Consider the following 116,980-nt stretch of genomic DNA (forward strand, 5'->3'; position numbering starts at 1 on the left):
TCAGCACATAGATCTAGGAGGATGAGAACAGAGGAGAGAGAGTCAGCTTTGGCAATGCGGGAGACCCTCCGTGACACAGAGAAAAGCAGTCTCGGTTGAGTGACCCGTCTTGAAGCCTGACTGGTTTAGGGTCAAGAAGATTGCTCTGAGAGAGATAATGAGATAGTTGATCAGAGATAGTACTCTCAAGTGTTTTTGAAAGAAAAGAAGGATGGGATACAGGTCCATAGTTTTTGACATCAGATGAGTCGAGTGTTGGTTTCTTGAGAAGCAACTCAGGCCATTTTGAAGTCAGAGGGGACGCAACCAGTGGTCAGGGATGAGTTGATGAGGGATTTGAGGAATGAGAGAAGGTCTCCAGAGATGGTCTGGAGAAGGGAGGAGGGGATGGGGTCAAGTGGGCAGGTTGTCGGGTTGTTGGGCAGCCAGACCTCACTAGTCGCAGGATGTCATCTGGAGAGAGAGGGAAGAAAGAGGTCAAGGTGTATGGTAGTTCTGTGTGAGTGAGACAAATGGATTCAATGGGTTGAGTGACTGAGTAGCCGATGTCATCAAATATTTTTTCAAAGTGGTTGACAAAGTCATCTGCAGAGAGGGAGGGGGGTGGAGGCTTAAGGAGGGATGTGATAGTGAAATAAAGTTGTTGTCAACAGTTTCCTATGGTTAGAGGCAGAAGCTTGAAATTTAGAGTGATAGAATGTGGCTTTGGCAGCAGATACAGAGGAAGAGAAGGTAGAGAGGAGGTGATAGTATGATAGGTCCTCCGGGAAAGTTTAGGTTTCCTCAATTTTCGCTCAGCTGCCCACAGCCCTGTTCTGTAAGCTCACAATGATTCACTCAGGAGGGGAGGGCCGAGCCGGCCCGGAGGAAAACATGGCAGCCATGCATTGCCCTCAAGTGTTAAACATACATTCTTGAAATATTACAACCTAGTTTAAAATCAACTACATTGTGTCAGTCAGATTGGTTTGTATGCTAACACAAAGCAAACTATGTGTCAATATTACATTCCATGTTCATTTAAAATAATAGGAAACAATGTTGGTAATTTGATACAGGGGTATAACAAAACATGTTTTATTTCTATGAATAAGACAACAATCATAAGGTGACAGGATACAATACTACAAACCATACACATTTGTATTTATTTGTATAGAACCAACATGTATTCTGTGGCACCCGGCCAAATGGCCTGCATCCTGCACGAGTACACACCCAGTCTACTTCTACACATGTGAAACAGTCACTAAATGAATGTGATATGATATAGTTTCATTATCACTGGAAATAATGATAATTTAAGTCACATGTATTACAAATGTATTACATAAGCATGCAAAACTATAGTATGATGAGGTTCGGTATTTTCCGGTAGTCATCGTTACACATTCGGTGCTGCGGTGTATGATGTCACTAGCGACATCCCAAACAGCTCGCTCTACAGCCCAGAACAGCTCGACGCCCGTCGACGGCTATTTTATTCCGGGAGGTTTCCACACATTTTTGATCAGGTTTTAGAAAGCTACCCAAGCTAACTGCAAAGTAGAGGTAAGCGTGCACGTGGTGGGTTTCAATAAAAACGGCTTTGGTGTTTACTAACTAGTCTATTCTTATAGCAATTTTACCATCCTGCTTTTTCTAGTAACGTTAGGTTGTGTGGGATAGCATTTTTGTCACTAACACAACGAGCCTCACCCTATATACCTCAGTGGCCTCACCATCCCCCTGCTAACTAAGTTAGCTAGCTACTTGCATCTCGGAGATGCAAGCCCGACAGCAAAACCAGTTTCTAAACGTACTATACAATATTTGACATAACTGTCAGGGCACCGCCATCTCCTCCCTGGTAAAAAAAACAAGCTTAATTTATAACTTGTTGAAACAGACTTATATAACCTTATGGAGACTAGCTTTATTAGCTAGCTGAACCAGAAGCCATCACTGGCTTGTCAGCGTGCTAGCAAGTTAGCTAAGCTTCCTTGCGTTGACAGAGCGAGCCCACAACGTCGCGACCCATTCTACAGCAATATTTGCAGCTTATAAATGTTTATAAATCAAATACCCATTTATACATATGGTATGTAATTGACCATAACCTTAGTGTATACACATACATTATTTAATCAATTGTTATTTATTGTCTGTTGTCGACGGAATACATATTTGTGTCGACTATAGGCGAAGGACCCGCCCAGCATCAATGCCACACAGTTAGAATGGCATTGAATATAATGGCATCATCTGCTGGTCATGCCAACCAAGGCGTTTGTAAATAGCAGCAATACTGCGTAGTGGCAAATATTTACATACTTCTAAAATACGGCTTTAAGAATATCCTAAACTAATCTTTCTCATGGTAAGCAGAAAGCAGCTGGCTGGCTATTCATTTTTTTAGTAATTCGGCCATTGGATGGTGTCGATGGCCTTTGTCAATTTGTCTTTCACCTCGCTTTCAATGCATTTAGATGGTTTTCACATTGGGTGGTGGTATTACTAGCCTTTGTATACCTAATCCTTCCTGATTATAATTGTCTTGATGGTGTGGTCAACTTCTTGCACTAAATAGAGTTTTATCTCACCCACTCTGGCTCCTGAGTGGTGTAGTGGTCGGTCGGTCTAAGGCACTGCATCTCAGTGCTAGAGGTGTCACTACAGACCCTTGTTCGATTCCAGGCAGTATCACAACCGGCCGTGATTGGGAGTCCCATAAGGCGGCACACAATTGGCCCAGCGTCGTAAGGGTTTGGCTGGGGTAGGCCGTCATTGTGAATAAGAATTTGTTCTTTAACTAACTTGCCTAGTTAAATAAAAGTTGAAACATTAAAACTAATTATAATAATAACAACATTCATAAAAATCCTAATAAATGTAAAGTTATCATAATGAAAATATTTGTATTTTCCAACACACACTCGGATGAACAGCTGCTGTTGTCAGCAGTTCACCTTCTTTAAAAGTTTGGCAAGGGCCCTAAGGCAATGTAGATGTGAACAAACATGCCATGCCAATAAAAATCAAATAAAAGATATGTGTTGAAGTCACAGGGAGAGGATTTGCACAGCTGGGTGTGGGATGACCTCTGAGAATTTGGACTACGCTGTGCCTCGCTTGCGTCATTGCGTTTGACTGTCCTAACCACCACCCATTTCAAGGGTGGTGGCCAATTGTGGACATGACATAAGCCTTCTCCATCCTCGGTGAGAAATCCATGGGGAAAGTAACAACTACGTCCTTAAAGATTAGCATGCAACGCTTGTGATCTGTGCTTCCTGCTTTTAGCTGTTTTAGTTTTTACTTCTCCTGTGACCTAGTAAGACCAATGTCTCCATGACATTGCAGAGACGAGAAGGCCTGTCATTTTTCTAGTTGATGGCCTTATTCCGTGCTAATTTATTAATAGAATTTCAGGTCTATTCTCCGAGCTGCAGCCTGAGTGAAGAAATAATTTATGCGTTATGGATGAGCCTGTTCAGTTGTCTCCTCTCTGTCCTCATAGTGTCTCTGGTAGTTTTTGTACCAATGTCAGAATTTAGTTTTCCAGTCATCACTCCAGACTAAAGACGGTATGTTCTGAACTCGGGCCTGGTTGCATTGTGGCCCCTAACTCCTTCCAATAGTCCCTCGCCCTACTATGCACAGATCTGAATCGATTGGATGGGGGAAGGAAGCTCTACTTAGCATTTTGGAGAGTTAGGTGGAACAATCATAATGCTGCTGCTGTCTGTCCCTATCCCTTCGATGAGGTAATCCCTGGAAATATATAGAATGGAAGGGGCCAGGCAGGAAACAAAATGAACTTATTTCATTAGCTTCTTGTGTAGTCAAGGGAGTTCATCCACCGAGCTCAGAAATGGGTATATTTTATAAGCTCTTCTACCCACCACCACCCACTTCCCTTCATATGTGATGCACATTGTGTTTCTGTTGAAGGGTGACAGAATGGGTGTGGCTCAACAACAAACTGCTCAAACCATTAGACACACACTACCTTGAAACACTAAAATGTACCCTTGGCAGGTCTGTGTTTTGCATTCTTGATGTGTGTTTTGCATTCTTGATGGGATCAAGAACACGGTTGAGGTCAGCAACTGTCACCAGAGTGAAGGAGACACAACCAAGGACAAATTCACATGAAAAACGTTTAATCAGCGCTCCTCACTTAAAAAAAAAAAAGTGTCGTATGGATATCATTTTAAAGTCTGAACCTCGTCTAGGCCTAACCCTAAACATATTAACAGCGGACTGATTTAGCTTCCAGTTCCCGGCATATTCAAGAGTTTTTTTTCTCTAGTTTTGTCTTGTTTAACATGGTCAGCTATATGGTTTCCGGCTGGCTGACTGATAATCACATTTGAACAGAGAATGTGTTGACAGTGAAGTAGCCTAATTTAAAGCATCCCTATCCATTTACTAGTCACTCCCTGTCTGAAATGGTCGAGGACAGATGCCACTCTTATTCAGTTATACTGTCCATATATGTTCTGTTCAGTGTGTCAGTTTTGTGTAAAGGGCCCTACGCAACAGAGCGACGGATATGGTCCGTTCCAAAATTTAAGCTGCACAAAAGTATATGGGTGATTCTCACGAAACTGACAGAAAATAATTACTCTTGGATCACTAAGATTAGGATCTTTATTCATCCATTTCATAATTGTTGTGTTTATTGATCAGATATGCATTTTACCACAATTTTCACAACTACTAATGCAATAATTCTTAATACCGCAACAGTTTTCGAAGTCCAAAAAGGTAATAAACAAAGCAACTTCAAAAGTAAATTTTTTTATTTTTTTTTATTTTTACATTTGCTCACCTATTGAAAAGGCTGGAGTTAAACAACACTGAAAATAAATATATTTAAAATGAACTTATTATGTATTTCGCAACACAATCTTTTTTGAAACTTGTTTTTTTGTCATAACTTGTGTATACATGTTATTTGTATGTACTCATCTACTACATGGCCAATGGTATGCTCGTCGAACATCTCATTCCAAAATCATGGGATTAATATGGAGTTGGTCCCCCCCTTTGCTGCTCTTCTGGGAAGGCTTTCCACTAGATGTTGGAACAGTGCTGCGGGGATTTGCTTCCATTCAGCCACGTGCATTAGTGAGGTCGGGCTCTGATGTTGGGCAATTAGGCCTGGCTCGCAGTAGGCGTTCCATTTCATCCCAAAGGTGTTCGATGGGGATGAGGTCAGGGCTCTGTGCAGGACAGTCAAGTTCTTCCACACCGATTTCAACAAACCATTTCTGTATGTACCTCGCTTTGTGCATGGGGGCATTGTCATGCTGAAATAGGAAAGGGACTTCCCCAAACTGTTGCCACAAAGTTGGAAGCACAGAATTGTCTAGAATGTAATTGTAAACTGTAGCGTTAAGATTTCCCTTCACTTGAACTAAGGGGCTAGCCCCTTGAAAAACAGCCCCAGGCCATAATTCCTCCTTCACCAAACTTTACAGTTGGCACTATCCATTGGGACAGCTAGTGTTCTCCAGGCATCCGCCAAACCCAGATATGTCTGTCATACTGACAGATATTGAAGCGTTTTTCATCACTCCAGAGAATGCGTTTCCACTGCTCCAGAGTCCAAAGGCGGCGAGCTTTACTCCACTCCAGCCAATGCTTGACATTGCGCATGGGGATCTTTGGCTTGAATGGAAACTCATTTCATGAAGCTCCTAACGAACAGTTATTGTGCTGACGTTGCTTCCAGTGTCAGTTTGGAACTTGGTAGTGAGTGTTGCAATCAAGGACAGACTATCTTTTACAAGCTTCAGCACTCGGCAGTCCAGTCCTATGAGCTTGTGTGGCCTACCACTTCGCGGCCCGAGCCGTTGTTGCTTCTTAACATTTCCACTTCACAATAACAGCCCATACAGTTGACTGGGGCAGCTATAGCAGGGCAGATATTTTTACGAACTGACTTCTTGGAAAGGTGGCATTCTGTGTGCTTGATTTTACACACCTGTCAGCAACATGTGTGGCTGAAATAGCCGAATCCACTAATTTGAAGGGGAGTCCACATACTTTTGTATGTGTATAGTTTATGTATAAAGAACAAGGGGCACACTATCAGATTAAGCCCAGATTGCCAAAGTAAACATTTTATTTTTCCAAAATGGTTTCGGGGAGGAGAATGCATGTTTCGGTAATGAGTGTTACCTAGTTTGCCATTGGAAAACTGTACTGAGCTCTATTTGTGATTTAGTAACCCAATACATCAAACTGTGTCATTTGTTAATCCCAAATGATTTGCATAATACAAAAATTACTGATCTTAATGCAGTTGATATAAATGCCCCTTATTTTAGCATAAGTACTGTAGTTACATGCATGTATTTTCAGAATTCAAAGTGGACTTAAGCATAGAAAAAGTAATTTCTCCAAGGTCTTTACAGGTAATATTGGTGTATTAGGGATCCTATGGGTAAATGGGATCTAAATATGTGGGATCTGGACCAACAACTGGCTTGGAATATCAAACAACAGTATAGGTAAGTGCTAAAACAGGTGAACGTGTCAAATGGGGACATCCTCCTTTCAGTGGTCGGGTTGCTCTTTGCTGAAACAAGAACTCCAGATTGTGTCTTGAAGTAACTAATATTTTACAAAACATCTATACAATAGGTGTAAGCAGTGGTACTGGTAAATCATTGAAGTTACCAGCATAGGACACCTGTTGACTATACATTAGAATTAGCTCATTATCATCACCGAAATTAAGGTTATAATTATCGAAACAGACCTAAAAATGATTTGGTAATGAGAAATGTGTGTTAATGAGGCCCTTGGCTCAATCAGCAAGTAATAGGAGACAGCCATTATGAGTCAGCAAACCATTGATCACATCACTGAAGCCCATTCATGCCTCCATGTTGGTAAGGTAATGGCTCTCGAGTGTTTCAATTTGAGCTTTTTAGTCATTTCGGTAATGAGAAAGTGTCATAAAGGCGTGTTTGAGAACAAGATATACTAAGGACAACTCCTCTAGATGATGCATCATGGGTGAATAACATTTTATTTAAAAAAAATATTGCAGTTTTTACAGAAACTTAGTGTTACGGTAATGAAAAACATGTCCTCAGACACTGTTTTTACATAATCAATATTATTTGAATGTAAACTTCAACTAGTTTACCATTTTAATGATTTATGCACAACCTACAGCAAAATATTTTGTTTTATTCAAATAAGATACATTTATCTCAAGTAAAAGAGTATAAAATGACGCAAGAATTTAATCTGGTCTCATTTCGGTAATGAGAATTTGGTGTTAAAATATCTAATTCAGGCAAATGTAAAATGTATTTCAAATAAGACACTGCCATATACTAGGTGTCTTCGTTTTGAGAATGACAGTTGATTCTTGCAGATAGATGCATCATGGTTTTATAACTCAACCATGGCAGTAGCAAATTAACTAGTTTCATGAGTATCTCCCACGTACACCTACATAGAAAACGATGCTGCGTTTGCATAAAGTGAGTAGCAGCTTAATGCCATAGGAACTAGGCAAAGGAGCCTCTTGTATGGATGTCATGCGAATGCTGTTACCATGGCCTTAGTGGTCTATCAGGTTCCTGGCTGGCTGTCCTAACTCACCTCATACTTTGGGCATGCACACTTGACACAAAGCAAATAACTAACACTTTTGTAATGCTGCGACTGAATGAATTTTCTTATTGCAACTGTATTTATCAATGTCAACAAGTCATGTTCGTTAAAAGCAATAGTTTGAATTCTCCTCTTTTTGAATGGTTGGAAATAACCCATTGCTCTGACATGAAACTGTGGTGTATGTTGTTGCCTTTAGCCTGCGCAGGCACCTGTCGTCATGCCCCAGTTTATTAAACCAAAACTGAAGGTAACGTGTGTCACCACTGTGTGTTAGTTTGCATGCTGTGTGCGTTGCTGCTATCGGAAGGGTGTTCATTGAATGCATGGAAATTTCTGGAATGCTGAGAGCAGCCAGGAAGAATGTTTGAGAGCAGGCCATGATGCTGTTGTTTTGCTGAATAGAGGAAGAGGGAGGGAGGGAAAGAGGCAGAGAGACGCAAAGGGCTGGGCGGTATCTTGGCCTGCTCCCATCACGGCCTAACCACTGCAGGGGCGATGCGTCTGTCTGCGCTGCAGCGAGAGAACGAGTGAGAGAGAGAATGAGAGGGGCGTTCAGTTTCTCATTCCTCCTTTATCAGTTGAGCCTTTCATCTGGAGCCTAGACAGAAGTGACTGCTGCTGGCTTCATGGCCACCACCTCTCCTCAGGTACTGATTGCAGAGACAGTGTTGGAAAGAACAGGGCTCTGGATAAATATCTTGATTTTCTCTTGATACATAACCAAAGTTAGTTTTACGGGTTAATGGTTAGCCCATGTCCCCTAAGGAAATGTTTATGGTTAACTGTGTTAATCTAACTCTGGTCAGTTGATTTGGTTTTAGTTTATTTTTATGGTAATTTGTCACGGAATTCAGGCCTGCGTTTTCTGCATGCATTGTATGTTTGTAAGCAAATGTTTTTTGTCTTGACAGGACTTGGTTAATGTGGTAATTTGATTGGTTTTAACTGAATTTCATGGTAATTGAATCACTGAATTCAGGCCTACGTGTAGGCTACTGCATGCGTTGTCAGTGGAGTCATGTGCATGAAACTGAAGATTTGTGTTGATTTGAATTGAGCTGGATTAAATGAATGTTACTGACCATTATTTATGAAAAAAATACATGCAAGGGAATCACGTTTGCATTTGGCATGGTAAACCTCCCCAGATGTCAAATCTCTTGACATTGGCATTTCACTGTGTTGTTGACTGGGCGGCAGCCATTTTGATTTAATCCAGACGTGATTGTTTTGGTGATGTTCCAGCGTAGGATTTGTATGACGGATTGAAAGTTTATGTGAAAATTTATGAAAATAAGAGTAACAATGAAGCTGAATTCAATCTTTTGTCATGTAGCCTTATCACACTCTTGTACATATTGTTTTAATTCACAAACCAACCATCCACTGTTAACTTCTTCAGCTGCACTCAAATCTCCCCTGGGCATGCTACCGATCAGCTAGGAGTGGAGTGGGCTGTAAGGGGGGGGGGTTGTCAAGGTTCACTCTGAGGGAAGGGAACTGAAGCTACGCCTCTTCTCTTTGCACATGTATTTGGCATGTACTAAGTCTTCTGGGATCACCCTGCCGTTTCCTGTAAATTCCTCCGGTCTGCATTCGCCCAGTATGGCGTCATATAACCCCTCGCTAACTGATGTTACCATAGGAACCGTGAGGGGGCTGACTATGGCTGCGATTACACAGGCAGCCCAATTCTGATCTTTTTTTCACCTACTGGTCTTTTGACAAATCCGATCAGCTCTGAAAAGATCAGATGTGTAAAGATCTGATATAATTGGTCAAAAGACCAATTATCTGTTTCCCACTTGTCTCACCCTTTGGGAGTGATGATGGGCCTTCTCCTCAGTATAATCATTTTTTGTGCTCCGTCAAAACGAATGGATTTGTTTATTCCAGGAAGCGAGCGAAGACTTTGGTGCACTCAAATGAAATATCCAGCTACTAAGAGTAGCCTAGGCCTAATGCGTAGGCAATAATTCTAATGAAGCAAATCGATACCCCTCCCCTCTCCACCAACCCACCTTGTGTCGCATTCTCTCTCCGCAGAGCAATATCTCTGGATACTTGTGCAGCGATGGGAGCCACACAGGGATCTATAAATATCTCTGGCCTCCTCGAATGGAATCTGTGGCACGTTTTTATGAGAATGACCTGATTTTTAAAATGGGGAGAGTGGGAATAGATGCACTTATGGTTTTCATCCTTTACTTCTAATCATGGACTGATTCAGAACTGGGACACCAGGTAGAAACAAAAATCAGAAGTGTTTTGGCCCTCCAGGACCGGAATTGGAACAGCCCTGTTAATATGCCTTCATGACAATGGCTAACCGTCTGAAAAGGTACAGTCACTACTGTGTGGCGATTACAAGTGGTTATTTCAGTGACAAATACCTATTGCCGACAATGACGTGATGATATTTGCGTTCAAGTTGTTGGCTCATCAGGAATACCAAATTAATATTAATTTTGAATATTGCTGATTCACTCAATTCTGTTAATGCATTGAAAATGTGAAATAGTTTGACATGGCAGTTTGAGGTAAACACCCAAGTTGAATGCACCTGAAGGGGAGTGACTGAAGGGGAGAACAGAGGGAGGGAAGAATCTTCTAGAGAACCTTGAAACAGCCACATTTACATAACACTTCAAGTGTGCCGGTCCCGTGCATGAGTACTGACATAACGTCTTTCTTTCTCTAAAGATGTCTTATGTAGTTGGTACTGAAGTGGCAATTTAGCCTAGTTTCCTGCATCAGTATATAACCCAACCACTTTCCGGGTATTTAGGCCTATAGTTAGTGGGGGTTTTTTCTGCATAGAAAACTATTTGGGAAAATAGTTTTAGGGATGGAAAAAAAGCTTTTTAACTAAAACAACTAAAACCAAATAAAGTATGTAGGAATGATAATGGCACTTAAAAAAAATATATTTTGAGAACTAGCAATCACCAAAATAAATGCTAGATAGTCAGGGAGAATAAATCATTCCCCAAATGATGCATTCGGGAGTATTTTTGTCATTGCATGAGGCCCCCATTTGATTTTATGTTTAAGTCACTCAGATGGCACAAGCCATGGCAAAATGTGTAGAATGGCAGATTTTCTTTTAGCTCCATTGTAAAATGTGTAGATTTTCAGGAAACTATCATAAATCTTTTAGCTAAGCCGATTTTTCGCGCGGCAGGTAGCCAAGTGGTTTGAGCGTTGGACTTCGAATCTCCGAGCAGACAAGGTAAAAATCTGTCGTTCTGCCCCTGAACAAGGTAGTTAACCCACTGTTTCCCAGGCCGTCATTGAAAATAAGAATTTGTTCTTAACTGACTTGCCTAGTTAAATAAAGGTAAAAATGATTATTTTTAAGATTTCTTGTTGTTGACTGTACCATTGGCCACACCCATGGCCACCCACCCGTCACCCCCACCACCTAAGTGCTATTTTGAACCAGAAAAAAAAAAACAGTTAGCAAGACCGTACTTCACGTGGTCTCGCCACAAAAACAGGATGTGGGTCCACCACCTCAATCCACAACCTTTGTCTCTGTACAGTTGATAAGCAGCCCTAACCACTGTTAGGTATAAGTCCTAACCACCTTAGAGTTATTTAATTGCTGCTTGCTTACACGGTTGAGAAACCAGGTGGTTGGACTTTGACTATCCTATGTAATGCGGATGGAATTTGTGCATGGTGCTTCTGTCTCCTCCTCTTAGCACTAAAAATGAATGAACCTGTTGGCGAGAGATCAAGGGTTATATAGACGGTGAGCCTCGAGGAAGCATTCAGCTCTGCTGTTTACTAGTAGTATGTGGGGGTGTGTGAGGTAGTTAGTGGGTAAGTGGATGAGGGAGGGAAAGAGTGTTAGAGAGAGGGGGCAGGAGATGGAGGAAATTGGTGTTATCTACCACTCACAGCGTCAGTCGAGCACTATCTCCTATTGCAGCTGCACTGTGCTAGGGTCTTCCGCAGGTCGAAGATACAACGTGCTATGACGTGGCCTCTTCGTTACCCAAATGTATTGTGGTCTGATAAATGCTACAGATTTGTTTTTTTTGTAATGTAACCATTTACAGTGCCTTCAGAAAGTATTCCCACCCTTTGACTTTTTCCACATTTTGTTGTGTTACAGCCTGAATTTGAAATATTAAATTGAGATTCTTTGTCACTGGCCTACACACAATACTCCATAATGTCAAAGTGGAATTATTACTTTGTAGTTATTACTCCACAATACTAACCTAAATTAGAGTGAAAAGAATGAAGCCTGTACAGTATAAAAACTATTCCAAAACACGTATCCTGTTTGCAACAAGGCACTAAAGTAATACTGCAAAAATGTGGCAAAGTAATTCACTTTTTGTCCTGAATACAAAGTTATATTTGGGGCAAATCCAATACACCACATTACTGATTACTACTCTCCATATTTTCAAGCATAGGGGTGGCTGTATCATGTTATGGGTATGCTTGTAATCGTTAAGGAGTTTTTCAGGATTAAAAATAAATGGAATGGAGCTATGCACAGGCATATCCTAGAGGAAAACCTGGTCCAGTCTGTCAAGGGGTCTGAATACTTTCCGAATGATGGGCCGAGTTACACTTTTGACTTAAATCTGCTTGATGGCACGACTTAAATAAGCTTGAATAAAAAAAAAAGAATGGGCAAGTATTGTACAATCCAGGTGTGTAATGCACTTAGAGACTTTTTTTAACCAGAAAGATTCAGAGCTATTTTCGCTGCCAAAGGTGATTCTAACATGTATTGACTCGGGTGTGTGAATATTTTCATATTTCATTTTCAACACATTTGCAAACATGTTTTCACTCCATCTTTATGGAGTATCATATGTAGATGGGTGAGGAAAGATATCTATTTAATCCATTTTGAATTCAGGCTGTTAAACAAAAAATGTGGAATAAGTCAAGGGAAGGCATTGGGCTTGACACCTGGACTTGCACACACATTCAGTTGTCTCTAAACCACATGCCAACAGGGCAAACTCTTTACAAGGTCCGATGACTTCAAGTTCACACTGAAGTGACGATATCTCACACGGCTGTAAAATTCGCTGCATTTAACACCGACTTTGGCACATTGTGTCTCAGAGCAGCAGTGTCTCCCAGGAGAGGGTGGTGTCCTGAAGAGACATGACCCAAAGGCTGTTCACTCATTGGTCCAGAGAGCTGTCCCTCAAACAGGCTAGTCAGAGTAGCGTGTGTCTTCATCCCCACAGGCAGATGTCAGAGCAGAATGGGGTTGTGGTCAGCTAAATCCTGGGATGATTTAAACCCTTGTGTATTAGGACTGGTGTAAGGAGACGGGGGAGGGGAAATTGTTTAGTATAATGCTTTTTACAGAAAATGGGCCAGTGTAGAGGCTACTAATGGGTTTAAATGCTTTTTCATGATCTTGTCAGTTATTTCTGACGTATCTCTTTCTTTTTATAGATTGATTTGTTTGATGGCAGAGTGGCCATAAACTCATACAGTACATTCGGATAGTATATTGAAATTAAGCTCCGGTTCTTCCTGTTTTAAATTATCATTGAGATATTTCTACAACTTGATTGGAGTCCACCTGTGGTAAATTCAGTTGATTGGACATGATTTGGAAAGGCAAACACCTGTCTATGTAAGGTCTCACAGTTGACCGTGCATGTCAGAGCAAAAACCAAGCCATGAGGTCGAAGGAATTGTCCGTAGAGCTCCGAGACAGGATTGTGTCAACACACCGATCTGGGAAAGGGTACCTGCAGCAACGAATGTCCCCAAGAACACAACAGCCTCCGTCATTCTTAAATGGAAGAAGTTTGGAACCACCAAGACTTTTCCTAGAGCTGGCCGCCCGGGCAAACTAAAGAAATAGGGGGAGGAGGCATTTGGTCAGGGAGGTGACCGAGAACCCAATGGTCACTCTGACAGAGCTCCAGAGTTCCTCTGTGGAGATGGGATACCTTTTCTAGAAGGACAATCATCTCTGCAGCACTCCACCAATCAGGCCTTTATGATAGTGTTCAGACGGAAGCCACTCCTCAGTAAAGGCACATGGCAGCCTGCTTAGATTTTGCCAAAAGGCACGTACATAAAGGACTCTCAGGCCTTGAGAAACAAGATTCTCTGGTCTGATGAATCCAAGATTGAACTCTGGCCTGAATGCCAAGCGTCATGTCTGGAGGAAACCTGGCACCATCCCTACGGTGAAGCATGGTGGTGGCGGCATCATGCTCTGTAGATGTTTTTCATTGGCAGGGACTGGGAGACTAGGAAACATGAACGGAGCAAAGTACAGAAAGATCCTTGATGAAAACCTGCTCTAGAGCGCTCAGGACCGTGGACTGGGGAGACTTCCAACAGGACAATGCCCCTAAGCACACAGCCAAGACAACGCAGGAGTGGCTTTGGGACAGAGAATAATGGGAGAAACTCCTCAAATACAGGTGTGCCAAGCTTGTAGCGTCATACCCAAGGCTGTAAACATGGCCACAAAGGTTGTTCAACAAAGTACTGAGTACTGAAAGTACAAAGTACTGAGAGGGCCTGAATACTTATGTAAATGTGAAATTTTAAATGTTTTTTGCCTTTTCATTATGGGGTATTGTGTGTAGATTGATAAGTGGAAAAACAATTTAATCCATGTTAGAATAAGGCTGTAATATAACAAAATGTGGAACAAGTCAAGGGGTCTGAATACTTTCCGAATGCACTGTATATGAGCTATATAGAACAATCTGCACTTTGACTGGACTCCTGGCTCCTCAGTTCTCTCTCTTGCTGGTGCCATCTCTTCAGTGGGTTAGAGTTATGGTGTAGTTCAGTGGTTCCCAAACTCTTTCATTTACTGTACCTCCCAACGGAATTTTGCTCTGAACGGAGTGCACCCGAATTACCCCTTCATGTGCATCTTCTCAAGTACCCCCTGGTTGGGAGCCACTGGTGTAGGAAGATGTTTGGGGAAGAATTGAACCAGGCAACAAACTGGTCTGTTGATTGTTGAGGAGACCCAGCCAGCCCAGCGGCCCCTCTGTGGACCAAACCAAGCAGTGTCTCCTGGATCTGCTGAATGTCACCACACTGCTGACACCACTAATCCTACTGTCAGAGATGGACCATTTCACTGTCTCTCTCCCTCCGTCTATCTCTCTCCACCCCTCTTTCTCGCTGTATGAATGGGAGCTGCGCTGGCCGTGTTTTAACAATGGGCCTATTTCATGAGGTCTAGCACTACCCCCACCCCCCGGTGCAGACTGTTGGACTGTCAGCTATTTTATTTTCTATATGCTCTTTGCTCATGGGGTTCACTGTCCTTGGGTTGGCTGGGTAAATCAATGTTCTGTCCCTCCTTACTGAAATAAATGACTCAGTTAAGCACACTGAATTCTGTTCATAGTCGTCATATCACATTTTGATCTTATCCATGTCTATTGTGAGACACCTTACCTTGTCTGTACCTTTCTTTCTTTCTGGAAGAATGGTTTAGTCTGTTTACTTCTGTCAAGAAGGTTCTGATTGTATGAAGGGTATGAGATGGTCTATTGGAACTGGATGACAACCATGCGCAAACAGTCCTGACCTGAGATGAAGGATGCTGTGTGTTTTCTCCCCCTGGTGTTCAGCTGAGCTGGCCTCTCTCCACCAGGGCCTGGTCTGGTGTATCAGAGGTCACAGGGACCTGATATGCCACAGTGTAGGTCACACCACCCTGAGAAAAGACTCCAGATGTAGGCCTAAGCATTGGGAAAGACTGGCCACGGACAATTTATCAATCCCCCCACAATGGATGGCAGGTAGGCTGGGATTACACCCATGTGCTAAAATCCTACAATCTCACGGAAGCCATTTGGAGGCTGCCTCATATTTTGTTGTGTATTCATCAATGATTGAAAAAGACAAACTTGCCATCTTAAATGCACTTTATGCTGCTACAGTTCACTGTCACATCAGCTTCAAAGTTGCCATGTTGAATGCTGGTAATTCAATTTATGGTCTAGGAGCTTAGATTCTCTCACCCTCCCGGGCTCCCTGCCACTCCAGAAATGACACCAAATGTTCAGCTCACATTCCTCGTTGTCCAGAGAGACAAGTAGTATATGAAAGGAAGCACCCTGGGTATGCCTGCCTGGCAGAGACTGCGTTACAGTCACTACCAGGGTGTGGTCCTCTGACAGCCCCACTATCCAGGCTGGGGACTAGAATACAGGGTGGGTGACTGTGATCCTGTCTGGTTACCTCGCCCTACTCTTCCCTCTTTCTACTGGCCTCCACTCCCCCGGTGTATGGTGGGATGGTATATAGGCTTGGTGAAGAGGGGGGCTGAGGGCCAGTGCGTGTTAGGAGGGCTGACAGCAGCAGTCCAATTGTGAAGTGAGGTCTGGTTACTGTTTGTTCAGAGCTGTGTGGAATTTCTGCCCCCACTCCCTTTTTTCATTCTCGCATTCTCAGCTGCTGGCCCCACGGCGAGTCAGCTGGACTGGAGAGGAGCTGGCTACTTACTTCACTGGGGAGTTTTTGTCCTTTCATAGCAATAGTCAGCCTTGTCTCGTAATCTATAAAGTTGTGTGTCTTCCGTGACTTTTCCTCTAGATCCATTTTTTTGCGTGGTGAGTAGAGATCCATGAAGAGCTGCACTGTGTTCAAATGCCCCCAGGGAAAGAGAAAGTGTAAAAGAAAGAATGGTACTGTGTGACCTTCTGGAAGTCCTCCACAGCTATTCAGTTTCTGAGAGCTCTTGTGTTTTAAAGGCCTAAAGAAGCAGAGATTAGAGAAATCGGATGACGGCCAAGTAGAAATGCTTGATGCGCTGCTAGCGTTGCCATAGCAGGCTCAGTTGGACCTTTTATTTCTATACTATTCAAAGCGATGGACAAATGGTAGCAGCCATCTTGTTCATACACATACATTTGTCAAGATGGCTGACGGCATTCTCATCCACTCATCTCAATTGTAGTAACTATTAATGCTAACAACTAGAAAGCAGAATCGTTTTGTTGCAAGTGGTAAGAAGTGTTAATGATTACCTCCCCCATTGTATTTATCTTGTCAGAGAATGGATACCAGTGGGGTGAAAGTGCTGGAGTCTGCTGATGACATCCAGGAGCGCCGGCAGCAGGTGTTGGACCGCTACCGGCGCTTCAAGGAGCTGTCGGGCGTGCGACGGCAGAAGCTGGAGGACTCGTACCGCTTCCAGTTCTTCCGCCGCGATGCTGACGAGCTGGAGAAGTGGATCCAGGAGAAGCTGCAGATTGCCTCTGATGAGAACTACAAGGACCCTACCAACCTCCAGGTCAGTCTGCCTTGTCCGTATGTCTGTCAGCATACGGCATAACAGTACCTACCTATTGCACATCATGGGTTTTAGTGCACAAGGATGCATTTCAACAGCTCCAGGTAGATTTAGGATCAGCCTGTTCAGTTGTCATTTTAGTCTATTGGAATTTAGGTTGTGTTGTACTGTAACCATGGCTTTGACAAAATGAATGATAACATCCTGATTCCATTTTGTCACCTTACTTTATTACAGTATGCACGAGCCACTTTTTGTGAATTGACTGACTTGTAGCCTTTCTAGTGGCCGTTCAAAATGAAACCGCAAGGCCATAAAACTCACACAGAATGATCAGTACATCATAATCCGTGACCCTTCGCCAGGTATGTCTGTCCTGTCCATTGTAGTCTTTGCCATGCTAACATGCCTCCTCTCCCCCACAGGGCAAGCTCCAGAAACATCAGGCCTTTGAGGCGGAGGTGCAGGCCAACGCTGGAGCCATCATTAAGCTAGACGAGACTGGCAACCTTATGATCTCCGAAGGCCACTTTGCCTCCGAAACCATCCGCGTAAGAGACAAAGACACACACCCACACAGTCCGCTGAGCTATGTGCCTGACCAAGATAGATCTACACAATCCATCCTTTTTAACCCCGATCATGTCTGGTTCAGTCCTTCACGCCATACCGGACTTCCCAGAGACCCATAGTATCAAGTTTCAATATGGCTGACTATATAAAAGTAGGTGCTTGGGTGATGTGGACCTCCTGGCTCTTGTGTTTCTCTCTCTTTTAGGTTCCACTCCCTTTTAATTCTTTCAGATCCATTCTGTTTGCTGTGTGGTTATGACCTATATATGAAGACTATGAGAAGTGCATGATGTGTGTGTGCCTATTTTCTATTGATATGCACTTATCTTGGTCTCAAACTACAGCTTCAGCAAGTACTGGACTCAAAGTACTGGAACCATAATTTGTGTCTCAGAGTAGGAGTGCTGATTTGGGATCAGTTTTAACTTTTGGATCATTAATGGACAAGATCACATGGATGAGGGAAGCTGGTCTTAGGTCTACTACACCTACTCTTAGATACTTTGTGAATATGGGCCCTAATTTCTATTTTTAGATCGTAATGAATAACGTATGGACAGAGGGGACCTGATCCCAGATCAGCACTCCAACTCTGAGAGACTGAATATTGGGCCCTGGTCTTGCATCAGTTTCCATCACCCTGTGTAAATTGTTTCCCTTTTTGCTTTTAGACTCGTCTGGAGGAGCTTCACCGTCTTTGGGACATGCTGCTGCAGAAGACCAAGGAAAAGGGTGTCCGTCTACTGCAGGCCCAGAAGCTAGTGCAGTACCTGCGCGAGTGTGAGGATGCCCTGGACTGGATCAGTGACAAGGTCAGTGTCTCAACCTGAAGTCACACACATCCTCTATATCTACTGGAGGCCATGGCCTAAAGCATGTCTACGGAACTCTAATAGACAACATGACCTTACCCTAAATCATATCCAACAGGAGACCATTGCCATAGGACATTATTGACAACCAATTCTAAACATTAGCCTCCCTAAACCATGTCTGCAGGGCCCTACTATATAACCGATCCTGAATCTTACCAAAACCTGTGTCTTAACAGGAGGCCATGGCCACCTCGGAGGAGCTGGGCCAGGACCTGGAGCACGTAGAGGTGCTACAGAAGAAGTTTGAGGAGTTCCAGACGGACCTGGCAGCTCACGAGGAGCGTGTGAACGAGGTGAACCAGCTGGCGGGCAAGTTGAGCCAGGAGTCCCACCCCGAGGCGGAGCTCATCGTTCGCAAGCAGGAGGAGGTGAACGCCGCCTGGCAGAGGCTCAAGGGCTTGGCGCAGCAGAGGCAGGGCAGGCTGTTCGGAGCCGCCGAGGTGCAGAGATTTAACAGGTATGCCCAGGACAGGCTGGGTGTGTGTTTTCTTTTGGAGTGTGTGTGTGATGGGGAAGCCACAAGACAACTGAGAGGATCAAGACATTTGGATTTTCTGTTCTGACTGAGAGTGTTATGTGGCCTGCAGGGATGTGGACGAGACCATTAGCTGGATCAAGGAGAAGGAGCAGCTCATGGCATCCGATGACTTTGGCCGGGACCTGGCCAGCGTTCAGGCTCTGCTGCGCAAGCATGAGGGCCTGGAGAGAGACCTGGCTGCCCTCGAGGACAAGGTCAACACTCTGGGCGGAGAGGCTGAACGTCTGCAGCAGACCCACCCCCAGAACGCCTCCCAGATCCACCTGAAGAGGGATGAGCTCATCACCAACTGGGAGCAGATCCGCACGCTGGCCGCCGAGCGCCACGCCCGCCTCAACGACTCCTACAGGTGGGTACCGGTAAAACCCTGGCCGCCCTAACAGCGAACACACTAACTTTACTGGGTCAGTACCGTATTGTTACTATGTCACTACCATAACATTGCAGTGTCCCTACTGTAACTGTGCGTGGTCAGTACTGTAACTTTACTGGGTTAGTACCGTAACACCACTGCGATCAACACACAGCGACTACCCAATAGCATGGTCAAACAAAACATTTATCAGCCATTTAAGCTCAGTTTAGTTGAAAGTATGCAGAACCCTATCTTCTGACTGACTGTCTGTATGTGTTTTGCCCCCTGCAGGCTGCAGCGCTACACTTCAGACTTCCGTGACCTGACCAGCTGGGTGACGGAGATGAAGGCCCTGATCAACGCTGATGAGCTGGCCAACGACGTGGCTGGAGCTGAGGCTCTCCTCGACCGCCACCAGGAACACAAGGTACAGGAAAACTGATCCTAATAATAATTTTAATATAATTGCAGTTGTTAAGTACTATATATTTTCTCAGATCTTCAGTCAGTGATGCTAGTTTTTCCTGCAATGTTGCTGACGTTTACTGTGTGTGTGTGGTCCTTAGGGTGAGATTGACGCCCATGAGGACAGCTTCAAAGCCACGGACGAGGCCGGCAAGGCTCTGCTCAACACTGGACACTACGCCTCAGAGGAGGTCAAGGAGAAGGTAGGGCTATCTGTCTCTTTATCCTTGGTTTGGAATTCAAGCTTTTACATGGACCTGTGGACAGATTAATTTAACCCCATCTGTGTGTGTGTGTGTGTGTGTGTGTGTGTGTGTGTGTGTGTGTGTGTGTGTGTGTGTGTGTGTGTGTGTGTGTGTGTGTGTGTGTGTGTGTGTGTGTGTGTGTGTGTGTGTGTGTGTGTGTGTGTGTGTGTGTGTGTAGCTGGGTGTACTGACTGAGGAGAAGGAGTCTCTGTTGGAGCTGTGGGAGGTGCGCAGGCAGCAGTACGAGCAGTGCATGGACCTGCAGCTCTTCTACAGGGACACGGAGCAGGTCGACAACTGGATGAGCAAGCAAGAGGTATCGCCATCCACACACAATAACATACTCACTTAATTACACTTAAATTATTATTCTCCAAAAATGTTTGGGTGTGAAGTAATTATTGTGTGCGTGCAGGCGTTCCTTCTGAACGAGGATCTTGGTGACTCTCTGGACAGCGTGGAGGCCCTGCTGAAGAAACACGAGGACTTTGAGAAGTCCCTCAGCGCCCAGGAGGAGAAGATCACTGTGAGTACATAACAGTAACCTCTAAAATCAGCTTTTCCTCCTCAAATGTTACGCCTAATCTCTAACCTCTCTCCAGGCCCTGGATGAATTTGCCACCAAACTGATCCAGAACAACCACTACGCCAAGGAGGATGTGGCCACTCGTAGAGATGCTGTAAGTAGAATACGATGATCAGGACCAGAATGTGTCCTATGTTTGTAGCACTTTGCTAAATTACTAAAATGTAAAATAGAGAGTACAGACTCTTTTATCCAGAGCAATTAGAGTTAAGTGCTTTGCTCAAGTGTACATCAACAGATTTTTCACCTAGTCGGCTTGGGGATTCTCAACACTCTGAACCACTAGGCTACCTGCTTATACCATATCCTGGGTGTTCTGTATAAAATCTCACCCACCCTTCAGCTGCTGAGCCGCCGTAACGCCCTGCATGAGCGTGCCCAGTCCCGCCGCGCCGCCCTGGAGGACTCCTTCCACTTGCAGCAGTTCTCCCGCGACTCGGACGAGCTCAAGAGCTGGATCAATGAGAAGATGAAGACGGCCACCGACGAAGCCTACAAGGTATCAATGTTTCTCAGTTTCTCAGCTACTTTAGCTAGCTATTCTATAGTGATGTACTTTAGCTAGTTAGTTATCTACTTTAGTGGTATACTTTAGCTAGTAAGCTACTTAGTACTTTATAATGGGGTTTCAATACTCAACGTGACTTTCTCCTAGACTGCAGTGGGATCCCATTAGGCTGCAATACCACTGTGAACCACACAGTTCCTTATTCCCAGTACTATGGCCTAATACTTATAACAACCCCTTCCTTTCACCATCTCTCTGCTCTTTCTGTTCTCCCCAGGATCCGTCCAACTTGCAGGGCAAGGTCCAGAAGCACCAGGCCTTCGAGGCGGAGCTGTCAGCCAACCAGAGCCGCATCGACGCGCTGCAGAAGTCTGGACAGGAGCTCCTGGACGGCAAGCACTACGCCGCCGATGAAGTGTCGGTCCGCATGGACGAGGTCAGCTCCCAGTGGAAGAAGCTGCTGGAGGCCACCGAGCTCAAAGGTGAGATGAGTGGGAGTGAGGCTGTTATTATTATGGCGCCCACCATTTTGAGTTTGCCTTGAGTGGAGGAAATATAAAATGGCGGTGACGCTAGTTACTCTGTAGAGGAGCGCTGCAAAAAGGCTCATTTATGTTTTAAGCTAGTTTTTAGTCACTACACTAGGTTTAATTTAAGAGCCCCAAGATCTGAAACCAAACCTACAAATGTAGAACTGCCCTTCCTTCAATACCTACATCCAACTTAATTTCATCCACCCTTAAACCTCTCCTCACCACCCTCTCCTCTCTCCCCAGGTATCAAGCTGCGTGAGGCTAACCAGCAGCAGCAGTTCAACAGGAATGTGGAGGACATTGAGCTGTGGCTTTACGAGGTGGAGGGCCACCTGGCCTCCGACGACTATGGCAAGGACCTGACCAGCGTCCAGAACCTGCAGAAGAAACATGCCCTGCTGGAGGCCGATGTGGCCGCACACCAGGTAATGATTTACTGTAATTTATAAACTGGGTGGTTCGAGCCCTGAATGCTGATTAGCTGACAGCCGTGGTATATCAGACCGTATACCACGTGTAGGACAAAACATTTTATTTAACGTTCGTAATTACTTTATAATAGCAATAAGGCACCTCTGAGTTTGTGGTATATGGCCAATATACCACACACCCTTGTGCCTTATTGCTTAAATCACCGCTAGGTAACTGACTGCCATCACTAGATGTTTTCAGAACCAAAAAGTAAACTACTAACAGACACTGTTGCATTTACCTCTGGGAGCAGCTAATGCGTTTCTACTCTAATTATAAGAATCCCGTCCATGCCTGGTAGTTCCTAGAAAAAGCTGGACTGTGCTGATCTATAGGTTTTTGATTGACTGGCAAATATATACTCTGTGATTTTATGCATGGGAGTTGCCACTCCAAGTAGCCGTCATAGCCCAGTTGCAGAGACATTATTTTGGTCTACAATATTCAGGCATTCAAATATTTGTGTTGACTACTGTCTGTCAGTGCACAAGGTAAGTCTTGCTGACTGACTTACTGCCAATACTGACTGACTCTCTCACCCCTCTCTAGGACCGCATTGACGGCATCACCATCCAGGCACGTCAGTTCCAGGAGGCGGGCCACTTTGACGCTGACAACATCAAGCGCAAGCAGGAGGCGCTGATGGCGCGCTACGACGCCCTTCGCGACCCCATGGCTGCCCGCAAGCAGAAGCTATCGGACTCGCTGCGGCTGCAGCAGCTCTTCAGGGATGTGGAGGACGAGGAGACCTGGATTCGGGAGAAGGAGCCCATCGCCGCCTCCACCAACCGGGGCAAAGACTTGATTGGCGTTCAGAACTTGCTGAAGAAGCACCAGGCCCTGCAAGCGGAGATCGCCGGCCACGAACCCCGCATCAAGGCTGTCACCCAGAAGGGAGAGGCCATGGTGGAGGAAGGTAAGTCGGCTCTTACTAACATGCATACCGTTTTCAACTGTTCACCTGTTGACTATCTAGCAGGTTGGGTCAATTCCATTTAAATTCAACACTTTGACTCTAGTACTCTCGCTGCTAAAACACTCGATCACTGCTATTCGTCCTTCCAGGATGTCTACAAGGCCCTTGTCCTCCCTTCAGCAAATCAGATCACGACTCCATTTTGCTCCTCCTTTCCTATAGGCAGAAACTCAAACACGAAGTACCCGTGCTAAGGTCTATTCAATGCTGGTCTGTCCAATCAGAATCCATGCTTCAAGATTGTTTTGATCACGCGTACTGGGATATGTTCCGGGTAGCCTCCGAGAATAACATTGATATATACACAGACATGGTGACTGAGTTCTTCAGGAAGTGTATAGGCGATGTTGTTCTGACTGTGACTATTAAAACCTACTCAAACCAGAAACTGAATACACGGCAGCATTCGCGCAAAACTGAAAGTGCGAACCACTGGGAATCTGGTCGAATACAAACAGTGTAGTTATTTCCTCCGTAAGGCAATCAAACAGGCAAAACATCAGTACAGAGACAAAGTGGAGTCGCAATTCAACGGCTCCGACACAAGATGTATGATGTATGGGCGGCAGGGTAGCCTAGAGGTTAGAGTGTTGGACTAGCAGCCGAAATGTTGCAAGTTCAACAGACCAGCAGGCCTATCTGTCGGCTGTCCCCACTTGCTTCAAGAAATCCACTATTGTTCCTGTGCCCAAGAAAGCAAAGGTAACTGAACTCAATGACTATTGCCCTGTAGCACTCACTTCTGTCATCATGAAGTGCTTTGAGAGGCTAGTTTAAGGATCAAATCACCTCTACCTTACCTGACACTAGACCCACTTAAATTTGCATACCGCCCCAATAGATCCATAGACGATTCAATCGCCTTCGCATTGCACACTGTCCTATCCCATCTGGACAAGAGGAATACCTATGCATTGACTATAGCTCAGCCTTTAACACCATAGTACCCTCCAAGCTCATCATTCAGCTAGGGGCCTTGGGTCTGAACCCCGCCCTGTGCAACTGGGTCCTGGACTTCCTGACGGGCAGCCCCCCAGGTGGTGAAGGTAGAAAACAATACCTCCACTTTGTTGATCCTCAATACTGGGGCCCCACAAGGGTGTGTGATCAGCCCCCTCCTGTACTCCCTGTTCACCCTTGACTGAGTGGCCACGCAAGCCTCCAACTCAATCATCAAGTTTGCAGATAACACAACAATAGTAGACCTGATTACCAATGTTAGCAACTGATGTTATCCTTCAATAACACAAACTCCAAAGCAAATCATGGGGAGATAGTAGGTTTATTCAGAGAGGACAAATCAAGATGTTATGCTGGGAGGTAGGTAGATGTTCAGTCTCCCATCCTCAGCTTTTCTCACTGAATGAAGGAACAGGATGCCATTTATAACCCCCCCACCCTAGTTTGGGGTTGACCAATCAGAAGTTCTTGCAATATAATAACAAGTATCCTGCCCCCGACTCAATATACAGACCAATGAAAACGCGGCACAGGTACCACACGTTACTCTGAGTTCAGGAGTGACATTCCACAGATTCTGAAGATGTCGAACTGAACTCCTATTTACAATTCCCTAATGACTATTAATACTCTAGTTTTTAGTCCTCTCATCCGCTCATCCTCTGCGTTGTGTATTTATCTTCGACATATTCCTACACCATCAATGACAAGACGGCCCAGAGGAAGGAGGTGAGTGTCCTGGCAGAGTGGTGCCAGGAAAATAACATCTCCCTCAACGTAAAAACAAAAACAAAGGAGCTGATCGTGGACTTCAGGAAACAGCAGAGGGAGCACGCCCCTATCCACATTGACGGGACCGCACTGGCGAAGATGGAAAGCTTCAAGTTCCTCGGCATACGCATCAATAACAATCTGAAATGGTCCACCCACACAGACAGTATGGTGAAGAAGGCGCAACAGAGCCTCTTCAACTTCGGGGCTGAAGAAATTCGGCTTGACCCTTAAGACCCACAAACCTTTATAGATGCTCAGTTGAGAGCATCCTGTCATTCTTACAGACGGTAGGCTATTAAGGTCACAGTTGTAAAAACTTAGGACACTAAAGAGGCCTTTCTTATGACTCTGAAAAACACCAAAAGAAAGATGCCCAGGGTCCCTGCTCATCTGCGTGAACGTGCCTTAGGCATGCTGCAAGGAGGCATGGCCAGGGCAATAAATTGCAATGTCTGTACTGTGAGACGCCTAAGACAGCACTACAGGGAGACAGGGCGGACAGCTGATTGTCCTTGCAGTAGCAGACTACGTGTGACAACACCTGCACAGGATCGGTACATCCGAACACCACACCTGTGGGACAGGTACAGGATGGCAACAACAACTGCCCGAGTTACTCCAGTAACACACAATCCCTCCTCCATCAGTGCTCAGACTGTCCGCAATAGGCTAAGAGAGGCTGGACTGAGGGCTTGTAGGCCTGTTGTAAAGGCAGGTCCTCACCAGACATCACCGGCAACAACGTCGCCTATGGGCACAAACCCAACATTGCAGATATTTCTTTGTATCCGGAAACTATCATTTCGAAAACAAACGTTTATTCTTTCAGTGAAATACGGAACCGTTCCGTATTTTTTCTAACGGATAGCATCCCTAAGTCTAAATATTGCTGTTGCATTGTACAACCTTCAATGTTATGTCATAATTATGTACAATTCTGGCAAAATAATTATGGCCTTTGTTAGGAATAAATGGACTTCACACAGTTCGCAATGAACCAGGCGGCCCAAACTGCTGCATATACCCTGACTGCTGCATATACCCTGACTGCTTGCACGGATGTAAGAGAAATGACACAATTTCCCTAGTTATAAGAAATTCGTGTTAGCAGGCAATATTAACTAAATATGCAGGTTTAAAAATGTATACTTGTGTATTGGTTTTAAAGAAAGGCAATGATGTTTATGGTTAGGAACCTTGGTTCAACGACAGTGCTTTTTTCGCAAATGCGCTTGTTAAATCATCAAGTAGGCTGTGATTCAATGAGAAATTAACAGGCACTGCATCGATTATATGCAACGCAGGACACACTAGATAAACTAGTAATATCATCAACCATGTGTAGTTAGCTAGCGATTATGTTAAGATTTATTGTTTTTTATAAGATAAGTTTAATGCTAGCTAGCAACTTACCATGGCTTCTTGCTGCCCTCGCGTAACAGGTAGTCAGCCTGCCATGCAGGCTCCTCGTGGAGTGCAATGTAAGGCAGGCGGTTAGAGCGTTGGGACTAGTAACCGGAAGGTTGCAAAAACGAATCTCCGAGCTGCCAAGGTAAAAATCAGTCATTCTGCCCCTGAACAAGGCAGTTAACCCATCATTCCTAGGCCGTCATTGAAAATAAGAATGTGTTCTTAACTGACTTGCCTAGTTATTATTTTTAAAATCGGAAAATCGGTGTCCAAAAATAGAGAATGTTATGAGAACTTTAAATCAGCCCTAATTACTTGGCCATTCCGATTAATCGGTTGACCTCTACTCTACTGAAATGGAATTGTCCCAACCCCGCTCTCCTGGTCGTTATTGTAAAATATATTTTTTCAATGATTTTCCCTCTAATAAATAAACTATCCACCTCTCCCTGTGGTCCCCACTAGGTCACTTTGCCGGAGAGGAGGTGAAGGTGAAGCTGGAGGAGCTGAACGGCCGCTGGGACACCCTGAAGGGCAAGGCCGGGCAGCGCAGGCAGGACCTGGAGGATTCGCTGCAGGCCCAGCAGTACTTTGCTGACGCCAACGAGGCAGAGTCCTGGATGAGGGAGAAGGAGCCCATTGTGGGCAGCCCCGACTACGGCAAGGACGAGGACTCTGCTGAGGTAAGAGAGGCAAAGAGGGACATTTGACTATCTAGGTGGGTAAATTATGGAGGTGAATTCATGAATGAATACTTTGTTTGAGGATAGGTTTGGATGTAGAAGGTTGGAGGATGTAAAGTGGAGATGACACTCACTCCTCTCTGTTCTTCCCCAGGCCCTGCTGAAGAAGCACGAAGCCCTGATGTCTGATCTGAGTGCCTATGGAAGCAGCATCCAGGCTCTGAAGGAGCAGGCCCAAACCTGTAGGGTAAGTCTGGAACCCACATTGTATCTTTAGAATTATTGTAAAATGGATATGAACCATTTGTCAGCTTATGAATGCCTTAACTAGCTAGTTCACATTCTTTGGATAATAAAACTGTGTTTCTCATCCATGCAAACATCTGAGAACCAGAGGTGCAACAAATCAATAATTTATTTTCTACTCCCAGTCTATCATATACACAACCTGATTTTTTTTATGTTGACATCTTCTAGATTACACCTATAATCCTTATTTTTAATCTCACCTGCAGCAACAAGTGGCTCCCACCGATGATGAGACGGGCAAAGAGCTGGTGCTGGCCCTCTATGACTACCAGGAGAAGAGCCCCCGCGAGGTCACCATGAAGAAGGGAGACATCCTCACCCTGCTCAACAGCACTAACAAGGTACACACACACACACACACACACACACACACACACACACACACACACACACACACACACACACACACACACACACACACACACACACACACACACACACACACACACACACACACACACAGCATCTTAGTGAGATGAACAAAAGCCTTGTACCGGAAACAACTACTAGGTCATACCCATGACTAGGCACTTGATGTAGAACGGAAAGAATTGGAAGGATATAGGCAAGAGAGTATGGGACATATATCTTAATATTTTATGGGGGATAAAAAGAGCATGTCTTCTCCCGTGGTCCTTTCTCCTGACCTCCCCTCTCTCCCCTGCTGTAGGACTGGTGGAAGGTGGAGGTGAATGACCGACAGGGTTTTGTTCCGGCAGCCTACGTCAAGAAGCTGGATCCCACCCAGTCCTCTTCCAGAGAGAACTTGCTGGATGAGCAGGGCAGCATCGGCCTGCGCCAGGATCAGATTGAGAACCAGTAAGGGACTACTTCTATTCCCTCCACCTAAGCCAGTCCCAAAATACCCTATCCCCAGTACTTCTCTTCAGTACACTCCTGCATCTCTGTATAGTTATTTACCCCTTTAACTTAGGACGTGTTGTCCCTAATGGGTTAATTAACTGTGTATTCTGTGTTCTAACGTTTCCTGACTTGAAGAAATGTCCATGTGAGCTCAACCCAATAACATTTACCTCTTTGATGCCCCAGTCTTGTTCTCCCTTTTCTGTCTCGCTCTCTCTTCAAATAATTTTAGTTTCCCTTTCTATTCCTTAGTGAAGCAGCCCAAAGTCACACTTTTTTCTCTCTATCACTAACGGCCTTTTGCCTTTTTCTCCATCTATCTCTGTTTCTCTCTAACCACTAACGCCTGCCTGCCTGCGCATGTCATTTCTGGACTGAGCAGGCCGTTGGCCAAGGAGGCGTGCAGTGTGTCTGTACGCATGAAGCAGGTGGAGGAACTGTGAGTAAGACCAGTGTCCCCGTAGGTGTCGTGTTTGCGAAGCCACCACGCATCGCCACGGGCAAAGCCATTTGCCATTCCTGCCACTCCCTCAATCAATACCCATGTCAATCAATACCCATGTTGATGTCGTGGTCCTTGTGACTGTGATTCCAGTGTGCACTCTCGCTCTCATATCCATCACTCATCTTCTATTCAACAGATGGATAGAAGCTTCATCTGTCTTTCTCACTCCTTTTTTCTCCCAGCTTGCCTGTGGGTGTCATGAGCTCACTTGCATTCTGTTTTTCCATGAGAATGTGTTTTTTACTCTGCATCATAGACAGCCATGTTACAAACCTGGCAGATTATGGCATCTTATGAAATTGTGAGCATAGTAAGGGGGAATCACCTCATCCACCACTAATGTGTAGCAACCACCTGAGGGATGCCATGGCAGCCATTTTGTGCTGCGCCAGAAAGCTCACCACACATCAGCTATCACAGTGGAGAGGTGTGCACTTTAGGGCTGACCCTGGAGGTCTACCGGTATTTAAAGATTTGCTAAATTATTAATCCAAATTGAAATATAATTTTGGCAACAACCCTAGTGCGCTCAGTTCTCCCTGTAGATCATAATGTATTGACACTTCGGCGTTATTTCCACTACCCAGTGTCCCCCTCACACAGGGAATTCTGAAAGCCTTTATCCTGTATTTTTAGGTACGGAACTCTCCAGGAGCTAGGCGAGAAGCGCAAGGACATGCTGGAGAAGAGCTGTAAGAAGTTCATGCTGTTCCGTGAGGCCAACGAACTACAGCAGTGGATTAACGAGAAGGAGGGAGCACTCACCAATGAGGAGGTGGGCTCCGACCTGGAGCAGGTGGAGGTGCTGCAGAAGAAGTTTGATGACTTCCAGAAGGTATGCCGCACACAACATGGCCACCAGTAGTAGGAGAAGGATACTAGATTACTTACTGGACTAAGAAGTATTTAAAAATCATGTTCAAGCACAGGAGCAATGTGTGTATTATACTTACTCAGTTCTTCTAATCTATGCTGTCCCATCTCACCCAGTACATTGGTGAATACTGGTATGAGTTTTGTGTTGACTGTCTTGTCTTCTGTCTGTTTGACTACCAGGACCTGAAGGCCAATGAGTCTCGTCTGAGGGACATCAACAAGGTGGCGTCTGAGCTGGAGTCTGAGGGCCTGATGGCCGAGGAGGCAACCATGGTCCAATCTCAGGTAGGATGGTGTAGCCAACCACTGCAGAAATATTAAATACTTTTCATATTAGGTCAATGATAAAAGCATATGGAGTGAATGTTATGAGGATTTGTAAAAAGTAATTTGGTACATTATTTGAAACAAATCAAATGTATTAACATTCCTAGCGCGGAACCCCTCGACAACATTCCGCTGAAAAGGCAGCGCGCGAAATTCAAAAATATTTTTTAGAAATATGTAACTTTCACACATTAACCTGTTACTCCTACCCCCTACTTTTTCGAACATTCTGTTAAAAATCGCGCAACATTTCAGCGCCCTGCTGCTCATGCCAGGAATATAATATATGCATATGATTAGTATGTGTGGATAGAAAACACTCAGACGTTTATAAAACTGGTTAAATCACGGCTGTGACTATATGCGTTTCATCGAAAAGCGCAGGAAAATCTGATCACTGAAAATTGGAAAATATATCAATGCGCCACTTGCATGTATTGTCTATGGGAAAGCAAATTACCTGGAGCCGAGATTGCAATTCCTACAGCTTCCACACGATGTCAACAGTCTTGTCATTTGCCTAGGCTTTGTTTCTTGGTCAAACGAAGAAGAGACAGCCCATTTCTTCAGGTCTCGGACTGGATATTTTGGTTGAGATTTACCCGGACATTATTTCCAGACGTACCCCTATAGAATATACAGCGCCTCGTGATCAATTTGATCGCTTATTAACATTTACTAATACCTAAAGTTGCATTCCAAAAGTATTTCGAAGTGTTTTGTGAAAGTTTATCGTCGACTTTTTTAATTTAAAAAAATGACGTTACGTTATAAGACGCTATTTTTTTTCCGTTTATCACAGTCTTCATAGATCGATATCTAGGCTATATATGGACCGATTTAATCGAAAAAAAGACCCAATAGTGATTATGGGACATCTAGGAGTGCCAACAAAGAAGATGGTCAAAGGTAATGAATGTTTTATATTTTATTTGTGCGGTTTGTGTAGCGCCGACTATGCTAATTATTTTGTTTACGTCCTCTGCGGGTCTTTTGGGGTGTTACATGCTATCAGATAATAGCTTCTCATGCTTTCGCCGAAAAGCATTTTAAAAATCTGACTTGTTGCCTGGATTCACAACGAGTGTAGCTTTAATTCAATACCCTGCATGTGTATTTTAATGAACGTTTGAGTTTTAACTAGTACTATTAGCATTTAGCGTAGCGCATTTGCATTTCCAGATGTCTAGATGGGACGCCTGCGTGTCAGGTAGGAGCAAGAGGTTAACAAGTCCAATACAGCAAATGAAAGATAAAACATCATATTAATCTACCCATCGGGTCCAATTTAAAAAATGCTTTACAGCGAAAGCACCACATATGATTATGTTCGGTCATAGCCAAGTCGAAAAAACACAGCCAAACACAGGAGTCACAAAAAGCAGAAATATAGATAAAATGAATCACTAACCTTTGATGTTCTTCATCAGATGACACTCATAGGACATCATGTTACACAATACATGTATGTATTGTTTGATAATGTGCATATTTATATCCAAAAATCTCAGTTTACATTGGCGCATTACTTGCAGTAATGTTTTTAATTCCAAAACATACGGTGATTTTGCAGAAATACTCATAATAAACATTGATAAAAGATACAAGTGTTATTCACAGAATTAAAGATAGACTTCTCCTTAATGCAATCGCTGTGTCAGATTTTTAAAAAACTTAACGGAAAAAGCATAATCTAAGAACAGCGCTCAGAACCCAAAAGAACCAGAGGAATATCCGCCATTTTGGAATCAACAAAGTTAGAAACAACACCATAAATATTCACTTACCTTTGATGATCTTCATCAGAAGGCACTCCCAGGAATCACAGGTCGACAATAAATGACTGATTTGTTCCATAAAGTCCGTCATTTATGTCCAAATAGCCACTCGTTATTAGCGTGTTCAGCCCAGTAATCCATCTTCATGAGGCGCAGGCACTTCATCCAGGCAAAAACTCTAAAAGTTCCGTTACAGTCCTTTAGAAACCTGTCAAACGATGTATGGAATCAATCTAGGATGTTTTTAACATAAAACATCAATAATGTTCCAACCAGAGAATTCCTTTGTCTTCAGAAAAGCACTGGAACGAGAGGTAACTCTGTCGGGAGCGCGCGTCATGAGACCGAGGCTCTCTGCCAGACCACTGAAGTCTCATGAGCCCCTCCTTTATAGTAGAATCCTCAAACCAGTTTCTAAAGACGGTTGACATCTAGTGGAAGCCCTAGGAAGTGCAACCTCATCCATATCTCAACGTGTATTCGGTAGGCCAAGCTTTGAAAAACTACAAACCTCAATGTCCCACTTCCTGGTTGGATTTTTCTCAGGTTTTCACCTGCCATATGAGTTCTGTTATACTCACAGACATCATTCAAACAGTTTTAGAAACTTCAGAGTGTTTTCTATCCAATACTACTAATAATATGAATATATTAGCATCTGGGACTGAGCAGTTCACTCTGGGCACACTATTCATCCAAAAGTGAAAATGCTGCCTCCTATCCCAAAAAGGTTAAACTCAAATGTGTAAGCTGAAGTTATGGCAACATTTCTCATCTTCTCTCTCTTTCTCTCCTCTCTAGGAACAAGTGATGCTGGGATCTGCTCCTGGCCAGGTAAGACAATTTCACAGTTGCAATACATTATACTGGTAAGGAAAGTTAATGCAATCAAAATGTATAGATGTGCCATCAACGTCAACACAAATTCCGCTCTTTGTTCCAACAGGATGAGGCTGATAACAAGAATGCCTCTCCATGGAAGGTAAGACGCTCGTCTTCTGACAAAAAGACCAATCAACATGATTTCATGTGCTTCCAAACAAAACATTTTGTATCCCAACCTTATTTTAATGTTGTTTTAGTCCATAACAGACATCAACTGCTAAGATTGGACAGCATGTCAATCTGGACTTGTCATATGAACCTGAGCATGATTTAACTGTATTGTGGGTTTTGACACAGTGGGAGTCAAAACTATTAGAATGAACCTAAATCATGACCACTAACTCAGCCTTGTTCATAGGAGCGTACATCAGTTAATGTAAGATGTATTTGTTAACACAAACAAGAGACAAACGAATGGAAGACCTGGCAGTGGTACTCGCCATTCTATCTACAAGTTTACTTAAACAATAAGGCCTGAGGAGGGGGTGTGGTATATGGCTGTTTTTAGGTATGGCTGTTCTTACATAAGACACAATACGGCCCCTGCCTGGATACAGCCCGTAGCTGTTGTATATTGGCCATATATTATAAACTGGTTACCAATGTATTTTTACTGCTCTAATTACATGTTTTGTCATACACGTGGTTTACAGTCTTGATATACCACAGCTGTCAGCCAATCAGCATTCAGGGCTCGAACCACCCAGTTTATAAAAGACAGTAGAGTACCTGTACTCCACTTTTGTAGCTACTCTGTTTACTTACTAGCTGTTTACTCATTAGGGTAAACATTATTCCCCAAAATCAGGTCATTTTTAAATGTAAAGCAGCCTGAAAAGACCAAAGCAGACACATGTTGACTCACCCATAAAAATAGAATTAGAACACAGTATTATACGTCTCTCTATGGACACACCCTGCACATAAATGTCCATATTACCTAGTGCACTGTATGTGTAGCAGTTCACGTTGGGGTTCAGTGTCCACTTCAGGTTCTGCTGGTCTTCTATTGCCATGGTGATGGTGCTGGTTGTCTCTTGGGCAACCGTGTAAAGACATGGGCAGCTTTTACCTCCCTGCTGCGCTAACATGGTGACTGGTGTGGTGTTTTCTGTTATTTTCCAAATCCTCCTTCCCTCCTCCCCCCTTTTCCTCTCCGCCCTCCTGATCTGGTTTTTTCATCTTTGATTGTAGAATGTACGCTTGGCTGTTCAAACGACGGCTAACTTTAATACTATCAAGGTAAGATTTTTAAGGACCACTCCATCTGTCCCGCCCCTGATCGCACCCCCTTCTCTTCCCTTGCATTATGTCCTCCTGGCTCGTCTCATACCTGCATCGTGTTTATTCGGGAGACTAAGCCCTTCCATCAACAGTCTCATTGTGGTCTTGCCGTGCCGTGCGTTCGTTGTCGTCCTGTAGTTCCATTGTCTTGCACATCGTCCTGGTCTGGTCTCCGTGTCCACACTCCTTACATCGTTTTTTGTTCTAATCATGTGACCGATGTCATTGAATGGCCTTGTCCCTCGTTACGGTTTTCATTTGTCTCACCCCCCTCTTCTTTAACCATTGTTATTTGTTTTCAGAAGGAAGGATGGCTGTTACAAAAAGGCATTGAAATATGCCTCAACACCATCTTTGTAACCCTAGCATTTTGTTGTCATTTGTTTCTCAATTTTGTGTGTTCTCATCACCATGCATCCCTCTCCCTGTCTGACTTACCTTCTTCCTCATCACCAACTCCTCATCTGTGTTCAACACCCTCCTTTTACGTCAGTCTCTCTGTCAAACACACAGAGCACAAACTGAATCTTTGAGCACTTTCAGTGATTCACGATTGATATTCACCACTGATATCAGTTTAAGTCTAGATTACCAGGATTGGGCTCCATTGTAACTGTCAATGCAAACGAGTTCATATTCAATTAATAAATTAAATATATATATTCTTCATTTGAGTTCAAATGGAATTTATCCTAACCTGGAGGATATACAACCATAGAATCCTGAAAATAAATAACTTATCAATACGTTAAAACATTCCCTCAATTTGAATCAGCTAAATTGGAGCACTGGGTTACAGAAACTTGGGTAGAGGCCTCAAGGGAGTGATTGAATCCTGGCAATGTTCCATCTAGCTCTGTGATTGGGTGATACATTTCTGGGGGTGTGTTTGTAGGAGCTGAACAACCGCTGGAGATCCCTGCAGCAGCTGGCCGAGGAGAGGAGCAACATGCTGGGCAGTGCCCACGAAGTGCAGAGGTTCCACAGGTACACACACACAGTTGAGCAAGAAACAGTGGGTGGATTTGAATATTACAACGCACATGAAACAAAATGGCTGGGGTTGAGTCAAAATTGAAATGGCTGCTTTTTGTTGTCCTCAGGGATGCGGATGAGACCAAGGAGTGGATCGAGGAGAAGAACCAAGCGCTGAACACAGACAACTATGGCCACGACCTGGCCAGCGTTCAGGCCCTTCAGCGCAAACACGAGGGCTTTGAGAGAGACCTGGCTGCCCTGGGAGATAAGGTGAGAGTGAACACAGTCGGTCTCTCAAACACACACACACACAGTCGCACACTTTCGTTGCTCTGCTGTTTATAGACCATACTGACCCTTTTCCTTCCGGTTCCAGGTGAACTCCCTGGGGGAGACAGCGGAGCGTCTGATCCAGTCCCACCCAGAGGCGGTGGACGACATCCAGGAGAAGTGCACAGAGCTCAATACGGCCTGGAGCAGTCTGGTGGGGCGCGCCGACCAGCGAAAGGATAAGCTAGGCAACTCCCACGACCTACAGCGCTTCCTCTCCGACTTCAGGGACCTCATGTCCTGGATCAACGGCATCCGAGGCCTGGTTTCCTCAGAAGAGCTGGCCAAGGACGTGACCGGGGCTGAGGCCCTGCTAGAGAGACACCAGGTACTGCCTCTACACACACATACAAACACACACACTGCACTGGTACCGTCCATCCACTGTCTCCTTATGGACACCAGATAAGTTTGATCCCACATATCAACATACAAAGTTCTCGTCCATCAAATACACCTTCTTACCCTCCCCTTCTTCTCTCTAGGAGCACCGTACTGAGATTGACGCCCGTGCGGGTACCTTCCAGGCCTTTGAGCAGTTTGGCCAGCAGCTGTTGGCGCGTGGCCACTATGCCAGTCCTGAGATCCAGCAGAAGCTGGAGGCCTTGGACCACGAGAGGGCAGACCTGGAGAAGGCCTGGGTGCAGAGACGAATGATGCTCGACCAGTGCCTGGAGCTCCAGGTATAAACGCAGGCACACACACTCTTAGAAACCTCCTCTTGCTGATCTTTGCTTCTGGCACATTTAAGAGTACCAGAGGAATCCTTCCAAAACCAAACGTCTTGTCTCAGTGACTTTTGGCTATTTGGACTCAAGGACATGTTTCTTTGTCCCCATAAGTGTATGTTCCGTTGCACCAGATCTGACACCTTTTGAACAAGGCCTAATCTATTGTGTGTCTACCAACCCACAGAAAAAAAGTTCACAATAAAAATAAAAATAAATTACTAGCCTCTATACAACCTCTCTCTTTTCCCCTTTCTCTCTGCTCTCCTCCCTCAGCTGTTCAACCGTGACTGTGAACAGGCTGAGAACTGGATGGCGGCTCGTGAGGCCTTCCTGGCCAGCGACGACAAGGGTGACTCCCTGGACAGTGTGGAGGCTCTCATCAAGAAACACGAGGACTTTGACAAGGCCATCAATGTGCAGGAGGAGAAAATCGCTGCTCTGCAGTCCTTTGCAGACCAGCTGGTTGGCGCTGATCATTATGCCAAACCAGAGATATTCAACCGTCGCAATGAAGTCCTGGACAGGTCAGTCTTTCTCTTTTTTATGACCGTGTGTATGACTTAGTTACACACAAAGATGCCCAGTCTGCCTGTTCGTTGTTGCTCCAGTCTTAAGTTTTGTCCTCCCGGCCTGTAGGTGGCGCCGTCTGAAGGCTCAGATGATTGAGAAGCGCTCCAAGCTGGGTGAGTCCCAGACGCTGCAGCAGTTCAGCCGCGACGTGGATGAGATAGAGGCCTGGATCAGCGAGAAGCTGCAGACAGCTACAGACGAGTCCTATAAGGACCCCACCAACATCCAGGTACAGGATTGGCTAGCAGCATCTCAGGGCTCCACCCTTAGAGGTTTGAGCACGCTGCCCCATAGAGGGCACACTTGCCACAAAAGGCAATGATAAGCATGGGCAGCTCCATGGAAGACTTTTACCATGGGAAGTACGCCCTCTAACCATCTCAATAAGCTGCCCCTATCCACATATTTAGGGTCAGTTTACCCTACTGCCCCATACCCATTAGTAGGATAACACATATCTGACCCTCTGGCAGTGGTTAGGGTTCATTTTTACCTAGCCTGTCAAGACTTTCTTGTCGGATGAAACACTTTGACCTGTTCAATAGATCACGATCAAATCTTGACTTAATTCATTGTATTTTTGTTTCAATAGATGGTTAGTTTTGTGAGGGTTTGTTAATATACGTTGAATGACATCTAACTTGCCAGTGGTTTTAATGCTGCAATTTAATGTCTTGTCGTTCCTTGTTAACAATGACTACTACTTCTACTCCTGTGACTACTGAACCAACCCCATGTGTTGTGTCTATATGGGACTGAATCTCTCCTCTGTTTTATTGTCTTGTTTATAGCTGTCGAAGCTGCTGGTAAGTTGAATAGTGTGTCAGCTAAGCTAACATCCAAAGTAGGTTTCCTGTTATATGTCCACGTCTGTTGCCTTGTTTGATGTAGAACGCCATCCCGTCTGTCTATTTTCTGTGTTCCTCCGCACTCGCGAGTGCCTGCTTCTTTTTTGTATGGGTTTCATTCATGTGTTCATCCCCCCCAACCCCCGATCTTCTGCCATCAACGCACATGTTTGTACTTGACTGTAGTCCTGTTATCATTTTAGCAAATGTCACTTTGTGTAGTTGCTGGTCGTGGCTTCCATATTGTGGTTTTCTTTTTTTGCTTGTTTGAGGTATGGTCATCTTCAAACACGCTCCACATAGTGTTGCTTTTGTTTAAATATTCCTATAAATCTTGAGAAATGTCTAAACATGTTCTGATCTTATTATAACAGAAACTTGACATATAATTTTATAAAACGTTTAGTGTATAAAAAAAACGGCTTCCATCTATCAGAACTACAATGTAAAATTGAATTTAACATCTGTAGTGTATCAAATACATTGACCTGAGAGGGAGAGAGAGGATACCTCCAGCTTAGAATTGTTGTGCCTTGCCTTATTGTAGCTAATGTAGAGACATGTATGCTAGCAGCAGCCATGGTTGTGAACAAAAACCATACTTTAGCCGTAAAATAAGTATTGTCAAAGATCTATCAAACATCAAGGATAGCTCAGACTAGGACTGAGCCGTATTACCGCCACACCAGCGGTCAAATTCCACATTACCATTTAGTCACAGTAATTAGGCTTCTCCAAGCTCTGATTCTGCTGCTGGTCATTAGTAGCCTACCAAACTTGTTAACTGCCTGGTACTCAGCACTCTATTGTCCCTCTAATCACTCTGACATCAATGCAAATGTTATCGAAAATATAATCAGACTTTGAGCTCATGTTGTGTAACATTTCTATAGGCAATGCAATTGCGTGAGAAAATGGTGATGGTCTCTACTAAAAAAAGGAGGATCCCATCAGCTTTCTATAGGCTTCCATATTTATTTCTCAACTTTCCTAATATTAAGCACATTGCTTATATTTACAACCGGAGTATAGCCTACCTGTCTGGCATGAAAATAAACCACAGGGAAAAGTGTCCTCCATTTGCTATTTAAGTACATAGATGACATGTCTTTTTTCCACTGCCCATACAGGTGCTTGATAATGGTCCAATGTCTCATATTATTTACCATATCAAAAGACAAGATTAAATCAAGAAAAGGCTAATATTGTCACCAATCAGACAATCACTTGTTAATTATATATTATCACTGGTGATTGATGCCCAGCGTAAGAAACAATGCCTTTTTTTGCAACTTTTTCTAATCATAGTCGCACACCTCATGTAGCCTAGCCCATAGGCCTATATGTTTTAATAAGGTTTGTATCACAACTAAAGTGGCCGAATAACTTCTTAAAATTAAGCACATTAATCCGCTTTACAAGCGGTGTAGAGCCTAACTGGCATACATGAGCAGCAGGGGGGTTTCAAGTTTGCGGAAGATCATTTTCACCATTAAAATGCACCATTATAATAAAAGCATTGCATGCATAATTGCATTTGCGGTCACTTTTGATAATGGTGTTTTCCACAAATGGAACATTCACGCTTATAGCCCACTACGAGGTGCGCATTGCAGGACTCATGCCTTTTGAAGCAACTTTTTTCAAATCATCATTAGAGTCGCATCATGCAGCCTTACAATGTATTAAAAATCAAAACATATAGCCCAACGTTTGTAGAACAACTAAAGTTACATTAATAACTCTAAATTAAGCATATAGGAATACCTATTTCTTTGTTAACCTCAACACACAATAGCCGCATATGCGCACCCCCTCAAATCGTTTGGAGAAAATATTTATATTTTATTCAGCTTTGTTCAATTGTATTCTTCATACTATAAAATAATATAAAATAATGCCATGCAATTATGAGTCTTGTCTGCTAAATGAACTAGTATAGTCCGCAGCCATTTGGCATAGACACATCAGGTTCTAACACAAGGACAACTCAGAGTATGCTATTCTTTTATTCTGACAGACCACATTTTCTTCATATCGTGTTTCTTTAGACCTGTCTAAAATAAATAATGGATTTATTGTGAAGGTATAGGCTATATTACATGGATTTTTTTAGACTTTAAAAAAAATGGCTTGCAGGCTGTGTGTGGAAGCCAGGAGATGCTAAATGTGTTTGTTAATTAACGGTCAATTACCGTGAGACCGACCAGTTATTTGCTTGACAATCACCGGCTGACAATTTCGTGATCGCCCTAGCTTAGACACCTCGCATAAGGTTTTTCATTGTTTGCTCTCTCTCGGTGTGTTAAAAACATTGTGGAACGAGTTTTGAAAAGACCCTGACCTCTTCTAGGTACTCTTGGAAAGTTAAATTTGTCGTGGCCCCGTTGTGGGTCTGTTCCAACTCCATTTTGTGTTTGTCACCTTGGTGTTTCTTGTCTTGTAGAAGTCAGTCCGACACATTGTCTGTCCTCATTTGGTGGTGTCTGAATTTCACATGTGTGACCTCATCTTTAAAAAAAAAATTATGACCTCACCTTTTGTGTGGATTTTGTCCTACAGTTATCTCCTGGATGTAGACTTAGTGTATACATGTGTGTATATATCCATCACCAATAGCCCCAAGTTAGGAGACATTTACTCTCCAAACATGCATGAAAAATGACTGCCACTTATAAAAGTTCCATTCTAATATATATACATGTACTCAGCCTCCTTATTTTCAAATTGTACATCAACCCTTACCAACACATTATTTCTAAGTAGCCTACCGGATTGTGTTTTCACACAATCTAAGGGAGATGTCACCCATCCACCACCAACCCACTCCCTCCCATAGTTCTCACTCCCGCTCTCTCACCCCTTCCCTTGCCTGAGCTCAGAGTAAGCACCAGAAGCACCAGGCCTTCGAGGCGGAGTTGCATGCCAACGCAGACCGCATCCGTGGGGTTATCGACACTGGCAACGCCCTCATCCATAGAGGGGCCTGCTCCGGCAGTGAGGATGCGGTTCAGGTACACACACTCTGTCTTTAATCATACTTGTTATTATACATACACTTCATACTTGTAAGTATATAACAAAAAATATTTACATACAGTTGAAGTCGGAAGTTTACATACACTTAGGTTGGAAAATTCATTTTTCAACCACTCCATTTCTTGTTAACAAACAATAGTTTTGGAAAGTCTGTTAGGACATCTACTTTGTGCATGAAACAAGTCATTTTTCCAACAATTGTTTACAGACAGATTACTTCACTTATAATTCACTGTATCACAATTCCAGTGGGTCAGAAGTTTACATACACTAAGTTGACTGTGCCTTTAAACAGCTTGGAAAATTCCAGAAAATGATGTCATGGCTTTAGAAGCTTCTGATAGGCTAATTGACATCATTTGAGTCAATTTGAGGTGTACCTGTGGATGTAGTTCAAGGCCTACTTTCAAACTCAGTGCCTCTTTGCTTGACATCATGGGAAAATAAAAATCAGTCAAGACCTCAGAAGACAAATTGTAAACCTCCACAAGTCTGGTTCATCCTTGGGAGCAATTTCCAAATGCCTGAAGGTACCACGTTCATCTGTACAAACAATAATATGCAAGTATAAACAGCATGGGACCACACAGCCGTCATACCGCTCAGGAAGGAGACGTGTTGTGTCTCCTAGAGATGAACGTACTTTGGTGCGAAAAGTGCAAATCAATTCCAGAACAACAACAAAGGACCTTGTGAAGATGCTGGAGAAAACGGGTACAAATGTATCCATATACACAGTAAGAGTCCTACTACGACACAACCTGAAAAGCCACTCAGCAAGGAAGAAGCCACTGCTCTAAAACCGCCATAAAAAGCCAGACTACGGTTTTCAACTGCACATGGGGACAAATATTGTACTTTTTGGAGAAATGTCCTCTGGTCTGATGAAACAAAAATAGAACTGTTTGGCCATAATGACCATCATTATGTTTGGAGGAAAAAGGGTAAGGCTTGCAAGCCAAAGAACACCATCCCATGAAGCACAGGGGTGGCAGCATCATGTGGGGGTGCTTTGCTGTAGGAGGGACTGGTGCACTTCACAAAATAGATGGCATCATGAGGTAGGGAAATTATGTGGATATACAGTGAGGGGAAAAAGTATTTGATCCCCTGCTGATTTTGTACGTTTGCCCACTGACAAATAAATTATCAGTCTATAATTTTAATTGTAGGTTTATTTGAACAGTGAGATACAGAATAACATAAAAAAAAATCCAGAAAAACGTATGTCAAAAATGTTATAAATTGATTTGCATTTTAATGAGGGAAATAAATATTTGACCCCTCTGCAAAACATGACTTAGTACTTGGTGGCAGAACCCTTGTTGGCAATCAGAGGTCAGATGTTTCTTGTAGTTGGCCACCAGGTTTGCACACATCTCAGGAGGGATTTTGTCCCAGTCCTCTTTGCAGATCTTCTCCAAGTCATTAAGGTTTCGAGGCTGACGTTTGGCAACTCGAACCTTCAGCTCCCTCCACAGATTTTCTATTCCACAGATTTTCTATGGGATTAAGGTCTGGAGATTGGCTAGGCCACTCTAGGACCTTAATGTGCTTCTTCTTGAGCCACTCCCTTGTTGCCTTGGTCGTGTGTTTTGGGTCATTGTCATGCTGGAATACCCATCCACAACCCATTTTCAATGCCCTGCCTGAGGGAAGGAGGTTGTCACCCAAGATTTGACAGTACATGGCCCCATCCATCGTCCCTTTGATGCGGTGATGTTGTCCTGTCCCCTTAGCAGAAAAACATCCCCAAAGCATAATTTTCCCACCTCCATGTTTGACGGTGGGGATGGTGTTCTTGGGGTCATAGGCAACATTCCTCCTCCTCCAAACACGGCGAGTTGAGTTGATGCCAAAGAGCTCCATTTGTCTCATCTGACCACAACACTTTCACCCAGTTGTCCTCTGAATCATTCAGATGTTCATTGGTAAACTTCAGACGAGCATGTATATGTACTTTCTTGAGCAGGGGGACCTTGCGGGCGCTGCAGGATTTCAGTCCTTCACGGCGTAGTGTGTTACCAATAGTTTTCTTGGTGACTATGGTCCCAGCTGCCTTGAGATCATTGACAAGATCCTCCCATGTAGTTCTGGGCTGATTCCTCACCGTTCTCATGTTCATTGCAACTCCACGAGGTAAGATATTGCATGGAGCCCCAGGCCGAGGGAGTTTGACAGTTCTTTTGTGTTTCTTTAATTTGCGAATATTCGCACCAACTGTTGTCACCTTTTGACCAAGCTGCTTGGTGATGGTCTTGTAGCCCATTCCAGCCTTGTAGGTCTACAATCTTGTCCCTGACATCCTTGGAGAGCTCTTTGGTCTTGGCCATGGTGGAGAATTTGGAATCTGATTGATTGCTTCTGTGGACAAGTGTCTTTTATACAGGTAACAAACTGAGATTAGGAGCACTCCCTTTAAGAGTGTGCTCCTAATCTCAGCTCGTTACCTGTATAAAAGCCACCTGGGAGCCAGAAATCTTTGATTGAGAGGGGGTCAAATACTTATTTCCCGCATTAAAATGCAAATCAATTTATAACATGCGTTTTTCTGGATTTTTCTCATTGTTCAAATGAACCTACCATTTCTTTGTCAGTGGGCAAATGTACAAAATCAGCAGGGGATCAAATACTTTTTTCCCTCACTGTATTGAAGCAACATATCAAGACATCAGTCAGGAAGTTAAAGCTTGGTCGCAAATGGGTCTTCCAAATGGACAATGACCCCAAGCATACTTCCAAAGTTGTGGCAAAATGGCTTAAGGACAACAAAGTAAAGGTATTGGAGTGGCCATCGCAAAGCCATGACCTCAATCCTATAGAACATTTGTGGGCAGAACTGATAAACCGTGTGCGAGCAAGGAAAGCCTACAAACCTGACTTAGTTACACCAGCTCTGTCAGGAGGAATGGACCAAATTCCACCCAATTTATTGTGGGAAGCTTGTGGAAGGCTACCTGAAATATTTGTCCCAAGTTAACAATTTAAAGGCAATGCTACCAAATACCAATTGAGAGTATGTAAACTTCTGACCCACTGGGAATGTGATGAAAGAAATTAAAGCTGAAATAAATAATTTGCTCTACTATTATTCTGACATTTCACATTCTTAAAATAGTGGTGATCCTAACTGACCTAAGACAGGGAATTTTTACTAGGATTAAATGTCAGGAATTGTGAAAAACTGAGTTTAAATGTACTTCTACAATGCCACTTCAAGGATGAAAGCTTTTGAGAAAAATATGGTGATAACATTATGTTTGCAATGTTAACTGTTCCTATGGCATTCAAGCTACGTGAACCGATTCTTGCCTCATTCAACATCTATTGTTCCAAAGCTGGGTATCTAACCTGGGTGTGTGTTTCACCAGTCGCGTCTGGGTGCTCTGGACGAACAGTGGCAGTTCCTGGTGAACAAGTCGGCAGAGAAGAGCCAGAAGCTGAAAGAAGCCAACAAGCAGCAGAACTTCAACACTGGCATTAAGGACTTTGACTTCTGGCTCTCTGAGGTAAAATAATGAAATAAATAAACATATTTTCTCGATGTCAATATGACTACTTTCATCTAAGTTCAAATCTCCATCCACCACACAATTCTCAAAGTTAAAGATGCTGATATTTGATCTGTGATGAGAAATTGTGTATTCTGTACTGAAAACCTTGATGTTCAATAGGATTTATGAGACCTGCACAGATTAAGTACTGGACAGACACCCAAAAAGACAACATCACCTCTGAATCTGAGATTGTGTCAGGCTATTTAGTTTTCTTATTGAAATGGATTTGACTTGTTAACCCATTAGCCTACCTGTGCTGTAGGAAAACAAAAACAAAAGAAGAGGCTGAGATTAGATTTGGAAAAAATAATTGTTTTCTCTCTGTAGGTCGAGGCCCTTCTTGCCTCTGAGGATTATGGCAAAGACCTTGCCTCCGTCAATAACCTGCTGAAGAAACATCAGCTTCTGGAAGCCGACATCTCTGCTCATGAGGTAATGTATTCAACGTCCCCGTATCTCTGTCAAACCTGGATTGATGCTGGGCTCAGCTGGGGACCTTGATGTACTAAAGGATCTGTCAGATTACACACCTTTATATGCTGACTGGCTGAAAGGTGACGCTGCCTTGGACTCAGATTTTCGATGGCAACCAAACCGAGTGTCCTCTGTTGAACAACTTCCAAGTCTATGAAGCATGATTTTGTACAAAGGCATCCACTGAGTTCAGTCTAGTGCTTTAGTTTGAACGTCTTTCTGTCCGTCCACAGGATCGTCTGAAGGACCTGAACGGCCAGGCTGACAGCCTGACGGCCAGCACGGCCTTCGACCCCACCCAGGTTAAGGACAAGCGCGACGCCGTCAATGGACGCTTCACCAAGATCAAGAGCATGGCCACTGGCCGCCGTGCAAAGCTCAACGAGTCGCACCGCCTGCACCAGTTCTTCAGGGACCTGGACGACGAGGAGTCTTGGATCAAGTAAGAGCGCCCCCTGGAGTTGTGGAGGAATGGATGCAAGTCGACATCTGAGGGTTTTTCGATGTTGAGACATTGTGATTACTAACACTCTCTTTCACTCTCTGTTCTCTATCCAGAGAAAAGAAATTGCTAGTGAGTTCGGAGGACTATGGACGTGATTTGACAGGAGTGCAGAATCTGAGGAAGAAACACAAGAGGCTGGAGGCTGAGTTGGGGGCCCATGAGCCGGCCATCCAGTCTGTGCAGGACACAGGGAAGAAGCTGTCCGATGACAACACCATCGGCCAGGATGAGATTGAGCAGAGGCTGGCCCAGTTTGAGGAGCACTGGATGGAGTTGAAGGACTTGGCTGCAGCCAGGTTAGACTAGGAACACACACACACACATATTCCCAGGCCTGCTTTGCAATGAAACGCCATTAACATCTTAAACATTTATTGATGTTGAGTGTTAACTTCTTACGGCTGAGATGCCGTTAACGGGATTGAAATGACAACAGCCAGTGAAAGTGCAGGGCGCCAAATTCAAAGAACAGAATTCGTATAATTAAAATGCCTCAAACACAAGTATTTTACACTATTTTAAAGATAAACTTGTTGTTAATCCCACCACAGTGTCCGATTTCAAAAAGGCTTTACGACGAAAGGATACCATGTTTTTGTTCGATAAAGTTCGTATTTATATCCAAAAAATCTCAGTTTACTTTCGCGCTTTATGTTCAGTAATGTTTTGCTTCCAAAACATCCGGTGATTTGGCAGAGAGCCACATCAATTTACTGAAATACTCATAATAAACATTGATAAAAGATATGCATGGAACATCAGATAAACTTCTCCTTAATGCAACCACTGTGTCAGATTTCGAAAAAGCACACCATGCAATAATCTGAGTACAGCGCTCAGAGACCAAAACAAGCCATACAGATACCCGCCATGTTGTGGAGTCAACAGAAGTCAGAAATATTCACTTACCTTTGATGATCTTCATCAGAATGCACTCCCAGGAATCCCTGTTCCACAATAAATGTTTGTGTTGTTCGATAAAGTCCATTATTTATGTCCAAATACCTCCTTTTTGTTTGCGTGTTTAGTTCACAAATCCAAATTCACGAAGCGCAGGCCAGACTAAAAGTTTTTAAAAATCCATTACAGTTCGTAGAAACATGTCAAACGATGTATAGAACCAATCTTTAGGATGTTTTTAACATAAATATTCGATAATGTTCCAACCGGAGAATTCCTTTTGTCTTTAGAAATGTAATGGAACGCAGCTAACTCTCATGGGCGCACGCGAGACTGAGCTCATGGCACTCTGCCAGACCTCTTACTCAATCAGCTCTTATTCTCTCCTCCTTCACAGTAGAAGCCTGAAACAAGGTTCTAAAGACTTGACATCTAGTGGAAACCTTAGGAAGTGCAATAGGACCAAATTTTACACAGGATAGGCAACGACTTTAACTTACAAACCTCAGATTTCCCACTTCCTGGTTGGATTTTTTCTCTGGGTTTTTCCTGCCATATGAGTTCTGTTATACTCACAGACATCATTCAAACAGTTTTAGAAACTTCAGAGTGCTTTCTATCCAAATATACTAATAATATGCATATCTTAGCTTCTGGGCCTGAGTAGCAGGCAGTTTACTCTGGGCACCTTATTCATCCAAGCTTCTCAATACTGCCCCCCAGCCATAAGAAGTTAATCTGTGTGTGCCTCTGTGTGTGTGATCAGGGGACAGAGGCTGGAGGAGTCGCTGGAGTACCAGCAGTTTGTTGCGAATGTTGAAGAGGAGGAAGCCTGGATTAACGAGAAGCTGAACCTGGTGGGAAGTGAAGACTACGGGGATACCCTGGCTGCTGTGCAGGGCCTGTTGAAGAAGCATGAGGCGTTTGAGACTGACTTCTCTGTGCACAGGGACAGAGTGAATGACGTGTGTTCCAACGGAGACGAGCTCATCAAGAAGGTAAACACTGACAATACTGTTGTCGTATAGAAAATTATAAAATGAATAGCCTTTCCGTCTCTTCATACGGTACCAGCTGAAATAGTGTTTAAGCAATAGTTCACACACAACATTTAAAAAATCTACTTTTACAATGATTTTCCACTTACCTTGGCTGTTGTCAATTCACCCACAGAGTTAAATGCATATTTTGCTTTTGTCCATCCCTCCATTAGAACAACCACCACGTGGACAGCATCTCAGCCAAGATGGCGTCCCTGCGGGGCAAGGTGTCTGAGCTGGAGAGGGCCGCTGCCATGAGAAAAGCCAAGCTGGATGAGAACTCTGCCTTCTTGCAGTTCAACTGGAAGGCTGACGTGGTGGAGTCCTGGATCGGTACGGTTTGAGACCTGAGAAGGGAAGGTTTAGGGGATGAAGCTTCAACATTCTCTGGTGAGATGAGAGCATTGTTTAATTTTTAAGTGTAGCACTGAATTTCTACTGTCTGGTTGTTTGTTCAGGTGAGAAGGAGAATAGCCTGAAGACTGATGAGTACGGACGAGATCTCTCCTCTGTGCAGACCTTGCTCACTAAGCAGGTACTGTGTAGCAATATGTAGCTCCCAAATGAGTGATGCTACGGCAGCCATTTTGTGCAAGAAAGCTAGACACGTTCTCCTATGCCTCATGTTCCCCCTTCGGGTCCACAGGAGACGTTTGACGCAGGGCTGCAGGCCTTCCAGCAGGAGGGTATCACCAACATCACAGCCCTCAAGGACCAGCTGCTGGCGGCCAAGCACGTCCAGTCCAAGGCCATCGAGACGCGCCACGCTGCCCTCATGAAGCGCTGGAACCAGCTTCTCGACAACTCGCAGGCCCGCAAGAAGAAACTGCTGGAGGCCCAGGAGCACTTCAGGAAGGTATGCAAAGACTATGATGACGGATAATTGTCATTTAGCTTACGATGTGAATATCATGACTACTGTTCATAGATATCATCGTTGTTGATGTTCATATTTTGAACAGGAATATCAGACTATCCTTCACCTACGAAGTCAAAAACCTTAGTGGATGTGGACCTCTTACCTCCATCGATTCCATCTTGCTTCTGTCTCCAGGTGGAAGACCTGTTCCTGACCTTTGCCAAGAAGGCGTCGGCCTTCAACAGCTGGTTTGAGAATGCTGAGGAGGACTTGACAGATCCGGTGCGCTGCAACTCGCTGGAGGAGATCCGGGCGCTGCGTGACGCCCACGAGGCCTTCCGCTCATCGCTGAGCTCGGCGCAGGCCGACTTCAACCAGCTAGCCGAGCTGGACCGGCAGATCAAGAGCTACCAGGTGGTGTCCAACCCCTACACCTGGTTCACCATGGAGGCCCTGGAAGAGACCTGGAGGAACCTTCAGAAGATCATCAAGGTTAGAAGGGAGAAGAGGGGGGAGGTAGCATGGTCCCAGATTTGTTTGTGCTGTATTACTAACCAATTGGCATGACAACGACCATATGAATTGGCTACACAGCACTAATGTATCTGAGGAGCAGGCTTGGTGAGGAGGACATGCACATCTCAAATGTTGTCCTATTCCCCACTGTAATGCTCTAATGTCCAGAACCAATGAGGGCCTCTGGGGGCCGATGTCTTGGTCTGCATCATGTCTGGAAAGCACTTCATACATACATCTCCATCCCTCTCTGTCTCTGTCTGTATAGGAACGAGAGCTGGAGCTGCAGAAAGAGCAGAGGAGGCAGGAGGAGAATGACAAGCTGCGGCAGGAGTTTGCGCAGCACGCCAATGCATTCCACCAGTGGCTGCAGGAGACCAGGTAGGGCCTGGATCTGTTGTGCAAGGAAGACAGTGCACTCACAGAACTCCCTTAATCAATATTCCTTTTGGCAATTTAATAGATAGGAATCTAATACAATTTATAGGAATAGAATGGGGACATTTCCAAGGCCTCGTGGCTGTTTAAAGAATGTAGTTTAAGTTCATTGAATAACGTCACCTGCATGAATAGCATTGAGATTTCTTTAAATGTTGCATTCATCATTCTTTAGATTCTCTTTCAACAATGATAAATCAATGGAGCTACCTGGAATTTAAAAGTGCCTGCTGCTCAGAAATCTGCCTCCTGTCTCTCTGCCACCATGTTCTCAGCCATAGAGAACAGGAAGCTGCTATTCATCGGAGCGCAACGTGAAGTGTTGCAGATAAATGTTTGTTATATGAAACTGACATGATTCTTTACAGTTTCTCTATTCTACACCTTGCATTTATATCTGCAATGCTCTGAATGTTGCTTCTCACTGAATTGGCCCCAGGCAACGCATTCTTAGTGTATCATATATTCTGTAGATTTTGGGGGGTGGGTGGGGGAGCGCTGATACGACTTTTACACAACCGCACAAGTGGTCTGTGAACGTTTAGAAATGAAAATGGGATCATACTGCAGATGCTCCTGTGCTCCCACTATTTATGTGCCTGTGTCTGTATATGTTTGTTTAGGGGGGGATGATGGAGTGACCATTTTGTCCCTGCCTAGTATTTCTAACCGTTGTCTCTTTCTCTCTCTTTTCCCGTCCCATCCCACCCCCCACCCTCTCCCTCTCTCTGCTGCTACCTCGCTGATGCTTGGATAACTTTGCTAATCAGGACATATCTTCTGGATGGGTTAATATCACATTTTACTATCTCTCAGTTGGGGCTGGGACGATACTAGTATCGCGATACTCATTAGTATCATGGCAAGGGAAGAAAACACAAAGCGGATTTAATTTTAGGATAACATCCCTAATGTTGGAAACAAGCATCATTATGTTTGTTATTCAGAGTCACATTTATTTATTTTCCAAGATATAGCACACATTTTACATACAGCAGGTTATGGGACCAAAGAGTTTAGTCTGCTTCGTCTTTTCTTTATTGTCATTGAAATGTTACGATACTGCCCTACTGTGTTTGTGTGTCTGACTGTGTGAATGGGGTCAAATCAATGAGGGTTGATTGGAGTGACATTGTTTTGGACCAAGGTCGGTGGGGGGGACATTGTTGTCAGGTCGGTGGCAAGATGTTGCATAACATAGAACCACCAGGTAGGTATCTGTCAAATAAAGGTAAAACTGGACCAGGTATCACTATGTTCAAGGGAATCCAAGTTGTATTGTGTATTACTGTGTTTCTGTAAGCTTTTTTCCCCCTTTTGACAGTTTTTGTTGTATAATTTCCCTTTTGTTTGTCTCTAATTTCCCTCTTTGTGTTGGTATTTACTTTATTTTCATCCTTCCCTCCCTCCCTTTCTAAATAGCATAGCTTATCGACGGGTTGTCCGTGTCATTCAATATGAAGTCGGTGATGATCTTTCCGGAAGGTCTTTTCCTTTTTCTCATGGTTTTACATTCCACTCGCCTTTCCTTCACTACTTCCATCACGCCCTCTGGGTTGCGTGTCTTCATACACTTCTAAAATCCACCATTTGAGATCGGTTTGCTCAGTTACATCTCTACTAACGTCACCCCAATGTAGCTTCCTGAAACTAAGATCAACCTCATGATTGGTCTGGATACTCTTGAGTCTAGCAACATTGAGCACTGTTTTAAAGGAGTGAAAAGTCTTCACTTTCATCTTTTGGGGATATTTCTTTTACCAAATTTAGGGGTGGACACTACTTGAAATTTCTATATTTTTTTGTTGAAAGTGTTAGACTAATTCACAACTGATTCAGGGTTAAAATGCAGTTTCCTGCCCTTTACACAGTAGTCCTAACCTTGCATGGTATATAGGTTACCATGGCTATGCGTTTACTTCTTTGGCATGCATTGGGAGGGTGGTGTTGCTCTGAACATTTTGAGTGATGGAAAGTTATTTGTGTGTTTTGTACTTCTGTTTCCCCTTTTTTTTATTCACCAAATGTTCCCTGAAATATTCCCAAAAATATTGAGGTTTCAGAAGAATCTTTACTTTGCTTCTTTACAAAAAAAAATCATTGGTTGGATTTCAATTCGTGCATTTCAAGATTTGTTTAAAATCTCTTGACACACCTCTAGTATATTCAAATATATGAAATGGATCTTATCAAAATGAATTTCACGGTAGGAATGGTTGGATCTAAGGGTCCTACAAGTAGATGGGTGTGGGTGCAGACTCTGAGACTGTGTGCGGGTGTGACTGACTGTGGCATGTTGTCTATCCCAATATTTGATCATCATTGTGTGTATGCATCTAGGTCCTGCATGGTAGAAGAATCCGGAACCTTGGAATCACAACTTGAGGCAACCAAGGTAAGAAAGAATCCCTCATCATTTATGCTATAGACCAGGGTTTCACAACCCTCTCCTCAGGCCCCACCAGCTGTTTGACATTTTTTTAAACCCTAAACTAGCACCCCTGATTGAGTTAGTCAAAGGCTTCGTGATTAGTTGGCTAATAGAATCAGGTGTGCCAGTTTAGGGTTATAATAAACATTTGAAACGTATGGGGAGGGGGGCCTGAGGAGACAATCATGGCTATTTCAAATCAAATAAAAATGTATTTGTCACATGCAACAAATACAACGGGTGTAGACTTCACCGTGAAATGGTTTCTTACGGGCCCTTCCAAATAATGCACAATTTAAAAAAAATTATACTAATTTAAAATAATATCAGGAGGAATAAGATACACAGGTCAACATTCACAAGGCCGCACGCAGAGCCAGACGGATTACCAGGACGTGTACTACGAGCATGCGCTGACCAACTGGCAAGTGTCTTCACTGACATTTTCAACTTCTCCCTGTCTGAGTCTGTAATACCAGCATGTTTCAAGCAGACCACCATAGTCCCTGTGCCCAAGAACACTAAGGTAACCTCTATAAATGACTACCGAACCGTAGCACGTCTATAGCCATGAAATGCTTTGAAAGGCTGGTCATGGCTCACATCAACACCATTATCTCAGAAACCCTAGACCCACTCCAATTTGTATACCGCACCAACAGATCCTCAGATGATGCAATCTCTATTGCACTCCACACTGCTCTTTCACACCTGGACAAAAGGAACACCTACATGAGAATGCGGTTCATTGACTACAGCTCAGCGTTCAACACCATAGTGCCTTCAAAGCTCATCATTAAGCTAAGGACCCTGGGACTAAATACCTCCCTCTGCAACTGGTTCCTGGACTTCCTGATGGGCTGCCCCCAGGTGGTAAGGGTAGGTAACAACACATCTGCCACACTGATCCTCAATACAGGGGCCCCTCGGGTGCGTGCTCAGCCCCCTCCTGTACTCCCTGTTCGCTCTTGACTGCACGGCCAGGCACAACTCCAACACCATTAAGTTTGCTGATGACACAACAGTGGTAGGCCTGATCACAGACAATGATGAGCCAGCCTATAGGGAGGTGGTCAGAGACCTGACCGTGTGGTGCAAGGACAACAACCTCCCTCAACGTGATCAAGACAAAACCGATGATTGTGGACTACAGGAAAAGGAGGACCGAGCACGCCCCCATACTCATCAATGGGGCTGTAGTGGAGCAGGTTGAGAGCTTCAAGTTCCTTGACGTCCACATCAACAAACTAGCATGGTCCAAGCACTACCAAGACAGTCATGAAGAGGGCACGATAAAATCTATTCCCCCTCAGGAGACTGGAAAGATTTGGCATGAGTCCTCAGATCCTCAAAAGGTTTTACAGCTGCACCATCGAGAGTATCCTGACTGGTTGCATCACTGCCTGGTATGGCAACTGCACGGCCTCCGACCGCAAGGCACTACAGAGGGTAGTGCGTATTGCCCAGTACATCACTGGAGCCAAGCTTTCTGCCATCCAAGACTGCAATACCAGGCGGTGTCTGAGGAAGGCCCTAAAAATGGTCAAATACTCAAGCCACCCTAGTCATAGACTGTTCCCTCTGCTACTGCACAGCAAGCAGTACCGGAGCGCCAAGTCTAGGTCCAAAAGGCTCCTATAGCTTCTACCCCTAAGCCATAAGACTCCAGAACAGCTAATCAAATGGCTACACAGACTATTTGCATTGCCCCCCACAACACTGCTGCTACTCTTATCTATGCATAGTCACTTTAATAACTCTACCTACATGTACATATTACATCGATACCGGTTCCCCCACACATTGACATTGACTCTTCTTATTTCTTAAAAAAAAATGTTTTTTTCTTAACTGCATTGTTGGTTAAGGGCTTGTAAGCAAGCATTTCACTCTAAGGTCTACCTACACCTGTTGTATTCGGCACATGTGACATAACATTTGATTTGATATACACAGCAAGTACCAATTATATTTCAGCTGTATTGACTACTTTTGTAATTGCATACCCTCACCCTTCTGTGTGCCACTCTGTCTGTAGCGCAAGCACCAGGAGATCCGGGCAATGCGTAGCCAGCTGAAGAAGATTGAGGACCTGGGCGCGGCCATGGAGGAGGCTCTGATCCTGGACAACAAGTACACAGAACACAGCACGGTGGGCCTGGCCCAGCAGTGGGACCAGCTAGACCAACTGGGCATGAGGATGCAGCACAACCTGGAGCAGCAGATCCAGGCCAGGTCAGAGAGACACACACATACAGTACCTCACAAGCAGTGAACATATTTCCTAATCCTGTCGAATCTCTCTTCCACCATAGGAACACCACTGGAGTGACAGAGGATGCCCTGAAGGAGTTCAGCATGATGTTCAAGTGAGTGACGGCCATTTTAACACAACGTTCAAGTGAGTGGCGGCCATTTTAACGATATTCAAGTGAGTGGCGGCCATTTTAACGATATTCAAGTGAGTGGCGGCCATTTTAACGATATTCAAGTGAGCGGCAGCCATTTTAACGATATTCAAGTGAGCGGCGGCCATTTTAACGATATTCAAGTGAGCGGCGGCCATTTTAACACTGTTGAAGTGAGCAGTGGCCATTTTAACACTGTTGAAGTGAGCGGTGGCCATTTTAACACTGTTGAAGTGAGCGGTGGCCATTTTAACACTGAAGTGAGCGGTGGCCATTTTAACACTGAAGTGAGCGGTGGCCATTTTAACACTGTTGAAGTTAGCGGTGGCCATTTTAACACTGTTGAAGTGAGCGGTGGCCATTTTAACACTGTTGAAGTGAGCGGTGGCCATTTTAACACTGTTGAAGTGAGCGGTGGCCATTTTAACACTGTTGAAGTGAGCGGTGGCCATTTTAACACTGTTGAAGTGAGCGGTGGCCATTTTAACACTGTTGAAGTGAGCGGTGGCCATTTTAACACTGTTGAAGTGAGCGGTGGCCATTTTAACACTGTTGAAGTGAGCGGTGGCCATTTTAACACTGTTGAAGTGAGCGGTGGCCATTTTAACACTGTTGAAGTGAGCGGTGGCCATTTTAACACTGTTGAAGTGAGCGGTGGCCATTTTAACACTGTTGAAGTGAGCGGTGGCCATTTTAACACTGTTGAAGTGAGCGGTGGCCATTTTAACACTGTTGAAGTGAGCGGCGGCCATTTTAACACGGTGTTGAAATTAGCGGCGGCCATTTTAACACGATCAAGTGAGTGGCGGCCATTTTAACACGGCGTTCAAGTGAGTGGCGGCCATTTTAACACGGCGTTCAAGTGAGTGGGGGCCATTTTAACACGACGTTCAAGTGAGTGGCGGCCATTTTCACCATACCTTTTTGTCACACCAAGTAGTTGCTTAAAGTAAAGAAACTCCCAATAATCTCAGCCATGTTTTCTTTGCTCCCAGGCACTTTGACAAAGAGAAGTCTGGCCGTCTGAACCACCAGGAGTTCAAGTCGTGTCTGCGCTCACTGGGTTACGACCTGCCCATGGTGGAGGAGGGAGAGCCAGACCCAGAGTTTGAGTCCATCCTCGACACTGTCGACCCCAACAGGTCAGCAACCCCAGCTCTTCTCCCTCATCTCGACTTGGGGTTTTCGATCAGTAGTTTGAGCAAAGCCAACATTCACAAGAATATGATTTTATTCAGAATGGGTGTGTCTTGTTGCCTAATTTTCTTCTATTCTTGAGTTTTTTGCTTTATTATGGGTAACTGATTTCATATTGTGTTTTCCAGGGATGGCAACGTGTCCTTGCAGGAGTACATGGCCTTCATGATCAGCCGCGAGACAGAGAACGTCAAGTCCAGCGAGGAGATTGAGAGCGCCTTCCGAGCCCTCAGCGTCGATGCCAAGCCCTACGTTACCAAGGAGGAGCTCTACCAGGTACTTACAGTTCGGTCTTCCCTCCTTCACTTTCTGGCTCTGTCATAGTGCTTATAGAAATGAGTATTAAATAGTACCAGCATTTGAGTATGAGCTTCAGCCATAAGTTGCACATTTGTGTCTCTTAAATAACTTAAGGTTAAAACCTCATACCTGACCATCTCTTTTCCTCTTCATTCAGAATCTGTCCAAGGAACAGGCAGACTACTGCATCTCGCACATGAAGCCCTACCTAGACAGCAAGGGCCGGGAAATGCCCTCGGCCTTCGACTTTGTCGAATTCACCCGCTCACTTTTTGTCAACTGATCCCTTGCCTGCCAGTGACCAATCGGGATGCGTTTGTCACGCACACATGCTGAAACTGCATGATTCTGACACTAGAATACTCCATAGTTATCAGTACCTATATATATATCTCACTCTTTGTGCTTCACTGTCAATAGCCTAGTGTTTGCATTTGAATGTTTTAGCTGTTTTAGTGCTTTCGCTGGATTTAAGAACCTATAGATATGGTATGCTGTAACATCACAATAAGGACTGCGGTGTGCTTTAATAAACGCTACTGGTTAGAACTGGAAATGTTTTCTGTGCCTTTATTACATGTTTTCAGAACACACTAAAAAGTCTTAATAACCAGTTCAGTACCTACTGAGTAGTATTTGATGTTTCACGATAACAAATCCATCTAAAATAATATGGCACAAAAACCCACGTTCTTCTACCTATATACATCCACAGATATGCCAGCAACCTTGCACGGAGACAACCCTGTTATTCTGTAATTTCATTGGCCCTCTCCTTCCTGCCTTGACTCACTCTGCCACCTCATTAGCTAGTTGCTCCAGCTTGGCAGTCTCTCGGGGCCCCTGTTCCGTCAGCTCTGTGCTCAGGTGCCAGATGTTGACGGAGCCGTCGGCGTTGCCCACCGCTAGGAGGTCTTTCCGTCTGGGGTTGAACTCCAGGCAGTAGACTGGTTGGCCACCCGTCAGCTGGTCTAGGGTGGCTGCTGGTCTCAGGGACTTTCTGCCCAGATCAAATATCTGCACCAGACCTGGGAAGAGAGAAGGTTATGGGCTTTTAAACTTGGCTGTTTAGTGAAAAACTAACGGTTAATTGATGAACTGGTGAGTTAACTTTACATCAAGATGTGCCATTGTTTTTAGAGGTTAGGGACTGTTTCAGACTTGATATGGACTTATCGTAAGTCTGAATGGGGGGGGGCCCTTAATGATTTTCAAGTCACACCCTTTATAGTGAAGTTCTGTGAACCAATTGAGAATGAGCTGAAATAAAGCATACCTTGTCCTGTGGCTGCAGCAAAGAGGAGGGGCCTTGTTGGTGACCAGCGTACCCCGAACACATATGAGTCGGACACCCGTAGCGAGAGCAGCGGATCGGGCTGCAGCAGAGAGTGAAGATGGGCCAGGCCGTCGGTCCCCACACTGACAAACAGGTTCCTTACACACGAAATGGGAGACAACTAGATCATAACTTTGATTCATTGACAGGATATGGTACTATAAAGCATTTTACAGCAGTAGAGTTCAAAACTTATTGCGAGATGCAAGTTAGCTACACGCTTTCAAATGTACTATAGGAACAGGGCAAACTGTTTAACAAATCGGTAAACATGAATATCACTGGTTCATTTTGGAATCAAAACACAGTATAATGACAGTTCCGAATAAAAAATGTTCAGTTCAATTCTCTTATTTTTGTAAGTCTTAAACCATAGTCTCAAGCATTCAGTCTGGTTAATTTCTCACTAAAACCACCTTCAGGCCTGACCTGAACCATGGGGAAGATCTCATTTCCACTCCTCGTGTCATCTCTTTCTCAAAACCCATTGGAGGTCATAGGGGAGGGACCTCTGGCTTTCTCATTCAAAGGGATGTGAGAAGTATGCAATTGATCTTCCCACCCATGTCTCTCTCACCTGTGGAAAGGGGAGCAGTGCAAGGAGTGGACAGGGCCTCCTCGGGGGCTGAAGGAGAACTGGGCTGGGGCACGCAGAGTCACACTCTCTCCATCGGGAGGTGCTGCCGCCAGCGTCTGGGCTGAGAAAGAGCACTTAAGGACCAGACCGCTTTCAGAGCCCACCAGGAATGTGTCCAAGTCCCAGGGGGACAGGGCCAGGGAGGTGACCCCCACATTGCTGCTCCCTCTGTTCTGTAGCAGGCAGGCAGGTACCATTACAAGAACAACATCAGAAGGAGAGGTTTTTTAAGGTTTAAGAAAATCTCTATAGATAAATGTCTGTTTCAGACAATTTTGTTAATAACACAATCATATTTCATCTATTAATCACACATTTTCTTGTAAAATCAAAATACATTTTCAAGGTCTGTAAATCACCACGTTGGCCCCTGTATCCCGAGTCTCACCTTGCTCAGTGCACTGTTGTGAGGCACCTGCTGTCTGATGAGGGCAAAGCCGGCACTGAGCACCAGCCTCCCCTCGTCTGAGTCCACTGTCCACAGCAGCACCCTGCCCCCAGAACCAGCACTCAGCACCACCATCTCCCCTCGCCTTTGTCCAGGGACCCAGGCTACCTGAAAACACACTTGTTCAGACCTCTGTCATGTTTATTACAACTTGCAACTGAAAAAGTGTGTTTCTTGGTTGTCCCTCAATTTCAATTTCAATCCCCTGTCTTCTGTTTGGTGCCTAATGAACACAACCCTGCTATGAAAAATCTTACTGTCATCATCCCATAAAGATTCTCACCACTATGTGATATTCATGTGGTTTATTAGTAATATACAAGGGACCTACAGTACATAGGGACTGTGTACAAATTACACCATGAGAATAACCAATACTAGGTAAAGCATTTACCATCAGTTAACGTGTCCTCCTGAATGAAGGTGTATTTTAGTGCCATAGGAGGCAGTATGAAGTATCTATACCTGGTAGACTGGCTCTCGGTGAGTGTCGGTCGACATTCCTGTCTGCGCCAAAATTAGGTCCTGTGTCCTGTTTGTGTCCCAGACCACTACCTCGCCACTGTAAAGACCCCCTGTGGCGTTGGGTAGATGGTGAGAGAAGTAAGGAGTGAGCTACACAGGACAGTTGTATTTATGTACTAAAATCAGTTGGTGATCAAACCACTGGCGGAAGCTATATGGAAGTGCATACCAGCTATGAGAGAGGGTTGAGAGGGGTGGAAGGACAGAGACATGACTGGCCTGGCCACATCTATGACCATGTCTGGTCGTTTGGGGTTCAGGCCTCTGCGGTCCAGGTTCCAAGTGCACACACAGGACTTCTCTGTGCTCCAGTCTCCGTCATCAACACTGAGACAAATAGATCACTGTTCACCTCAAGTTCTGGCTATACAACAACGATGTTGGCAAACATGATGGAAAATGAATGTGAAGTTTGAACATACCGACCGAAGGCGCAGGCGATTACTGATCCTGTGCAACTCCAGGATGTGCTGGTAACTTGAAGACCCTTCTCCTGAGCACTGGGGTGCTGGAGACAATGTATGCATGAAACCTACACATAAACACATTTTAGAATTGACAATTCAACAGGGGGAAATGCACACAAAAAATTGTCCAATATCAAATACAATTTGATTTGTCATATGCGCGGAATAGAACAGCTTACTGTAAAATGCTTACTTACAAGCCGTTAACCAACAAGGCAGTTTTAATAAAGAGTTAAGAAAATATTTATTAAATAAAAATAGTTTTTTTAAATATTTTTTTTTACATGGAAATAATGCACACTGAGATATTGCACATTTTGTTAGTGTGTTACTTATACTATTCTCACCGTTTCGTTCTGATCCTCCCAAATCACATCGAACCCATCAAACGCATGACTCTTGGCGTTGCTGGCCAACTCCTTGACAACCATGTCCTCCACTCGATGCAGGAAGTCCCTCAGCCCGGGAGACTCTGGTCGGAGCTCACCTTTAGGGGGGAGTTGGTATATGAGGTGGTCTTGTGGATCCGTCTGGGTGCCATTATCTGCATTAAGCAGGGGCTGTATTTCAGCCTCAGCTGTATGTACGGGCCGGGTTTGACAACCTCTCTGAAAAGCCAACAGACATAGCCTACTTGGATTATATTAGGCCTATATAACATGTTAAAACATGCCCATTACTGGCTTGATGATTGTGTGCCAGTAATTCCACCAACTGTTGATGAGAACCCCACTTTTGTGTACCTTGTCATTATTCAATTAGCTACTAGTATGTTAAAAAATGTGTTGGGCTTCACAACAACGCTGAAAATGACACGTTGGACAATGCACGTGGTCAGCCCACCAACACTGATCAGGATGTGTCGACTGTTGCTCCAGACCATCATCGCTAACTAGCTAAATAGCCTTGTCATATATGGCCAGGTAAGTAAACGTACACGAAATCGTTAGCTAGCTAAACAAAAAAAAAAATCAGCTAACATGCCATAGCAAACCTCTGATGCAAGCTAACTAGGTTGTCAACAGAACATACCGATTCCTGTGCAAACTGTTGCGATTTCCTCCACAGCGACTCAACGCCCAAGGCATCCAAAGTTTCATCCGTGAACATGACTACTGTGACTCATAGACCTACCTGTCTAGCTAATAGCACATTAATAATATCCCCATACGGATTTACATATCAGTGAACTTAATGGTGTCTATTCAACACAGGCATGTTTAGAGATGGATTTACTTCCGTTTACCGCTGCTTCCTTGGAAACACACCAATCCGTTTTTTTCTAAGCACCATGCGCATTCCCCTCATTGGTCCGGGGTCGTCATTTTGGCTGTTGGAATACTTTTACAATGCACCCACCCTTCTTCCTTGCCTTGAAGTAATCGGTGATCTGATTGGTGAAAGCAATAACTTGTTTATTACAAATGGGTGACAAGGAGTGCCACGCAGGCTAGGTCTAACCTGGTGCAAGAATGTCAACAGGGGCACACTGTTTCTCAAGCATTTGTGGTAGAATTCTAGCCTGCCAAGCAGGGGAAGGGCATGTTTTATTTGAAGTATTTGGAAAATACAGAATGCATTTCTGTGAGACAAAGTCAGTGGTCCCATTGAATATGAATGACCCATCCAGCATTCAATCATAGGGGATTTACAAAAAAAATACTTGATTTAAGTTATGATCAACTGACGAGCTGTTGTGACTATAGAACAATGGATGACCTTGAAAAGCAGATGATCAGTAGAAGGCTCTCCAGACAGTAACAATGGTTTCCCCATCAGCCTAAATTAGACACCCCCACAACACACATGGTGTCAAAACAGTTCAGAAACTACCCCAAACACTTGTGTATACATTTATTGTAACAAAGCAACTGGTACACTTAAAATGTTAATGTGAACAGTTTTCCAGTGGAAAAGGTTGAGATCACTAGTACATCCTATAGGATCTCTACTTTCTCTTAAATAACCTGTTAATTAGCCAAGTTCAAAATTACAAGAGGACATTTTTTGGGTTTTGTTTTTATTAAAAATGTCATTTTCAAACCTCATGGGTGTCTGTAAAACATTACAATGAAAAGTCAATCAACATAAACCCAAATGTTGAGGTGTCAAATGCCCACTTACCCCACCAAACCCCATTTAACTGTCTACAATAATAACCGTGTCATACCAAGATATCAACCCCAAAACATTTACAATCGCTGACAGGAACAAGCCGGTGCTTTCCGTTAGTACAACGCATGACGAAGAAAATGTGTCAACTCCAGAAGACCCCCCCACCCCCAAACTCTGCATTAAAGAAAATGTATAAAATAAAACGTGGCCAGGGATGCTAAGTTATCACTGCACCATTGCTTATCTTTATTCAACTCACAAGTTAACAGAAACCTTATTTATCATACATATTAAATTGCTATTCGACTTTATTTTAGTCTAAGATGACGTGTAGAATGCCTGTACTTTTATTGGTCTTCATGGACATGTGTAGTAGTTTTATGACACGCGAGACGGCAGAGTTTTCTGATCTGGAAATTTACTCGTCTTCAGACATGGTACGGACAGGCGGAAGCTTGTGGAACAGGAGACAGAGCACAAAATAATACAAAAATAAAATGAAAACAAAGCTTCTTGCTCCCAAGCGTTGAAGGATGATTAGAAGGAAAGAAAGGGCAAAGGTATAGGTTGGAATATGTCCTTTTCTGCCTTAATCATCCTCGCCGTCATCCTGTAGAAAAAGAGATACATGTTTAACCCCATGCCCGAAGACTAACATTTCAGACAAGTGGCAGTCAACCAACAATTGTTTTTATAACGTTGACAATATTGCCCAAACAAGACCGGAGTGAATGACCTCTACCATACCTCTCCTTCTCCTTCCTCATCGTCATCTTCCTCTCCTTCATCCTCATCCCCTTCCTCATCGATGTCCTCCAAGCCCTCTTCCTCATCTTCCTCACCTTCCCCTTCCTCATCATCCATGTCAGGGACCTTGACGAGTTGAGATGTTATATGAATAGGAGTTCTCAAACATAATGCCAGCACGAGAAGATTTACAGTCCAGAATCTAGGAATCCAGAAGAGATGCCTAGGTGGCTGGATATGGTTTTGTCATGCTCTGTAGAACCCTATGGTTATACAACACACTTCTGAAAGTGTCCCCGGAACACCCTTTAGAAAAATCTCGCAGATTTCACCTTATACAGAGCCACTTTGGTCTGACCTCATGGCCGTAATGCCAAGATATTTTGGACAATTGTAAGAAAGATGCAGAATACTCTACCAGAGTAAGACGGTGCTGGCACCAATTCAAAAATGTTTAGCACACCATGGGCAGTCAACAAAGAACTATGGAAAATAGCATGAAATCGTACCAGGTAATACTGCAATGGGTTTGGCCAGATGTCATCCTTAACGACCTCTCCTAGTTCATCTGCCCCAGCATCAGAGTGATCTGTGAACCAGGTGAAGAAGCTCTCTGGTTCTTCATGTTGCCTCTTCTTGCCAGCCTTGTTCGGCGTTTGGCCGGCACGCTTTGTCAGGTCCTGTGAGAGGGGACAAATTAATAAAAACAGCAACGCCACGCATTTTGCATCCAGCATGACGTCACAAGACAGGACTTGAAATATATATATAAAAAAGACTACATATAAGACACACTGTAAATATGTAGGTGTAAACATACCTTTCCAGCCTTCCATTTGATTTCAGTTGACTTTGAAGATGGGTCCCCACTTTCATTCAAGTGAAACTCTTTGGAGAGGATTTTGTTCTCAAAGTACGGGTTCTCATCAAAGTACTGGAAAAAAACAATCTGGTTAATTTACGCGTCATTCAGTTTGAAATGCACGATCAAAAAAATATGCAAATACTTACAAAATCTATCCTGTAACCCGACTTGATGTCCTCAAACTCAGTCACCTCCACTCTGGTAAGGTAATGAAGTGCCTCCTCATCCTCTTCACCAAGAAGGGCTGAAACTGAAAACAAGAACACATTTACATAGAAAGTGTGTCACCGAACAACAGTTTGTATATCAACCCCTTAAATCAGACCGATGGAAACATTTGTCACGTGCAGAATCCCGTCATGTACAATAAGTGTACAATTCCCCAAGAAAAGAACACAAACTAGTAAAATAAGAGCATGATATCTGAACTTACCTTGTGGGTGGTTAACAAATGTAGTGACCCAGAAGTTGGGGATTTTAGCTATGAGGTCTGACCGCTTCTGGAAGAATGGCTGGCGTAACTTATTGTACTTCTGCTCTACTTTTAAAATCTCCTCACTGGCCTGTTCGTTCAATCTAGAGGGAAGAGAATTGTGCAACACAATTTGATGAGATGTATATGGTAAAAGGTCTGTCTTATAAACCACTAAAGTTCCAGGATAATTAACTCACCTGTCAATTTCATTTTGTACTTCGTCAATGTGTTCAATAGCTTCTTGTTGCTCTTTTTCTGAAATATATTAAATTCGTGTTAATTTTCTTGAAATAAATTAATGAAATTGGATGGGCATGTACATGTGGAACATCTTGATGGTAAAAATAAAGATATGGTAAAGAACCAAACAACGTAAACAACGTATAGTACACGAAGACTTGCGCATTGGGTACCCGAGCTAAGCATTCCACCATATTTTGTAGTAACGATTACCTCTCAAGCTATGAAGTAAGTAGCTCTCTAGCCAAGCTTAGCCAAAGTACTCTGATGCAGCTTCCTGCTGTTTCTCAAGGCCGCGTGGTTTGAATGAAGTGGCCGCCGCACGCTGGGGACTGGTTTCACCCCTCAGACAGCCGGTTGGCACAATAGCCGACTATTAGGATCTTACTAGTGCAATATTTTTTGTAGTAATCTATGTCGACCCTAGTGCTGAATTTTGTTAGTTTACAATGGTAAGTAAGTACTTCTACGCGTGGGTGCAAACCGCGATGGCGGAGCAACAATGAATGTTGGGCCTCACGCAAACAAATGTTAGCTTGCTAGCCAACTTAGCTGCCGCATTTGTTAGTCTACTAACTAGCTGGCTATTTCCCAAACAACGTGAAGTTAACAAAACATGTGTAAGGTACTTAACCTTAACAAGTTAGTTTAATTTGGAAGTACACGCGAATTACTCCCAAACCTGCGTGGCACAATGAGCTTGTGCAAGGCACAACATGGCCTCCTCCAAAGACGTTGTAGCATAGTTGGCTAGCCAGTTAGCAAGTTCTGTTCTCACTACTAGTCCTGCAAGAGCCATCACATTTCACCGTTGGCTAAAGCCTCCATCAAATAAGTACATCGTTTTGGACTAACAAAAGAGTGTTCGCTTAACCAAAAGTATACGCCATGGTAACAGTTTTGCAATATAAAAAATATAAATTGCGTTGTATAGGAGGCCGCCATTTCTTACCGGAGGTCTCGTCCGCTCCATCATGATTAGAGTTTTCCTTTCTAACGACTTTCGCCGACGAGGCTGCCATGATTTTCGAACACCGTAGATGTTTGCGTCAGAATATATATTCCCTGTTGTTTAGACTTCTCCTCGGGGAAGAGAAAGGTGAAGTTCCACCTTGAATGGTGGAGAGTGCAAATAAAGCGTGTCGTGAACGAGAGAGGCTTTGCTCATGCACACACTCTCCTCTTCTCGCGCTCGCCAGAACGCGCCCCCCCCAACTCCTCCCCCAACAGAACGGGTTCGCGTGTTGAAATCGAATACTTTAAAAATGCATCCTTCCTTCTTTCCTTGGCGCGATCAAACGATTTCCACTCAAAGTAGTGTTTATATTTCTCAGGGGCCGCAGTTGGATACTGTAGTCATTGTACAGTGTTTGTAATATAGCAAGCCAACCACTGAGAGAGAACCGCATCTAAAACTAAAATGTTTCTTCATATTTTGATGAATGCGCAGTTGTGTGGTTTTGCTTTGCCCAGCCACAGGCAGCAACTCAAATTTAATCACAAGACAGCCTTTGTGTATTTTGCTCTTTCCTACTGAGCCCTGCACAAGTCACGAGTTCCTGACGAAGGGAGTAACAAACCGAAGATTGACCAAGTCAAACTAACCTTTACCGCGGCTGTGTAACATGGTATATAGGTGAACGTGTTTCTTCTAAATATTAGGTCGTGAAAATGCTTTCATTTGAGGAAATAAAATGTTCTTTAGAACATGCAGGACAGTCTCACGTTCTGCAATTTTGGTCTGAACTTTCTGGGGATGACAAAAACACATTTCTGGTTGAGTTGTCTCAGTTGGATTTAAATGAATTGCGCGAGCACTGTGAACGGGCGGCGGAGTCTGCTAAAGCTGATCATTCCGCAACAGCCGCGGACCAGCAAATTGAGCCAGTATCTTCAGAATTCATCGGGAGCATTCGGAAGAGTGATCACACCGCCTTAACTGGCTGGGAAAATGAAGGTAGGCTACTGTATTCTCGATATGAGAAAAGTAAACACTCAACTAGCTAATTTGAAGTGAAATCAGGAATTGCCAATAACGAAGTAATCCCCGCCTCGAGATGGTGCTGGAGAAAATGTAACCTCTTAAATTCATAGACAGCGATATGGGATGCAAGGATTGACCATCCACGATATACAAATTATAGTTTGAAGCATGTTTTAAATCTAGTGTTTTTTTTAACATTTGTATGTATTTTTATTTTTATACAATGTTTAGAAGCATTACTCCATTACTATTCCATCCAAGCGTTTAAAGAGCGTTGGACCAGTAACCGAAAGGTTGCCGGTTCGATTCCTCCTGCGGAATAGGTGCAAAATCTGTTGATGTGCTCTTGAGCATGGCACGTAATCCTAATTGCTCCTGTAATTTTCTCTGGATTAGAAAGTCTGCTAAATGCCTAACATGTCAAATTTGTGAAACAAGTGTATATTTGTGGGGCTCTGATGCGGTACGACAATTGCGGTATGACAAGTTTAAAAAATATTTACGAAATAAATTTAAGTAAAATATAAACACAATAGAATAACAATAATTTTATTGTATATAGGTCCTGGATGGCAGGAAGCTTGGCCCCAGTATGCACTACCCTTTGTAGCGCCTTACGGTTGATGCTGAGCAGTTGCCATACAAGGCAGTGATACAACCGGTCAGGATGCTCTCGATGGTGCAGCTGGATAATTTTTTTGAATGATTTGGGGACCCATGCCAAATCTTTTCACTCTTCTGAGGGGGAAAAGGTGTTGTCGTGCCCTCTTCACAACTGTCTTGGTGTGTTTGAACATGATAGTTTGTTTGGTGATGTGGACACCAAGGAATCTTAAACTTTTGACCCGCTCCACTAAAGCCCTGTTGATGTGAATGGGGGTGTGTTTGGTCCTCCTTTTCCCGTAGTCCACGATCAGCTCCTTTGTCTTGCTCACGTTGAGGTAGAGTTTGTTGTCCTGGCACCACACTGCCAGGTCTCTGGCCTCCTCCCTATTTTAGCTTTATTTAACTAGGCAAGTCAGTTACGAACAAATTATTATTTTCAATGACGGCCTAGGAACAGTGGGTTAACTGCCAGTTCAGGGGCAGAACAACAGATTCGTACCTTGTCAGCTCAGGGATTTGAACTTGCAACATTCCGGTTACTAGTCCACCGCTCTAACCACTAGGCTGCCCTGCCGCCCCAGTCTCATCGTTGTGTTGTCAGCAAACTTAATGATGGTGTTGGAGTCGTGCTTGGCCACGCAGTCATGGGTGAACAGGGATTACAGGAGGGGACTAAGCATACACCCCTGAGGCATTTCTAAGTTATATTCTTCAATAATCAATGGGTAATGTTAATTATAAATCCCAACATTTATTTAGCAATTGCAGATTGCCCCTTTTTTTTATTTTTTTTTTTTATAATTGAGTGACTCAACTTTGCTGCACTTGGAATTGTCGCGACTTGTGTAAAATTTGAGAAGTATCTAATGCTCCTCCTGTAACCAAATTTCAACATATTTTTTTAGAATATGCCTTTATTTTCTGCAAAATCCCACTGTAAGTAAGTTTATAGCCTACTGCTCAAAGAGGGTAGCCTCATATGAACCACCCTGATCTCACAAACGTACATATGTGAGATCAGGATGGTTCCTATAAGACTACAAAGAGGGGTCTGATCATAGCGAATGTGATTATCTAAATCCAATAGCTAGTTAGCTACACTGTTGAAACAATTCCAACTAGTCTTTACTTGTGATTGGAGTTAATTCTGCTGCTGACATCTGCCTCTTAGGCTTACTAACAAACAGTCGAATTGAAGCCTTCCCTTGCAACTCAAAAGGAAGCCACTTCTACACTGCCGTTCAGAGCTGGTTCCTTCCCACTGGGCACACATGTCAACTCAACATCTATTCGACGTTGATTAAACGTCATTGAATTGAAATGGCGTGGAAACAAAATGTATTCAACTAGTGTGTGCCCAGTAGCTTCTGCCTGCAGGACAAGTGTAGGTGCCAGTGCTCATGGGGTCAGTGAAGAGGGGGAATTTTCCAAGAAATTAGCTAGTTTGATGGGAAATTCATTTAAACAACAAGAGAGAAAACAATGAAAAAATGTAATGATTAAAACACTCTCATAGGAGGGCAAGGGGGCAGGTGCTCAGACACCCTTAGACCTCTCTGTGCATGTGCCTGGGTCCCACTGTCATTTGAATGTATGGCAATTACACTTACATTTTGATCAAGCATAGGTCAGGGATTCCTGAAATGTGTATTTTTTTTGTTGTAATGGTAAATGAGGACTGTCAGGCCACTGTAGTGCACCAACATAGTAGCTTACTCTATAAAACCACAGCAAATGCAAATGTTGATACTAACACCTGTTTGGTGAATGTCAGTGTCAACCTTGTTTCTTTGGCTTGTCTGTGCTCTGCCATGGTGCTATAATGATTGTTTTCTTTCCTCTGGTATTGTCCTTTTACAGGGTTTTTGCAAATTTCCCAGAACAGAGTGGCTGTGCTGCTGTTGGCTGGTGGCCAGGGGACCCGTCTTGGGGTTTCATACCCCAAAGGGATGTACAATGTGGGTCTCCCGAGCAGCAAAACTCTGTATCAAATCCAGGCAGAGCGCATCTGCAAAATACAGGAGCTGGCGAATGCAAAGCATGGATCAAAGTGCACAGTACCATGGTGAGATCTCATGGCGGTCAATTGACTGCTCTCATTTTATGAGCTGGCACAATTTCAATTCAGTGCAATATGTGCAGAATCAGATTCATTTCCAAACACATGATCAAAACAAAATAAAAAACAGTGCTCTTAAACTGCAGATCACACAATACTACACTGCTCAAAAAAATAAAGGGAACACTAAAATAACACATCCTAGATCTGAATGAATGAAATATTCTTATTAAATACTTTTTTCTTTACATAGTTGAATGTGCTGACAACAAAATCAAACAAAAATTATCAATGGAAATCAAATTTATCAACCCATGGAGGTCTGGATTTGGAGTCACACTCAAAATTAAAGTGGAAAACCACACTACAGGCTGATCCAACTTTGATGTAATGTTCTTAAAACAAGTCAAAATGAGGCTCAGTAGTGTGTGGCCTCCACGTGCCTGTATGACCTCCCTACAACTCCTGGGCATGCTCCTGATGAGGTGGCAGATTGTCTCCTGAGGGATCTCCTCCCAGACCTGGACTAAAGCATCTGCCAACTCCTGGACAGTCTGTGGTGCAACGTGGCGTTGGTGGATGGAGCGAGACATGATGTCCCAGATGTGCTCAATTGGATTCAGGTCTGGGGAACGGACGGGCCAGTCCATAGCATCAATGCCTTCCTCTTGCAGGAACTGCTGACACACTCCAGCCACATGAGGTCTAGCATTGTCTTGCATTAGGAGGAACCCAGGGCCAACCACATCAGCATATGGTCTCACAAGGGGTCTGAGGATCTCATCTCGGTACCATTTTGCAGGGCTCTGGCAGTGCTCCTCCTGCTCCTCCTTGCACAAAGGCGGAGGTAGCGGTCCTGCTGCTGGGTTGTTGCCCTCCTACGGCCTCCTCCACGTCTCCTGATGTACTGGCCTGTCTCCTGGTAGCGCCTCCATGCTCTGGACACTACGCTGACAGACACAGCAAACCTTCTTGCCACATCTCGCATTGATGTGCCATCCTGGATGAGCTGCACTACCTGAGCCACTTGTGTGGGCTGTAGACTCCGTCTCACGCTACCACTAGAGTGAAAGCACCGCCAGCATTCAAAAGTGACCAAAACATCAGCCAGGAAGCATAGGAACTGAGAAGTGGTCTGTGGTCCCCACCTGCAGAACCACTCCTTTATTGGGGGTGTCTTGCTAATTGCCTATAATTTCCACCTGTTGTCTATTCCATTTGCACAACAGCATGTGAAATTTATTCTCAATCAGTGTTGCTTCCTAAGTGGACAGTTTGATTTCACAGAAGTGTGATTGACTTGGAGTTACATTGTGTTGTTTAAGTGTTCCCTTTTATTTTTTTGAGCAGTGTATATTTGCAAACTTAACAGTTCTCAATTTGACTGAGCGTTCCTGCTCTCTGACATTGTTTTTTCTCTGTGTGCTCTATGCTACTGTTCTGCCATCATCAGGTACATCATGACCAGTGAGTTTACCCTGGATCCTACCAAGAAGTTCTTCCAGGAGAATAAGTACTTTGGTCTGGATCCCTCTGACGTGGTCATGTTTGAGCAAAGGATGATCCCTGCTGTGACCTTTGATGGAAAAGTCATCCTACAGGACAAAGGGAAGATAGCTATGGCCCCAGGTAATAAAATGGCATGGAGTTGGTTGACAGATTAAAGTGAAGTTTTTATTAAAGCAGGAATATGTAACGTTGAAAGCAAGTCTAAGAAGCAGTGGGCTATTTCTATGCTTCTCGTTCTTAATTTTTAAAGTTTTTCAGATTTTTACTTTCGGTTTTGTACACCAGTTTCAAACAGCTGAAAATATAATATTTTTGGTTATGGAAAACATTTCATGGCAGTTTAGATGGTATAATGAGTCTCTACTCCCCTCAAACTCTGGACCCCGAAACCAGTTCCACTGCATTTTTTCATTGTTCCCATTTAATCAGCGACTGCTTTAGACTTAGGACACCAGGTGTGTGCAATTAATTATTAGGTAGATCAGAAAACCAGCGTGCTCTGGACCTCGTAGGGTAAGAATACTCCTGCCCTACACAAAGCTAAAGGGGTGAATGGGAATATGTCTTTCCTGATTGTTAAAATTCTAATAGGTAGCCTAATTTCAGTTTATTTGACAAAACAAGCAGTCATTGTGTATTAGGTAGTTAGTTGTTGGGAAATTGTTAGATTACTTGTTAGATATTACTGCACTGTTGGAACTAGAAGCACAAGCATTTCGCTACACCAGCAATAACATCTACTAACCATGTGTATGTGACCAATACAATTTGATTTTGATTTCTGCATATTGCATCTGTAATGCAATTTAGATGATTGGGGCAGTGCATATGAATCCATGATTTTCTTTTCCGTCTCTCTAAACCTTTAGATGGAAATGGTGGCCTGTACCGAGCACTGGTGGATAACAAGGTACTTGAGAACATGGAGGAGAGGGGTGTGGAGTACCTCCACGTCTACTGTGTAGACAACATCCTGGTCAAAATGGCCGACCCTATCTTCATTGGTTTCTGCGTGAGTAAAGGAGCAGACTGCGGTGCCAAGGTAAACGAAAGCGAATCATCACACCTACAATGTAATCATGCGGGCATGTTTTCCTGATCCACACTTATTAGGTTGTATACTTGTTATAACTTGGTCACATGCATGTTATTTATATGCACATTTGGTTCTACATTCTTAATATTTCAAATGTTATGACAGTTGACATGACTATTTCCAGGTAGTTGAGAAGGCGTACCCAGCGGAGCCGGTGGGCGTGGTATGCAAGGTGAAGGGGGTGTACCAGGTGGTGGAGTACAGCGAGCTCTGCCCAGAGACGGCTGAGCAGCGAGACCCAGGAGGAGAGCTGGTGTACAGCGCAGGAAACATCTGCAACCACTTCTTCACACGGCCCTTCCTCAACGAAGTGGCACAGTGAGTGAGATGAAGAGATGTATACTGTAATGGGGCAAAAATAAAACCACTATGTACAAGTCATGTGCACAACACTTCAGTAAGAAGAAGAATAAAAAAATGAAAACAATTCTTACTGAAAGTAATGGTTGAATAAATTAAATTAACATTAATTTCTGGAATGGAATGAAATGAGTTGAAATTACATGGACCCCACTCCTGCACAATTTTGCACACTGTCACTGTCTTGTCATATTGCATTGCTGACACAACTGTCTGGGCAAAACCAGCTTGTGATATAACAGTTTAATGTCTTTCATTCGTCCACCTATCTCCTCAGGAAGTTTCAGGGCCAGCTGAAGCAGCACGTGGCGCTTAAGAAAGTCCCTTTTGTGGACAGGGAAGGAAACCTGGTGAAACCCACCAAGCCCAATGGGATCAAAATGGAGAAATTTGTTTTTGATGTCTTTCAGTTTTCAAGGTGAAATTCAAATTTTGTGACTGATTTGCATTACACAATTTTTCTAGTTTCCAATATTTCAATGATATTCTAGACAATTTTACTAATGTTACATAGTAACCATAAATTGACTGCTTATTTTACCAAAATGATTGCTTATTTAAACATAATTTATATTAATGCATGTAAGATATAATGTAAACGGAACACAGTAAAATATTTTGCTACTGAATGACATTCTCCAGCACACCAAATATGAGACATTTTCCTCCTGACATTGGCAGGAAATTTGTGGCATTTGAGGTTCTGAGAGAGGAAGAATTCTCGCCATTGAAAAATGCTGATGGTGCACCTCTGGACACTCCTACCACAGCCAGACAATCCTTACTGGCACAGCATTACCGCTGGGCGATGGCTGCAGGAGCCAGCTTCCTGGATGCCCAAGGGAAATCCCTAAGTCCTAGACCCAGGTGGGAGTGAGCGCTACTCTACATAAAATATGGGGATCTCAATGGGGATTAGAGGGTGGGTGTGTGTGTGCACTTATCTCACCAATAAATCACAGTTGGGATTATATAAATTGCAGACATCTTTTATTTTTTCCTATATGTTGTTCTGTCCAGCACCTGAAACATTGGGATAATGATATATTTCCTTTTTCAAATTCTTGTTAGGGTGACACGGGATGAAGACCCCCCAGCTGTCTGTGAGATCTCCCCGCTGGTGTCTTTCTTCGGAGAGGTGAGGCCACAACAACAGTTCCTATGTGATGTCACTTCCTGCCCTTATTTCCTCCTATTGGAGTCTCCTGACAATATGACCATTAATATTTAATCTGCAGGGTCCAGTGTTGAGTTTCTCTGTAAGGTTACACTAGACTGAGCAGTTACTTCACCACTCTAATATTGTTAATGTGCACTCATGGCAAATTAGGAAAGTGTTCTGTTTTATTCTCGTCCTCAAGAACATGATATCTACTGGCACTTTCCCATGAGAGTGGGGGGAGGTGTATTTTTTTTACTCTAAAATGCACACTTTCAAACATGTTAGATATTGCTGCACTGTCGAACTAGAAGCACAAGCATTTCGCTACACTCGCAATAACATCTGCTAACCATGTGTATGTGACCAGACCAATAACATTTGATTTGACTAAAGCTGCTCTCTCCATCTCTGCTCTCTTCATGTCTGTCTCCCCCAGGGTTTGGAGCAGCTGCTGGGACAGAAGGTCCTGACGACCCCCTTCCTTCTGGATGAGAACAGGGCAAAAGAACTCCTCCAGGCTCAGTAGCTAGCTCTACAGTACACTGTTCCCATCAGATGGGCTTACCTCTTGAGCAGTTAGGCCTGTTGATATGAGATGCTCATTCCTTGGCTTGATTTCAAAATGGAGCCTTTTGTTGCCCCTAATGGCATGTTTCTCATAAACAGAAAGTAACCTACCCAACCCTAAGTGTAATCTGTTACTAGTTACCTGTCCAAAATTATAATCAGTAACAACTTTAGGATTACCCAAAATCATTACTGTAATCTGATTACTTTTACTTTTAGATTACTTTGTTACTTTTAGATTACTTTCCCCTTAAGAGACATTAAAAGAAGACACAAAAGCTACAACAAATGCATTTGGTGTGCCGTTATAGTGGTCAGACTCGCTCAGGTGGAACAAACTTTAACTTGCGCCTTTTTCAATGCTTAATTGAATGTAATTGAGAAACCGGAAGGTGCCAATGTATCCTAATGTATCCTTTCTGAATTTAAAAGTAATCGAAGAAGTAATCCTCTAGTTTTTCAAAAGTATCTGTAATCTGATAACAATATGTAACTGATGTAACTGTAATGTCTTGTAACTGATTAGTTGTTTTTTTTTGGTTCTCAGATTAACTGATTACATGTAGAAGTAATCAGTTACTCCATAACCATGCTCATAACTATCTGGTCCTTTCAGATTTTCATGTAGTGTTGAGGAAAGGGGACTAAGGGTCTGTTTGGAATTCAACACCAGAGCACAAAGATGCATTGGCAATTACAAGGGAATTTTTGTATCCACATTTTTTTTTTCATCCAAACATGCTCATTACAATGTTGTCCCATACTCTTCCATGATCTATTGCTTATTAAAAGGAAACAAATTATTCTAGCACTTTAAGACACATTGTGTTTATCTTCTGATTATACACATTTCAGTGAATTATATGGACATCATTTAAACGGGATACACATTTCAGTATGCATTTGGAAAAGTTAAATCTAAAAGTTATTGATAAAGCAAAACTCAAGTACTGTAATCATGATACCTTAATACCAAGGAACTAATATAAAACATCTGATTATATTTTTACTTTATGATACACTGAGGAAATGTATTGAACTTTCTTACCCTTTTTTTATAATGTGTCAAATGTTAATGATCAAAGCAACTGTGGAAATTATAAAGCTTTTCTATACCCCAGCCTTTCTGTATGAAATGCATATTTTCTATAACCCAGCCTTTCTGTATGAAATGCATCTTTTCTATACCCCAGCCTTTCTGTATGAAATGCATCTTTTCTATACCCCAGCCTTTCTGTATGAAATGCATCTTTTCTATACCCCAGCCTTTCTGTATGAAATGCATCTTTTCTATACCCCAGCCTTTCTGTATGAAATGCATCTTTTCTATACCCTAGCCTTTCTGTATGAAATGCATATTTTCTATACCCCAGCCTTTCTGTATGAAATGCATCTTTTCTATACCCTAGCCTTTCTGTATGAAATGCATCTTTTCTATACCCCAGCCTTTCTGTATGAAATGCATATTTTCTATACCCCCAGCCTTTCTGTATGAAATGCATCTTTTCTATACCCCAGCCTTTCTGTATGAAATGCATCTTTTCTATACCCCCAGCCTTTCTGTATGAAATGCATCTTTTCTATACCCCAGCCTTTCTGTATGAAATGCATCTTTTCTATACCCCAGCCTTTCTGTATGAAATGCATCTTTTCTATACCCCAGCCTTTCTGTATGAAATGCATCTTTTCTATACCCCCAGCCTTTCTGTATGAAATGCATATTTTCTATACATTACATTACATTACATTTAAGTCATTTAGCAGACGCTCTTATCCAGAGCGACTTACAATTACCCCAGCCTTTCTGTATGAAATGCATCTTTTCTATACCCCAGCCTTTCTGTATGAAATGCATCTTTTCTATACCCCAGCCTTTCTGTATGAAATGCATCTTTTCTATACCCCAGCCTTTCTGTATGAAATGCATCTTTTCTATACCCCAGCCTTTCTGTATGAAATGCATATTTTCTATAACCCAGCCTTTCTGTATGAAATGCATCTTTTCTATACCCCAGCCTTTCTGTATGAAATGCATCTTTTCTATACCCCAGCCTTTCTGTATGAAATGCATCTTTTCTATACCCCAGCCTTTCTGTATGAAATGCATATTTTCTATAACCCAGCCTTTCTGTATGAAATGCATCTTTTCTATACCCCAGCCTTTCTGTATGAAATGCATCTTTTCTATACCCCAGCCTTTCTGTATGAAATGCATCTTTTCTATACCCCAGCCTTTCTGTATGAAATGCATCTTTTCTATACTCCAGCCTTTCTGTATGAAATGCATCTTTTCTATACCCCAGCCTTTCTGTATGAAATGCATCTTTTCTATACCCCAGCCTTTCTGTATGAAATGCATCTTTTCTATACCCCAGCCTTTCTGTATGAAATGCATCTTTTCTATACCCCAGCCTTTCTGTATGAAATGCATCTTTTCTATACCCCCAGCCTTTCTGTATGAAATGCATCTTTTCTATACCCCAGCCTTTCTGTATGAAATGCATCTTTTGTTTTACATTTCTTTGCCTCTTTGGTTGTCAGTAGATACCACAGCCAAGAAGTCCAAATTGGCTATGTTGTAAAAATGAATGAAAACAAAAAAATGTTTGTCTTAATTTAAGGTTAGACATTAAGTTAGCGTCATAGTTAAGGATTAGATTTAAAATAACATTTTAAGAACATAAATTGTAGAACGTGGCACTATTATGACTTTGTGGCTGTGGTAACTAGTGACAACCCTCCCCTTTGGATCATCATAATTCAGTCAAATGAGTCAATATTGCCATCCAATGGTAACATAACACTTAACATGATTCAGTTTCCATCCAGTACAGTACACAGATTTTTTTGTTTGTTGCTACGTTCATATACTACTCGGAAATAACAACCATCTGACTGAACAAGTCTGGGTAGAAGTTGTTTCCCATATTCCCACTCGTAATTCTGTTTTTGAGGATCATCAATGAACTGTTTTGGCGTCGTAAAATCTTTATATGGCCCGTTGTTAGATAGCACTTGAATACCAAAAAATTTCCCAGTCAGCGTTCTGGAATTCCTAGAGGAGGACATTAATTCTCTACCAACTGTGGCTCAGTTGGTAGAGCATGGTGCTTGTAACGCCAAGGTAGTGGGTTCGATTCCCGGGACCACCCATACGTAGAATGTATGCACACATGACTGTAAGTCGCTTTGGATAAAAGCGTCAGCTAAATGGCATATATTATTATTATTATAAAAATCTATGTACACGATGATGTCATATCATGTACCACGTGAATGCAACTGACCAATAGAACGAACGTATCCGTAGGAACGACAGCAACCGAACAGTAATATTGCAGCCCTCCAGAGATGTTTTCGACCATATTTATTAGAGAGAAAAGGATTTGAGTGCTTTTTGGTGATTCGGACAAAATATAGTCAGCTCACTAGTTGTCAGGTTGTATGCATCTAAGCAGAAAGCTTGGTATGTTAATCTGGGGATTTAGTAGACCTTACTGTGAACTGCTTACTTACAAGCCCTTAACCAACAATGCAGTTAAGAAAAATAAGACTTAAGGTTGATTTAAAAAAAAAAAAAACTAAATTAACCAAAGTAAAAAATAAGAGCGACAATAAAATAACAGTAAGGAGGCTATATACAGGGGGTACCTAGTCAATGTGTGGGGGTACAGGTTAGTCAAGATAATTTAGGTAATATGTACATGTAGGTATGGGATAAAGTGACTATGCATAGATAATAGATAATACAGCAAGTAGCAGAAGTGTAAAAAAGAGGGGTAGGTCAATGGAGATATTCCGGGTTGCCATTTGATTAGCTGTTCAGGAGACTTATGGCTTGGAGGTAGAAGCTGTTTAGAAGCCTCTTGGACCTAGACTTGGTGCTCTGGTACCACTTGCCGTGCGGTAGCAGAGAGAATAGTCTGACTAGGGTGGCTGGAGTCTTTGGCAATTTTTAGGGCCTTCCTCTGATGCCACCTGGTATAAAGGTCCTGTATGGCAGGAAGCTTGGCCCCAGTGATTTACTGGGCCGTACGCACTACCCTCTGTAGCGCCTTGTGGTCAGAGGCTGAGCAGTTGCCATTCCATGCCTTCTTCACGACAGTCTTGGTGTATTTGGACCATGATAGTTTGGTGATGTGGACGCCAAGGAACTTGAAGCTCTCAACCTGCTCCACTACAGCCCCGTCGATGAGAATGGGGGCGTGCTCAGCCCTCCTTTTCCTATAGTCCACAATCATCTCCCTTGTCTTGATCACGTTGATGGAGAGGTTGTTGTCTTTGCACCACACTTCCAGGTCTCTGAACTCTTTCCTATAGGCTGTCTGTCATTGTCAATGATCAGGCCTTCCACCGTTGTCATCACCAAACTTAATGATGGTGTTGGAGTCGTGCTTGGCCACAAAGTCATGGGTGAACAGGGAGTACAGGAGGGGACTAAGCATGTACCCCTGAGGGGCCCCTGTGTTTGAGGATCAGCATGGCAGATGTGTTGTTGCCTACCCTTATCACCTGGGGGCGTCCCGTCAGGAAGTCCAGTTGCAGAGGGAGGTATTTAGTCCCAGGGTCCTTAGCTTAATGATGAGATTTGAAGGCACTACGGTGTTGAATGCTGAGCTGTAGTCAATGAACCGCATTCTCATGTAGGTGTTCCCTTTGTCCAGGTGGGAAAGGGCAGTCTTGAGTGCAATAGAGATTGCGTCATCTGTGGATCTGTTGGGGCGGTATGCAAATCGGAGTGGGTCTAGGGTTTCTGGGATGATGGTGTTGATGTGAGCTGTGACCAGCCTTTCAAAGCACTTCATGGCTACAGACGTGAGTGCTACGGGTTGGTTGTCATTTAGGAAGGTTACCTTGGTGTTATTGGGCACAGGGACTATGGTGGTCTGCATGAAATATGTAGGTATTACAGACTTGGCCAGAAACAGGTTGAAAATGTCAGTTTTTCAGCGCATGCTGAGAGTACACGTCCTGGCAATCTGTGCGGCCTTGGGAATGTTGACCTTTTTAATGGTCTTACGCACATTGGCTACGACGAGCGTGATCACACAGCCGTCCGGAACAGCTGGTGTGCTCATGCATGCTTCCGTGTTGCTTGCCTTGAAGCCCGCATAGAAGTAATTTACCTAGTTTGGTAAGCTTGTGTCACTGGGCATCTTGTGGCTGGGCCTCCCTTTGTAGTCCGTAATAGTTTGCAAGCCCTGGCTCATCCGACGAGCGTCAGAGCCGGTGTAGTAGGGTTCAGTCTTAGTCCTGTATTTACGCTTTGCCTGTTTGATGGTTCGTCTGAGGGCATAGCAGGATATTTTATAAGCATCCAGCTCCTTGAAAGTGGAAGCTCTACCCTTTAGCTCCGTGCGGATGTTGCCTGTAATCCATGGCTTCTGGTTGGGGTATGTACGTACGGTCACTGTGGGGACAATGTCACCGATGCACTTATTGATGAAGCTGGTGACTGATGTGGTATACTCCTTAATGCCATCGGATGAGTCCCGGAACATACTCCAGTCTGTGCTAGCAAACCAGTCCTGTAGCTTAGCATCTGCGTCACCTGACCACTTCCATATTGAGCGAGTCACTGGTACTTCCTGATTTAGTTTTCGCAGGTAAGCAGGAATCAGGAGGATAGAATTATGGTCAGATTTGCCAAATGGAGGGAGAGGAAGAGCTGTGTGTGGAGTAAAGGTGGTCTAGAGTTTTTTTCCCCTCTTGTTGCACATATAACATGCTGCTAGAAATTAGGTAAAACGGATTTAAATTTCCCTGCATTGAATTCCTCGGCCACTAGGCACGCCGCCTCTGGATGAGCATTCGCTTGTTTGCTTATGGCTTTATATAGCTCGTTGAGTGCGGTCTCAGTGCCAGCATCGGTTTGTGGTGGTAAATAGATAAACTCTCTTGGTAAATAGTGTGGTCTACATCTTATCATGAGATACTCTACTTCAGGTAAGCAAAACATTGAAACTTCCTTAATATTTGATTTTGCGCACCAGCTGTTATTGACAAATAGACACAGACCGCCATGTTGAAAAATTTCTCAAGATTTTCAAAAATGTAATTTTTCTAAATGGTAGATTATGTTCACCACAATTCAGAAATTACATTATGCTATAGAGACCTGTGATTATTCACTGTTTTTATTTAAACTAGGCAAGTCGGTTAAGAACAAAATCTTATTTACAATGACGGCCTAGGAACAGTGGGTTAACTGCCTTGTTCAGGGGCAGAACGACGGATTTGTACCTTGTCAGCTCGGGGATTCGACCTTGTAACCTTTTGATTACTAGTCCAATGCTCTAACCACTAGGTTACCCTGCCACCCCGCAATGACGACCTACCCCGGCTAAACCCGGACAAGGCTGGGCAAATTGTGCGGTGCCCTATGGTACTCACAATCACAGCCGGTTGTGATACAGCCTGGAATCGAACCAGGGCCTGTAGTGAACCCTCTAGCACTGAGATGCTGTGCCTTAGACCGCTGCGCCATTCAGGAGCTGTTAAGGGTTCATACCCCCTTTTCCATTACTTTTAACCAAATGTTCATTACTATTATTATAGCCCACTTGAAAAAGTAAGCATTATTGTACCTGGAAGGCTGCTGTGTCTGATCCCATGTAGGCCTACCATTTCCTGCCATTGTGCCCTTGATCAATGCACTTAACCCTCCACAAAGTAAAACTGCACTGTTAGTTACATGTCAACATGTTGTCAACCCTCCATCTAGAAAGCACCTGGGTCTGCAGGCTTGGCTTTTGATCCGGCCCTGAAACACCCGTCTGCCTATCAAGGTCCTGTTGAGCAGCTGATGTTTAGGCTACAATTTGGTTAGACCAGGGCTTGAACAAAACCCTGCACACCCAGTAGCTATCCTGGAGGATGGTTGCTGCCCTTGATATAAAATATTTCAAGATTACAACCAAATACTTATAAAACGATTCCCTCATTCAATTAATGTTTATTTATTTACCTTTATTTAACGAGGCAAGTCAGTTAAGAACAAATTCTTATTTTCAATGACGGCCTAGGAACAGGGATCAAATGGAACAAATGGATAAGGTAGGCTACTTCAAAGCAACGTATCTAAATAGAGAAAGTTATGCAACAACCAATGCCCCTGTGTGAAAAAGTAATTGTCCCATTACACTCAATAACTGGTTGTGCCACCTTCAGCAGCAATGACTTCAACCAAACTCTTCCTGTAGTTGTTGATCAGTCTCTCACGTCACTGTGGAAGAATTTTGGCCCACTCTTCCATGCAGAACTACTTTATCTCAGTGACATTTGTAGGTTTTCAAGCATGAACTGCTTGTTTCAAGTCCTGCCACAACATCTCAATTGGGATTAGGTCTGGACTTTGACTAGACCATTCCAAAACTTTCAATTTGTTGCTTTTTAGACATTTTCATGTAGACTTGATTGTGTGTTTTGGATCATTGCCTTGCTTTATGACCCACCTGCGCTTCAGGTTAAGTTCACAGATGGATGGATCGTACTTTTTACTCTTGGTGAACGCGTCCAGCAACAGCTTAGGTGCTATGCTGTCCCAAGTACAGGAACGGGGAGCTACTGCCAGACCTATAGCCTTTACGAGCAAGTTCCTCAGTTTTGCACACTCAAGGTATCCTGGGCACAGGTTCAAGTTCTTTGCCATGAAATGGGCTATCTGTGACAAGTTCCACCACTGGTTAAGGGGGCAGCAGTTCACAGTATGGATTAATAATGATCCCTTGACATACATCCTGACCAAAGCAAAGCTTGATGCTTGTGAACAGAGATGGGTCGCCAAGCTGGCACCGTACGAGTTTGACATCAAGTACATCCCTGGGCCATTTTTTTTTGCAGATGCTTTGAACAGAGGTTCATACAACCCAGTGCACTCCATCGCCTGACAAGGGTCCCGTACGAGACCTTACAAGCTGAAGCTAATGCTGTGCGCACAGACAGAGTGCAAGACGTGTTTTGCTGGCCCATCCACCCTTTTGACAAAGCCTCTGACTCCAACAAGGTGGTCATTAGCTGCCAGGCTACTGTTGACCTCCCATCTGGTACTTTATCAAGACATGAAGTTGCAGCTGTTCTTCATTAACACAGGTGCTGTATGGGTGATGTGAGCTCACATGCACTGCTGTTGCCACAGCTTCCGCAGGCTGTTATGCTATCAGATCAGACCGATGTCGATGTTCTACTACACAACCTACTGATGATTAAGCAGGGCCAACATAGAACAGTCTACCTGACAAGAGAGAGGTTCTGGAAAGCATAATAACAACTGAGCCTCTTGAACTAGTGTGCATAGACTTTTGGTCTGTAGAACTGTTGAGTGTTGCAGGTGTTCAGAAGTCTCACTTGAAAATAAAAGAGAGCTGCACACTTTAGGAGCTCAGATGCAAAAATTGAATTACCAACGTTTCGACAGCCAAGCTGTCTTCATCAGGGTATAATCACAAACACTGCGGGATGACTCGTTTATATAGTGTCAAAAGACACAGGTGTCTGTAATCATGGCCAAGAGTGGCCTAATATCATTGGTTAATAATCAAATATTAAAATGTCATACAAAGAACAGCATACAAACAACAAATGGATAGCATACGATCATAGATTCATGACTACACAAGTTTACAAACAATTACAATGGCAAAGTCACAATAATCACAAGAATGGCTTCAGATCAAAGTCTACGTTGAGACCGAAGAGCGCAAGGGTCTTTAAATTAAAGATCCAGGCAGCCTCTCGTTTTAACAATAAATTATCAAGGTCACCCCCTCTCCTAGGGAGGGTGACATGTTCGATGCCAATATAACGCAGAGACAAAATCGAGTGGCCTGCCTCCAAGAAGTGGGCCGCAACTGGATAAGTACATTTTTTACACCTAATGGTGCTACGATGCTCTGAGATACGTACTTTTAATTCGCGCTTTGTTTTGCCTACATTATTTTTTAACACAAGGACAAGTTATAAGTTAAATAACTGCCTTAGTGGAGCACGTAATAACACCTTTTATTGGGATCGATTTCCCTGTTTGAAGGATCTACATTTATAAGTGCCATTGCATTGAGCACAGCCATTACATTTGTAATTTCCATCCAGTAGGGGCGCAAATAGACGTTGTTCAGGAATATCTTGGGGTGGTAAATCAGAGTTTACCAATTGGTCTCTGAGATTTCTGCCCCGCGAGCATACGACCAAGGGAAGGTCCGAAAACACATGACTGAGACGATCATCGGATTTTAGGATGTGCCAATGTTTGTGAACAATTCCCTTAATTTGTTCAGAGCACGTTGAATAGCGGGTAGTTAGAACGCAAGAATGCGTCTTTTTGCGAGACTGACCTTGAAAAAGGTCATGTCTCGTTTTGTTTTGAATTTTCCCAATAGCAATATTAATCTGATCATTCTTGTAGCCCCTCTCCTTGAACTTTCTTTGCGTCTCAGCCATATTTCTGTCGAAATCGGATTGTGTTTTGCAAATTCTTTTGATTCGACAGAATTGGCTGTAGGGCTAACTATTTTTCAAGGGAAGTGGGTAACAACTATCAGCCCTCAACAAACTGTTACGATCAGTAGGCTTCCTGTAAAGATCAGTGTATAGAACATTATCTTCACACAAGATCAGAAGATCAAGAAAACTGATTTGACGTGTATCAGATTGCATAGTAAATCGCAGATGCTCAGAACAGGAGTTAAGAAAAGCATGGAACGCCTGGAGCTGTTTTGCATCACCCCTCCATAGAACAAAAATACCATCAATATACCGTTTCCAAATAATGATGTGAGGCAAGAAAACATTTTTGAGAGAATTGAAAATAGACTGTTTCTCCATGTAACCCACATACAAATTAGCATAGTTAGGAGCCATGGGGGATCCCATAGCAGTACCTTTCGTCTGAATAAAGAAATCATTTAGAAACATTAAATAGTTATGCTTGAGTACTATTTCAGCCAATGTTACAATGCATGCACTGGAAGTTAGTTCATCAGGGTCACGTTGCAGAAGAAAATGTTCCATAGCTTCAATACCGCCCTCGTGTGGAATATTAGTGTATAATGACAACATCAAAAGTAACTAACAAGGTATTCTCAGGGAGAGGATCAAGAGATTCAATGCTAGAGATCATACTGCTGTTCAGAAGTCTCACACCACGCTGTACCATCTGATAGGGAATGGGTCCTACGAAAGGATGAATAGGACATTGGGAAACATGATCCGGGGTCTGCCAATGAGAGCAAAGCACAGATGGCCTCAGGCGCTGAAGTCCCTACTTGCATACAATTGTACAATCCACAAGACCACAGAATTTGCCCCTATCCTGCTAGTGTTTGGGAGGACGCCAAGACTGCCTGTTGACATAGTCTTTGGCTCTGTCATAGAGAACCCAGAAGTTGTCGACTATGACCAGTTTGTTCAGTCCTTGAGGAGAGATCTGAAAGAAGCAATGAATACAGCACAGGCATCTGCAGCGAAGCAGTTGAAGAGGCATGTTTACCTGTATGACACAAGAGTCAGAGGAGCACTAGTGGAGATTGGTGATCAAGTGTTGCTGGCAAACAAGGGGGATCACGGAAAGCGGGAGTTCACTGACCGTTGGGAGGATACTGTCTACCTTGTCACTGGATTGAATGCTGACAGTCACACTTAAGATTCAGAACAGCTCCACTGGACAGAGGAAGTGCGCACAGTACAGTACATCACAACCTGATAATGCCAGTCAACTTTCTTCCTCTTCCCCATGCTGCTGTTGATGATGGAACAGACACATCTGGATTAACAGAGTCTGAAGACATAAATGACAGCCTTGTGGTCTCAGCTGCCATGGACACTGCAGTGGATGATGATGATGATGCTGATTACAGAACTAGAGTGTGAGTGTCAGAGTTGTCTTCTGAAGGAACAGGTGACACGAGCCTGGAGGGTGATGTGTGATCCTTGGTTGCTCAGGATATTCCACCTTTTGGAAGATGTACTGCAACTGGAAGGTCTGCCTCGATCAAAGAGTCTTCAAGAATCTGACCAAGACCGTAACAGTGTAGTGAGTGAGCTAATTGACCAGTCTGCTTACAATATCCGCACTGACCTACCAAACTCAGACCATTCCTTACCTTATGCACTGACTGTGTTGACAGACCCACTATTGCAACAATACACAACACTGTTACTCCTTATGCAGTTGAAGGTACTCTTGGTCGTATTAGGTCAAGGGCAGGAAGGCTATTTAAACCAGTGTCTAGACTGATTATGAATCAGCAGAAAGTTAGCTCTTGAAGGTTAATATGTGAATACAGAGGGTCAATGGTATTGACATATTTTATTTGTTTTGCTTTTACATCATTGTGACCATGATTAGAGGTTGCAGGATGGCAATGTGACGAATATGATAAAGTCTCTTATGGTGGTTTATTTTATTACTTGGATGTTTTAAAGTTGCTGAGTGTACTTAACATGTGACAGGCATGTTTACCTATGAGGGCTAAGGGGATTGATCAACCACTTTTCACTCTAATTCTCGTGGAGAATAGTCTAATAACTGGAATATTTAGTGACTGTTCTAACTTAAAGCAGGGTCTGCATCCACAGCTTTACCTTTTAGTTCTCTCTTTTGGGTAGTATAAAAATATATACTTTTTTATCTGGATTATTTAGTACATATGTTGTGTGTCGCTGTACCTATATTTGTATATTCGCTGTATATTTGCGCAGTGCAGTTTTGTATTTTTATTATTTTTGTTTGCAAGTGGATTTCGGTAGGGGGGAGTGTAACAGGGTCATATTGGTGATTCCCCTTGCCACTTTATTGTTAAGCCAGTCGGTTTTTGGTTTTAGTTTAGTCTTGCCTTCACCTACTCAATATGGCTTCTTATTGGCTGGTTTTTGTGGCTTGCTTATAAAGGGAGGATATTTCAGTTAGAATCGTCCCAGGGAACAAGCATCAAACTAGCGTGCGTGAGTGCAGCGTTGGATGGTGAGCCGTGCATTGCATGACATCCAATTTTGTGCTGTTTCCATCAGAATAAATCTCCCTGACTGGTGCTACAAGTTGGAGTTTGTGTTGATGATTGTACACAACACAAGAAGAGTACTGTTACACTCCTACATCTACCTGGTCTCCCTCAACACTACCACCTGGGAGTTAATGTCGCGCCACCGCATCTGCTACCTCAAGCAATGCGGCGCCGTCGAGAACCCGTTTGACCGCGGTGTGCTTCGCAACCTCTGGGGCTTCTTCGGCGCTGTAGTGTGGGAGCAGGTGTACTTCCGGGTGGGAAGTGACCCCATCTGACGACTTAATGCTAAGTCACCATCCAACCATCCACTCAAGGCCTTCATTCCTTCCCTAGAAATCAGCCTTTCCCGCCTTTCCTCCAATTGTGTTTACATTCTCCTTTCTAGAAGTATCTTTACCATAAAACTAGTATGAATAGAATTGGAGTCTCTATTTAAGTCAGTAATGGGTGGACTGGCAATCATTTTGAGTATACCCATGCCAGGTAAATAAAAGCAGGAAAAGTAGGCCTACCCTTCAATATGTGCTTTGATTTGTTGAATCAACTGACATTTCAAAAAAATACATTCCATAGATGCGGTAAAGAGGTCAATTGAACTCAAACACAATGGAATTGCCATGGAAACACATGGGGGAAAGATCCCAAATCTCCTCGTTACCTCCCAACAAAACGTGCCTACATTCAGGCTATTGTTTTGTGTATTTCACACTACATTGAGGTAAAAACCGTGTATGGATGTCAACCCCAACACATGCTCATGTCATCCTCTCCAATCAACTGCATGATTTTTGTATGTTAATTAGTTTATACAAATGAGTTAGCATTTAGCAGTCACTTCTTCTAAACCTGAAAAGGGGCAACTTATAAATGTCATGCAGCAAAAACAGCCCAAAACAGTTAAAGTCGGAAGTTTACATACACCTTAGCCAAATACATTTAAACTCAGTTTTTCACAATTCCTGACATTTAATCAGAGTAAAAATTCACTGTCTTAGGTCAGTTAGGATCACCACTTTATTTTAAGCATGTGAAATGTCAGAATAATAGAGAGAATTATTTATTTCAGCTTTTATTTCTTTCATCACATTCCATGTGGGTCAGCAGTTTACATACACTCAATTAGTATTTGGTAGCGTTGCCTTTAAATGGTTTAACTTGGGTCAAACGTTTTGGGTCACCTTCCACAAGCTTTTGGCCCATTCCTCCTGACAAAGCTGGTGTAACTGACTCAGGTTTGCACACTCTTTTTCAGTTCTGTCCACAAATGTTCTATAGGATTGAAATCAGGGCTTTGCGATGGCCACTCCAATACCTTGACTTTGTTGTCCTTAATCCATTTTGCCACAACTTTGGAAGTATTGTAACGGTTTTGACTTGAGGTTATTATTTATAGGGGTGCCAGGTAGGTTGTGCCTACTAGAGAAAACATTGGTTTCTCCCTTTGGTTTGGGAGGGAACGAGTCCCATCTGGTCCGTCAAGTCTACACCAATACAAAGGACTTATGTAAAAGTCAGGATGGAAATAAACTTTTCATAAACCCTTAAAACATTGGAAAGAATTTCCAAAACAACTATATTCTTTCCATTTTTTATGTAACGGTTTTGTAACGGTGGGTTGTATTAACAACATCAATGATTACACACACATATAATAATATAACACAATGAGTTCTGGTTCCTCCAGAAATGTCCTGTACCTCGGGCCTAAAAAGAGTCCAGCCCGGTAAAGGAGTTCAGTGAACTTAAGTGACTTTTGTCACGCAATGTTTGTCCGTTCATTCCGTGTAGCGTAAACCCAGTATTAAACATACAACCAATATAACAATTATTTTACCACAGAACTTTAATAAAGCGTATCAACTCTTACTAAGTCCTCAACTGCAACTAACTACATAAATCACAGTATACATCACATCAAAACAAATGAAATACCGTATACAAAAAGGTGGTAGTCAGTCGGTCAGTCAGACAATCCAATCCGCCAATAGATCTCCAGCAGAGAAAGGCCACGAAGAACGGAGAGGTGTAGTCCACGGACGCAAAGAGTGGATCCGATCCTGGGTAAACTCTCTTAGGCTACAAAACACACGTTTAACGGCAACAAAACAACGGAATAGAGAAGCTTCGGAACTGAGGGTTGAACACATCCTCATTCACGTCTACATCACAACCCCACTTTTGCGCAGCTGATGCTGGCTATTTAATAGGGAATTAAAGGGAAAGCGCCCTATTGGAAGGAGCTGCACTGAGATGGTTCAGAAAAATTCAGGGCCATCACAGTATGCTTGGGATCATTGTCCATTTGAAAGACCCATTTGCGACCAAGCTTTAACTTCCTGACTGATGTCTTGAGATGTTGCTTCAATATATGAAAATTAAAATGACTTGAAAACGTTTATTCAACCAGTGTGCCCAGTAGGACACTCCCACCTACCCCAATGTCCTCTTCAGTCCAAAGAATAATTTAGAAGACTGAAGAGTTAAACTTTTTTAGGAATTTGTAGTTTTAGGAATTTGAGCTGTGACGGAACACTTGTGTGAGGAAACACATTTCCGGAATAGATCACACCATTCCTTGGCTGCATTTAGACAGTCTGCCCAATTCTGGTCTCTTTTTTTTCTTCTACACTAATTGGTCTTTTGACCAACCACCGCAGATCTGATTGGTCAAAATACCAATTAGTGAAAAAAAATATCAGAATTGGACTGCCTGTGTAAATGAAGCCCTTGAAAGTTTGGGTAACCGATACATGAAAATCACTTATGGCCTGAGCTTACTAAGTCATACACCAACTGTTATTTACAGTATAAAGGTACTTTCATATACTCATGATATAAAACTATTTTTTAGAGCATTATTTAGTTCATTGTTGGTGTCCTATCCCCAATATCAACTCTGCATGGACAGTGTCTCTGTGGCCACTAAGTGGCTGATTGACTAAGGGCTGTACTCAAACCTTATTGCTGAAATTCAGCTTTACAGTGTAATTGAAATGTAAAGGCAATGTTCCTGCGTTGTCGGCTCAAATTGGAAATGTACCTTTACAGCACGCAATCTGTAAAAACAGATTTGCGTTGAGTTCCCCAACTCAAGCGTTAGCTTATCTTCTGTGCAATAGGAGAGCACTGAAAAACAGAAATAAGCAATAATGGTAATATGGACTACATTGGAAAATCATTCTGGCCCTTCCAGTAAAATTTGAAGATGAGTGATGTGATTTTATATACACTAATGTTTGTTCTTGAGTGCCGATTTCAGTGTGAACCATTTCTGAACAAAATGTATGCATTTTTATTTTAAATAATTAAATGCAGTACTCCTATGAAAATTTAATTACAATGGTTGATTCTGAAAAATGCTTCAAGAGTCCAGTAGATATATTTATTAATTTACATTTCCTTCATGCATTGTAAAGAAAAACGTACTTGTTTCATCTCTAGACACAGCATATTTTTCATTGTAATTCACAGCATATATATTTTAGTAATAAAGCATGTATATTCATATGAAATACAATATATAAATGGCAATATACTCATTACTGGAATGGAATGAAAATGACTCCCTAGGAATACTTAAACTATAATCCTTCCAAACTATAATCCTTCCAAAAAGTTTACTTACAATTACTATTTTTTTTTAGAAAGATACTTCCGGATGATGTCAGTTTCAACATGACATTCAATGGCCTAAACCAGCCCAAGATGGACCCATGGAATAGGTTGATTTCAAAGTAGCACAATACACTTTTTAAACATCTTCAGGGACCGTTTCCTCCATTAACATAACATACACTAGCCTAGGAACGAATGGCGATTCAGTTTCGATTCCCAGGCTAAACATGCTACAATCAGTGTAAGATCCAAAACAGCAGTGGGTTTACAATAAATATATTTTTCTATCTTCATTTACAGCAAAGATTCTTACGAATGGAGTGTAGTGTTAGGAGGTGCAGGTCATGCATAACCTAATTAGAACCAATTTAAAAAAACTCATTATTGCATTGGTGCAATGTTTGAAACAAAGTACTCTTGTTCAGTTTCACAAATTAATACAAAAAAGTGCAACAATATGGCCTATTGATTATTGTTGACATAGCACCAAAACAGTGTCATGTCAAGTATTGATTTGGCAATATTAATGTCGAACCTAGTTGATATACTATCAATATGGAGTGGGAACCTCTTAAATGAAAAAAGACAAATACAGTTGTAATAAAAGTCAATGTCGAACACCAACACAGAGACACCGACATATCAATCCAGATTTGAACAAGGCAGGCCGAGCTCCCAGTTCTGATTGGCTTGTAGAGGTACAGGTGGAGTTCTCATCACCCACGGAGCATATGAACAGTAATGGACCTGAAGATAAGATGGCTACCCAAGAGGGCATCACGATAGCCTGTGTCGTCAGTACTCATTCAGCCACAGGTAGCCGTTTGACACAATGAAGTAAAGGAAACATCTTCAGTGGAGCAGCAACCGTTTCTGCTTTCAGTCCGGTCTGTCCATCCGTCAGTGCATGTTTAAAAAGGTCAGTGCAGAGAGGAAAAGTCAAAAATCGGCAAAGATCTCCTGTTGGTCTGCAGTGAGAAAGTAGGGTGTCTGTGGGGGGGTGAGGACTGGCTTGAGCTTTGTGAACTCCTCGTCAAAGTTACTGACGTCCCCCGGCGTCCTGATGCGCGGCAAGAACGGAGGAACCACTTTTTTGTGAAGCAAGGCCGCCCAGTCCACTCCCTGGGAACATCATACATCAAATGTACTATACCAAAATCTTGGCGATGCTCAACTGAAATTAAATTACACAAAAGCCCCAAATTAAGCTACTTTTTACCTGGAAGAACCTGTGTTTCTTGACCTCGTTGGCATCCGGCTCTCCTGATCCCAGCCTTCTCTCAGGGTTCTTTTGTAGAAGCTGCAGCACATTAAGGAAAGCCTGGCTCAGTTTATGCCCCCCCACTATGCATCTTTGTATGTTTTTTTCCCACTCAGTTTTCATTTTGTGTACTTGCAATGCAGTTTGTTGTTGATTCAGACAACGTAATACGATTATTTTTTTATATAAAAAGAGGTAACCTGTATCCAGACCAGAGGTCGACCGATTAATCGGAATGGCCGATTAATTAAGGCCGAATTCAAGTTTTCATAACAATCGGAAATCGGTATTTTTGGGCGCCATTTTTTTTTATACCTTTATTTAACTAGGCAAGTCAGTTAAGAACAAATTCATATTTTCAATGACAGCCTAGGAATGGTGGGTTAACTGCCTTGTTCAGGGGCAGAACGACAGATTTTCACCTTGTCAGCTCAGGGGATCCAATCTTGCAGCCTTACAGTTAACTAGTCCAACGCAATAACGACTTGCCTCTCTCATTGCACTCCACAAGGAGACTGCCCGTTACGCGAATGCAGTAAGCCAAGTTAAGTTGCTAGCTAGCATTAAACTTATCTTATAAAAAACAATAAATCATAATCACTAGATATTATCCCGTGTCCTGCATTGCATATAATCTGACTAAGTATACAAGTATCTAAGTATCTGAGCGGTGGTAGGCAGAAGCAGGCGCGTAAACATTCATTCAAACAGCACTTTCGTGCGTTTTGCCAGCAGCTCTTCTTTGTGCGTCAAGCATTGCGCTGATTATGACTTCATGCCTATCAACTCCCGAGATGAGGCTCGTGTAACCGAAGTGAAATGGCTAACTAGTTAGCGTGCGCTAATTGTTGTTGTGTTGCTGGTTCGAGCCCAGGGAGGAGCGAGGAGAGAGAGGGACGGAAGCTATACTGTTACACTGGCAATACTAAAGTGCCTATAAGAACATCCAATAGTCAAAGGTTAATGAAATACAAATGGTATAGAGGGAAATAGTCCTACAATTCCTATATTAACTACAACCTAAAACTTCTTATCTGGGAATATTGAAGACTCATGTTAAAAAGGAACCACCAGCTTTCATGTTCTGAGCAAGGAACTGAAACATTAGCTTTCTTACATAGCACATATTGCACTTTTAAAGTGTTGGAGAAGAAAGTGTTTTTGCATTATTTAAACCAAATTGAACATGTTTCATTATTTACTTGAGGATAAATAGATTTTATTGGTGTATTATATAAAGTTAAAATAAGTGTTCATTCAGTATTGTTGTAAATGTCATTATTAGAAAGAAAGAAATACAAAAATTGTCCGATTAATCGGTATCGGCTTTTTTGGTCTTCCAATAATCGGTATCTGCATTGAAAAATCATAATCGGTCGACCTCTAATCCAGACCTGTACAAGGCAGTATACTGAGTGATGGCCCACATACCTTCTGGGTGATGGAGACAGACTCTGGAGAGAGGAACCTGGGGTAGCGCACCTCATCATTCACTATGCTGTCAAACACCTCCTCCTCATCGTCACCAGGGAAGGGAGACTGCCACAGACGAGAGAGAGAGAGAGAGAGAGAGAGAGAGAGAGAGAGAGAGAGAGCAACAAAAGCCCAACCAACCTCACTCTTTAGCATCCGAAAACATCTTAATTCTAGCAAGACCAATCATCAGAATAATACTTAATGGGATCCCAATATTTACATTTACATTTAAGTCATTTAGCAGACGCTCTTATCCAGAGCGACTTACAAATTGGTGCATTCACCTTATGACATTGGACATTGTGAGCCAACTGACCAGAAACGTCTAAACTCTATTAATTTCTCTGGACCAAACACGGAAATTCAACCAAGGCCTCAAAATACTTTCTAGATTCACCAAAGGGGTGGACCTGTGAGTCAACTGACCAGAAAGATCCTCTAGGTTCCATTATTCATCTCTATTTTACTGACCTCTCCCACCAGCATCTCGTAGATGAGGACACCCAGGCCCCACCAGTCCACACAGCGGGTATAGTTATTGTCTGTCAGCACCTCAGGGGCTAGGAACTCTGGCGTGCCGCAGAACGTGGAGGTGCGGTCTCCATGACCCATACCTGCGCACACACACACACACACACACACACACACACGACAGGGAAAGATAACTTTAACGGGATTGGAGGGGTGTGCATCAAGACAGCTTGACGCTGTTGTCCCACTATTAATAGTGAGGCGTTGCTTAGCCCAGGGCTAAAAGCAAATGACTGAACTAAAGTGCAACCTAAACCTAATAACACCGACTGTTCATTTGATAAATCAAGTGGGTGGGACAGTGGGTGTCAAAGGGAATGCCATAACCATAATGTACCGTACATACCTTCCTTGCACAATCCAAAGTCTGCTATCCTCACATAACCATCTGCATCCATCAACAGGTTGTCTAGCTTCAGATCACTGAGAGAGAAGAGAGAGATCAGTAACAGGTCGTTTAGCTTCAGATCACTGAGAGAGAAGAGAGAGATCAGTAACAGGTCGTTTAGCTTCAGATCACAGAGAGAAGAGAGAGATCAGTAACAGGTCGTTTAGCTTCAGATCACTGAGAGAGAATAGAGAGATAAGTAACAGGTTGTCTAGCTTCAGATCACTGAGAGAGAAGAGAGATCAGTAACAGGTCGTTTAGCTTCAGATCACAGAGAGAAGAGAGAGATCAGTAACAGGTTGTCTAGCTTCAGATCACTGAGAGAGAAGAGAGAGATCAGTAACAGGTCGTTTAGCTTCAGATCCCCGAGAGAGGAGGTGAGAAACATGACAGGATGAGATGGGACAAGAATCAATTGAACCTGTATATAGCTTACTTACTTTGAGTTATTATTTCTAAGTGTGTTTTTGTTGTACTTGACTTAATGTTTTATAGTACTATTGATAACTACATTGTCGGGAAAGTAATGACCCACAGGTAGCTTCTTCGGTGTGTGAAGGCGGAGGGCTGGGAAGCAGTGCTGAGAGAACTTACTCACCGGTAAACTATCTTGTTCTGGTGCAGAAACTCTAGTCCCAGCAGCACGCAGGAGGCATAGAACCTAAATAAGGCACACATATAATGGTGATTTTAGATACATCAACTAAAGCTCGTACTCATTACTGTACCCTTTGTATGAGAATTAGACTAGCCTGAATTATCTATTTGCAGTACAGTTGAAGTTGGAAGTTTACATACACTTAGGTTGGAGTCATTAAAACTTGTTTTTCAACCACTCCACAGATTTCTTGTTAACAAACTATAGTTTTGGTAAGTTGGAGGTGTGGATGTAGTTCAAGGTCTACCTTCAAACTCAGTGCCTCTTTGCTTGACATCATGGGAAAATCAAAAGAAATCAGCCAAAAACATTGTAGACCTCCACAAGTCTGTTTCATCCTTCGGAGCAATTCCCAAACGCCTGAAGGTACCACATTCATCTGTACAAACAATAGTACGCAAGTAGAAACAACATGGGACCACGCAGCCGTCATACCGCTCAGGAAGGGGACGCGTTGTCTCCTAGAGATGAAAGTACTTTGGTGCGAAAAGTGCAAATCAATCCCAGAACAGCAAAGGACCGTATGAAGATACTGGAGGAAACAGGTACAAAAGTATCTATAAGCACAGTAAAACGAGTCCTTTATCGACATAACCTGAAAGGTCGCTCAGCAAGGAAGAAGCCAATGCTCAAAAACCGCCATAAAAAAAGCCAGACTACAGTTTGCAACTGCACATGGGGACGAAGATCGTAAGCCTGGACCTCAATCCCATAGAAAATTTGTGGGCAGAACTGAAAAAGCGTGTGCGAGCAAGGAGGCCTACAAACCTGACTCAGTTACACCAGCTCTGTCAGGAGGAATGAGACAAATTTCACCCAACTTATTGTGGGAAGCTTGTGGAACGCTACACAAAACATTTTACCCAAGTTAAACAATTTAAAGGCAATGCTACCAAATACTAATTGAGTGTATGCAAACGTCTAACCCACTGGAAATGTGATGAAAGAAATAAAAGCTGAAATAAATCACTACTATTATTCTGACATTTCACATTCTTAAAATAAAGTGGTGATCCTAACTGACCTAAGACAGGGATTTTTTACTAGGATTAAAATGTCAGGAATTGTGAAAAACAGTTTAAATGTATTTGGCTAAGGTGTATGTAAACTTCCGACTTCAACTGTACATGTTCCTGTAGCAAATGTGCACGACCCTTGCACTATTAGCATATTTTGTTGCCTTACAGTCTGGAATTGCAATGCTTCACACTCAGGTTGCTGTCATAATGGGGCCTGTGTGTGTGTTGCGTAAGGCTTACTGAGCCTGTCTCTCAGTGAAGATGCTGGTGTGTATGTGGGTCATGAGGTCTCCCCCGGGGGAGTAATCCATCACAAAGCACACGTGGTCCGCCGTCTGGAAACAGCCGTGCAGATTCACCAGGAAGGGGTGGTGGGAAGAGTTGATCGTCTCGAAGATCCTCTTCTCACACATTAGACTAAAATCAGACATGTGCACACAAAAGAACAAGCACAAAAAAATACATATATAATAATAATAGTATATTTTAGGTGGAACGCAACTGCTAGTCTTTCTGATCCGGTCCCCTCAACCTGTGGTATGTCTGAATCCACTCACTGTGCTCCCTCACCTGTCCACTTCATCACGCATCACGACGTCCCCTTTCTTCAAGGCTTTGATGGCATACAGTTTGCCTGACCTCTTGAACTCTGCCAGCAAGACCTTGGGGCAGTGGGAAGGATTTAGGTGCAACACAGTGAGAAGGTTGTGAACACCAAAGAGAAGAAAACAGGGAAGAACTACTTGGACTCTTTGCTTTTCTTTGCAAAACATTTGAATGAATACAACCCAGTGTAACTAAATAAAAAGTTCCATTCTTTAGGTATGAGGGCCTTGGGTTGTGAGTGTGACAGTACCTTTCCAAAGTGTCCTCGCCCCAGAACCGAGACGCAGTTGAAATCTTCCATTTGCATCCCACCATTCCCTTCCCTCCTGAACACAGACCAAACAAGAAGGGAACGTGAAAGAGGAGGAGGGAGGGGGGTTAGATAACTAGGTTACAAACATCACTTCCAGTCCTGACGGGGATTAAAAAATAAGTAGTGGATTTGGGTTACTGCTGTGTGTGTGTGTAGTAGGTTATACTGAGTGAGAGAGAGATACTTAGGAGTAGGCTGAGATACAGTCTTTGGCTTGGGCGTTGGCCTGTTATCCTCTGTTGAATGACCTTTGGAAGACTATGGGAAGGAAGGGAGAGAGAACAAAAATAACCTGAAGACTGAGATATTTGATACTCAAAAAAAAAAACATGAGTGTACGAGCCCCTAAATGCTGTAGAACTGCAACGTCACTGTGAAAGTGAGACCATGGAAACAGAATGTCTAGAACACAATCCTATTCATATGAGTGAAACTATGAGCGGAGACTTTGTAGTACTCCTGAAACAAAATATTTTTAAAACTATTATATTAATATATTAACGCAATCTTAAAAATAAAAATGAGTTTTTCCTGTTAGTCTCCTACCTGAGAGAGAGTGGTTTGCCACATGGATTCTGAAGCGAGAGTTTTCCCCACATTGTTGGGGCGTTCCTCACTGAAGTCCAATTTCACCACAGCAGAATCTCTACAATGACAGAACTAGCCTTCAGAAAACATTTCCATTACTGTAATAAATACCAGTGTCACATGCACAAGTACAGTGAAATGCTTGACTTTCAAGCTGATCTAGGATCAGGCCCTCCCTGTCCATACTCTGGTCATTATGATCTTAAAGACAAAAGTGATCCTATACCAGCCCTCCTACTCTGAGAATATTTGTGAATGTGGGCCACAAAATCAATTTTACAGTTGGTCTTTCTTAAAAAGGGGCCTGGGTGCACCCTCCAACTTACCTTAGAGGGGGGGTGGACTTGGCCATCTTCTCCATGGAGGGGGGAGAGGTGATGGCCATGTCAGAGCCCACCAGTGGGGGGCTCATGGCCTGCAAGGAACCATTGCAGGGGGGAAGGACACTCATCATCAGACGCCCCCACGTGGCAAAGTTCATGTTCATCTGGGCCGCCCGCAGGAAATTCTTCCCTGAGAACGGGGTACAGGGTAAAGACAGCTAAAGACAGTTTGATCGGTTCCCATGTCATGATATATTGAAAAATATCAGGAACATATACCTTTTTCTTTAGGGAATATGCGCTTCTGTCTCTGAAGCTTAGGATGCCACTCAATGACAGGGTTGATGAATGTCACCTACAATAAACAGTAAAACAATGGTTAACTGAGGTTGTAGCATCAAAAAGAAAGAGCAGTGGTCAATGTTGTGGTCAGGTAACATAATCTAGAAGAGATGGTGTTGATTTCATATCAAACATAATGCATATGGTGATTGTAACAATTATGCTATTGCAGCAGACGACCACACCGGGTTCCACTCCTATCAGCTAAAAACAAGAAGAAGCTGCTACATTTACATAAGTATTCAGACCCTTTACTCAGTACTTTGTTGAAGCACCTTTGGCAGCGATTACATCCTCAAGTCTTCTTGGGTACGACGCTACACGCTTGGTACACCTGTATTTGGGAAGTTTCTCCCATTCTTCTCCAAGTTCCTCTCAAGCTCTGTCAGATTGGATGAGGAGTGTCACTGCACAGTTTTTTTCAGGTCTCTCCAGAGTTGTTCGATCGATTGGGTTCAAGTCTGGGCTCTGGCTGGGCCACTCAAGGACATTAAGAGACTTGTTCCAAAGCAATGCAGACGTAGAAGCATGGTGCCTACAGAAAAACTCCCTAGAAAAGGCAGGAACCTATGAAGAAACCTAGAGGAACCAGGGTCTAAGGCAGGGGTGTCAAACTCAAATACCCAGTGGGCCAAAATGTAAAACATGAACAAAGTCACGGGCCAACATTGAACAAATTAACCTTTTAATATGGACCCAAACAAGTTTTGCTTTAACATTGAATATGGAACAAGCATCGCTTATTACCATACAATATATAATTTAATAGTGGAGACATGCAAAATCGAATTTCAAATGAAAAAACACATCAATGGCATTCATTTATTAAATAAATAAAATTTAAATAAAAATTGTATGCCTCTTTTCTATTTGCAGCCTTCTGATTTAAATACCAAAATCAACTTTTTCCACTGGCTAATAATTTTACAAATAAAGTGATAATAAATCAATGAACCATTCAAGCCCATGCCTTGTAGCAAGAAAAAGTGCATAAAGAAAAAGTTAATTATTGCACACTGGTCTAATCTGATGTGCCCAAGCCAGATACCTGGCATCTCTTCTTGGATGCTAGTTCATCAATGTCTGGGCTCAAGCTCTGAGCTGAAGAAATCCTCAGTATCGAGCGAAGATGTTCATCAGTCAGACGTCTCCTGTGAGTTGTTTTGGTCATCTTCATCGAGGAGAAAAGTTGCTCGCATAGATAAGTGCTGCCGAACATGGAGAGCATCTGAGCAGCTTGGGTGCGGAGCTGAGGCATTGTGTCAGGGATGAACCGTGGAAACTGTGCGGCGCCCACAGCATCATACTTTGACTTCAGCGTGTCGTTGCACTGGAGTTCAATCAGCTCCATTTGGATGTTGGTTGGTGCATTTTCCACATCAACTGCGAAGGGATTACTAAGCAGTTCAAACTTGCATTTCTGGGCATCGAAGTCGGCAAATCGCCGGCTAAACTCAGCGGCGAGAACACTGAGTTTTTCAGCAAACTGTGCGCATGGGAACACGGCGGTAGAGATCTGCGCTTTTATGGATTGGCAGCAGGGAAAATGGCAAGGGTTTCCTTGCAGCATCTGATTCTCCCACAGGCACAGTTTAGTTTTGAGGGCCCTCACTGCAGCGTACATGTCTGTGATGATGCGCCCCCGCCCCTGAAGCTGCAGGTTCAGCGCATCGAGATGGCTCGAGATGTCACAGAGAAAGGCCAGCTCACACAGGAACTTTTGCTCCCGGAGCTCTGCTGCATCCTTCCCTTTGGTTTCCAGGAATTGACATATTTCCTCACGCAGCTCGAAACATCTGTTCAGTACTTTTCCTCTGCTTAGCCATCTCACCTCTGTGTGATACGGCACGTCTGCGTATTCCGAACCACACTCCTCCAGAAAAGATTTAAACTGGCGGTGATTTAGACCTTTGGCTCTTATAAAGTTAACTACCTGTGTTACTGTGGTCATAACATGTTCCATCTTTAGGGCTTTGGCACACAGTGCTTCCTGATGTATGATGCAGTGGTAAACAGTTAGCTCACCTGCAGTTCTCTTCCCGCATCTTCTCCCGAACCATGCCCACCAGTCCACTCTTTTTACCGCACATCGCTGGCGCACCATCTGTCGTTAATCCAACGAGTTTATCCCACGGCAGCTTTATTTCAGTTACACATTTGGAAACCTCCTCAAAGATTTCCTTTCCTGTGGTTGTGCCATGCATTGATTTGAATCCTAATAGCTCCTCCGTAACACACAGATTTGAGTCCACTCCACGGATGAAGACTGACAGCTGAGCAGTATCAGATGCGTCGCAGCTCTCATCCACAGCGAGGGAGAACGCAACAAAATCTTTTCCCTTTTCCATCAGCTGGTCATACAGATTGGTGGCAAGATCACATGTGCGATCAGCTACTGTGTTCCTGCTCAGGCTCACGTTTGAAAATGCTTGTTTTTTCTCTGGGCATACGAGGTCACAAACCTTCATCATGCACTTTTTCATGAACTCTCCCTCATTAAAGGGCCGGGCTGATTTTGCGATCTCTGCTGCCACTATATAACTAGCCTTTACAGCAGCCTCGCTTTGTGATGTGGCTTTTTTAAACATATTCTGTTGTGAAACCAAACTTATTTTCATCTCCTCTACTTTCTGGCTCCTTTGAGTCATGTCCAGGTCCTTGTATTTGTCATGGTGTTTCGTTTCATAGTGTCGTCTAATGTTGTACTCCTTACTTACAGCCACGTTGACTCCACAAACAAGACAAACAGGTTTGTCTTTTACATATGTAAACAGATATTCTGCCTCCCACTTGTCCAGAAAGCTCCTGTTTTCTGCCTTTCTTTTCACCATTTTTGGGAAGGGTTAGCTCGCTGACAGTTGTAGCGTCTATGTTGCTATGACTACTGTCACAGAGGAGAGAGCGTTTCTGGGTCCTGTCCTGATTGGCGCGCGAAAACAGCAGAGCATTATGGGATTTGTAGTATTAGTGGTGAATGCGCTGTATAATACCGGCGGGCCAGCTCTAGTAGTAATTTGGTATTGTCTCGCGGGCCAAATATAATTACCCCGCGGGCCAAATTTGGCCCACGGGCCAGAGTTTGACACCCATGGTCTAAGGGGTGGCCAGTCCTCTTCTGGCTGTGCCGGGTGGAGATTATAAGAGTACGTGGCCATTAAGGCCAGAGATCGTGACAGATTACTTATTGTGGGATATATAATATTGACTGTGACAATGTCTTATTGTGATTGTGAAATAAGGGTGCTTGTTACCTCAGCGAACAGCATGCCCTGGGGTTCCAGGTAAAGACACATGCCGTGGCGCTGGTTGTCCAGGAAGTCCTCTAGACGTAGGAACTTGACCCCACAAAGAGCCCTCCAGTCCCGCCAGTACACCCCAATCTCCAGCTCCCTGGACTGGAAACAGACTTTTAGTTAGTAATTTTTAGGGAAAGAAATGCAAATAGATTTGCAGGGAAAATGTTTACAGACTGCAACACCTCATCTTCCTCTACAATAAATAACACTTAATCTTGTTCATCTTTAAAATGCCCCAGCCCGAGGCTTTCAGCAGCACAATCCAAAATACCAGTACAGCGCCACTCAGATGTGCCATTTTAAGACTCAGTGGTCATCTATGAACATTTGAACATCTGGGCCATGTTCTGTTATAATCTCCACCCGGCACAGCCAGAAGAGAACTGGCCACCCCTCATAGCCTGGTTCATCTCTAGTTTCTTCCTAGGTTCCGGGCTATCTAGGGTGTTTTTCCTAGCCCCTGTGCTTCTACACCTGCATTGCTTGCTGTTTGGGGGTTTTAGGCTGAGTTTCTGTACAGCACTTTGACATCAGCTGATGTAAGAAGGGCTTTATAAATACATCTGATTGATTGAGAGGATGGGGACAAAGTAGCGTGTGCCCTTGAGCTAGGAGCTGAAAGTAGTCTTCGAGCTCAACCATTGCCTCCAAAAGCCTGGCATGGGGCTATGGTTGAGATTAGTGGAAAGTGTTAAAGGATTAGCAGTGGGATTGCTCACTGGTATCCCAATAGCTGAGAGTTGTTAAAGCCAGCAGACTCTTGCTTTAAGCATCGATGAGACAAGAGTGCCATTGATAGATCAACTATTTGGAAGTGGAGTACCGGTAACTTTGATTTTGAGATGTGTAGGGGACAACTGAAGGCTGGGGGTTCTCCCGATAATTATTCTTGCAATCTAAAGCCAATTTCCTGCATTTCTACACTATTTAACATGACTCATGGCACCAATAGATTGTTACTTTGAGAAAATACAGTTTCCATGCAAAGGAATAGAATGTGTGAACTGCTCCTACTGGTGTTAAACAAAACACTGACCCGCTCCAGCTCGATGCTGAAGCTCTGGTCCCAGGCGTCCTTGCTCAGGGCTCTCCAGTGTGTCCGGCCCACCATCCTGTTGTCCACCTTCAGCACCGCAATTATCTCCGCTGTGGACAGCATACAGTGGGACAGATAGACAGTCAGTACACCTCCAGACACACACTAGTTGTCCCAGTCAGATAGACTGGGATACTAAATTACCACAACCAAAGATACTGGGTTTAATGATCATATGCCTCTCATTCCAAAGAGAATAGAGCCATATCCTTAGCTACTTTTCAAGGTGAGGATTTCTGCTCTTAGTACAGGCTATCTGCAGGTTCCATGAAGTTGAATGTAAGACTGACCTTTTTAAAGTGCCACTTGGAATGCAAATCAATACAAATGTTTTGGTCTGCATGCACCACACACCTGCTAATATTCCTCTCCTAAAGTGAGCCAATATTGGCAATAAGTAGTATTTCAGGGCTGGTTATAGCCTACATAGCTCATATCAGGCAGGTGTGGTATTTTAGCAATTGGCATTCTCCTGTCGCCTAAGTAGTAGCATAGTTGCTAGGCTATAGATGGCTGAATCATGAGGTTTCCCATCTGCATTGATTTAAGCTACCCATTAGCTAGATCACACACTATGTTTTCAGAATTACCAATAATGTTATCAGCTTAGTATAACGATACTCAATACGATACCCCTGTGAAAAAATGCCTTCAAGTCAAATATACAGAACTGTTACTGTATAAAGGATGTGGTCAACTCTCCATCTGGAGCGCTAGGACTGCTCAAACACACCCAAGTAAGCTTAACAAGGTCCCGATGAGAAGTTGATTTGTAGAACCTGGTGTGTTTGAGGTGCTGGAACAAAAGTCTACACACCCAGTAGCTCACTTGGGAGGTACCATGCTAAAACTGACTGCAACCAAAAAGTATAATAAAACAATTCCCTCATTCAGTGAATCAGGTATCAAAGAAGCTACAGTTGAAGTCTGAAGTTTACATACAAGTTTGAATACATACACTCCACAAATGTCTTCTTAACAAACTATAGTTTTGGGAAGTCTGTTAGGACATCTACTTTGTGCATGACAAATCATTTTCCCAACAATTGTTTACAGACAGATTATTTCACTGTATCACAATTCCAGTGGGTCAGAAGTTTACATATAGTAAGTTGACTGTGCCATTAAACATCTTGGAAAATTCCAGAAAATTATGTCATGGCTTTAGAAGCTTCTGATAGGCTAATTGACATAATTTGAGTCAATTGGAGGTGTACCTGTGGATGTATTTAGTGGCCTACATTCAAACTTTGCTTGACATCATGGGATTAATCAAAAGAAATCAGCCAAGACCTCAGTAAAAAAAAAATGTGTAGACGTCCACAAGCCTTGGGAGCAATTTCCTAATGCCTGAAGGTACCACGTTCATCTGTACAAACAATAGTATGCAAGTAGAAACACCATGGGACCACGCAGCCATCATACCGCTCAGGAAGGAGACGTGTTCCGTCTCCTAGAGATGAACGTACTTTGGTGCGAAAAGTGCAAATCAATCCCAGAACAACAGCAAAGGACCTTGTGAAAATGCTGGAGGAAACAGATGCAAAAGTATCTATCCACAGTAAAACGACTCCTATAATCAACATAACCTGAAAGGCCTCCCAGCAAGGAAGAAGCCACTGCTCCAAAGCTGCCATAAAAAAAGCCAGACTGCGGTTTGCAACTGCACATGGGGACAAAGATCTTACCTTTTATTTATTTTTTTAATAATAGTTCTGTTTGGCCATAATGACCATTGTTATGTTTTGAGGAAATAGGGGGAGGCTTGCAAGCTGAAGAACACCACCCAACCATGAAGCATGTGGGTGGCAGCGTCATGTGGGGGTGCTTTGCTGCAGGTGCTTTGCTGCAGGAGGGACTAAGGTAGGCTTGATTACCAACAACGACGAGACGGCCTACAGGGAGGAGGTGAGGGCCCTCGGAGTGTGGTGTCAGGAAAATAACCTCACACTCAACGTCAACAAAACTAAGGAGATGATTGTGGACTTCAGGAAACAGCAGAGGGAACACCCCCTATCCACATCGATGGAACAGTAGTGGAGAGGGTAGCTAGTTTAAGTTCCTCGGCATACAACAGACAAACTGAATTGGTCCACTCACACTGACAGCGTCGTGAAGAAGCGCAGCAGCGCCTATTCAACCTCAGGAGGCTGAAGAAATTCGGCTTGTCACCAAAAGCACTCACAAACTTCTACAGATGCACAATCGAGAGCATCCTGGCGGGCTGTATCACCGCCTGGTACGGCAACTGCTCCGCCCTCAACCGTAAGGCTCTCAGAGGGTAGTGAGGACTGCACAACGCATCACCGGGGGCAAACTACCTGCCCTCCAGGACACCTACACCACCCGTTGTTACAGGAAGGCCATAAAGATCATCAAGGACATCAACCACCCGAACCACTGCCTGTTCACCCCGCTATCATCCAGAAGGCGAGGTCAGTACAGGTGCATCAAAGCTGGGACCGAGAGACTGAAAAACAGCTTCTATCTCAAGGCCATCAGACTGTTAAACAGCCACCACTAACAGTGAGTGGCTGCTGCCAACACACTGTCATTGACACTGACCCAACTCCAGCCATTTTAATAATGGGAATTGATGGGAATTATGTAAATATATCACTAGCCACTTTAAACAATGCTACCTTATATAATGTTACTTACCCTACATTATTCATCTCATATGCATATGTATATACTGTACTCTACATCATCGACTGCATCCTTATGTAACACATGTATCACTAGCCACTTTAACTATGCCACTTTGTTTACTTTGTCTACACACTCATCTCATATGTATATACTGTACTCGATACCATCTACTGTATGCTGCTCTGTACCATCACTCATTCATATATCCTTATGTACATATTCCTTATCCCCTTACACTGTGTATAAGACAGTAGTTTTGGAATTGTTAGTTAGATTACTTGTTGGTTATCACTGCATTGTCGGAACTAGAAGCACAAGCATTTCGCTACACTCGCATTTAACATCTGCTAACCATGTGTATGTGACAAATAAAATTTGATTTGATTTGATTTGATTTGACTGGTGCACTTCACAAAATAGATGGCTTCATGAGGAGGGAAAATTATGTGGATATATTGAAGCAACATCTCAAGACATCAGTCAGGAAGTTAAAGCTTGGTCGCAAATGGGTCTTCCAAATGGACAATGACCCCAAGCATACTTCCAAAGTTGTTGCAAAATGGATTAAGGACAACCAAGTAAAGGTATTGGAGTGGCCATCACAAAGCCCTGACCTCAAGCCCATAGAAGATTTGTGGGCAGAACTGAAAAAGCGTGTGCGAGCAAGGAGGCCTAGAAACCTGACTCAATTACACCAGCTCTGTCAGGAGGAATGGGCCACAATTCACTTCCCACTTATTGTGGGAAGCTTGGGGGAGGCTACCCGAAACGTTTGACACAGGTCAAACAATTGAAAGTCAATGCTACGAAATACTAATTAAGTGTATGTCAACTTCTGACCCACTGGGAATGTGATGAAATAAATAAAATGACCCAAGACAGGCAATTTTTTACTAGGATTAAATGTCAGGAATTGTGAAAAACTGAGTTTAAATGTATTTGGCTTTTGTGTATGTAAACATCTGACTTCAACTGTAGCTATTTAATCCAACATGTTCATGGACTGCATGATGGCTATTTTGATGCGCAATATGTCAAAATAAGATCCAGAATTATCAAGATATATTTTTGGGCTCTTTAGAGATGAATTTGCTTGCATGTTTTTGGTGCATATTGGCCTAGGCTATGCAACAATCTACCACCTGAGGAAGTAGGAACTCAAAACATTAGCTACATTGCTAACTCTAAATACGATATTGTTGCTAGATAGCATGCAATTGATCAAACAGTAAATGTAATGTACTACAAAAACTTTTTTGGTAGACCTATATAGGCTACTTGATGTATTATCCACAAATGGCACACTCAGTATCATCCCGATTACATAATCAGTAAAGTGGTGTCATTTCCTCTCTATGGACTTTTTAATTTTTCTTTACACAATAGTAGTTTTAAAAACAGTCTTCCCCGTAATTACATTTGAAATATTGCTCAACTGTCAGTATGCATCTTTCCTTTCACTTCATGTGTAAAGGGGGAGAAGGAGTGAGCACCAGCAGCAAAACAGGGACAGGACAGATACTTTCATTGCAGGAAGCAGGTTAATTAATGCACATTAATGTTGACCAAAGAATGGTTTTAGAACCCCCAAAAAATCTACAGGAACGTTGTGTAGCCCAATCACTGACGTAAGCAAAATTGCTTCGGTAAGAGGTGTTGGAGGAAATTATAGTTGAAATGATTAATTATGTATACATTTAAATTAGAACCATTAATTTCAATACTATTATGTTGTGGTATGAAATGTTTTTTTTTTGTTAAACTAGGACTGAAAATGTAGGTAAAACGAATGAATTGTCTTTACCTTGCGGGTTTAAGGGAGAAGGAGAGTATATCTCTTTAGACAGATAAAAATGTTCTTTGATGTTCCATTAGTGGAGAAGAGTATATCTTTTAGACAGATTGGAATGTTTGTTTTATGAGGGGAGTAGAAGACACTCTCCAGACCTGAAGACACTGCACTATTGTGTGGATCGGAGAAAGTATGAGAACTGATGACGTCATTTTAATCTTCTCTTTAAAATGAAATGTTCTTTGTATTTTGGGTCAGTACTCATCAAGAATAAATGCTGAACTTGTTTTTAAGACTGGTCTCTCGCCATTTCATGCAAATAAATGTACAACTTATTATGAAATAGATAGAGTGTGAATTTGGTTTTGGCTACAAAACATATAGGAATTTAGAATTCCTCTAACAGAGGAGGGAAAAGTCGTTGGTCATTTTTTGTTTATCATCCCAGCTCTAGTTAGTCTATAAAATTGTACATTCTACCTAGCTCTTTCCTCTGGCAACAGCCTGACTCACACACATGTACACACACAGAGACATGTGGTTGGATAGCTCTCTAACAGGTGGTTGGATAGCTCTCTAACATCTTGAAAGTATTATTTGAGGTTTTATCACTGTGGAATAATTAAGCAGCAGCACAATATAACGAGAACACTGTAGTCATCTCTGTCGCAGATTCTGAGAACCTTTAAAAACTCAATTTAAGACATTTTAGAACTTAAGGCTTTTAAATCAGATACAAGACTACGACTCAAGGACCTGTGGACACCCTGCTAGTAAGTAAATGACAACTCCTTGTTCCTGAATGATATAAAAGTACGAAACATTTGCATGTTTTCCATGACTTGTATTTTTATGGAGGTAATTCAAATGTAAAACAACATTTGCATAGGACTAGTGTCGACTCACTGGAGAGCTCATCGGTCTTGGTGATTTTGCCATTGGTGCTGCGTCCGGAGAGACCGGCCCTCATCTTCAGGGACTTGGCTTCGGAGGGGCTGCCGGGGGTGGAGGTGATGCAGGCCATGCGGCACCGACCTGGCACTGACTCCTGCAGGTCCTGGCAGCCCATCAGACGCACCTCCAACCGACCTGGAGAGCGACGAGACAACATACAGGGAACATTAGTTCAGGCTTACTGCCCTGAGAAGGCAATTCAAACTCCATGTCCTTGGTAACAGTCTTTTCATGCGAGTAATTTCCTTCAGGGTGACATCAATATACTATACGATAACAAAATATATATTTTTTAAACTTACAAAAATAACACAATGAGACCAAAAAGTACCACACACACACATATTTGGAATAGTTAACTAAATCAGGCCGCTATAGCATAGAGTAACAACGCTGTCCGTTACCTGTGAGAGTGGCAGGTTTGAAGAAGGAGGACGACGAACAGGAAGAGGTGGAGTGGAGGCGCTCCAGCTGCAGACCCAGGGAGGGCGAGGAGGCACCCAGTGTGAGCTCCTCCTTGATAACAGACAGTTTGGGGTGGTCCCCGGGCAGCTCGGCTAGACGGCGCTCCAGAGACAGACGCAGCAGGTCCAGCTTCTGGCTCGACTCCTGCAACCTTGTCTGGGCCTGGGGGACACATATACAGTCAGATACATGAGAAACACACTTTTAGATTTTCCTTGTGACCCACCAGGTACACATAACTAATGTTTCCAGCCAGGAAAACATGAACGGTGAAACTGCCACGTCCTTTTTGCAATATTACAACAAAGAAGTTATTGCAAACAAATAACAATTTTTTCCCGCTCAGACATCATTGCATAGAACGGCAACATAAGTACAGCATTTTTGTTTTTGTTTTACCTTGATGCACAACGCTCCCCACTTCTGCTTCGTCAAAAAAACTAAAACAATAACAATGTCTGTGGGACGGACAGTGGTGCCGTTTCCCCCTACTGCAGATTCCATCTTTAAGCTGCAACCCAAAAGGAATCAGACCTGTATTTACCAGATGTCCTCTAAAGACCTCAGCTATATCCTGGTGCCCTACCTCTGCCAGTGCGCGGCGGTCCTGCAACTTGCGCCCGCCCAGGTGCTTGACCACATTCTTGGCCCCCTCTGCCACGGCAGCCTCGATCTTCAGGTGATGCCGTAGCTCAGCCACCCGCAGCTCTAGAGGACTGATAGTCTCAGAGGGACGGCCTGCAGGGAGGGATGAGGAATGGTCGAGCATTTATTCACCAATGGACAAACAATCAAAAAGAACGGCACTGGAAAAAACACCAAATGTACAGTAACACATATACTACATGACAAAAGTATGTGGAAACCTGCTCGAACATCTCATCCCCAAATCATGGCCAATAATATGGAGTTGGTCCCCCCTTTGCTGCCATAACGGCCTCGGAAAACATTCCACTAAATGTTGAAACATTGCTTCCATTCAGCCACAACAGCATTAGTGAAGTCGGGCACTGATGTTGAGCGATTAGGCCTGGCTCACAGTCAGCATTCCAATTCATTCCAAAGTTGTTCGGTAGGATTGGTTTAGGGGCCTGTGTCAAGTTCTTCCACACAGATCTCGACAAACCATTTCTGTATGGACCTCGCTTTGTGCACGGGGGCATTGTCATGCTGAAACAGGAAAGGGCCTTTCTCAAACGGTTGCTACAAAGTTGAAAGTCATTGTATACTGTAGAGTTAAGATATCCCTTCACTGGAACTAAGGGGCCTAGACCAAACCATGAAAAACAGCCCCAGACCATTATTCCTCCTCCACCAAATTTTACAGTTGGCACAATGCAGTCGGCAGGTAGCGTTCTCCTGGCAGCCGCCAAACCCAGATTTGTCCGTCGGACTGCCAGATAGTAAAGTGTGATTCATCACTCCAGAGAATGCGTTTCCACTGCTCCAGAGTCCAATGGCGGCGAGCTTTACACCACTCCAGCCGACACTTGGCATTGCGCATGGTGAACTTAGGCTTGTGGGCAGCTGTTCAGCCATGGAAACCCATTCCATGAAGCTCTCGACGTACAGTTCAAGTGCTGTCGTTGCTTCCAAAGGCAGTTTGGAACTTGGTAGTGAGTGTTGCAAGCGAGTACAGACTATTATTACATGCTACGCGCTTCAGCGCTCAGCGGTCCCATTCTGTGAGCTTGTGTGGCCTACCACTTTGCGGCCGAACCGTTGTTGCTACAAGATGTTTCCACAATAACAGCACTAATAGTTGACCGGGGCAGCTCAAGCAGGGCAGAAATTTGACGAATTGACTTGTTGGAAAGGTGCCACCCTATGACAGTGCCATGTTGAAAGTCACTGAGCACTTAATTACGGGTCATTCTACTCCCAATGTTTGTCTATGGAGATTGCTTGGCTGTGTGCTCGATTTTATACACCTGTCAGCAACAGGTGTAGCTGAAATAGCCGATTTGAAGGGGTAATTACATACTTTTGGCCATGTAGTGTATAACCAAGACAAAGACATGGTAAGGGACAAACAAGCTCACACACATACACAACCTGTGTGTGTGTATATATATATATCTCACCGTCTGTCTCTGTTGCTTCCCGCTCCCCCTCTCTAGCTTGGGTGACTTTGACAATCTGCATGCGGAGCAGCTCAATCTTGGTGCGGCTGTCCTGAAGCATCTGCTGGGCCATGGACAGCATCTTACGGTCCTTGGGAGGGGAGACCACACAAAAAAATATCCAAATAGTGCACAAGTCAGCCATGTCCTGTACCTCACTTGTCCACGATACAGCATACAATGACGGCCTATGAACAGTGGGTTAACTGCCTTGTTCAGGGGCAGAACGACAGATTTTTACCTTGTCAGCTCGGGGATTCGATCCAGCAACCTTTCAGTTAATGGCCCAACGCTCTAACCACTAGGACACCTGCCGCCCTGTAATAGCCAACACCCATCTCAACTAACACGCCTTCCCTCAAAGTCTGCGACAGCATGATGAATGGGGCCCGAGAACTCTGCCTTGCAAAGTTTTAATTGACAGCTCAGCCAACCCTTTACAAGCAGCACCATTCCTCTGATGTGAACACTCTCGGGAGGTGTCCCCATAGAATTTCCAAAGTAAAAGCAAGGTGGTGTAACCTAGCCAATCCTTTCATTCTCATGAATGGAGAAGATGGGGAAGGGAAGCAGTGTAGTTACCCCTTGGGTCAGATGCTGCGTTAGCAACAAACCAATCTAAATCGCAATTCAAGGCAGGAAAGTGTGACAGGTGATCAACCTACTAATAAAGAAGAGGATCTCGTCTGCTTGTGAAAGTGAGGTGCTCTCTGCAGCACCACAGTTGTTAGTATGCAGATTTACTCACTGTTACAGTAAATCGGGCATACCTTACTCATTTTAGGAACTCATGCTGCAAACGTTAGAAATGATCCCTCAGGTATTTTACTGCTTGGTTGGAACAAAAGCCTGCACCCACACAAGCCCACTTTCCATTTTTCATTAGTAGCACATTTTTGCTAGAATTTCTCCCTTTACAAAAGTCCTAATTTATGAATGTCCTCAAGACCCTATGGCCCTAAAACCCTTAATGTGAGGATTACAGCTGGTAATTGGTTATGGCTAGTGTTAGATTTTTAATCACATTCGTACAGAGTAGATCGTTTCACAAGCCGCTCTCTGGCCTCACCTTGAAATGCAAAGAGGTGTAATGGGTTCACACTCAAAAAGATGTTGCATAAAGCTTACTTCATTATTCAATGTTTTTAATTGTTTCCACTGCATCATGTACAGACGTTTCGGCTTTATAGCCTTCAGTGTGTGTAGGTACAATTTCCTCTAATTCATAACAGCATTTGTAAAGAATATGCAATATGTTACACCACCCCCCCCCCTTATGTCGGGGTGTCCTTCCTGGGCTGCTCATTTACAGAGAGTTTATCCACTCTTCACTGGCTAGCAACACAGACCACCATACTCGGTCCATCTGTCCCCTTCACTCACAACACTTAAGACACCCAGCTTCTCAGAACAGCAGCATGCTGAAATCATCCTCCTTCAGTCAACTTCATCCCTCCTTCTTGCTTTTCTCCCTCTGGAAACAGACTTCCGTCCAAAGGACAAGTTTAACTCTGTGCCTGGAAGGACCCTGGCTGACTATACCCTACAACTACATTGGCTGGCATAGAGTCACATGGTCTGCTGCTGTTGCAATGCTGGGAGGAGAGAAGTCCACACATACACACCCTTCTTCTGAGCCGACTGGGTTTATGTTGGTGTGAGCATATCTCGAAGTTTGAGTAACTGTGTGTGTGTGAGAGAGAGTGTGTGTGACTGTGTGTGTGAGAGAGCGAGTGTGTGAGTGACTGTGAGAGAGTGACTGTGTGAGAGAGAGCAAGAGAGGTGTGCCTGAGTGTTCTTGAGTGTGTGAGTATGTGCATGTGGTGGGAACTCCATACACAAGCAGAGTCTGAAACGCACAGAGCAGTGGAGGTATAAATCACTAGCTGCCAGTGCAGAGTTCAACAGTGTGCCTACTGAACATTCAAAATGACAAAACAAATGGGAGTCTTGTGTCTAATATACAAGCCACTACATTAGACAGCACCTTAGTGGCATGTGTTACATGGAAAGCTCATTTGACAGACACAATTACACTATGCATGTGCCAAACCTTGACGGAGCTGCTGACGTAAGTCTGGATGATGTTCTCGGCCCCCTGCTTCACCTTGGTCTCCATGGTGAGCTGTTTCTTCAGGGCACAGATGCGCCCGGCAAGCGGGGATGTCACCTCCTCCCAGCGACATGGGTCAGGCGACGTGCTGCCATCTGCTTTGACAGAGACATAAGCAGTGAGTGACAGGACAGAAAGTTTGGGATACAGTTGCTGAAAAACCTATACAGTGAACAATTAGTCTTAGCCTATTCCTTGCAACAAAAAAGTACAATTACTTGTTCCTACTGCTAATAGTATCTGTTTTATTGAGCATAATTTGCAGATTGAGCATAATTTGTCAAAAGTTAATATTGTCATGATGATCATCATAATCATGATTATTACTAGCCTGTATGTGTTATAAAGCTAACTCCCATGTATATGGTCATTGTCAACCATAGAAGTCAGCTTCACAGAAAAACCCAGATCTGAGAACAGTCATGATTATTACCTGTGGGGCTGTCCTTCTGGGGCTTGGGGGTGATGGCACGGGTGTTGAGCTCCTGCAGCTCCCAGTGCAGTTGCTCCAGCTTGCGGCTCGACGCCCTCAGCTGGCCCTCCACTTCGGCGGCGCTCTTGCGGTTAGTAACAGCCCGCCGCAGCCTCTCGGCCGCCTCCTTGATCTTCAGCTCCCGCTGGATCTCCTGCCTCAGCAGGGTGCGTGCGTCTTCCAGCCGCTGCTGGAACTCCGGGTCCAGGATGTCCCCGTCCAACCGGCCCGCAGGCAGGTGCTTTGGGAGGGATGGAACTTTTGATGAATGGAATGTGGCAAGTTGGCAACAGTTTATGTAAGAGCAAATTGCAACAACCGGGCCAGTATATGGCAATGTGTTGTGTTTGCATGTGGCACCAGTTTTTGTCCAATCAGAACATTTGTAGACGGAAGCTCTATAGAAGAACAACCCCCCCTGCCTAAAGGCTAAGGGAAACACTGAATCATCTGACCACACTTCTGACACACCCTGACATCCACCGGCCAAATCAGAATTAATACTGTAACTACTCATTTATGCTTTTTAGCACTGGATATTTCAAGAAAGGCACATTGTAGTTGGTGATGGAGCAGTGTTATGGCTTGAGAAGTAGAGAACCGAGAGTAGATAACTCTCCAGCATGTCTGCCAATGGAGTTGATTGCTGGTTACAAGTGGAAAATCCCCTATCTGACTGTCAACAGTAACACGAACCTTTGAAACAAACAGGTTGATATAGTTTGCTAGCTACTTTATTTATTTCCCAGGCTGCATTGTTGAATTATGAAAAGGTAATTAATAAAAGCTAAGTAAAGTGGGGAAACCAGTTTAACCAGAAACCATAAACCCTTCATTGTCTGGTGCTATTCACAAGGATTTCACGAGACAGTGGTAGAAACACAACTTGATGAGAGAGAAACTATTGTAGATAGTAAATTGACGTCAGCTTGCTAGCAAGCTAGCCAACTACTCAGCAAACTGAACCGATAAGAAAAGTTGTGAAGTTGTGAACCCATTGCTTCTTTCTACTAGCTGAATAACAGTTCGATAAAAGGCGCACAATTAGGCTAAATAAAACAATCTGTGCTTACCTGTAGTGTTAAACCTGCCATGTCAGACTCAAAATGTCAGAAACGCGATTATTGATTTGAAACTGGGAGGGTTGGGAAAATAGCCATACACTGACCACAGCTCAAGTCAGCGTCTCGTCCAGTTTCGCTCGAAAGAAACACAATTGAACAACTTTATAACCAGTTAAAATACCACGACCGACAACTAAAAGTTGTAAAAGTTACAAAAAGTGACCAAGGCGCAGTAAAGCGTTCGCACGTACCAGTTCCTCATCCATTGAATAGATTTGGTGGCAAAAGCAAACTGTCTGGACTTCCTGGCATTACACACGGCTGATGGTTTGAATAAACATCGACTCCTCCCCCTTCCAAAATGTCGATTGGCTGAATGTCCTGTCAACCAAAGCACAACCACAATAATGTCCAATCAGATCGTCTCCCGTGCTATTTTGGATCATCCTTTTTGTGCACCTGCCAAGGTAACTATTTATCTGAAAACAAAGTTCTATTTACATCATAACAGATTTCCATTTAACAACATAGCCCAAATGTGCTAGAAAAATGCAGTATTGTTTTCAATCAATAATTACTAAACTACTGGCACTGACAACTTGGATGGAAAATTACTTAGGATGGTATGGTAATATAGTCTGCTACCATTATCGTGGATCGAGTTAGCCTACCTACACTATATATACAAAAGTACGCGGACAGCCCTTAAAATTAGTGGATTTGGCTATTTCAGCCATACCCGTTGCTAACACATGTATAGAATCACGCGCACAGCCATGCAATCTCCAAAGACAATTACCGGCAGTAGAGTGGCCTTACTGAAGAGCTTAGTGACTTTCAAAGTGGCATAAAATGCCACCTTTCCAAAAAAAGTCAGTTTGTCAAATTTCTGCCCTGCTAGAACTGTACTGGTCAAATGCTCAGCCGCAAAGTGGTAGAACGGCACCACCGAGTGCTAAAACTCGTCTAGCCTCGGTTGCAACACTGCCTCTGGAAGCAACGTCAGCACAAGAACTGTTAGTCGGGAGCTTCATGAAATGGGTTTCCGTGGCTGAGCAGCCGCACACAAGCCTAAGATCAGTGATCACCATACACAATGTCAGCGTCGGCTGGAATGGTGTAAAGCTCGCTGCCAGTGGAAACGTGTTCTCTGGAGTGATGATTCACACTTCTTACATTTACATTTACATTTAAGTCATTTAGCAGACACTCTTATCCAGAGCGACTTAATCTGGCAGTCAGACGGACGAATCTCGGTTTGGCAGATGCCAGGAGAACGCTACCTGCCCCAATGCATAGTGCCAACTGTAAAGTTTGGTTGACGAGGGACAATGGTCTGGGGCTGTTTTTCATGGTTCCTGCTAGGCCCCTTAGTTCCGGTGAAGTCTTAACGCTACAGCATACAATGACATTCTAGACGATTTTGTGCTTCCAACTTTATTGGCAACAGTTTGGGGAAGGCCCTCTCCTGTTTCAGCATGACAATGCCCCCTTGCACAAAGCGAGGTCCATACAGAAATGGTTTGTCAAGATCGGTGTGAAAGAACTTGACTGACCTACACAGAGCCCAGACCTCAACCCCATCGAACCCCTTTGAGATGAATTGGAACGCCGACTGCGAGCCAGGCCTAATCGCAATGTTCCAACATCTAGTGGAAAGCCTTCCCAGAAGAGTGGAGGCTATTATAGCAGGAAAGGGGCGATCAACTCCATATTAATACCCATGATTTTGGAATGAGATGTCAATGAGCAGGACATGTCCACATACTTTTGGCCATATAATATATCTAATATAACACAAAGAGTGTTCCATTAAAGAACACCCAAATGTAAACCAGGTAAAGTTTGGCGTACTTCAAGATAGCTGTGTTGGACCCTTTTTAATATTTTTACTAATGACCTAACACTAGCATTGAGTAAAGCCTGTGTGTCTATGTACGCTGATGACTATACACGTCAGCTACCACAGTAAGTGAAATACCGGCAACACTTAAGAGCTGCAGTCAGTTTTAGAATGGGTGGCAAGTAATAAAAAGGCTAGTCCTAAATATATATAAACTAAGAGCATTGTACACTGAACAAAAATATGAACGCAACATGTAAAGTGTTCATCAAAACTACCATTCCAGTGTTTTACTTGCTATATTGTATTTACTTTGCCACCATGGCCTTTTTGCCTTTACCTCCCTTCTCACCTAATTTGCTCACATTGTATATAGACTTGTTTATACTGTATTATTGACTGTATGTTTGTTTTACTCCATGTGTAACTCTGTGTCGTTGTATCTGTCGAACTGCTTTGCTTTATCTTGGCCAGGTCGCAATTGTAAATGAGAACTTGTTCTCAACCTGCCTACCTGGTTAAATAAAGGTAAAATAAAAATACAAATAAATCCCATGTTTCAAAAGCTGAAATAAAAGATCTCAGACATTTTCCAGAAGCACACAAAGCTTATTTCTGTCAAATTTTGTGCACAAATTTGTTTACATCCCTGTTAGTGAGCATTTATCCTTTGCCAAGATAATCCATCCACCTGACAGGTGTAGCATGTCAAGAAGCTGATTAAACAGCATGATCATTACACAGGTGCACCTTGTGCGGGGGACAATAAAATGCCACTGTAAAAATATTCAATTTTGTCACACAACACAATGCCACACGTCTCAAGTTGAGGGAGTGTGCAATTGGCATGCTGACTGCAGGAATGTCCACCAGCTGTTGCCAGATAATTTAATGTTAATTTCTATACCATAAGCTGCCTCCAACGTTGTTTTAGAGAATTTGTCAGTATGTCCAACTGGTCTCAACCGTACACCATGTGTATGGTGTCGTGTTGGCAAGCGGTTTGCTGATGTCAACGTGGTGAACAGAGTGCCCCATGGTGGCGGTGGGATTGTGCTATGAGCAGGCATAAGCTACGGACGTTGTTCATTTTCCCCTCATCTTTTCCCTTAAAGTTTCCTTAACTTTAAGTCAGTTGCACATAACTTTGTATGGTGAAGCTCCCCCTTAAATTAAGTGAACAATCTAAGGGTGCCCATGAGGTCCCTTGCTCCTTAGTGGTGCGGCGGTTTAGGGCACTGAATCTCAGACACTAGGGTTCATTACAGGCCCTGCCTGTATCACAACCGGCTGTGGTTGTCCCATTGGGTGGCGCACAATTGGCCCAGCGTTGTCTGGGTTAGGGTTTGGCCGTCATTGTAAATAACCATTTGTTCTTAACTGACTTGCCTAGTTAAATAAAGGTAAAATAAAACTCAACTACTTCATTCAGTATGGATATCACTACTGGTCTTTATGAGTATTGATGTGTTGAAAGTACCGAACTGTCTGTTCAAACAGCTAACATACAGGTTAGACACCCATACATAAACTCAGTAAAAAATAAAAATGTCCCTTTTTCAGGACCCTGTCTTTCAAAGATCATTCGTAAAAATCCAAAATCCAAACTTCACAGATCTTCATTGTGAAGTGTTTAAACACAGTTTCCCATGCTTGTTCAATGAACCATACACAATTAATGAACATGCACCTGTGGAACGGTCGTTAAAACACTAACAGCTTACAGACGGTAGGCAATTAAGGTCACAGTTATGAAAACTTAGGACACTAAAGAGGCCCTTCTACTGAATCTGAAAAACACCAAAAGAAAGTTGCCCAGGGTCCCTACTCATCTGCGTGAACGTGCCTTAGGCATGCTGCAAGGAGGCATGAGGACTGCAGATGTGGCCAGGGCAATAATTGCAATGTCCGTACTGTAAGACGCCTAAGACAGCACTACAGGGAGACAGGACGGACAGCTGATCGTCCTCACAATGGCAGACCACGTGTAACAACACCTGCACAGGATCGGTACATCCGAACATCACACCTGCAGGACAGGTACAGGATGGCAACAACAACTGCCTGAGTTACACCAGGAACGCACAATCCCTCAATCAGTGCTCAGACTGTCCGCAATAGGCTGGACCGAGGGCTTGTAGGCCTGTTGTAAGGCAGGTCCTCACCAGACATCACCTTCAACAACGTCGCCTATGGGCACAAACCCACTGTCGCTGGACCAGATAGGACTGGAAAAAAAGTGCTCTTCACTGACGAGTCGTGGTTTTGTCTCACCAGGGGTGATGGTCGGATTCCCGTTTATCGTCGAAGGAATGAGCGTTACACTGAGGCCTGTACTCTGTAACGATTTGGAGGTGGAGGGTCCGTCAGTCTGGGGTGGTGTGTCGGCATCATCGGACTGAGCTTGTTGTCATTAGAGCCATAGCGCCATGACTTGATGTAACTCTCTGCCATGTCAAGTAACTCAAGCGAGTAGTATCAGATTTTTAAAAAAACCCAGATAAAACAACACCAAGGCACAACGCGGACTGTGAAGAGACACAAACACACACACACATATGCACACACTTTAACACACACTCTGTAGTTGTGGTATTTATGGTATGTGTGGATTTTATATTGTACATTTGTAATAGAGTAATAAGGTAATGTCTTGTATGATGTATATTTTTAATGACGTAGGCTGTTGTGTTTCGCTGTGATGTAACTGGGGGGCATCCTCTTCTGGCTGACTGAGCATCATAACCACTGGGAACAGAGGCAGTCCAGAGACACAGCGACCCTGTCCGTAAACACCTCCCAACCACCATCGCTATGGGTCGCCACTCACACTCGGACTGGAAGGAACCGGTCAGTCACAAGCAACACAGCAAAATACCCAAGGTGGAGCCACCACTAAATCATCCACCCACCCAACTCCCCCAGATCTACACAAGTGCCCCAAAGGCAGAGGCAATGGGTTATTATAGAATCTATTATAGGGGTTTTCCATTACAGCACCACTGTGTTGCCAGTCATTATGTTAATGTTTTTTGGGGGAACTGTTTTTCCATAGCTAGGGTTGACACTGAAGAATTATGAAGAGCAGAATCAACAACCTCTGCATCATCAACACAATTGCTTTGTGAGGTGTTAACAGTGGAAGGTGTTAGCCAATTATTTATATATACACTAGATGACTAGATGACTGTATTGAAGCCACCTTACCTCCATCTTGGCACTCCCCCACAATTGTAAAACATATTTTGGAAGCTATAGAAATGAATTTATTCATGTCTACATTAATTTTTAACATGTTTATTCTATTACACACACCGTAAAAGTATGTGAGCTAGATTACTAATGTTACTGTCCTCACTACAACAACAAATACTGAAATACATGTAATGTCGTCCTTAAAACATTGAATTGAAATACTGTAGAATTCCATTCATTCCAAGGGAGGACTGCTCCTACTGGGGAGTGCCAATATGTCCGACCGGTGACTTCCAAGCCTCTCAACGGGCAATGCATTGTTATGTAAATACCAGCTGAAAAATACCAGTGGCCTTGCCTTGGTCCCAAGTCAGAGCAGGTCCACTGAGGCCATGGTCCAGCGATACACTAGAGCTGGGCTGTGGAAATACAAAAGTCTGAGCCTTTTTGGTAAAACAATGGGGTGAATCCCCATTATGTATCAGTATCAGAAAGTTTAGAAATCAAAATGTATTTACATTTTATCCCCTGTGCAAGATACACATTTGGAGATTGTATTTTGTACCATGCATGGCATATTCCCCTTAAATGATGTGTAAAGTTTGTGGAGGTGTAGGGCTGTGTGATGACTATCATCCCTTTGTCTTGAATTTGGTGGTCTTTCACAAGCCAGGTTGACCAATACTGACACCTATATGATATTCATAAGTACTGCAGGGTGAAGGCTCACTTTTCATAGAGATACCAGCTCTGCCAGTAGCTCGTCTCCCCCACAAACACACCATAGCTGCCAT

At 43.4% G+C, this 116,980-nt stretch overlaps 5 protein-coding genes and 1 non-coding gene across 18 annotated transcripts; 3 read left to right on the top strand and 3 right to left on the bottom strand.

Moving 5' to 3' along the window:
* The first annotated feature begins 1,385 nt into the window (after positions 1-1,385).
* On the top strand, positions 1,386-55,357 carry LOC118387335 (spectrin alpha chain, non-erythrocytic 1). Of its 10 annotated transcripts, none has more exons than XM_035775569.2 (51): positions 1,386-1,551; positions 16,661-16,900; positions 17,326-17,451; positions 18,145-18,285; positions 18,525-18,805; positions 18,936-19,235; positions 19,533-19,668; positions 19,808-19,909; positions 20,130-20,267; positions 20,367-20,477; positions 20,554-20,631; positions 20,881-21,036; positions 21,323-21,527; positions 21,822-22,003; positions 22,599-22,965; positions 26,635-26,852; positions 27,007-27,099; positions 27,368-27,502; positions 27,832-27,980; positions 28,408-28,464; positions 29,167-29,365; positions 29,587-29,691; positions 32,313-32,345; positions 32,458-32,493; positions 33,591-33,638; positions 34,576-34,667; positions 34,784-34,928; positions 35,035-35,316; positions 35,474-35,671; positions 35,993-36,243; positions 36,356-36,518; positions 37,081-37,095; positions 40,020-40,151; positions 43,548-43,685; positions 44,061-44,165; positions 44,441-44,649; positions 44,766-45,008; positions 46,379-46,610; positions 46,826-46,985; positions 47,111-47,187; positions 47,299-47,508; positions 47,707-48,003; positions 48,296-48,408; positions 49,236-49,253; positions 49,888-49,950; positions 50,806-50,860; positions 52,935-53,131; positions 53,212-53,265; positions 54,300-54,446; positions 54,630-54,777; positions 54,959-55,357. In XM_035775569.2, the coding sequence occupies exons 2-51, from the start codon at positions 16,664-16,666 to the stop codon at positions 55,082-55,084; spliced, it is 7,503 nt and encodes a 2,500-aa protein (XP_035631462.1). In that variant the 5' UTR covers positions 1,386-1,551; positions 16,661-16,663; the 3' UTR covers positions 55,085-55,357. The 10 variants fall into 10 exon arrangements, with proteins under 10 accessions (XP_035631462.1, XP_035631460.1, XP_035631466.1 ...); XM_035775567.2 differs by lacking the exon at positions 1,386-1,551 and adding an exon at positions 8,113-8,273; XM_035775573.2 differs by lacking the exons at positions 1,386-1,551; positions 49,888-49,950 and adding an exon at positions 8,113-8,273.
* On the top strand, positions 22,342-22,477 carry LOC118388138 (small nucleolar RNA SNORA84). Its single transcript, XR_004826520.1, has one exon. It is a non-coding gene; the product is annotated as a small nucleolar RNA SNORA84 (small nucleolar RNA).
* On the bottom strand, positions 55,356-59,588 carry dync2i2 (dynein 2 intermediate chain 2). 3 transcript variants are annotated; one of them, XM_035775579.1, is made up of 9 exons: positions 59,247-59,588; positions 58,562-58,822; positions 58,170-58,279; positions 57,917-58,074; positions 57,688-57,797; positions 57,163-57,330; positions 56,715-56,947; positions 56,078-56,235; positions 55,356-55,829 (listed from the first exon to the last, which is right to left on the bottom strand). In XM_035775579.1, the coding sequence occupies exons 1-9, from the start codon at positions 59,322-59,324 to the stop codon at positions 55,591-55,593; spliced, it is 1,515 nt and encodes a 504-aa protein (XP_035631472.1). In that variant the 5' UTR covers positions 59,325-59,588; the 3' UTR covers positions 55,356-55,590. The 3 variants fall into 3 exon arrangements, with proteins under 3 accessions (XP_035631472.1, XP_035631471.1, XP_035631473.1); XM_035775578.2 differs by having other exon boundaries at positions 58,562-58,844; positions 59,247-59,390; XM_035775580.1 differs by having other exon boundaries at positions 58,562-58,701; positions 59,247-59,383.
* A 466-nt stretch (positions 59,589-60,054) lies between these two features.
* Positions 60,055-63,841, bottom strand: LOC118387339 (protein SET-like). The gene is made up of 8 exons (XM_035775582.2): positions 63,609-63,841; positions 62,614-62,671; positions 62,375-62,517; positions 62,088-62,191; positions 61,897-62,010; positions 61,586-61,756; positions 61,077-61,202; positions 60,055-60,939 (listed from the first exon to the last, which is right to left on the bottom strand). The coding sequence occupies exons 1-8, from the start codon at positions 63,676-63,678 to the stop codon at positions 60,919-60,921; spliced, it is 807 nt and encodes a 268-aa protein (XP_035631475.1). The 5' UTR covers positions 63,679-63,841; the 3' UTR covers positions 60,055-60,918.
* Positions 63,842-63,982: 141 nt separating this feature from the next.
* uap1l1 (UDP-N-acetylglucosamine pyrophosphorylase 1, like 1) lies at positions 63,983-72,810 on the top strand. Its single transcript, XM_035775581.2, has 9 exons — positions 63,983-64,613; positions 67,107-67,311; positions 68,759-68,934; positions 69,684-69,856; positions 70,035-70,228; positions 70,548-70,688; positions 70,952-71,137; positions 71,342-71,408; positions 71,869-72,810. Exons 1-9 carry the CDS (start codon positions 64,328-64,330, stop codon positions 71,956-71,958), a joined length of 1,518 nt encoding a protein of 505 aa, XP_035631474.1. The 5' UTR covers positions 63,983-64,327; the 3' UTR covers positions 71,959-72,810.
* A 14,559-nt stretch (positions 72,811-87,369) lies between these two features.
* pkn3 (protein kinase N3) lies at positions 87,370-111,468 on the bottom strand. Of its 2 annotated transcripts, none has more exons than XM_035775583.2 (22): positions 111,158-111,468; positions 110,046-110,325; positions 109,553-109,710; positions 107,461-107,590; positions 105,963-106,114; positions 105,316-105,538; positions 104,864-105,046; positions 99,454-99,563; positions 98,373-98,516; positions 95,059-95,134; positions 94,783-94,969; positions 94,415-94,514; positions 94,053-94,126; positions 93,806-93,881; positions 93,520-93,611; positions 93,190-93,366; positions 91,871-91,933; positions 91,231-91,307; positions 90,825-90,967; positions 90,309-90,416; positions 88,836-88,916; positions 87,370-88,738 (listed from the first exon to the last, which is right to left on the bottom strand). In XM_035775583.2, exons 1-22 carry the CDS (start codon positions 111,176-111,178, stop codon positions 88,556-88,558), a joined length of 2,838 nt encoding a protein of 945 aa, XP_035631476.1. In that variant the 5' UTR covers positions 111,179-111,468; the 3' UTR covers positions 87,370-88,555. The 2 variants fall into 2 exon arrangements, with proteins under 2 accessions (XP_035631476.1, XP_035631477.1); XM_035775584.2 differs by having other exon boundaries at positions 109,553-109,707; positions 111,158-111,467.
* Positions 111,469-116,980: the final 5,512 nt, after the last annotated feature.

The sequence above is a fragment of the Oncorhynchus keta genome, chromosome 9 (assembly GCF_023373465.1).
Source record: "Oncorhynchus keta strain PuntledgeMale-10-30-2019 chromosome 9, Oket_V2, whole genome shotgun sequence".
Classification (NCBI taxonomy): Eukaryota; Metazoa; Chordata; class Actinopteri; order Salmoniformes; family Salmonidae; genus Oncorhynchus; species Oncorhynchus keta.

What these genes read in the sequence shown, in the direction of transcription:
- uap1l1 (XM_035775581.2), top strand. Translation starts at nt 64,328, where the DNA reads ATGCTTTCATTTGAGGAAATAAAATGTTCTTTAGAACATGCAGGACAG. An exon ending in TCAAAGTGCACAGTACCATG is followed by an intron (nt 67,312 to 68,758) that starts GTGAGATCTCAT and finishes TGCCATCATCAG; the next exon opens with GTACATCATGACCAGTGAGT. An exon ending in GAGCAGACTGCGGTGCCAAG is followed by an intron (nt 69,857 to 70,034) that starts GTAAACGAAAGC and finishes GACTATTTCCAG; the next exon opens with GTAGTTGAGAAGGCGTACCC.
- LOC118387339 (XM_035775582.2), bottom strand. Translation starts at nt 63,678, where the DNA reads ATGGCAGCCTCGTCGGCGAAAGTCGTTAGAAAGGAAAACTCTAATCAT. An exon ending in TCAAATGGAAGGCTGGAAAG is followed by an intron (nt 61,757 to 61,896) that starts GTATGTTTACAC and finishes CCCCTCTCACAG; the next exon opens with GACCTGACAAAGCGTGCCGG. An exon ending in ACCCATTGCAGTATTACCTG is followed by an intron (nt 61,203 to 61,585) that starts GTACGATTTCAT and finishes CAACTCGTCAAG; the next exon opens with GTCCCTGACATGGATGATGA.
- pkn3 (XM_035775583.2), bottom strand. Translation starts at nt 111,178, where the DNA reads ATGGCAGGTTTAACACTACAG. An exon ending in TCAGCATCGAGCTGGAGCGG is followed by an intron (nt 98,517 to 99,453) that starts GTCAGTGTTTTG and finishes GTCTGTTTCCAG; the next exon opens with TCCAGGGAGCTGGAGATTGG. An exon ending in CTTTGGATTGTGCAAGGAAG is followed by an intron (nt 90,968 to 91,230) that starts GTATGTACGGTA and finishes GTGTGTGCGCAG; the next exon opens with GTATGGGTCATGGAGACCGC.
- dync2i2 (XM_035775578.2), bottom strand. Translation starts at nt 59,314, where the DNA reads ATGAAACTTTGGATGCCTTGGGCGTTGAGTCGCTGTGGAGGAAATCGC. An exon ending in ACCGAGAGCCAGTCTACCAG is followed by an intron (nt 57,331 to 57,687) that starts GTATAGATACTT and finishes GTGTGTTTTCAG; the next exon opens with GTAGCCTGGGTCCCTGGACA. An exon ending in CACTGCTCCCCTTTCCACAG is followed by an intron (nt 56,236 to 56,714) that starts GTGAGAGAGACA and finishes TTCGTGTGTAAG; the next exon opens with GAACCTGTTTGTCAGTGTGG.
- LOC118387335 (XM_035775567.2), top strand. Translation starts at nt 8,253, where the DNA reads ATGGCCACCACCTCTCCTCAG. An exon ending in GAGGTGCAGAGATTTAACAG is followed by an intron (nt 18,806 to 18,935) that starts GTATGCCCAGGA and finishes TGTGGCCTGCAG; the next exon opens with GGATGTGGACGAGACCATTA. An exon ending in ACCTTCAGAAGATCATCAAG is followed by an intron (nt 48,004 to 48,295) that starts GTTAGAAGGGAG and finishes CTGTCTGTATAG; the next exon opens with GAACGAGAGCTGGAGCTGCA.